Here is a 141,319-nt window from a genome sequence, read left to right on the forward strand (position 1 = left end):
AGACACTGAAATACCTGAGTTAGGGATATATTTTAGAGAACAGGCTTGCAAGTGTCCTGAGATAATGAGGAAAGCACTCATTCACAAGTAGGTTGGGCATATTTTCTTCCTTCTGAGATCCCTTGCAATATTTTCCAGTAGGATATTTTTCTTGCCTTTCTTCTCTGTGTGCGGGAAAGGGAGTAGTCCCTGGAGTGTATTTCAGTTTTTGAGGAGTAACTGGATCCTAACTGGAGTGGGGCTTGTATGAAGTCTGGAATCGAATTCTGGGGCTTGCACTGCTCTCAGTGAAGCACACCTGAGGCTGGGTTCCACTTTGGGGCTAGTGTCTTGCTTGCACCTGTCTGCTGTAAGTTCCACTGCATTTTAAGGGCATAGGTTGTAGGGGGTCACGTCTGCAGAACTAGAAAACTCCACCAACCATGATGTCAGTCTTGCATCTGAGCTAGTGCAGACAAATGCAACAAGCAAACTGGATAATTTTTATGAGCTTTCAAAGAGGCTCAAAACTCTTTAGTCCAGCTGTGGTTTGGCAAACCATGTGGCTTAAATCAGAGGTTCCTTATGGGCCTGTCTTTGACAGTTTATGAAGAGTGGGTACTTTAATAGCCTGGGGCAGAATGCAATTACTCATACCCTCGTTCCCAAACCTGAATGGTATTACCAAGATGCCCATCTTCTCCTAGCCAACTTGGGAGTCTGGAAGAGGATGCTTTTGGATGGTGAAGGTCTGTGCTCAGTCAGCTGAATCTACCCTCCCTACTTGCCAGTGGTTGGTGGCTGGTGAAGCCAGTCCCCTTTACTCTCCCCCTACACTGATGACCTCAGCACTCACTGTGGTCATGGGAAGGTTTGAGTTCTGGGCTCATGTAGGCAACTACTTCTTCCCAGTTATTGCTATTGCTTTATCTCCTACAACTGACACTATTCATTTTTAACCCTTCAATTGAAATCCTTTCTAAAAATAGAATTGCATAGCTCAATAATAAATGCAAGTTATTCAATATGGGCTAGCTTTTTACTGTCACTCAAGATTATCTTTTCAAACATCTGTTATGATCCCAGTATACAGTGGCCAAGCATAAAAGGTACAGAGCCGGGCCCCGGTGGCTCACGCCTATAATCCTAGGTATTCAGGAGGCAGAGATTAAGAGGATCGTGGTTTGAAGCCAGCCTAAGCAAATAGTTTGCAAGACCCTATCTTGAAAAAACCCATCACAAGAAACAGGGCTGGTGGAGTGGCTCAAGATGAAGGCCCTGAGTTCAAACCCCAGTACTGCCAAAAAAAAAAAAAAAGGTACAGGATTTGGGATCTGAATAGTTGCAAAATACACAGATTAAAATCTTGACTTCAAACCTACCATCTTGGGACTGGTGAAAGTCACTTCACTCTCTGAACTCCAGTTTTCATACTGTGACTATGGACTTGATGTGAGGACAGATGGTAAGGTGTTAGAAGCCAGATTTTTACCTTTTCTAGTCATCAGTGAATCCTTCTTACCTAGAATTGTGCTTGGCACACAGGAGAAACTCAGGGAATATTTGGAATTGAGTGAATAATCTCACAGTTGCTATGGGAACCATAACCAGGTACTAGTGCTTGTAGTCACGCTAATGACCAGAAAAGTACAGTAAACTAGCAGGAATGCATAATGAACCCAGGACAGATTCATCAGCTTACTGTGTTGATTTGCTATTTCCCGCAGAATAGAATTTGGGATGCCCAACACCAACTCTAATTTTAGTTCTGTTCAGGGTTGGCTCTTTGGCATGAAGTTATCAGAGGTCTTAAGATTATTCCCAGCTATCCTTCTGAGGTGAATGAAGGAACACTGGTAAGAATGCCCCACAAGGTCACTGCGCTGAGCCAGGGCTGACTGCCAGCATCCAAGTGCAAGGCAGAATCCTCTTATTCTCAGAGCCCCTGCAGTGCCACACTAGCACTTACTACCTGTGTCACTATGTGTCCTAATCTGCAAGACACTGTTCCTGTCACATAGGTGAATACGATAGGTCACCATTTTCCAAGGGACTCATAATTTAGTTGGTACAAAACTACAGTGAGCCTCAAATTCCATAACTTAAAACTCCCCCCAAATCCTTAACATGTTACAAATTTAAAAAAAAAATTAAAGTTCTTTTAGATTAAAAAACCATGCATTTTCTAATATTATATTGATAATGATCAATATTTTTTGGTTATTAAGGGAAATACTAAGTAATCAAAGGAATACACAGGTAAATCGCATTCTAAATGAACTAACCTTACTCTTTAATAAATGCATACTTTTAAATTTGCATTCTTGCTCAAGGGGAAACTCTTAGTTTCTCTGCACTGAGAACCTGTCCAATGCCATAAATACCACCAAGTTATTCCTGAATTACTTGATGTGGTTGCCAGGGGCCCAGTGTGGCACAAAACAGATCTTGACCTGGTTCTTTTTTTGGAAGAGGATCTCTGGGAAACCTACCAGCCCAATTTAACACCTTCCTGGTCTCCTTATTGTGGAGGAAGAAGGAAATGATTCTTTCAGACTTCTTACAATTGCTTATGGGTTTGTCCGAGCAGCTAGGTCAAGGGCTTGGGAGAGAAAAAAGCTGGTCTAAGTAAGCAGGTATGTTGTGGCCTCCAGAAGAGGAAAGCAGCAGTAACCAGGGCTGAGGGAGTACTTGTGCAGTCATCCAAGATGCATGAACCAATGAGATACTGAGAAAAGGCCCTCGAAATACTATTTTCTTAAAAACAATACGGGATATAATTTCCTTAAGTAATGCATCGTACCTTCTTCAAACTTTTATTGACCACTTCCACTAATTCTTTCGTGCAACACTGAGTCAAAATAATTCTGGTCTATCTTCAAGGCGAAATACTGTCAGCCTTTCAAAACAATGGTGAGGAAATTTTGACATCTACTGGAATGTGATTGCGGTAAGTGAGAAGTGGAATTTATTTTCCAATTTGGTAAAAACGTGTATGCATTTGAAAACCCTGGGAAGAAGTCATACCACAATGCCAGTTTGTGGTGGCTGGCTCTGGGAAATGAGAGTACTGGTCATCTATTTTTTCTTATACCTCACTCTGTGTTCCCAATTTTCTGAGGGCATTCAATGATTTTTACTAACTTGAGCATCTGGTATTTGTCAGGCTTTGTGTTAACTGAGGTGTGCGGTGCTGGGGTGCTGAGGGAGGCTGGTCTGGACACCCACAGTCACAACCAAGGGGGGGAGCATCACAGAAGCACAGCCAGAGGGATGTCGAGAAACAGTGAGAGCAGTTAGGAGAGGTGTCCTGGGAAGCTTACATCTGGGGAAGGTACTAAAGGGAAAGGACTGCTCATCAGGTAGAGAAACACGGGTACTGAAGTCAGAAAGATGGAATGATGTATGTAGATACTTGAGGTGAGCTAAAAAACTAACAATCGCTAACTGTGGATGAAGAATCAAGGAAACACTGAAGTCGCTCTGAGATATGGCTCCTCCATTAGGTTAGCAAAGAAGAAAGAAGTGACTGTAGCAAGCTGGAAAGCAGCAAGTCACACTGTGCTTGTGGAGGTGGGGACAGGCACGGCCATTCTAGAAGGCAATCTGGATTGTTTAATGCTCATCCCCATTGGCATAGTGAGTCTCAGTTCTATAAATGGGAATTCTAGAGGTGAACTTGAGACATGGACAAAGAGCTATGGATGTCAGATGCTCCAGTGGTTTCAGGAACTCACTCATCTGTTTAGGCAGTAGGGTCACAGGTGTTCACTGCGTCACTGTGCTACATTCTTACCATGTGAACATAAAGTCTACTGCCTGCATCAAATATTATACAATTATAAGAGTTTAAACCCTGAGCTAAATATACTCAGTATATTTCTGTAGAAACACATGATGTTTCTATAGAAACTCCAGAATATTTGTATCCTTGTTGTCTTATTTGATCCTCATGACCTTCTTATGAGTTGGACAAGGGGAGCCTTATTCTAGAATAGTGGACAGATCACTCAGCTTGCTGCCTCCTTCCATGAGCCATCCTTTTTCAGAGAACCTGATCTATCATTAGACCTTGGAAGGGGCAGCCCCTTGTGCCGTATAATTTTGCACTGCCACTGCTGGGGGGAGGTTATCCATACACAGTACCAAAAGTAGAACCAGAGCTGGGGTGTGGCTCAGTGGTAAAGGGCCTGCCTTGCTTCCACTACGCCCCTGGGTTCAATCTCCAGCGCACCATAAAGAAAAAATAAAATAGAAAGGAAAAAATAGAAGCAACCTTAAGTACCCACTAGGAGGGAGAAGGGATACCCATTTGAAAGTGAAGTTCTAACACACAGGCATAAGAAATAAGAGTTTTGACAATTTTTTTAACAGTGTGGATTAATGTAGAATTTGCCCTAAGTGGATCTGTAATTTCTTTTTCATTTCCTCCTAACCCCTGGCATATGACCCAGCAGATACTCAGATGAATTAAGTAACTGACATGCTGAGATAGCACCTGGAAAATGGAGTCTGATTTCAGCAGAATAGAAAAGATCACAAGTCAGAAGGGAAAAATAGAAGAATCAATTTACTTTACTTTTTTCCTCTTTTCCAAGTGCTGCATAAAGTATCGCTCTGTTGCAAAATAACATCCAATATTCAATTTAATACATGTGTTGATTGAACACTTACTATGTTTCAGACACTGTGGCATGTGGCAAGTCCCTGAGTTGCTGCCCAGCGGGAAATTCAAGGCTGCCCAATTTTCTGACATCTCTTATCTCCACCCTGGTTAACTTCCTCTAAATTGTTTGTCCCACTGGTTGTGGCATTAATAGTAATCCCACTTCCTGGATGGAAAGTAATTTATATTTCTCTCTTGACAATTGTGCTTCGATATGCTTCCATTAAACTGCATACCTCTGGGAGGGTGTGTGTGTGTGTGTGTGTCTGGTTGTTCTTTCTGTTAGTTGCCACTTCTACTGGAGGTATCATTTCCAAACAGCTAAAATACCCACTTGAGCTTAAGAAGCCACATCTTAGATTTCCATAAACTTCAGTCTCCTACCTTTATGTGCATAAGTGAGGATATGAGCATAAAAAGTAGTCCGCCCATCACAGACCAAACTGTATTACAACTACCTGGCTCAATGTCTTTGGCAGTTAGAACCGAATGAAACTCAGTGGTGACGCATGTGCCTTGCATGTGTGAGGCCCTGGATTCAATCCCCAGCACTGAAAGAACAAAAAAGTACTAACAGTATAATTAATGTAGCCAAAAGTTACTGAGTACTTTCCTGTGTACAGGGCTCTGTGTACTCATCCTAAATATCTTACGGAGACCTCACAGTGGCCATAGCAGCTACATCATTATCTCTGCTTTAGATTACTAAACTGACTTCAGAGAGACTCCAATCCTAGGTCTGATTCCTACAGGCTAAATGCTGTGATACTGTGAAAACTGCCTGACTGCCTTTTGTCTTTTTTTGTAGTGGGCATTGATCCAGGGACCTTGGGCATGCTTGGCAAGCACCTGCTGCTGACCTGAACTCCCAGTCCCCAAATTTCTTTTCTAAAAAGGAACTTTCATTTCTATATGTAGATTGAAGTCAGTCTCCTTCTTTTCCTTCTCCCCCCCCCCCTTTTCTCTCTCTCTCTCTCTCTCTTCGGATTTGAACCCAGGGTCTCTTGCTTGCTAAGCAAGCCATGTTTCTAGCTACACAAATTGTTAAACTCACAAGCGCAGAATGACAGTAAACAGCTCGAAATTCTATACTTAACATGGATCTGAATTCATTTTGTTTAACGTCCCTGCAGTTGCTGCGAACACCACAAAAACTGTTTGCATTTTTCTGACTCCCTCCGTCCTTAAGGTCTTTTTGCTACGTTGTCCTGGAGAGCCCAGAAGGGACACAATCAGGAACTTGGTCAGTCACCATGGCAACTGCCAGGCCTACTGGACCTTCCACTGGGAGGTGGGTCTGAGAGGCAATGGGGGCTCCAAAGGTGGGGCCCCTGGGAGGTTTGTGTCGTGGACACGTTTCCTGGCAACGTCATCTAGGAAGTACGAGGCGCCCTTACTAGCCCTCGGCACAGACCAAACATAGCCAACCCGGCGCCATTTCTCCCTCCCTCCTTCCTTCCTTCCTTCTTTTCTTTTCTTTTCTTTTCCTTTGCAGAGGGGGCAGACAGGTAGAAAGAAGAGGATAATTTCTTACTGAGAAAATGGAGCAGAGGAATCCAGACACTCCTTCTCCACTTACCTGACAACCTGCCACCTATGGCCCTTCTCCCAGGAGGGCCACACCTGCCCTCCTTCCAGCTGGTGCATGATGGGAAGTCCTTCCTGGTGCATGATGGGAAGATTCTTTTGGTGCACAATGGGAGCCCTTCCCTGACAAGGCTTTTAAGATACAGAAGAGATCCCCCTTTCCGCCACTACATTTCAAATTAAAGAAAAGCTTCCCCCACGATGTCTTCTCCTTTATCCTCTCTTGCCCTGGAGAAAAAAGGATGGGCTGAATCAGCATTCAAGTGCCATCAAGACTCCAGAAGCATGGCTTCTGTGATCACCAAGCACTTCCGGGTTATGGACTGGGGCCTGGGCTCTGCTGCAGGCATCCTGGGGCTCTTTTGAGTCTTCCCCAGGTGTGCAGAGAGGGCGGTGCTCAGCACCCCAACTGCCCTGGGTGGCTCCGGCTCTTGACATGGCCTGAGCTGGGCAGCAGCTCCTTGATGGAGGAGGCATATGGAGTTGTTGCTATGGGGTGGGAGGCGGGTCCTGTGGTTTACCCCACCTTGTCTTTCCTGTCAATTATTTGGGTCATTGCTAACCTGCAGTGTAGTGAAATTGCTGTAGATTGAAAGATTTTTTGGGCTCCCCCCCCCACTCATTTGTATGGGACTAAATTAAATAAAACACTAGAGGGCTCAATAGTGCCATGGCTAGGTGCACTAATCTTAATGATATGATCAGAACAGCATTTGCTGATCGCATGGGTCATGTAAGCCACTTTCTGAAGTTTTCAGTGGAAGACATTGATCCAGTGGTTCTCTGCTTGGTAGATAGTTTAAGGTCACTCCCAGTAAACCACAGTTACCCCTTTAAATCAGAGATCAGGCATTGGCAGCAGCGGCTCTTGAGTCAGAAAGCTTGGACTGAATCCAGCTGGCTGCCTAGTCTTGGGCAAATGTCTTAGTACTCTTTCTAGCTGTACAATGCCAAAACGCTAGTGAGGATTTAATAAGATAACATATATAAAACGCGTGGCAGTGCCAGCACCAATGTCAGAACTTGGCAAACATTAGCCTCTGTAATTGTTAGAGACAATTTAAAGTTGAAATTCTGACATCTATTTTTATATGCCAAAAGAGCTAACGTTTATTTGCACAAACTTGATTATATGACCATCCCAGATTTCTAACGTTTAGCATACTTTTGACATTTTATTATAAAAATAAGATATCAATTGCAGCAAGTATGGGAACTACTGGAAAGTATAGAAAAGAAAAGGATTATATCTCCAGCTCCCCACTTTTCCCCTACCAGTAAAGCTGCTAAATTTTAGTGTTTATAATCCTTTTATCTTTGCAACTATAAGACAATATAATTTGAGGAACTGTGTTGAGTTGCTTGCAGCTTGTTTATCTATTCAGTAAGTGTTGTATTTGGGCCTGAAGATCTGGTTAAGGTTGCAGCCATCCCTATGGTGTTGCATTTGGGGGACAGGTCTGCAGGGAGTGTGTGCTCTGCAAGGTCTGTGGACACCTGGGATTCCCTCAGTAAGATCAAAGCCTATTTTACTCAGTTTAGAGCACAGGGGGAAAAAAATCACCTTAGGTGAGTGTGAGGGGAATTTCTTATGGCTGATAGATTTGGTAATATCTTCATCATTAACATTACATAGCTATTACAATAAATAACTATACACTGATGTCATCTTTGAGCCCCTCAGCAACCCTTTGGGATGTGAAGAGCTTATTCTCCCTAGTTTACAGAATAGAAAACTGAGGCTGGAGCAAAGGTGAGTTGCTTGAGTTCACCAGAGTTAAAGAACAATAGGAGTTCAGAATCAGAACTTATGCATTCTGGCTCTCCATAAGCAATGCTTTCATCAATGATCACTTTAAGATCTATTTTCTTTCTATTAAGATCAGTTTTTTGGAATACTTAGATTAATAGAATAAAATGATTAGTTTATCATTGATTAAGGTATAAATTTCAAAAGCAACAAAGAGTGACATACAATATTTAGATTTAAGATAAAAACATAGCTATTTGTGTAATTAGCAAAAACACACAAGAGGTTGAATATACAAAAAGACAATGGCTAGATCATGTATTTAAACAGAGCTCTGCAGATACCTTAAAAGCAACTGAGGCCAATAGGAAAAGGGGACCAGGAACTAGAGAAAAGGTGAGATCAAAAAGAATTAACCTAGAAGGTAACACCCACGCACAGGAAATCAATGTGAGTCAATGCCCTGTATAGCTATCCTTATCTCAACCAGCAAAACCCCTTGTTCCTTCCTATTATTGCTTATACTCTCTCTACAACAAAATTAGAAATAAGGGCAAAATAGTTTCTGCTGGGTATTGAGGGGGGGGAGCGGGAGGGGGCGAAGTGGGTGGTAAGGGAGGGGGTGGGGACAGGGGGGAGAAATGAACCAAGCCTTGTATGCACATATGAATAATAAAAGAAAAAAAAAGAATTCTTGAAAAAAAAAAACCAGAGCTCTGACATACACTCTGCAGCAACCCATTCCCACAGTACCCAGCCTACTCTCTGTGAGTCAGACTTCTAGGAAATCAGCCTGCTATGTCTCTCAGAAATCCAGGAAGCACAGCCAGGCTTGGTGGTACATCTGTAATCCCAGCACTTGGTGGGAGAATGGAGAGTTTGAGGTCAGCCAGGGTTACTTAGTGAGATCCAGCCTCAAAAAAAAAAAAAACCCAAAAAATCCAAGAAGCCAAATAATAACCCTTGGAACCACCAAAATGGCCAGGACTTGATTAATAACTGGCAACTTTCCTCAATTTTGTTTTCATTTCCAACTTAGGATCAACCAGAGAGAGCCAAATATAAACCCTAATCAATCACATTAGACTGGCCACAGCATCCCAAGCCAAAAGCATTCCCCAGTCAGGGCACACTTGAAGCCTTCTGCAACCAAGCTCTCCCTCCTCTGCCTTTGTGTCTCCCTGAAAAGGTGAGTGATGGTCACTGACTCCCCTGCCATAGCAAGCTTTGAATAAATAGCCTTTGCTTGTTCTCATTTGGTGGTTTTATTTTCACATACAAAAACAGATTCTTTTAAATAAAACAGAGGAAGAAACACCCCTACCATATTCCATCTCACCAGAGACCTAAAGACCTAAATGGACTGAGTTTTGCTACCTTTAAGCATCTATTAAGAGCAAAACAGCCTTTAGAGTGTTGTAGGAGAGACAAAGGGGAAGAGGCATGGCTCCTGAGTATCCAACTAGACACCACCCAGGTACCTATCACAGGAGCCAGAATGTGGTATCCGTGAGGAAGATTAATTGACATACTGTGGGGTTAACAGAGAGACAGTGAGCACATCCAACTCCAAGGACCAGTAGAAGATGGAGGATGAAGGTGTCAATTATTTAGAACGAAAAATTTAAAAATGCAGTGGCATTTGGTTAGTATATACTAATAAAACAAAGTCACTATGAAAAATAAGGTAGATGTTACTGAAAAATTAAAACTAGAACTGTCATATAACCCAGAAATCCCCTTCTGTGTATAGCCAACGGAATTGAAATCCATATGCCAGTGAGATGTCTGCCTTCTTGTGTTCATTGCAGCACTGTTCACAACAGTCAAGATACAGAAACAACCTAAGTGTCCATCAGCTGATGAAGATGTATCTTCATCCATAAGACAGAAGATGAGTATTTTTCATCCATAAGACGGAAGAGAATCCTGTCATTTATGACAGCCTAGAGAATGAACCTGGAAGACATGTTAAGTGAAATAAGCCAGATATAGAAAGATAAATACTATAAATACTGGGTAAGATACAAAGAATAGAAATTCATTTTCTGAAGATTAGGAGGTTTAAGATCAGGACTAGGACCTCTGGTAAGGGTCGTCTTGCTGGGTCCTCTTCTGATGAAAGGTGCAAGGGCAAAAGAGGACAAATGCTGTAGCCTCACATGGCAGAGGAGCAGAAGAACGAGCTAGGGGATGCAGTGTGAAATTCCCTTTAGAATGGCTTTCTCCCATTCATGAAGGAGAGGCCTCATGACCTAATTACTTCTTAAAGGCCTCACTGCATAATACTATCTGCTGTGGCTGGGAACTATCCCTCAAAGACCCGAGTTAAATATCTGAGTTAAAGGCTTGGTCCCTGGCCGGTGGCACTATTGGAAGGTAGTAGAACTTGAAGATGTGGAGAAAGTTAGGCCACTGGGTGCGAGCCCTTAAAGGGGATATTTGGATCCTGGGCCCTTTTCTCTCCCTCTTTCCCTCCTGATCAGTTTCCTCTGCCCACATGCTCCCACCATGATGTACTGTGCTGACACAGGCCCAAAGGAACGGAGCCACTGACCATGGATGGGAAACTTGGGATGTAAGCCAAAATAACCCTTTTCCCATATGAAGTTGCTAGTCTCAGGCATTTTGTTCCAGTGACAGAAAATTCACTGGCACACTATCACATTGGCAGCTCCTGAATTCTGAAGATCTTCAAATTGTAGCATTGTGGAATATAAAAACGTCAAATGTGTAGACACACTGAGTGGAATAGGTGTGTCAGAGCTGTGGTGTGGGAGAAATGGGAAGTTGGTCAAAAGGCATAAACGTTCAGTTATGAAATAACTAAATCTGGAGAGCTAATGAACGGCATGGTGAATATAGTTAAGAATAGTGTGTTGTTCACTTGAAACCCAATAAGACAGTGACTTTTAAGTGCTCTCACCACACACACAAACGTTACTATGGGTGGTGATGGATGTATTAATTAGTGGAAATCAGTAATGTATTATCAAATCATCACATTGTACACCTTGCAAATGAAGCATTTTTACTTCTCAATTAAACTTCATAAATTGCCACAAAATTGGAATTTACATCTTGTCACACTCAGACTCTACAATGAATAGAGGATAGAGCTGAAGCCCTGTCCTTCTTCTCCAAATCCTGCTCCTCTCTTCCTCCTCCAGGGCGCCCTCCTCATGAATCTGGAGGTCTTCTGGCCAAGTCAGTTTTTGAGGAATGGGTGCACCTTCCGACTGGGAGGCAGGCATTCCAGGGAGAGGGTATGGCACAGGCAGAGAGGTGGGGAGGTGGTGTGTTTGGGGGGAAGTGTGAGTGGTTTACTTTGTCTGCAGCCTGTAGCTAGTGCAGGGAAGAGAGGCTGGGTCCCAGAGAGGCCGAGCTGCCAGCCATTGAGAATGTACTTGGGTTTCTGAGCACAGGGGGGTGTGACGATGTTAAGAGGCCAGAGAGTGGAGGCGGACAGGCTGCTTTAGTCCGGGAGTAGGAAGGAGATGCAGGGGGCCCTTGGGTGGGCGGGGTGTGTCAGGTGACCAGAGGGAAGCCAGAGGAGGGGCCCACGTGCGTGAGTGTGCCCGCGTGTGTGACCGGTGTGGTCGTGCGTGAGAGGAGGCGTGCTGGCCTTCAGAGGGTGGGAGTGGAGCTTTTCTGTGAGGCCCAGAAGGGGACTCGAACCTGGGTAGGGAAGGGATGCCAAACCTTGACGACGTCAGTGGGCAGTGCATCTGCCAAGAGACTAGAACTGGTTCCTCTACAGTGGAGAACGTGTTTACAAAAAAGAGAAAAGATCGCGGGGACCGCGAACATCGCAGGGTCAGAAAAGCCTGGAAAGGTATGGAGAGGCCCGCAGCATCCCCGGAGGACCCGAGAGGGGACAGGCAGGGTCGGAGGGGTCAGGATCAGCACCAGGCAGAGTAAGACCTGTTGAGAATTGGGACGCGCTGCCAGTGCCCTTGCTTTTGAGGGTCCAATTCCGAGGTGTCACGGGGCAGCAGACTGATGGTATTCAGGGGCACAGCGTCTAGGTTACCTGCTAGGGGACAGCCGGTGGTGTAGAGTCCACCCAGTCCCCGCCCCCTCCCTCTTCCCGGACGGCGATTGGTGGAGGAGCCATTCTTGTTGCCAGGACAGTAGTCCAAGGCTGCCCTTGGCTCGTCCCCGTGCCTTAGCCCCGCCCCCTCCCTCTTTTCCGGGCGGCGATTGGTCTTGGCGTCCTTCCATTGCTAGGATAGGCTGCCATTGGCTCCTCCCTGTGCCTTTCGTCCCGCCCTTCCCTTCTTTCTTCAGGACTGGGAGGTAGGCGGGGCTAGTCGTGTCTCCATGGCGACCCCGGACGCGCCAGTGAAGGTAGCTGGGTACCTACCTGCTAGAGACGCCGCGGCGGTGATCCACGCTGAGACGAGACCATGTCGGACCTGGGCTCTGAGGAGTTGGAGGAGGAGGGAGAGAACGATCTCGGGGTGAGAGCTCCTTAGGCTTCCGGGGTGCGCGGCGGCGGGTGGGCTCCGGAGGTCGGGCTCAGGAGCGGAGAGAGGACCGAGCCACAGCACCCGAGGTCCAGCCGAGGGACAGGACCACGCTGCCCACACCGGGCGGCTTTGCGTCCTGAAAGTCGATCTGAAAGGTGAAACGCTGTGACGTCTGGTTTCCACCTTCCTTCCCTCACTCCTATCCCGCCTCCCATTAAAGGCAAAGATTTACAGGCAACGGGCTTTGGCTTTTCTTCCTCCCTCTGTTAATCTCCATAAATGCATTTTCCTCGATGACTGCTCACCCCAAGTGGCCATACTGTCCTTAAATAAGTCATTTCTGAAACTGAGCTTTGCTGTCCCTAGAGTAAGATGATGGCGGAAATGGGCTTCTTCCAGCCTCCACGAAGTGCTGAGGAGGCCCCGGCCTCAGAACAGGGCTCCTGAAGATAACACCATGTGGGCCTGTGCTCCCAAGGTCCTTCTTCTGTCCCTTCTGTATGCACCCAGGTCTTTGGCAATATTCCCTAGTTTAGGCAGCAGAGAGGAGGTAAGGGGTGTACACCCAGCGATGTTCCTAGGCAGGATGTCTATGTGCCCTCCCTAAACTAGACCTCTCTGGCTGACAGGCTGGGAACCCGGCTGCTGTGTGTGTGCAAGAATCAACCGAAAATTCTGTTACCTCTTCTATAATGCCTTTGGTGCCGGCTCAGACCCTTTTGCTAGCTCTGGGCACCCATCTTCCAGCTTCTGCCTGATTTGCTGCTCAAGGCCAGCACTTCTATGCATTGCATTGTAATTGTCTAGCCAGTATGAAGAGCTAGAAGTGACTGCGAGTCACAGCCCCTCTCTGGACGGCCAGCTGCTAAAAACCAAGACAAACATGGAATGTGATCTAGGTTCCAGAGTCCCCTGTGCAATTAGTAATTAGTTCAAGGCTGGTACCTCACCTGGAATTGCAAACTTCTTCCTTCCTCAGCCACCTCTTCTCTCCTGTCGAGACCTCTCCCCTTACTGTTCTAGAAGAGCACTTCTGTTTTAAAAAGTCACTTACTCAGGACTTTGGGTGAATCCAACCTGCAATCCTGTCCCAGCAAACTTTCTAGTTTGTCTCCTCATTGATGTGTAATGTTTCAGTGCCCAAAATTCCGACCCTGAGATCACATTTGGATCACTTAAAATTATTTCTCACTGGGGGTGACTCAAGTGGTAGAGTGGCTAGCACAAGGCCCTGAGTTCAGTTTCTAATACTGCCAGTAAAGAAAGAAAAGAAAGGAAAACAAAGGATTTCTCTCTTATTTGGCCACCCTAGTGGAAGGGAAGGGGGTCTATTAGTACACTTTTATTAGGACTAACCCTGAAACAAATCCGTAAAGTCAGAATTTTTTACCTTATATTCTAGATAAGAATTTCTGTATGAAAGCATGTTAGAAAAGCGCAGAATTGTAGTTTTTTTTTACAATGTAATGTGTCTGTACTTGTAATAAATCTAGACAGATGCAAGTCCATTTTTTTTAATCTTTATTTAAAAAATGTAAGCATGTGACTTGAGGCGTAACACACGATGTTATAAGCTACCCATGTTAAGTCATTGCTGTATGTTTTGGCCCTTTTATTATTTATTCTCTGCCCTCTATATTCATGTATTAGGTGCTAAGGAATGTTTATTTTATGAAGAATAGGAAAAATAGAGAAGTTGCAAGCTGTGTTACAGTTTTTATTTACTTTTTTACCCTGCTATGTAACCCAGGCTTGGCTTCGTACCCCTGGGCTCAAGTGATCTTCCAGCCTCATCCCCCTCCACTCACCCAAGTAGCAAGGATTACAGGCACATGGCATATCATTATTTATTCATTATTTTTTCTTTTTGGGGCTAGGGATTGAACCCAGGGCCTTGTGCACACTAGGCAAATGCTCTACCACCAAGCTACACCCACAGCCCAATTTACTTTAAGTAAGTGGGTAGTTATTTCAGATGGACTATGAGTGTTTGAATCCTAAGTCTCTCGAGAGGAAGTTTGAAAAGTGAGATAAACTAAGCTGAGTCAGTGGAGCCCCTAAGAGCTCCCAGCCTCTCTTACCCATCAGAACTCCCTCACAGAGCAAAGGTCTCTTCTGTCCACCCACTCCCAGAGATCATTTGAAGGAAGACTCCCTGTTCTCAGGGTATTATCTTTTAAGTCCCAGATTATTGGAGAAAGTGACCGGGGAGGTACCTGGGTGGGCTGGGAGCCTGTTCTGCATATGTACTTCAAGCATATTCCCATGAAGAAGACGGTGGTTCTAGCATTTTTCACACATTGACTGATTTTGTTTACATTGTGAAGGACAAACATAATAAATTGCAATCTCAGATGCTGAGGGAGTGCGGCTCCCTCCCACCGTGGACACAGGCCTTGGCTACCTGCCTCACCTGTGCAGTGGGACAACTGAAGATAGTGCGGAGAACTGGGAGGGTTCAGTGGCACAATATTTATGAAATGCTTAGCCTGTGGTCAGCGCTGAATGATTTTCTTAATTCCTTTACTCAGGAGTATGATGGGGATCGGAACGAAGCAGGTGAACGGCATGGACATGGGAAAGCCAGGCTGCCCAATGGGGACACATATGAGGGGAGCTATGAATTTGGTAAAAGACATGGCCAGGTCAGAATTGGTGACATGGGAGGGTGGGTTTCTCCATTTAATATTCTGTTTGTGAATATGAAATGCAGGAGTGATATGAATGCTCTGATGGATTTATTTCAGGGGGTCTACATATTTAAAAACGGTGCCCGGTACATTGGAGAGTACGTTAAGAATAAAAAGCATGGTCAAGGCACTTTCATATATCCAGATGGATCCAGATACGAAGGTAAAATGCTATTACAAGGAGATTTTGTGTTGCAGAGGTTTTTATTTTGTTGTTGATAGTGAAATGTACAAGAGAGGTTAAAATTTTCCCGATTACTCACTCATCCAAAAAAACACAACCTGTGTTCCTATATTCACACCATTGACACAGAAGCCAGAGAGCCTTGTAACTAACAACTAACTAACCAACTAACTAACTAACTAGCTAATTAATTAACCTGTACTGGAAATACGACTGTCTCTGTCAGCACATGCCCTCCTGTGAGGTTGGGGACTGGGAATAATGAAAGGGAGCTGCTTGTTGAACACTGACCTTGTTGTTGCTTGGACCCGTGGCTCCAGCCCCACAGCTTCTTCTTCCTGAAGTTGTCTTCGTGCTTTCTATTTGGACCCACAGCCTTCTAATGGACACATTGCTTCTTTACCTCCCAGTGGGGGTCTGTCTGGAAGGCACTCTGCCTTGCAAAGCTGGCTTTTCCAGGCTGAAGTCAGGTTACAGGAAGATTCTTGGCACCTTATTCCCAAGAACCTTAGCGCTGCTCCCATGCACCACTGTCCCTTGGTGTGGTCACAGCAGTCTCATCCCAGACCCAGGAGGAGAAAGGTATGGAGTGGGCTGTGAACCTTCAGAAACTCCAGGCAAATATCTATGCTCTGGGCTTTTATCTTCCTCCTCCCAACTCTAGGAAAAACTTGTCTTGTTTCCATGTGATTTCCAAAATCTGATGTGACCCCAACCTTGGACTGTGGGGATAATAGGTATGACTTTGCACGTCACTTCTTCTCGCCTCGGCTGTCATCTGCAGTTTGTGGATGGAGTGGATTAGCGAAGGTGAAATGCTTAGAACTGTGCAACGCATGGTAAGAGCTTAGTGTCAGCGAGGACCACGATACACCCTTGTGTGCTAGCATTGCTTCTTAACAAGGGTAACATATTCCATTACTGTGACTTAATACCCGAGGTAATCATCTTAAAAGGAGGAAAAGTTTATTTATTTTGGCTCCCGGTTTCAGAGGTTTTAGTCCATGGATGTTTGGCCACATTGCTTTGGACCTGTGGAGAGTCAGAGCATCATGGTGGAGGCAGATGGTTTCAAGCTCTCACCTCATGGTGACCAAGAAGAGAGAAGAAGGGATCACAGAGTCTCAATATCCCCTAAGTGGGCATGCCCCCTGTGACTTCACTTCCTTTTACTAGGCCCCACCTCTTAAAGGTCTAACTACCTCCCAGTGGTGTCAGGTGCCGGAGAACAAACCTTTGATGGATGACCTTTGTGGGGACACTTTTCCAAACCATAGCAGTTACCCTCCTTGTTCCTGTATAAAACAAAAATCAGGTGTAACAGATGGAAAGTGCTCATGCCCCATGCCCTCCTCCATGAGAGATGGAATTCATGTTGTTTTGTTTGTGCCTCTGCTTTTTTTTGTATTTTTGTTTTTTTAATGGTACTGGGGTTTGAATTCAGGGCCTGAGCTTGTGCTCTACCACTTGAGCCATGCCCCCAGCCCTTTTTTTAAAGATAGGGCTCCTGCTTTTGCCCAGGTTGGCCTTGACTGTAATTCTACTATTTCTGCCTTCTGAGTAGTTGGGACCACAGGTGGACACCACTATACCCAGGTTGTTTTTGAGATAGGGTATTGTTAAATTTTTGTCCAACCTGGCCTCAAGTAGAGATCTTCCTGCCTCTGCCTCCCCAGTGCTGGGATTGCAGGTAGCTACCCAGCATGCCTAGCTACCATCAGCTTTTTAAGTGAGCTTTAGGCAGTTTCATTTAGGCTTTAATTTAAGTCTTTCCAAATCCTTGTAAGTCTAATCTTGTCACTTTTTACTTTAGTGTAGATGTTAATATAATTTGAATAGCATATATAATACATAAAAATGATACTCAGAATATGGATTTTTAGGAATTCTTAATATGGAGATTATTAACTAACTAGAGGGAAAACTGTCTCTCTCCTTATAAGACCTCTGACACCAAGTATGGATTTTACATACCAAGTAGATCTTCAGCTCTCTGTGGACAACTGGGTTTCACAGGATTCAATTCAGTCCTGGTACCAACTACCCAGATTTCATGTCAGATACCCAGGTGAAGGGCTCAGTCCCACAAGACTGCCTCCCAACTCAGATGTCAATGTCAGGTCCTGTGTCACCAGGTCACCCACACTCCTGTCAAGTTTAGCTGCTAATCAGGGGTTCACACAATCCTGCTTCATATTTAATTATTCCTTAAGTGCTTCAGGGAAGCACTTTACTTACTGTTCCTGGTTTACTACAAAGGATACAGACGAATAGGTATATAGGGAAAGGTCTAAAAGGGTCCAGAACATGGAAACCTCTGTTCCCATGTCGTTGGGGTGCACTGCCTTCCCAGCACAGAGATGGGTTCACTGCCCCAGAGGCTCATCAAGGGATTGTATAGAGCTTCATCTACAGCCACCCTCCCCACCTTGTCTGGTGAGTGGGGCTGACAGTTCTAACCTTATGACCACTTGGTCTTTTTGGTGATTTGCCTCATCTTGAGGCTACCTAGGGGCCCCACCCTAAGTCATCACTTACATAAACTCAGGTGTGATAAAAAGTGGTTCATTATAATCAATAAAAGACATTGCTTTCAGAAAGAGTATAGGAGCTCTGTACTAGGAACCTTGAGCGAAGGCCAAGTATTTTGGATTGTTCTTGTGCCACACTAACACATAGCACTCATTTGGAGACAGTGGAAGGCTTTGGTTCCTCCAGATGGATTTATAACCCAAAGACTACAAAGTACTCAATGCTCAGATTTCCTCTCCGACCAAAGTTCAAGTAAGTGTCATATTTCACTAAGGCAGTGATGGAAACTGAGGTCAGAAGCTACTATATTAATGTTAGCTCAGTGAGTCAGTCATCTTCCAGTCACAAAGCCTAATTTCGGGGTGGAATTATCCATCATAGCGAGTTTTGGTTCTTAGCCAGCATAATGTTTGGAATGGTTTCCTGCAGGGTTAGCTTGTTCAGCCTCAGGATCCTGAAGAACAAGTCACAGTAATGGCCTCCTGAATGGTCCAATCAGGAAGCCCAGGAAGGAGCAGAGGGCTCCAGGGCAGCAGCAGACAATCCCACAGGCATTTTGGGCTGGCGGGGGACTTGAACAGTGGCAGGAAGAAGGTGTTCTTCATTGGTAAGAGATGAGGTTGGAGAGGCAGTTGGTGCCAGATGTTGGTGAGGCCTGTGGACCACCTCTATAGATTTTGGAGTTTGTGGATGGAGGCCAGGTGAGTGCTGTGAATTGGAAAAGGAGAAAGAACATCTCTGTTTGGTGCTGGTCTTTTTGCCTGCCTCACAGAACTAATGCAAATGAAGATGTTTAACATCGAAGTTCTGAGACACGGAAGTGACGTGATGACTTGAAGTTGACCTGTCTGGAACTTCCCACAGTGCAGGAACTGGGAGAGGAATGAATGCTGGACTGCTGGGCTGCGTGTAGAGAAGGCGTGGGAATTGGACACTGGACTTTCATTCTGGCCCAGCTGTGCTGCTTACCAGTTGTGTGGCACTGTTCACTGCCTCTGCATCTGTTGGATACGTGCCAGTCACAGTACCTTCTGATGACTTTGCAAGTGCAGAGGGCCTACCCCACTGTCTGGCAAGCTGTTTTCCCATCGGTGCTAGTTCCTTCTCTTCTGTCTGGTCCTGTATGACAGGGAGCCAGCTTTGATAAGACAAGTGAGCAGCACGGTGAACCAATGACCAGCCAGCATCCTAGAGGGAGGAGGGCATCTAATCCCCCGAGGGCCAGCCTGGGAGCCAAGCGGATAATGGCAAGGTTGGCACCTGCTCTCCCAAAGGAAGGCTCAACCCTAACCAGTCAACCCACCAAAGGCGTTACTCCTGAGGATAAATGTACTCAAGTGGTAGAGTGCTTACTTAGCATGTGCGAGGACAAAGTTCAATCAAACTGCAAAAAACAAAACAAGACAAAACAAAACAAAACCAAGAGTCCATTGAAATGATCAAGAATCAGGAGAAAGGACAGAATTGGGCCAGAAAGACTTTTAGAAAGTTAAGTACAAGTTTCCAGTAATAGTAAGACATTTCTAAATGTCGTTGACTTCAGAAAAGGAAACTTGACTCATGGCTATTGAAGAGCTACACCAGCAGGAGATCTTTCAAGAGTCCAGCAAGATTTTCTGTGTTGGTGGAGTCTCTAAAAAGTTTTTAAATGTGCGTACCAGTCCTCACTGGCATGAAATTTAGTGTTGGTTACAATTTAATTGGCCCCTTTCATTTTTGAAAAGTTTCTGCAAAATATGTAAGGTATTTTTCTTGCCACGCTATCCTGGAGATTAGCTGCCATGGTCAAGACAAGAGGGATGTCATGGTCCTTTTTGGGAAGAAACCAAGTGATGTAAGTGTTCCAGTTGAGATCTCTCTGTCCCACGGGTGGGCTGGAGTCAGCTCAGAATGGCTCACAAAAGCTGGTTTTGCATCTCTTTCCCAAGTCCATATGCAGCCTGGACTTGGCCATGGTGGAAATATTTCCACCATGGAAACTGGCAAATGTGCATTACTACCACTTAAGTCTGAAAAGTCCTTCAAGATTTCTGCACAATCTGCGCCTCTTCCTGGTTACTGCAGGTCAGGGAACAAATGTCTTTTCTAGTGAATTCTCTGTTTTTCTACTCTCCCTCTCATGTTGTCCCCATCACACATCCCATCAAGGAACTGGTCCTCTTTCTTAATTGCTAACAGTTGCCATCCCCCTTCTCTTGATGACTTTTAGTAGCCTGCTCCTCTCTGAGCTATTGTCTACTTCTGAAATTTTGCCGGCCACCCTTGTGTTGGCCTCTGTCCCCAACTGGGGTGTGTGCACTACTCTCTGCACAGATGCTGTTCTAGCTAAGGACATTGTGGTCACTGAAGCAATATTGGAGTGATTGAAAAAACAGGTATGGATTCCTTTTGTAGATAAACTGTAGGTTTATTCAAGGAAATGCTTATTGCTCAGGGTAACTCTTATTGTGTGTTCTCTATCTTCATGTGGGAATGGGTCCAAGTTTTGGGGTACTCTTTAAGAAAAAAAGATATAAAGCTGGTATAAAAGAGACTTTTCATTACTAATGGGAAATCAAAATAAATTCAAAATTTAAGAACACCACAAACAACACTGAATCTCAGGAGGTAGCCTGTGGATTCTTTTTAAAAATTAATGTCTGACATACTTCTAAACTAGCTTTCTGCTACCATTGGTAACTAATACTCTCTGAATGCCTCTCTATAAGAACACTTCTGATATTTTCTATACAGAACAGAAGGCTAATTCCTTCTTTTCTCTTTGATCGACAAATTAATCAGATTTAGCTTTAATTATTCATAGTCTAGGCTGACTTACTGCTAATATGTAAAGTTGGCATTGGGAAGCTTCTGTTAGGTTTCTCCATGTGTGAGCTGTGAGAGTTAAGGGTGTTTTGAGTTTTCTAGACAGAGACTGATATTAAAGGCCTCTAGTTGACACCACTGCTTTGCTGCTGTCCTCATTGTAGAGGTGCATTAGGAGTTTGATAACAAATTCACCAGCTTTATTATTCCCATCGAGTCTGTAGGAAATGAGCAGTATTTCACGTGGAGGTGAGTAGACAAGGCCACCCAGGTCAGGGAGGGGAAAAGGGAGAGGCCTGCTGGTGCAGGTGCAGAGCTAACATGCAGGTGGGCTGCCATGGATGATGACCCACAGGGGAGCACTGGAGCTGGGTGGCTAGGTGGAAGATAGAGGGCAAGCACCAAGGCTGGACCAGAAAGCCTTGGCATTGCTGCTGGATCACCAAACACTTGCAAGGCCAATGGAGTGTGGTTTTTAGGCTCACTGGCAACAATTTGGTTTGCATCCTCACTGTTTCCGGGTTAACCTGTGACTTTGTCAGTATATGCGGCTGACTGGGGCTTAGGTGCATACACCTCTCAAACCTGTACCCAGCAAACTCCTGACAGAGCCCTCCTTAGCCTGCTCTCCAGAATGGGTCAGCCACTCTACTCTGTGCTAGCTGGAGCAACAAGCAGGGGGATGGAGGGAAGTCAGAGAAGAGAGACAGCAGCCTGCAGTCAAAGGTCTCTCTCCTGCAGAGCGTCATGAGCACATTGCTAGGATCCATCCAAGGGTGTGGGAGGGAATCATGGCATCCATCAGTCACCTGGCTTGCTTTTGTGTTATCCCTTCCAGGAGAGTGGGCGTATGACCAGCGGCACGGCCATGGCACGTACTATTACATCAATAATGACACCTACACTGGGGATTGGCTCGCTCATCAAAGGTACGGCTCTGCCTTCAGCCTTGCAGGGTTATCTGTGGAGTAAGACTAGGACCATGTCTTCAGATGCTATTAGGAAGCAACCATGACAAAAGCCCATGTACCAGCTCTGCAGGCAGAGCCAACCTTCCATGGGTGTAAGGCAGTGTGCTGGGGAGGCGTTACTGAGAGGTGCAGACCGGCGGGCATGACATACAGTTCCTTCTCCCATGAGTCCCAGGAAGCATGGGCTCAGAGAATTCATCTGAGGGATGAAGCCACAGCTCCCAGCAGCTCTTCCTCTGCCTGGGGAAACCCGCTAATGTGCCTGTAGCTGGCCTCTGGTCAGCAGGGGACACTGGCCCTTGTGCCTCTGTTAACGTCCCATGCATGAGGGGCACACATCCTTTTCGTGCACACAGACACAGAATCTCGGTGGCTTGTGAAGTCACTCCACCCTGGTCACCCTCCATCCCCATGTCTGTGCTGTAAACACAACATGTCTCTTGTCTTAACCAGGCATGGCCAAGGCACCTATTTTTATGCGGAGACAGGCAGTAAATATGTCGGTACCTGGGTGAATGGACAGCAGGAGGGTGCGGCTGAACTTGTCCACCTGAACCACAGGTACCAGGGCAAGTTCATGAACAGAAACGTAAGTTGGTGGGAGGGGCCCTGAGCAATGAGACCTGCTCTCCTAGCCCAGGCAAATGTGTTGTGGGAATAGGAAACGTCAGAGGAGCCTCCCCTTCCCTCCAAACGTGGACAGCGGGCCTTGCCGAGAACCACCCTCATACCCACAGAGGGCAGAACAGTGCGGGGGTGGAGGTGGGAGGCTGGCTTCTTCCCTGTGCCTTATAGAACTTCCCATCATCCTCAGCAGTGCCCTGCTGGGTTGTTATAAACAGGGCCATCTTAGCTTCCAGTGTGCACCTGCTCACTGGTAAGTCAGGTATCCAGTCTTTATTCTCTGCAACTCAGAGTGTAGGTGTTTGGCTTTGTTTCCCCTGGGAGGGAGCAGTGCTGGCACCCTGGGGGATGACCCCTGGGGTCCCTCCTCCTGCTGCAGACCAGCCCACCCATCACCTCTGCTCATGGAGGGATTAGAGGGCTCACAGTGGCTGCCCTGGGTTTGGAGGCTTTCCTTTGCTCAGTGCCCACCATTGGCCATTTCTGTTTGGAGGATTCTAGCTTTACTGACCCTTCTTAGACAGAGCACTTTGGGATGCAGAGAAACCCAGAATAATGCAGAACCTACCACGTGGACATTCGTGGCAGCCTTGATGAGGGCTCAAGTGGGAAGTTTCCCTGAGGAAAGAGCTTGCTGAGCAAATTAATGGTGTTAGAAGTTGATGTAGGGAACATTTAACCACTTTAATGAATGAGTCTCCAGACTCTCTGAAAACCCAGTTTTCATTTACACATAATTCATGCCCTAAGTATTAATCTGCAAGAATCCATAAGCCATACTAGACTAGTCAAAAATAAGAGGCTTTGTTCTGCTAATTAGGAAACAACTTAAAGTTATATAAATAATACAAGAGACCATCCCAATGGGAATATCAAAGCGCGGGGGTCACCCCTTCCTCCCACCCTCTGTCTTCCTGCTTCTGTGCGCTGTGCACATGTGCAGTGACACAGAGCTCATGCAGAGTTGTAGTTCTGAGATCTGAGTTACACAAATAGAATCACACGATACATGAGCACACAAAGGTACATCTGTTATCACTTTGCACATTTGAGGGCATTGACTAAAATGTACAGGAGGTCTCTGGCTTCTGCACGAGGCCTGGCAAGACAGATCAAACGTCACTCATGCAGTTTTGTATCACTAAGCAAAGTTAAGGTGTTTATCTGACCAGAGAAATCAGGAGAGAGATGACAGCCAAATCCCCAAATGGGCCAGTTCTAACCAGCGTGGCACCCTTGCTTTAACTTTTATAGGGAAAGTAACTTTATTATTTATTTAATTAATCAATTTATTATTTATTTATTTGGTGTTACTATGGTTTGATCTCAGGGCTTTGTTGTTGCTAGGCAGGTACTCTACCACTTGAACCACGCCTCCAGCCCTGGGAAAGGAACTTTAAAACCACCAGTCCAAGACTGGGTATGGTGGTTCAAGCCTGTAATCCTATCTACTTGGCAGGCAGAGATCGAGGGGATCAAGGTTTGAGGCCAGCCCCAGCAAAATGTCTGTAAGACTCCATCTCAGCCAATACAAAGCTGGGTGTTGTGGCAGGTGCCTGTCATCCCAACTGTGTGAGAGCACAGATAGGTGTATTGCAGTCCATGCAGGCTTGGGCGCAGATTCCAGACCCTATTTGAAAAATAACTAAGGCTAAAATGGTTAGGGGTATGGCCCAAATGGCAGAACACCTGCCTGGCAAGCTTGAGGTTCTGAGTTCAGACCCCAGTACTGCAAAAACCAAACCAAAACAACAAAACAAAAATGTCCCCAAACCCAACAACAACCCCCTGCCAATCCACTTTCTACTCTGTTTCTGTTTCATTAGCCCTTCTTTCTATATATAAAACCAGCCTCTCCTGCTCAGCTCATCTGAAATCACATTCTATTTTATAGACAGGTGTTACCTGGTGCTAGAATTGTAAAGAAAAGGCAATAAGATCTTTAAACTAACTTTGTTGTCATTTTGTCTTCTGCTGAGAGTGCTTCTGTGGGTTAGGGAATGGACCTGCTGAATACAGCGTATCGATGTTTTAAATCACAGCTCCTATAGCCGGTCGTCCCACAGAACTGCATCCATTTATATTCTCACCAGCAGAATGTGAGTGCATCGTGTTTGCACCAACAGTGGATCCTGTCAGCCATTACTTCTTTTTCAAATAAGATGGGCGGAACAGTATCCACTGTTTGAATGTGGAGCTCTCTGGTTATGCGTGAGGCCCAGCACGCTCCACAGCTTGAACGCTGGTTTGTGTTTTCTTCTTAGAAGATTCCCTGCTCCTGTGTGTGCTGACCGGTTATTAAAACAGAGTGGAGCAGGACAGAGACACAGAGATGAGGAAGCAAAATAGAACGTCTGAAGACAGGTCCCAGTGCATGAAAGAACCAGGCACTTGACACAGATGTCGTTTCCATTAATACAAAAGTGATAAGGCAGAGTCAGGGATTAATGGTCTCGGGCAACGAGTCAGCTGTCTGGGGGAAGAAAAAGGCCTCTTTGTCCCTCTGCATATGGATAAAGCTACTGTAGGGAAAAAAATTAATGTAAGCAAGAAAATCTCATATGGAAAAATAGGTGAATGTTTGTTAACTTTGAAATGAGGAGACAGGACCTTTTGAACACACCCACAAAGATTTAGCTCCATAAAAAGAACACCTTACAGATTAGAGAACAGTACAAAGAAAACTTAAGAGATAAATGGGAGTTAGGATATTTGTGACATTTAGTGATATAAATGATCCCCATAAAAATAAAATTACTACATGTTAATTACAATTTTTATAAGTGTTTAAGGAGCTAGAAGTAACCCATCAATTTGTACAATTAAAATTGTAGTTTAAAAAAGTATTTAAAAATCTTAAAAAAATTCAGCCTCACTAATAACCTAACAGACATGACTTAAAGTGGTGAAATTCCCATTTCAGATATAGAAACCATGTAAAGAGAATGAAATGGTAATGCTCAGGAAAAACGAGGGTTTGGTAACATGAGGACTCAGAAATGTGAGAATGAAAATTATTAAAGCCTCAGGCTGGTCAGGAAATATCTATATTTTTGTCCTGGGATTCTACTTCTGGAACTTCACCTGGAGGAAAATATCCAGGGTATGCACAAAGATTTAACTATAACCATAGCACGTTTACTGTAGCTTTCATTGTGAAAGAAAAGTGCCGACCGACATAAGGAAGATTAACAACAGTGAGAAGGTAACATAGATTATTACCTACAGCTGAAACAGAATGCCAAGCTGCCAGCAGGCATTGCAGAGGAACATTTGCAAATACTTACCTATTTCCAAGTAAAACTGGAGTCAGTGTGTGGGATTACCTGCAGAGGTTTTGTTTTAAAAACCTCTATGTGCTAGACACAGGTTACAACGGATAGGTCAAAATGCTGATGGCTTCCGTCTCCAGCTAGCTTTCCTATGGGTGCTGGACTTCTAAAGTTTTTATAATGAATACATCCCTTTTATGAAGTAGTAAAATGTAGTTAAGTCCTTAAAAAATAACACAGGGCACACAGTCCTATCACTTCCTAAAAGCATTCTTTAATCCCTGTCAGACTTTTCGCAGTGACGTGATGTGGGGGGACATTTATGAGGCGTTTGTGTTTTCTACTGGCTTTTGGCCCTTACCAGTGACACGCTCTGCGTTTCTCTTTGCTTATAGCCGGTTGGCCCTGGAAAGTATGTATTTGACATTGGATGTGAACAGCATGGCGAATACCGTCTAACAGACGTGGTGAGTTGAAGAGTGTAGACACTGCTTTCTGTATTCATAGGCAAGACTGTGACTCGGTCACGTGGATCCCCAGGGTGAAGGTGACTGGCCAGCTCCTGGGAGCATCTTTGCTTTCATGCTCTGTCCATTATGTATAACTGTGTGGAATTCAATGCCGGAAGAATCAGCATCAATCATAATTATTGCAGAAGTCCAGACCTGGATTTTGTTACCCGGAACCAGCTAATACCAGGTGGGAGAGCTCTGGACAGCGTTAGGTCCCAGGAATGACAGCTGAGCTCTAATCAGTGTCGCCACAATTTATCAGATGGCGATGTGTGTGTCAGGACGTGACTTGCCCTTTTTAAAGCCCAGCTGGTAAATAATTTCCTTCCCAGTGTTTAGCATTGATATTCTTACCAAATTGATATTTTGGGGTTAATACTAAAATTAGCCAGCTAATGTTGTCATTATTAGGCATCCAGATAAAGCTGTGTGTGTTGGGGGAGGGTTTTCTTGTCATTATTAACATCTGTCCTGTGCCTGGGGATAATTGGCAATTTGGTGACATTTCCTGATCTTGGTACTATTTACCTCATGTCACTCTCACTGTAGAAAGTTCTGAATTTCAAAGAGGAGCCTGGCCCCAAAAAAAAAAAAAAAAGTGTCAAAGTATGTTTTTATCTTCCTTTGGGTCTTTGCATTTCTTTGGGTATCCTTTCCTCATCCTTTGTGGCTTCCTTTCTCACCCAGCTCTTGCTGTCCATGAGTTGTTCTGCTCAGTGGACAGTTTTGCAAAAGAGGCTCAAATGCAATTCAGAACCTCTGTTTTCTTCCTTGGCTTTTAATATTCTTATTTGCACTTAGGAAAGAGGAGAAGAGGAGGAGCAGGAGGAGACATTAGTAACTATCATTCCAAAATGGAAAGCTATGAAAATTACAGAATTGGCCCTGTGGACACCAACCCTCCCTGAGGAGCCACCCCAGACCGAGGCACCTGTCTTGGAAGAGGTGCCAGTAACCGAGGGTATGGACCCCTGTAGGTGGGCTCTCTGGGAAGTGACCTCTGGGCCAGTGAGGCACTCAGGATGTTAGGAGAGTGAGCATTTGGAATCAGATTCTTCTGGAGAATGTAGAGGAGGAACAAGACGTAGTACTGACTGGATGTAGGGAGCCTCGAGCTATGATGCCGGCGCTCAGGAACCTTGGGGTATCCCCAGGGAGCCAGATCTCATCTGCTCAGTGCCTGGGTATGGCATGACTTGTGCTGGGCTGACAGCAGCTGGGGTGATAAGTCCTTTCTAGAAGAAGGTTCTGGCTGCACTTCTCCATCACAGTGGTCCTCCTGAGAAGTTAACTTGCCACAGAGAGTTAAAGGACGTCACTGAGTGATAGTCCTTCCATTGAAAATGGTTGAAAGCCAACTCGGTGACCTAAGTGAGGGAATATTAACACGACTGTGATGTGCTGTTTTCCACAAGTGGCATGGCAGCATCACCCTCTGCTCCTTGCTCAACTCTGCTGGCTCTCCTGGCCAGCACCCTCCCTTTGGGCACGAATGGTCTTGAGCTGCATTCAGCTCAAGAACCCTAGGGACAGAGGGCTTCTCTCTCTCAACATGCCCACGAAAAGCCTTAGGATTGTGAGTTTCCAGGCCCACAACGCCCATCCCTGAACCATTCATCGCAGCAGGCTGGGGAATTCTCTCACCCAGGTCTGGGCTGGGGCTAGGTGGGCTGAGAGCTGGTGTGGGGGGGTGTCCCCTGAAGGAAAAGCGAGGTGCTGCTCTCAGAAGCAGGAGGGGATGTAGCACAGGCCAGGAACGGCTGCCCTCCCTCAGGTCTGTGCTTGCCTCTGCCCATCGTCCCCACTGTGCCTGTCTGCTTTCTCCCAGATACCAGTGAGCTCATGGAGGAAGCCCAGTTTCCACAGGAAGGTTCTGAGGGCGAGATGGACATGAAGCCTGGGGATGAAGACCCAGACACCCTCAGGCAGGAGAGCCGGGAGTACAATTATGACATGGACCAGGGTGAGGACATGCGTCCTGGAGAGAGAGCTTGACGCCTGACCGCACCCCTGGAAGTAGTGGGTCAGGCCCGGGGACTAGGGAACTGTTGGGAAGGCCTGCCGTCCATTGTCAGAATGTATTCCCACTTGTCCTGCAGGCCTGACTGTGCAGGGACCACACTGGTGTGATGCGGTTCTCACTGTGGCTCTCATAGGAAGCTTTGGGCCACTGTGGCCCTTAAAAAATGCTCTGGCTCTTTATTTTACCTGTGATTTTTATCATGGAAGTCACAGGAGGACGGCCAAGGGCTGACAGTGCTTGGAACTAGTTCTTTCCTAGTGACTGGGTTCTACAGTTAATCAGGCAACTAACAGCTCTGCAGGCCATAAGGCAGGGATTTAACCTCCAGCCTGACTGAGGCCGATCTTTAAAAGTCTTTCCCCATGTGCTGGTGAGCACTGCCTGAGAGCTCAGGGAGAGGGAAAGCAGGAGTGCTGACGTAGGGGCTGTGGGGAGATCACGGGCACGAGAGGCCACCTGCTCCCCTGGCTCCAGACAGCACGGGATCCAGGGCCCCCTTCAGCTTAGTCTTTATTGTAAATGAAATCAGGCAAAATAGTTTTCTATTTAGATGCCATAGGTACACACGGAGTTAGACTTTTCTAGCAATCATCATCACCCAAGTAGTGCAATAATGCAGGAAGAAGCATGACTTGCCTGAGTGGTGTTCTGGTGGGTGAGGAGTCAGGGAGAAATCCAGCTTGATCCTCTCTGCACCTCTCATTTGTGGAAGGCGGGTAACAATGACCCATCCCCGGGAGATGGCCACAACTGTTCCATGGGAGATTCAGAACAGTGTACAGCCACACTCCCTTCCTATGGGGCCCTGGTAACTGTTGAGCAGGCTGGGTGTGGGGTGAAGAGGTGGCCTGTCATCCTCCAGAGGCTGCCTGGGAATCCATGATCTCCCTGTAGAGTGACATCACTCACATTGTCCCCTGAGGAGGTGATGACTTTCCAAGAGAGCAGAGAGGGCAGTGGAGAGGCTGAAAGGGAAATGGGTAAAACCAGGAAGGAAATTCCAGGCGGAGAGCAGAGCCTGCTGTCAGGGGTGCCGGGTGGGAGGCCACCCATGACCCATAGGCTCTGTCTGGACTTGACCCTCAGCTCTGAGGGCAAGGGCTGAGGGACCTTCAGGGAGTGCCTGCCTCAGCCTTGCCACTCAAGCACTCTAGGGGACCAGTTGAGGATGGATGCCCTAGAAACCATGGTGGGAAGAAGAAAGAGGGGATAGAAATTAGGATGAAGAATCCTTAGAACTGGCTGTGGGAGGCTGAGTCAAGTGTCCCAGCTGGCATCTGACACTTCAGGTTTCAGAGATATCTGGGGACATCAGGGGCTTCTAGGGGACATATGTAATGTCTGCAGATTTGGGGGTGGAAGCTGGGAGGCTGGGGTCACTGCTGAACAGCCTGCTATGCACAGGGCGGAGTCCACACAGGGCTCCAGTGTCAGTGTCAGAAATGAACCACAAATGGGCTTAGTAGCAAGAATAACTAATAATCTAATAGATAATAATAATATATAGTAAAAATATTATCAACATAACAGAACTTCAAGATGTAGTTATCATGATTCCCATATTGCATCTGAAATTCATTCACTGATTTCTTCTTTAGCATATCCAACAAGCGAGAGTAGCTTACTCAGCAATAAAAATATTTCCATATTTCATGAAACATAATATGAAGGCCAAATGATGACATGTTTTATCCATAAAATTGGTTGTTTTTGACAGTATATGCAGGCATGAGGTAATTATTACAGTTACATGAATTCTTGTCTTCACATTTACTTTTGAGTTTACCTTTTGCTTATTTTATTACTGATACCAAAAGAAAACCTATAAAAGTCTGTGTAGATTTAAAATTCCATTTTGCCTGAGAAATCCTTAACAGTTATAATATTTTTGTTGCAAAAGACCTATTAGTAGGGCTGGTGTTGTGGCTTAAGTAGTAGGGCGCTTGCCTAGCAAGCAGGAGGCCTTGAGTTCAAACCCCAGTAAGTCCCGCCCAAAGAAAGATCTATAAGTGAATACAGAATTTTAAAATAGAACAAGGTAACATTGACATACAGTCAAGTTTCCCTTTTCTTCTCAGGAAATGTGAACTTTGAAGAAGAAAGTCGACAGTCAGAAGGGCGAGAGTAAGACGTAGCCCGGGAAGCCTGTGTGGGTAGGGCAGGTGGTTAGCTGCTAATCTTCCCTGCTTAGTCCTTAGGCTGTTCAAGTTGTAAATAAATGCCTCGTTGTCTTTCTTCTGCCGCAGGTTCTTGGAACTTGGTTCCCACTGGTTTGCATGGGGTTTTGTGTTTTCTCCTGGGAATAAGAGGAAAATCCTTCTGGTGCGGGAGAGGGTTCCATACTGGAACTTCTCTCTTGGGCTCAGCAAACACTACAAACAAGTGTTACTGCATGCCCCTCCTCATAAAACACCGCACCACAGATGTGCTGAGGGCTCAGGAAGGAGCCTCAGCCACCACCGAGGGGCTCCACTGTCCACCTTCTCTGGGTGGGCAGAGGGCAGAGCCAGGGCTGCTCGCTGGCTGGGGCTTTGGCTGGTGGACGCCCTCTTTGGGGTTCCTTAAGTGGCTGCAGGCTGACAACCAGGCCACGTATTTTGAGTGTTGGCTCAAGCCTGGCCTCTCTTCTCTCTTTCCAGAGCTGTTTCTAGCCCTCATTCCTCGGGGGGAAATGTAAAGCGGGGGGCCTCCCATCTTGCACAGGTGTGCCTCCTCCATCCTCCTCTTCCCCTGAGTTCCTCAGAGGACATGTGCCTGCATATCACCCCAGAATAGCCCCTTGAGATGGCCATGCTTTGCCTCTGGTGGTTATGTCCCCGGACATGGGGCCCCTATAAGAATAACACTTTCTAGGTACAATCTCCAAGCCTCTTTTACATAAACCATATCGCATTATGAAAATTAAATTGCATTAAAACAAACATTTAGAAGAAAATAAAATCCAATAAAATTACAAACTAAAAAGCTGAGAACAGCACAAAATCTAGAAAACTATCAGAATATTGTTATTGAGTCATTGCCCAATAGCTAGAACCCTCGAGAATACTTCTTTTCCTGCTTTTTGCCAGTGATCGCCTCTTACGACAATTTGTAATGTTTCTTAAGTGTGATTTAGTCATTATTGATAGTTGAGGGGCATAACACACTGGTTTTCACAGGTAGACACACTGGTGTCCACAAAACAGCTATGGGATTGTGCGTTTCAAACAGGTGTTCTGACAAACCTAATTGCGTGTAATTCTCATCCATCATTGGGTACGGTTGAGCAGGCATCACGAGAAATTCTCCATGGGTTTACTCACCTGGTGGTTGAAACTTCCCCACAGCCAGCCTTCCACTCTGTGCACTTCAAGCATTTTTTTTCCCCCTCCACTCCTACATCCTACAGTGCTGGATCTGCAGGTCAAGTCCACATGGAGAGTTGACCTCTGACTCTACAGCATGTCCCAAGGTCAGGTAAGCCTTTCCTACCCCAGAACACTTAGCAAAAAACTGAACTCCCGTGGAAATTAGCAAAACCACCGACCCGAAATGTTCCGCCAAGCCCAAAGCGCTCATTCTACTGCTTATTCAATTTTATCAGTGTTCCCTGACGCAGACTTGAACGGTGCTGTGACCATGTGATTCCACTCAACACGATGGGTGTGCGTCTGACTGAAAGTCAGGGGAAAGGGACAGAGACGTGATTAGGTTCAAAACACTTCCCTTCTGCACATAGAGAGACCCACGGGCATGGGATCGGTCGTCAGGGCCTTGGATGGGGCTGTGCAAGTGTGGGTTCGGAAGCTGGAGGCTGGGGGCTCCATGGACAATCCCCTTCTCCCTCACTCTTATTCAGCACTGTCCCTTGTATACCACTGGCTTTGAAGAGGTTGACTGACTGCCTAGCTAATGTCCATCTACTTTCTGGATTTGCCTGGGTTCGCGCTTGTCCTTTTGTCACCTGTATATTTCTCACAATCATATAAATTGTAGCTAAAGGCCTGATGGCTTCATCAGGGAAACTTTTTAGCTAGAATTCACCATCTAGGGTATTGTACACTTCCTGCTTCATTACAGCAGAAGAAACACTCGTGTCATTATGCTTCATAGATAGTGTGTTTTATTTAATTAATTTACATTTACAAAATGAAGGCTTAGGGCATCGAGCAAGTCTATTGGTATTTTCCCAACAGCACAAACTCATCTTGTGTCTCTGTGTCACATTTTAGTAACTTTTTTATCACGTAAAAATTGTTCATCATTGAAAGGAGCTAGACACATACACTGGAGAAAGGACAGCCTCTTCAACAGATGGTGCTGGGAAAACTGGCTACCGACATGCAAAGATTGCAACGAGACCCCATCACTCACCCTGTAAAAAAGTCAACTACAAATGGATCAAAGATCTCAATGTAAGACCTGGAACTTTGACACTATTACAGGAAAAATAGGGAAAAATCTGGAAGATATAGACATGGGTGATTATTTTCTGAATAGGACCCCAATTGCCCAAGAAATAGGAGCAAGAACTGACAAGTGAGACTGCATCAAATTAAAAAGCTTCTGCACATCAAAAACAAAAACAAAAACAAAAAATCAGTTACCAGAATCAAGAGATAACCCACAAAATGGGAGAAAATCTTAACCAGCTATTTAACAGATGAGGGAGCAATAACCAGAATGTACAAAGAGCTGAAAAAAACCCCTAAACAGCAAAAACCCAAATAATCTTATTAATAAATGGGCAAACAAGTTGAACAGATGGTGTTCAGAAAAAGAAATACAAATGGCTAGTGAATACACTAAAATTCCATCCCATCCCAGGGCTGGTGGTGTGGTTCAAGTGGTAGAGCGCCTGCCTAGCAAGTGTGAGGCCCTGAGTTCAAGCCCCAGTGTTGACCCCCAGTCACCCCAGTCAGACTGGCCATGATCAAGAAAACAAACAGCAAATGCTGGTGCGGATGGAGGCAAAAGGAGCCCTCCTACACTCTTGGGAATGCAAACAAATGCAACCACTGTGGAAATCAATATGGTGAGTCACCAAAAAACTAAAAATTGACCCACCTATGACCCACTCTTGGGCATATATCTGAAGGAGTGTAAATCAGTACCTGAGAAGGACGCCTGCACATGCACGTCTATTGTAGCTGTCTTCACATAGACAAGCTGTGGAAACAGCTGAGGTGCCCAACAACAGATAAACGGATAAAGAAGATATTCTAGGTAATTATGTACTCCAAGACTGCCATCTACTCAAGCCTCTTGGCTTGGAGGACCTGCAGACTCCAGTGAGGGAAATGGCTGTGGTTGCGGTGGGAATTCCAGAGAACTGGGATTGGCAACTCTCATGACCAAACTCTGCAGGTGAGGATGGGCAAAGAAAGTGGTTTCTTGAGATAGATGGCGTCTACCCTTGGTGAGGATGCTGGGAACGTGGCTGAAATGACATCGGAGGTTGTGAGTATCATGTAAACCTAGTTGCTAAAGCAAGCAGGAAGGTTTGAAAGGATTTACTCCATTTTTGTTTTAAGACAGGGTCTTAAATCCAGCCCACTGCAATCATGTTTAAGATGTGATTTTTCTAGCCGTAAGCCATTATGCATTTATTATTATTAAACTACAGGTTTATTTAGTTCCCGTGAAATTCAGTCTCTTCTAGAAAGACAGAAGAAGTATTTAATTCTTTCCATTGAACCATCAATGTCACAAGTGAGGTATTAGTTAACAGATGCACAGATGTGACAAACCAGTTTACTTGCCCTCCTCTCTCTCTCTCTCTCTCTCTCTCCCCCTCTGTTTTAGACAGTCTTGCTATATAGCCCAGGCTGGCCTTGAACTCTCAATTCTCCTGCCTCAGCTTCCTGAGTGCTGGGATTACAGGTGGGCACCACTCTGCCTGACTCTGGGTTTCTCTTTTTTGAGTAGTCATCATGGCCTCAGATTTTCATTGGCTCAAGGCGTTTAGTCTATTACAAACACTATTCTCTGTCACGCTCATTAGACACAGCTTTGGCTTCTTTACACTGACTCCTTGTCTTTTTTTTTTTTTTTTTTTGAGACAGAGTCATGCTATGTAGCCCAAGCTGGCCTCGAATTCACAATCCTCTAGGTTGTGGTCTGAGGCAGGTGTTGCCAAGGGATGTGGAGAAGGAAAGAGCATCATCAAAGAGTAGGAGACAGGAAGGGGTGTGCCAGAGAGGGTAGAAAAAGCAAGGCAGGAAGGGCAAATGGAGCTGCTGACTAATAATATCTGAAGTCATGGAATTCACATCACCAAAACCACTTCTATTTTGCTTTTTGGCAGCACTGGGATTTTGAACTCAGGGCCTCATGCTTGCTCAGCAGGTGCACTTACCAATGAGCCCTTCTGCTAGCCCTTTTATTGTGATTTTTTTTTTTCGAGATAGGGTCTGTGAACTATTTGCCCAGGGCTGGCTTCAAATTTCAGTCCTCCTGATCTCAGTCCTCCTGATCTCTGCCTCCTGAGTAGCTGAGATTACAGGTGTGAGCCACTGGCACCCAGCTACCACTTCTGTGTTTCAACCTAAAACTAGCCTCCAGCATTGGAATTTTGGAAGCCATTAGAATATTACAGATCCCACGCCCTACATGATCTGGTCAGCATCCTTCTCTAGTGACATGTGTGAGGCAATGGTCTGTGGGGTGGGGAGGGGACCATGCGACACCCTTGTCCCCACTCCCTAACCACTGCTGCCACTGTGCCTTCACAGGGGCCAAGCACTGAGCTGCACAGCCTGGAGCCAAACCTTCCTGTCTCCCCCTTGTTATACTGGCCCTTGCACCTGCCCAGCGTCTGCTGGATGCTTGACCCCTGCCCCGGCCCCACCCCTTTCACACTGTCATCCGCCTCTGATTGCCTCCTAGCTCCTCTGCGTCTCATTTGCTGATGTTCTTTGGCTTTTCTTTATCCCATTTGCTGCCACTGACAATTCATCCATTCAACAAATAATTCCTGAAGGCCGGGTTCCATGCTTGGGGCTGGGTTTGCAGAGGGAAGCCCCCCATTGTAGTTGGTGGTGAAGTTATGTCAGGCACTTGCCGATGAGCTGTGTCCTTACTTACCGCCCATTCCTGTTTGGCGCTAGCCTCTTTCTGTCCCTGAATGCCAGAATTCTACCTGTAAGCTACATCCCCAGCCTCTCAGGTACACATTTTTTGCAGTCCATCTTTCTGGTTGTCAGATTTTCCACAATTACAAGGGGACTTTTTTTATTTTTTAATTTTTTTTCGGCTGTATTGGGGTTTGAACTTGGGGCCTAATGTTTGTTAGGCAGGTGCTCTACTGCTTGAGCCACTCCACGAGACTTTTTTTGTGTTGGGTATCTTCGAGACAGGGGCTCTTGAGGATTTTCCCCATCCGGCTTTGACCCACGATCCTCCTAATCTCTGCCTCCTGAGCAGGTGTGACCCACGGTCGCCTGGTTGACAAGGGGAAATTTTTAATCTTGCAAAAGTTGTTGGAGTTCATGGAATTGGTTAAAGTTACATTGGAGAACTGCTCAAATCATACACAAAACTACTAACAAAGGAGGTTCTGGAAAACTTAGGCTAATACCAATAGCATTTAAAAAAGTTAAGAAACGAAACCCGCAGAGCCATCAAGACAGGACAATTTGAAGGATGATGAAGAGTCTTGAGAACATGAGAGGCATAAATATTTGCCATCATGACCCTTAGATGAACACCCTGTGGAAGCCCGAGGTAAAGCCAAAGATGGCATGACGCCCCCATAAAACCTTGTCAGAAAAACGAGAAGCAGTTTATTGTTGCCACTAACATGACTCTAGAATCATTTGTCCTAGGATCTGAGCCAGCCACACCTTGTATAACTTACCTTTTCTTAAAGACGAGGTAAAGCAAGGTTGTAGTCACAATATTTATTTTGTCATAACTTTTTTTTTGGTGGCGGTACTAGGGTTTGAGATCAGAGCTTTATGCTGTACTGCTTAAACCATGCCCACAGCCCTTTTGGTCATTTTTCAGGTAGGGCTCAAGTTTTTGCCAGGGGCCAGCCTCAGACTGCAATCCCCTATCTACCTACACCTCCCATGCAGCTGGGTTTGCAGACATGTGCCACCCCACCTGGCTTGTAGGTTGAGATAGGGTCTCGCTAACTTTTTGCCTGGGCTGGCCTTGAACTGTGATCTTCCTGATCTCCACCTTCTGAGCAGCTGGGATTATAGGCATGAACCACTGTGTCTCACCTGAAGTTTGGTTTTTGCTTTTTACTTTTTACTTTGTGTGACTCTGTACTAGGAGGTATTAATTTTTATGATTGTCTCTATGGTGACTGTCCGTACACTGGGACAGAGGGTCTGTGGAGGCCCTGACTTCACAGTAGCTCCAGTAGGAGGCCCTGAGGATGGGACTATGTAGGATGGTGTGTCCTGTGTGTGTGCTGCCTTGGCTCTGTGATTGGGAACAGCCAGGGCTCGGGTTTCCTTTTAGGAGATCTGGGCTTTTCTCACTGAAATATGTCTAGCAACCGTCAGTAGAGATTTCTGTCACTCCAAGGAACCCTGTAATCAAGGAGCCATCACCACAGATGACTGTGGTCAAAACGCTGTGACTGTTATCCCTTGCTTCTTGGGGTCTTTAATGCACCAGTCCCTGATGGGTGAGGGCTACCTCCCCCTGTGGCTGCATTGCCCTAGTGAGGGTGAGCAGTTCAATACCAGGACTGTGCTCTGTCTCCACCTCCTGCCTGTCCAGGGCAGCCTCCCAGAGTGCTTCAGGACCCCCCGTGCATCTCTCAGTGTGCACTTGGCTTTCTGGGGAGAGGGCTCTAGCAGGGCTTGGTGGGTTGCAGATAACAAATCCACGTCTGCCTTTACTTCCCGGAGACTTTGCGCTCTGTCCCCGTGTCCAAGTGCATCAGATTTCAAGCATTTCGACCTCAGTTACTCTGATCCGCCCTTGCTCTGCCATCAGCCAATCCAGAAGATTGTTCATCACATTTTGAGTGAGAGCTGCACAATAAATCCTGGTCCCAGGTGAGGATGTGGAATCTAAATGACCCCAGGCACTGGGCTCCTGCATTTGCTCTGGGCCCTGAGAACCCCTGTTGCTCCCAGGTTCCTGTTGTGCCTCGTGCCCTCCTCTCTCCACGTGGGCCATCACCTCCCAGCGTCTCCTGCCTTCTTCCCTGGCTCTGCTGTTCCCAGTGATTTTCTGGGCTCACAGGCTGTAAGAGGTGTCGGATCGACCCTAAGGAGAACTGGCAGTAGGTCACTGAGAGAAAAGCTTCTGGAATCCAGGAAGGTTGGTTTCCTGGGGAAAGGGGCAGAGAGAGAGGTGCAGCTTCTGCACACAATGGGGGCTTTGCAACTTCAAGTTTCAACCTCTCTTCCTTTTCTGCCCAAACGTCTCCCTGGTGCCTCTTTCTCCCAGGGACACCCTGATCTTGTGAGGTCTATCGGGGTCCAGCACTGGCACCTCATCTGCTCACCTGCTGACAGCAGTCAGTAGGCATTTCTGTCATGCATATATATACATGGAGGTCTTCTGTATCCACAGGTTCTGCATATATGGATTTAACCACCTGCAGATGTGAGCACCCATGGATTTTGGTATCTGAGGGGGATCCTGGAACCCATCACCTTTGAGGCTACCCTTGGATCCCTATATAAAAAGTCTTGGGGTCACCTTCTTGTCATATGTGTGTCTTGCCTTTGAGCAAACCTGATATGAACACGTGAAACCCAACGTCAATGGGTCATTCTTGTACCTGCAATGGCAATCCTTTGCAGAGCCAGGTTCCCTTGGAGCAGGGGGGGTCTCAGACTTGAGCTCTGACTGAAGGACCTGCAGAGCTTGTTATTTTATTTGTTTATTTATTGTTTGTTTTATTGTTTTATTATTCATATGTGCATACAAGGCTTGGGTCATTTCTGCAGAGCTTGTTAAACACAACCGTTTCTGGTTCAAGAGGTCTGGGGCAAAGCCGGAGCAGGAATTGTGCTGGCTTCCAGGGGTGCAGAGGCTGCTGGCCTGTCTTGGAGACCTCTGGCTTCCATGGTTCAGTGTGGCCAAGGCCAAAGGCTGGGAAGGTCCTGGTGCCAGCTTGCCAGCTCTGTGATCTATTTCTGTCACCTCTTCCTTGTACCTTTCAGACATTGGCTGGAGGATTATGTGATCTAACACTGGTACTGTAGTGTAACACCTCCCCGAGGAAGCCCTCACCTCATAGTTACTGGTCTATAAGATTAACTCCACTGAAATTCCTCTGACATGTTAGAGATCCAGAGCACATCTGCTGAGTACAACAGATTTATTTGAAAACACTTTGGATTTTTAAGGGCATATAAAACAGATTATACAAAATTACTGGGTTTTATTGCTTTCTGCAAATGCAATATAAGTGTTTTCATAAATGCCACAAAGTTAGGAACTTTGACAAATTACAGGTTATATTAATATCCTAAAGTGTGCTGCAACTGGGCTGTAAGAGTTTTATCACCACAATAAAAACAAGTGCTGAAATTATATTATATACAATTATACTCAAGGGGTTGTTTTATTTAATTTTTTATGACCACAATTGTGGTCAGGGACAGTGATCAAAACTGAACTGGGCTTGGCAGAAGACTTGCAGAGTGGTTAACACACATTGCATCCCTACGGTGTCACGACAAGGTTATCTGTGTGTCCTCCTCAGAGATCGGAGAGGAGGGTTATGGGGGCCCACGGGTGGTCGAAGGTGGACTCGGGGGAGGAACCTACCTGGAGCTCTTTGAATGACAGCTGGATTTGAGTGCCATGGCACAGTCTGCTTCTGTGTGTGGGAACCTGGTAACTGTCACTCCCGGCTGTGCTCTGAAGTCAAGAGTCATTCAAACATGACAATCGTCCTGAAGACACACATGGCAGGCTCCATTGTTGGTGTTGGCACTAGTCTCTCTGGAGGGAAGGCATGGGGTGTGTGCCATGCACGGCTCTTCTGTCGAACTCACATGAAACCCTGGGGGCAGTTACCCCAGAGTGTGCCCCAACTTTATAAAATGCTGCAGTGGCCCCCTTTACCCAGGGGATGTGTTCCAAGGTCTCTAGCAAGAGATAGCACCCTATCTATACACATCTACGATAGGTTCAGTTTATTAATTAGAACTCCACAACCATGACTGCTAATAAAGAGGGGCAATCACAGCAACACACTGCTAAGTTATGCTAATGGAGCTCTCTCAAAGTAGCTGCCACTGCACTGTAGTTTTGGACCTCTGCTGACAGTAACTAAAAGCACAGGAAATGAAACTGTGGACAAGGTGGACTGCACTGTTTTATACATCTGTCTTGAAGTGTGTTTTACAGACAGTAAAGTAACATCCATTTAAGTGGGCAGTTTGGCAGAATTTACCTTCGTGGGAAGGTTTCTGCTAACAGATGGAAGGCTGATCAGGTTTGTTTTCTTGTGTTGGGCTCTAACCCAGTGCCTCACACACGTCAGGCAAATGCTCCCCCGTGGAGCTACACCCCCACTCCCAGACTGTTGCTATGTGTTTTAGCAGTACTGAAGATTGAACCCAGGACTTGTAGTTGCTGGGCAAGGGCTTTACCACTTGAGCTACACCCCCCATTTTGTTTTTGAGATGAGTCTTGCTAACTTTGCCAGGGGCACTTGGCAAAGCCAGGCTGGCTTTGAACTTGTGATGCTCCTGCTTCTGTAGCTGGGATTACAGGCATTTACCCAGTTCCAGATTATTTTTTTCTTTTGGTGGTTCCGGGGTTTTAACTCAGGGCCTCATGCTTGCTAGACTTCCTAGGCAGACACTTTACCACTTGAGCCACTCTGCAAACCCTATTTTGTGATGGGTTTTTTCAAGATAGGGTCTCACAAATTATTTGCTCAGGCTGGCTTCGAACCACAATCCTCCTGATTTCTGCTTCCTGAGAAGCTAGCATTACAGGCGTGAGCCACTGGCTCCTGGCCTGATTACTTTTTTCTTGATTGGGCTTTTGTAGTTAGTTTCTTTAAGAAATTTTCTGGCTGGCATGGTGGCTCAAATCTGTAATCGTAATATTTGGGAGGCAGAGATTGGGAGGATCCTGGTTCCAGGCCAACCCAGGGAAAAAGTTTCTGAGACCCCCCCCCCATCTCAACCAATAAGATCTCAAAAATAACCAAAGCACAAAGGGCTGGAGGAGTGGTGCAAGTGGTAGAGCTCCTGACTAGCAACTGAGTTCAAACTCCCAGTACTGCCAAAAAAAGAAAAGGAAAAAAAAAGATAAAAGAAATTTTCTATCTCACTTAAGTAGATGAATTTATCAGTATAAAGTTACTTATAAAATTGCCTTTTTAAATGTCTGTGAATTCAGTGAGCCATGTGTTCTCCTGTATACCCAATACTGCTAATTTGGGTCTTCTCTCTGTTTTTCTCTTAGTCTGGCTGGACGTTATATGTTTGTTCCATCTTTGTAAAGAGCCAGCTTTTGTTTTCAGCAGTTCTATTATTCTTCTGTTTTCCCCTTCATCAATTTCCTCTGCTCTTTAGGAATTCCTTTCTTTTGCTTATGCTGAGTTTGATTTGCTCTGTATTTCTAGATAAAGTAGAGTCTAAGGTTGCGGAGTGTGGACTCTTGTCTTTCTAATAAAGGCCATAAATTCTCCTTCTTTCTCCTTGGATGGCAGTTCATGAATTCTGGTATGTTGAATTCTGGTTTTTAACCAGTTCAAAAAGTGCCCTTTTGATTTCATCTTTGACCCATGGGTTATTTAGAGCTGTGGTTTTTGGTTTATTTTCTTGAGATTTTTCTGTTATTGATTCTAATCTAATTCCTTTGTGATCAGAAAATGTACCTTCTATGACTTGAGTACTTTTAAATTTTTTAAGGTTTGTTTTTAGACCAGAATGTGCTCTATCTTGGTAAATTGCCCATGTTGCATTTGAAAAAAATTGTGAAGTTTTCTGTGGTTTGGTAGCGTATTCTGTAAATGTTGACTAGGTCAAGTTCATTGACGGCACTGTCGTGTTTTCTGTGTGCTCATCGACTTTCTGTCTATTTCATTGATTATTTGGAGGTACTGAAACCCATGACTGGACCTGTAGATTTTTCTGCACTTGAAGTTCTATTGGGTTTTGCTTTCTGTTTTTTGAAGCTCTGTTATGGGGCACATAAATGTTTAGGCTTGCCATGTTCTTTTTATGAATAAACACACTAATCATTATGAAAGGAACTCTGTATCTATGGTAGTATTCTTGGTTCTGAAATGTATTTGGCCTAATGTTAACATAACTGTTTCAGATTTCCTCTGAACAGTGTTAGCGGAATATGTTTTTTCATTCTTTTATTATTAGTGATTGTTTTTGAATGTATAAAGAGGTTTCTCGTAGGTAGATGTCTGTGAAGAACTTGCCCAGCTTGTTCTTTGAGGTGGGGTCTTGCTAACTTTTTTGTCCCAGCTGCGATGAATTGCTACTCTTCTACTTCTGCCTCACAAGTGGCTGGGATTACAGCCATGCTCCACCATGCCCACCTGATATATGTAACTCTTGATGCCTAGTTCTTGCTAGACTCTAACTCTGTCTTCTCAAGTCAGGGAGTCACCTGGGCCTTACTGAGATTCTGGCTGTCTGTACTGTGACATGGGAACCCTCTAACTGGGCAATAGGGTGGATAATCACAGGCTCCCCTTCTCCCAGCACTCACTGTCTTCTGTTGCCTTATGTGAGATGTGAAAACTGTCATGGGCATACCTTGCCTTCTGTCCTTTGTGTTAGTGCAAAGTCCAGACATGTGGGGAGGGAGAGTCTGTGAGGACATAAGCACAGCTGTACTCGGTGTTCTGTAGGCTGAGTTCCACACAGTCTGAGCCACAGAAGAAGGCTAGAGAAAGATGCAGAGCAGCTGCTTTTCCTAAGATGTTTATGTTCAGAGAAGCAGGAATCAGGTTCCTCTTGTTACAAGGTCACACCCCTCTCCGAGAACTGCTGCTCCACCTCCTTGTGCACCATGGGGCATAAAAGACTTGCTGAAGAAGGACGGGAGGTTTTTTGATGATGGGAGGCTTTTGGATGAAGGGGGGCTTTTTGGGTGGGGGAGGCTTTTTGATGGGGGGTTTTTGGCTGAAGGGAAATTGCTGGAGGGAGATTGCTGAAGGGGGAAAATGAATTGCTGGCTGAAGGGAGGACTGTTGAAGGGAAAAGAATTGCTGAAGGAGAATTGCTAAAGGGGAATTGCTAGCAAGTCTGAGGGCCAAGATTTTAAGAGAGAACATGGGACAGTGCAAGTCTGGGGGCAAAGACTTTAAGAGAGATTATGCTAGAGAAAAGCTAAGAGAAAACATGGGACAGAGCGAGTCTTAGGAAAGAGACTTTAAAGAACAGAAAAGAAGACTTTAGGAGCAAGGTTTTAAGGAAAGACTTTAGAAGCAAGGTTTTAAAGAATTGTAAAGGAGTAAGGCCTTAAAGAAAAGATAGAGAAAGGAAGCAGAGTAAAGAGAAGAGATTAATAGAGATAAAAACCAATGAAGCTGTTGTGAGTCTCCACCCAAGTACCTGGCCCCAACTTTCTGTCTGTCCATCTATCCTGTGTCCTTTCTGCATCTCCCATCACCCACATTAGGCCCAGTTAGGTTCAGTAGTAATAAGGGAGCAAGAGAAAGCTTGCTTCACAGAGCATTTTTAAGCAAATTGAGTGTCCGTGCCAGGCCTGAAACAAGCAGGTCTATGGACAGCACTTTTCTAACAGCTCAGCTCAGAAGATTGGTCACCAACGTCATATAATATTTTGTAATATTGTAAAATTATGTGCATTTTTAGACACAGTGGTACTGCACACTTAATAGACAGTGGGGCAAATGTAATTTTTATGTACACTGGGAAACCACACATTTTGTGGGCTCACTTTATGGCAGTGGTGCAGAACTGAACCCACAGCTCCAAGGAATGCCTATTTTAAACATTGGTTCGTGTTTTATCCAGCTCCGATAGGAGAGGAAAGCAGATTCCTGGGGCTCCTTCCTGCCCTAAAGCTGCAGTTCTTGTTCAGTAGCTTCTTGAGAACATACCTGGCATTGTTGACTTGATATTCAGTGCAGGATTTAACTATATTCCTTTAAAAAGTGTTGAAGGTTTTTTTCTATCTTGCAGTTAACTTATTTGAAGATCGGTGTGATTTTTTGAGTCTTGTTTAAGGGGTGTGTGTGTGTGTGTGTCCTGAAGTTTTCTTTATCCCAGGGTTAGTTTTGTTCCACTCTTAAGACATGACTTAATCACGCCAATCATCAGTCTGTCATCTGTCAGCTCCGATCCACCATTCTTTGCTGGCTGTGCTATGCTGAAGCTTTAAGCATTTCTCTGGGTAATGGGTACAGTATTAACGAGTGCCAGAGGGCAAGTCCGGGAGGAAGCAGTGTGGTTCTGGCCCTCTTTGTTTCCTCCTGCTTGGTTGAGCACTGTGGTGGTTCTCTGCCTGGCCTGATACCCACCTAGATGTGGCCATCAGGATGTGGACACCCCGTGCCCAGTTGTCCTTTCTTCCTCAGCCCTAGGGCACGCTCTGGAGTCTTTTTGCTCCTTTATAGGTACTCCCCTATTGTAGTTAGAAATTCCTGTCCATGGCGTGGGTGGCTTGTGCCTCCTGAGCACACTGTACTTGATCTGCTGCCTGCTTTGGTGTTACTGAGGGCTTCATTTGCTCACTGAGCTCTTCCTGCTCTGGCTTGATGGGGTGGGGGGTCACCCCTTGCAGGTGAGCTCCAGGATCACTTTGCTTGCGGGCTCTTGCCTGGCCTGTGGCAGTTTCACTTGCTCACCTAAGATTTGTCTTCAGCCAGAGACCCAAGATCTGTCATGCCTGATTTCTGGACCTTTCTCTGTGTAGCTTCCTTCTCTTGGGTCCTCTTGTCCTGCAATTTCTAGCTGCTTCCCTCCCCAAACTGCTTTGTGTCTTCAGACTCTGTTTATGCTCTGCTCCAACTGTGGCTTGGACATTGCTTTCAGGCAATGAAACTCATTGCCAGAAAATGGCAATGAACTCACTTCCTCCTTCTTTCAATGACTGCAACCCCCACTGCACAGCCCGCCCCCCCCATCATCCAGCATCTGAAAACACTTCCTCCATTGATTTTTGCAGTTTTCTATTTGTTTATGGTAGGAAGACTAAGCCATAGCAGCTACTTGTAGGACTCAATTCCACTTTTTTTGTGTGTGAGGGACTGGGGTTTGAACTCAGGACTTTGCACTTGCAAAGCAGGCACTCTACTACTTGACCCAATTCCACTTTTGATACAAGATCTATTTCTTTCTCTAAACTGTGCCTGCCTCACACCATTAGCAAGGTGTCTGACTCAGGGCGTCGTCCCGAACACTCATTCCATCCCCAGTACTGGAGTCACGTTGCTGGCTCTTCTTTTCTCACATGTGGTTAAGGCATAAAATGGAAGAATTGAGAGAGACTGAAGAGAACAACCAAGCCTCCATAAAAGCTGTAACTTGGTGTCTGGCTTTCTCTAGGAGCCGTTTTTGAATTGCTTTTTCTCTTCTGAATTTCCAAATGCAACAAAATTGTGATATTACTTTTTTGTATCTAATCCTGTTTTGTCCCCAGGGCATAGAAAAATCTGTTTTAACTTTTTTTTTTTTAATGGTTGGTATTGGGGCTTGAACTCAGTGCCTCGTACTTGCTAGGTAGGTGCTCTACCACTTGAGCCGCTCCTCCAGCCTGAAAAATCTATTTGAATCAATTTTCTCCAGTCTCAGAGCTGCTGCCTTCTGACTTCACAGAAGCGCCACCCTTCCGTGGCACCTCAGAAGCACTCCGCACCCGCCGGGCCCTGGTGGAGAAGAGGTTCTAGAAGCACTTGCTTGTGTTTCTTGGTGATCTCAGAGTTGCCAAGCAAATCGAGAGGACTGTTCCCATCCTCTCTTCACCTAACTCAATCCTATGGGAAGGTACCAGCACCTGCCCATTTTACAGAAGAGAAGATGGAGGTTCAGAGAATTAATACACTTGGCCTGGGTCAGACTCTGGGCTTGACTGAGAGTTTTCTGATGTTGAAACGTGTTCTTTGTAGCCATGCTGTAGTAAAGACCAGCTGGCCAGATTTGGCCACTTCTTGTGCTTGGAAGTAAACCCTGGTCAAGAGTGTCCACAGCCCCACAGACCTCCCCCAATTTTGGCGTCCTAGTTTATGCTCTATGCAGTTGCCTCCAGTATGCACTGGGAATTGGTCCTAAGACCCATGTGGATACAAAAAGCCTGGGACATGCAAGTTCCTTATATAAGATGGCATAGAATTTGCACATAGGCTACCCATACCCTCCGTATGCTTTAAGTCATCCCTAGATTACTTGTAATACTTCATGCGCTGTAACTAGGCGCCATTGATGGTGTAACTTATTATATGCTTTGTTTCGAACTGTGCACCTGCCCAATATTCCTTCCTTAGATGGATAGAGGTTTTGATGTTTATAGCAATGATTTTTTATGCATCACCCTAGTCTCAAGTGGCACCATACGAAGTAAACAGACTGGGCTTAAACAATAGGGATTTATTCTGTCATAGTTCTGGATCAAAGTGTCCATGGCTGTTCCTCCTGAGGCCATGCTCTTTGGCTTGCAGATGGTGTCTTCGCCCTGGGTTCTTATATGGTCATCCCTCTGTGTGTTGTGTCCTGATCCTGACTTATAAGGACACAGTCAGATTGGAATGGGCCCATCCTGATGACTTTGTTTTAATTTAATCATCTCTTTGAAGACCTGTCTCCAAGCCCAGTCTCTCCCTGAAGTACTGGGGGTTAGGACTTCAGTGCGTCTTTTTTGGGGACACAATTTAGCCCATCACAATGGGTCCCTTAGCTCCTAAGTTCCTCCCCAGGGGACCTGAGGGTGTCTCCAAATTTTTGGCTGTCCACTGACACAATCCTTTTCATTTTCTCTGACCTCTGATCCGTGAAGAATTGTCTTCTGGTTTAATTTGGAGGGAAGGGGACACAATTCAGCCCATCGTATGTACCAACATGAATCCTTTCTGAGAGTCTCAAACTTGCTTCTGAAATTAGAGTTGCTTTGGCAGAAAGTGACGGTGGCTCTTCTCAGATGAGCACAGTACAGGGTGGGCCAGGGGTTGGAGGCCTGTCTTGGTGGTCCCAGACCTGTCCCGGAGCTCTTCCCTGTCACAGGCTGCACCCTGGAGACCAGGCACTGGCTCAATTCCACTGATGCCTCGGCTGCCCAGCAGGTCTGGCCATGCCGTCCCTTCCTCCCCACTTTCTTTCTCGAGCCAGGTAATGGGAAGGGAAGGAGACAGAGGTGCACAGAAACAATGTTACCATCTGCTTTGCTCAGAGGTGAAGCAAACAGGTAGGACCCACAGTGTCTTTCCAGGCTGTAACTTCAAAGAGACTGGACGGGGTGTGGAGCAGGTGTCAGGAGACCATGCCTTCCCCGATGGTGCCAGCAGGGGTCAGATGAGCTCAGGAACACCAGGGCAGCCGGGAGAGGAGGAGACAGATGAGAGCAAAGGACGGAAAGGCCTTCTTCCCTACCTGAGTTCATGGAGTTGCACCACCAATACTGAACTTCCACAAGCCCTCCTCCTTAGCGGTTCTGGTCTCCAGGACTCAGTTCTTGTGATGAATGGTTCATTCTGGGGACTAAGAATGACAGACTGGGCTTTGCTGCCGTTGCAGGGGACAGGGTGTGTGTGTGTGTGTGTGTGTGTCAGAACCAGAATGACAGAACATACAGAGATTGGAGTTTCTTGCACACTTGACCCCTGAGCTGTGGGACTCAAGCCATCCTTGTCACCCTTGCAAATTCTGGTCAGCGCCAGGTGCCCCCTGGCCCTGGCATTACCAAGGCCCTAAGCCTCACCCTGGAGATGATGCGTCAGTGGTCACGATCCAGTTTCTGCTCTCCTGATGTGTGCAGTGTTTATTTGTTGTCATGATTAGTGAATGTGGTGCTGAGCTCACCACAGGCCTGCCGTGGAGAAGACCGAGCCGTCCCACAGCTCAGACTTGTTCATGGCCACCAATCAGGACCTGCCAGGCACATCTAGGTTCCTACTGGGACACAGGTGCAGGCCAGGAATGGGCTGGGCTCTTTGTTCTTTGCTCTCTAGGTTGCCATGGCAACCTTACACTTCTTTGTTTGCATGTAGAATAAAGTCACTAGTAAAATAAAGAAGTCACACCTTTATTTCAGGAAAATGACTGTGACTAAAACAGCCTCCTGGCCTCCATGGGCGCAGGTTGGTTCCCTTCCAGCTCAGGGCATTTGCTGCCTTTACTTCTGCAAGAGCTCCTTTAGTTTTTGTCCAGCTTGCCTGGGTAGTCCCAGGGGAAAGCTGGAGGTAAGGAGCCAGCCCCTTCCTCCCAGCTCAGTGTCCCATAAAAAGGCCAGGCACATCAGTCACAGCCCCTGCAGGAGCTTGAGAGGACCTCAGAATGGGAGTAGAGCTGGAGAGGAAGGACCCATTTCTGTTGTATCATGGTGGGAATTTGCCTGAGGTTTAAGGTGCCCTGTGCATAGGCTGTGGAGGACAGGAGGACACCAGTGGAGATGTCCCCATTCACTTCCTCAAAGCCAGAGCCATGTCTGGGTTTTCATTGTCATGGGACATACTTCTCTTTGCTGGTGGCCCTTTTCTTGACTGCCCATTAAGTTGGGTGAACCCACACCTTCCATTTGCAAAGTCCCCACCCCCTTCCCCTTGATCAGAAATGAGAAAAGGAGAGGCCCAAAAAGACCCGTGCAGAGTGGGGTGTGTCAGACCCTTACACCCAGACCTTGCATGAGCAGGCCTGATGTGATCAGAGGGACAGGCTGAAGGATATCCCCAAAATTGTTCACGTTCTCCTTCCTGGGACTGTGAACATGTGACCACCATAGCCAAAGGGACTTCGCAGATGTGGCTGTGAAGGATTTTGAGATAAGACACTAGGTGGGCCTGGCGTCATCATATGGATCTCCGTGAGAGGGAGGCAGATGGCTGAGAGGCAGAGGCCATGTGGGAGCAGAGAGACAGAGAGAAATTGCAGGACACTGCACTGCTGGCCTCGTGGATGGGGTAGAGGCTAGGGGACAAGGAGTGCCAGCAGCTCCAGACACTGGAGAAGGCAAGGAAAAGGGTACTCTCGTGCCTCCAGAAGGAGCACAGCCTGGCGACCCAGTAAGAAACCCTGACCTCCAGAACTGTAAGAGAATGAGTTGGTGTGCGTCAAAATTGTGTGGTTTTCAATTATTGTTATAGCAGTGTCAGGAAATTAGCACACAGTGTTGCTACCAACAGCATTTCCTGGTTTTGACCTGTTGGGTGATCCTTTGCAGCACTTGATTGGCTATTACACCTCTTTCAGCCAGTGTGGACATAGCTGAAGATTGACTGAACTGAAAACGGAAAAATGTCTGGGGACTTGACTTATAAGAACATAAAAAATAAAGTAATTGCAGCCTTTGTGCGTGCAGTGGTGAGTCTCCCATGCCTAGGAAGGACAGTCACGGCAAGCCAGCACACATGTCACAGCGCGCCATCCTAACTCGGCAGCTCTGTGCTCCCGTGGCTGAGCTTATGGGACAGCGGACACACAGAAGGCAGTGACAAAGATAAGAGCAAGTGGCAAGTCATCTGGAATATCAAAGTGCATTTTGTGCTTATTCAAGTCACGTCGGGTGAGGCTAAGACCCCAGCACAATAGCAGGATCTTGTACCTCAGCAAAACTTTTTACGAAGTGATGGCAAGTGTCAGGCCTGCTCAGCTGGCAGAGATCCAGTTCCTCCAGTTAAATGCCGAGTTGGACCCGTGTGTCAGCGTCTTCACTGGCGGGTTCACCAACTCCCACTGTCCTTGCTCTTTGTTTTCCTCACAGAAGCACATTCCCAGGGAAGGAATCTAGAACAGAGTTTTAAATCCATCGTTACCATTCTGTGCCAAGCCAACCAGCTCTGGATTACTTCTGGAGCCAACTGACAGGCATTCCCAGGCCTTGGAGGGGACGTGACATTCCCAGGCTGCCAGGTGTCTTAGAATCAACGCCACTGTCTACCACGAAGTTCTCAACAGCTGGCCCTTGTAACCACGGGTAATGTCTGGAGATGTTCCTATCTGTCACAACTGGGGATGGAGGCACTACTGACCACACACAGGTAAAGGTCAGAGTGGGGTTAAGTATCCTAGAATGTATGGGGCTGTCCCTACCACAGAGAAGGACCCAGCCCACAGGTCTGCAGTGGGAAGGGGGAATCCCTGCCAACCACCTGAACAGTAGTTACGTTCTCAACTTTGGGCCCCCATCCCTTTGTTTGTGAAATGAATGTGCTGGAACAGATCCTTGTGCTGAAGTCCTTTTTTTCTTGTTGTTGGCATGATTTGCTTTTTTTCCCCATCCCTCTTTTTAATGTCTAAAAGTTCCTTGTCCAGATCAACTCTGCACAAATTACAACATGCACTGGGGATCCAAGCAGAGGCTGCTGTTGACACGGAGGCCTGTGGTGTGGTGTGACGGGGTGGACAGGGAAGGTCCTGGTTATTTCAGTTTCAGCTGCTCCTGATTTGAAGACCTGTCGTTCATCAGAGCCCCTTGATGGGTTTCTGATATGCACGAGTAAGCCCAGCTTGTATTTGGGGCAGGGAGTGAGGTGGACACCAGAAGGTCAGCGTAAATTCCAGGAGCTGGAAGTTCAAGGCTAGTAAGGGTCCTGGGAGTGGGTGGGAGCTTTGGCCATGATGATGATAGGTTTTGAAACAGTGTCTGTGTGCAGCTCTGAGTCAGGGTCTTGTGTGTGCGGCACTATGCAGGGGAAATAGCTACGTTTAGGCTAATTGCCGCATCCCGGCACACTGAGTCTATCTAAAGATGGTGGCACTGATGCTAGGTAACCACTCAAGGACAACTAGTTATGCCATTAATGAAACGCACAGTGGGTGTGATAACTTGGCAGAATGCCACCTTTGTCTGTATCTGTATAAAAACCCGCCACAGAGTAGCTGGGCGGCAGCACAGTGAACAGTAACACATGTGAAAACCCCCTTTGGCTCCTCCTTTCTTCTCTGGACCATCTGAACCATGGACCCATCTGTCTGAGGGAGAGCATTTGACTTGCACATTGCCATCCTTGTTGGTTACACAGACCCTAGAGGAGCCCAAGTCCCACACCTATGCACAAGTCTCCCAGCCTTGGGCTCTTCTAGGGTCTGTGTAACCAACAAGGGGGCTGAGGCAGAAGGATCACTTGAGTTCAAACATTCACAACTAGTCAGTTTATTGTCTACGTGCATCTAATGTGTGTCGACCTTATTCCCCCCATCCTCCTCCTGCTTATGCCCTATACTTCTGTACCACTGGGTTCATGGTGCTGGCTCACTGATTGGTTAATTTGATTAAAACAAGGATGCATGGGCAACTCCAGCCCCAAGCTGATCACCAGAGGAGGAGAAAGGGGTGGTCTGAGCTCCTGGACCCGCCTCCCTGCAGCCTGTCAACTGGCCAGCCCCCTCTGCTTTGCGGGGTGATGTCCAAGAGGGCTGTCATCATCCCATGCTCCTGCATCGTTAGGAGTTTATCTAGCTCCAGCCCAGCAGCTGGGCGTGCTGACAGCTACAAGCTCTAGTTGTTCTGAGACTTCTTTCATCCATCAGTGCCCCTCCCTGGTCCCCAGAGGAAACCAGAAGTCAGTCCTGCAGTTGTCCCTTTTTTTCTTATCCTAAACAGTCACTTCTTATTGGACCATTTGCTTTGCTACTAGAGTTGCAAGGAATTATAACGTGAACGGATTTTTAAAAATCTTGTGTTTTTCACATTGCTGCAGCAAAGGACCCAGGTTGTCATGACAGTGACACAGATGATCAGCCTGTCCCTGTGAAGGCTGCCCTTGTACAGAAGCTGAGCGCACATCCTCAGGGAGCCATCAGCCCTGGGTTGGCTGGATCCTTGTTGTCGTTCTAAGGGAGTGTGACAACCCTATGCCTTTGGGGTGCTTGATTTAGTGGCCTAAAGAGACAACAGAGGACATATATACCTTTCTCACCAGCTGGGCAAAATCCCCACATTCCCGGGGTGGCAGCCCAAGGAGTGGCCGGGTGCAGGAGTCCAGTGCTGAGCTGTGACTCACGATGAGGATGACACCCACTGTAGACAAAAAGATACCTCAGGGTCAAGGCAGCACAGAGAGCACCTTATATTAGACAGGGGTCCCTAAAGGTGGTAGGGTGGAGCTACCTTGCCCCAGAACTGTGAGGCCCCTTGGCATGAAGTGGGCATGGGCAGTACTGGCTAAGTCACACTCACAGCTCAGTCTCTCACTTGTGCATGAGAAACACTAACTCTCCACGTAGGGTCTGGGGGTGAGTACCTGCCTGCCAGCTTCAGTGATGGTGTCTGCTGGGATCGGAGTCTCCTCCCTCTTGTGGCTGGCTAGACCCTGTCAGCCACCTGCTGATGGCTGCCACTCAGGTCTGATCTGATGGCTTTAGAAATATCAGCCGGCTTGTCACAATGAGTGACTTAGATAAGGACATGCAGGAGACTCCCTCAGCCTCCTCAGGTGACAGAATATGTCCCAGCCAGATGATGGGGGTTGGGGTGGGAAGCCAATACCTCTGCTTGTGAAGCAAAGCTGGGAGAGTTGGGAGAGGGGCTGTTGGGTTGGGGAAGGTGGGCTGTGGACTGACCCCCACTCTCCCTAGAAGCTGGTTGCTCTGTCTCTTCCTGGTCTCCTTGGTTTCCTACAAACTGAATCATTTGGACATGGGTCTCTTGGCATTTGACCCAAAAATTGGGGTCCTATGCACCCAGTTACTGCCAGAGCAGGGTCTCGAACCCTGTAGGCTGGTAAGACACTTACTGTCTGGTGGGCAGGAGCCGATGATCCTCCCCATGCTCACAGCGCACCTGTCCACATAGTCCTCGTAGCTCTCGGCTGGCATGAGGGAGCTGCTGGGGATCGCAGGCCTGCAGGGAGGAGAGAAGGAATGACCGCTGTCCTAGTGCCTCTGGGGAGACCAGGATTGTGTGCTGGAGTGGCTGGGAAGGTTCTTCCAGATGGCCTTGCCAGGCAGGACTCCCAGGCTCACGTTCAACAGGGGCCCCAATGGTATGGTCCACACTGGCAGAGGGCCACCCGCAAGCCTCCAGAATGGGCTCTTCATGAATGCCAGCAGGCCTGTGCGACACAGCCAGCACTGAAGAATAAGCACGTAGTCCTTGACCAACCTGAGTCAGGCAACCTCAACCTCTTTCCAGTCCTTTGTGCATCTGCGTCCATCCGTGCAGGGTGAATTTTAACCAGAAACCCCAACCTCCACATCTGATCAGGCTCCTTACCCTTCACCAGTCTCGGTTGGCTTCCCATCACCCTGGTATGCCTTTGAGGCTGATTAGATTAGGGAAATGGGACAAGAGAAGCTGTAGGTGGGACCTAGGAATACATGCTGTATGCACGAGTAACCTGATGCCCGTCTCTTTGGTCTTACATGCCCTCACTGAGCTGTGGTGTATGGTAGAAAGCGACTCTTTTGACTTTTCTTCCCAGGTTGTCCCCTGGGAAGGAAGGAAGCATATCTTGAGGAAAAACACTTATCTTGAGAAAGGCATTTGGTTAAATGACTCCTTGGATCATAGAAATGTTTGCAAAAGAAAACAAAGTCAGACATCTATGCGACAATAGCCCAGATTGAAAAACTGACCAAGGCCTGTCTCAAGGCCAAGCTAATAAAGTTAAAGTAACAACAAGAATGACTGAAATGTACCAGGTGCTCAAAACAAAGATGTGCACTTATCCTAAAGGATGCCTAACAGACGGCGTCCTGCTTTTCACCATAAACACCCGGATGTTGTAAGGCTTGGTGAGATCTTCCGAATGCCTGCGTTCTGCCTTTCCGAGTGTGTCTTTCTTTCTCCTTCACTTTGGTAAATAATTCTTTGTCAGTATCTCACCATACTTTGTGTCTTGGCCTGAAATTCTTTTTTTGTGGCGTGAGTTGAGGTCTACTCCCTCTGGGGACTTCCCCTACCACTGGACCATGGTGACACTTTCACCAGGAACACTGTTAAGCTGACTGAGCAAGACTTCCCCTTCCTGCTGAGTAGTTTTCCCTCCACTGACCCCATCTGCTCCTTGGCTAGCAATCCCATCTGCCCAAGCTGTATTTTGAGTTCAGTCTCCTCTGTCTTCCCCTACTGGGTCCCTCTTGAGCAAAGTCTCCCTTACCATGACAGATTTTCTTTCACAAGAACTAGAAAAGAACCTGGTAGCAGAGAACTTGAGAACGCATACCTATACTCAGGGTCAACATTGAAATTTGCCTCTTTCAGCTCCTCTAAGGTCATGAAGGCCGGGGTGGTTTTGCTGGCTTCCCACTTCATCCATTCGAAGATTCCGGGCTCCACTCTTATCTTCAGTTTTCTCTCCAGTTTGAGTTCTGGATTTAACGTAATACAAGTGTCAATCATCGTTGGCATCCACTTTGGCTTTATGTAAATAAGTCTCTCTCCAGCTAGATCTGACCCATCTGTGAATCTAAACACCACCTTTCAAAAGTGTGATTTTCTTCCTGGCAAATATTGTTCTGGGTTTAAGCACATTTAAGCAGTTGGAAGTATCAGAGGGATGGAAACATTCTGTCTGTCAGGAGGGACGTTCTGACTTAGCTGGGGAGGCACCATAGGCAGCAGGACAACCTGGGGCTCACCCTGACCCCCAACACAACTCCACAGCTAAATCAATATGGCAGCCTCATTCCAGGGCAAGGATGAGAACACACCAATGAGGGTATAGCCAATCCAACCAAGGGAAAGATGTGGCTAACCATGGAGAATGCAGGTGACATAAAACATGGTCCTGATGGACACTTGGCCAAGACCAGGCAAGCAGTGAAGGGGAAGAGGGAAGGAACTGTCTTCTGGAACCTTCTGACTCCTCATAATACACCCTTAAGATCTATCAAGTAAGGCCATCTCTTTGAGTGGAGAAAAAAGACCTTCATGTGTCAAGCATGGTGCTACACATTTATAATCCCAGACTCTTGGGGGGCGAGGGCAGGAGGCCAAACTGGATAACTTAGCAAGACTCCATCCCAAAAAAGGGGTGCGGACGTGTTGGGAGGGCAGCTCAGTGATAGAGTCCTTGCCTAGGATGCATGAGGCCCTGGGTTTTATCCCCAGTGCTGCAAAAACCAAAACGATCTTACTGTTTTTATTTGAAATAGAGAAAATATCATTAAATGCAAGCTTTGGAAACAAATTGAGTTCCCCAAATATATCCTAAGTCCATGGGATGGATTTGTTGATCAAGCACATTTAGAAAAGAGAAAGTTAGCTCAACTTGATGAGTCTCCTGTTTGCTCCCCAATCATAAGAGAAGAACAGCTTGCAGAGCTTCCAGGGTGGGCATGGCCACTGTCTCTTTCTGAGGCAGACACCTGGTAGGCCACTATTCTGTTGGACATATGTGGGCAAGGGTCCATCTGGACAGTCACTGACATTGAATTTATATAAAGCCTAGCGTGGAAGCATCTCAGCTATGTCTGAAAAACAGGTCAGTCATGTTTGAAGACTTGCATGGAACAACCTTGCTTTTCTGAGTGAACACAGGACTTATAAATCTGTCACCTTTGCATGGATATAATAATAATAAAATAATCTGTATGGGGAATAAATGTCAGTGAGAGCTGGTGTTAAAGTCACTGACATTATCAGTAGCAAAAAAACAATTTAAAGAACTTTTTATTTTGTATGTAAGAAATCCAAGTAATAAGAGTCAAAAGTATTTACCAAAATTGGAATATGTAAATAATGAAGACCATGAGCAATGACGAAAACAGATAAGATTATGAAAAACGGTTTTCAAAGATCTCAACTGTGCCAGGCACCTGTGGCTCACGCCTGTAATCCTAGTTACTCAGGTGGCAGAGATCAGGAGCATCTTGGTTTGATGGGCAAACAGTTCTCCAGACCCTATCTTGAAAATGCCCATCACAAAAAAAGGGCTGGTGGAGTGGCTCATGGTGAAGGCCCTGAGTTCAAACCCCAGTACCGCAAAACAAATAAGTAAAAGTTAAAAAAATGATCTCAATTGTATTTTATAACAAAGGATGGCCTAAAGAATTTTCACTGTCTTTCTATTCATGTGTGGTTGCCATGGTGAGACAAGTTGGGTAGAAGATTAAAGTCATTGCCAGAAAAAAACCCCAGGATTTGGGATGACAGAAGCTGGGTGGGAGGGGATCATGGGGCCCGCAGGCCATCTGTGACATCTCACATCAGCTCACCAGTGGGCAGCTGGCTGAAGATCGAAATTAAACTTGTTTTGAAAGATGGTGGAAAAACCACATCTTGCCTGGTTTAGAACAAAAACCTACTCAACAGGGTATAAAAGGCTGACTGAGGCAGGAAACTGAGGCACGAGCCTGTTGCCTTTTATCATGTAAATATTTGTAGTGTTTCTTGTTTTTTTCACGTAGTATTACTGTAGATGTTGGAGCAATCCACGGATACAATGACTTCTGTTTTGCTTTGTTCCTTCATTGTCGCTAAGAGTTAACCCTCCAACCCAAGAGCTCGGAACAAACACAGCCAAGAGGGGATTTGTTCTGAGATTAGCAGGGCCTGTACCTTGGTCTCTCCAATTCTGCTCCCTTGTCCCTCTGTCCTTCCTGGATGGAGGGCCTGGGATCCTCTGCTCTGAACAGAAATACACGGAGTCTGACATCATGGGGACTTTGATGCCTGGATTGGGGTCATTACTCTGGTCACAGTCTCCCTCTCCCAGTCTGCCCCCACCCCCAATACTACAGCCCTTGGGTGTGAGCTCATGGTGCATGTGTGAATTCAGAGCGTGCATGCATGTGTTGGGGGGAGGCGGGGAGTGTTAGCAAGCACTGGTGCATCTCAAGGTCAAGCCCCACTTTCCACAAGGCTATGCTAGAAGTTCTGCACGTGGGGATTGTTGACCTTGCCTGGTGTGGTTTAAAAAGTCCTTGTTCTTTAATCTTTACCTGGCTCAGCTAGTTGACAACCCAGAGAGGAAGAAGAAGGAGTGATGCAGTTAACATCAAGCCTCCAACTCCAGGTGAGATGAATTGGCATTTCTGTCTTAGTGAGCGGCCTGAAATAGGGTGTAGGAGATTTGGGGGATGATGTCAAGGTGGTGGCCTAGGAGTAAGTAACAAAGAATGAGGGAATGAATGGCTGCAAAGCGGGAGGTAGACATGTGTGGAAGGTGAATTGCCAATAAAATAGATTTTTTTGTGCTTCACAAAGTTAGAGAATGGACTGGAAGACAGAGTTCTGGGAATGTAGGAAGGGACTGCGTGAGCTGGGACAGGTCTGGTGGCATCAGCCCTGGCTGGATTTCCGTCTGCCATCTTGATACAGGGTTCTGTGCATGGACGGAGGCAGGGCAGGAGCTGGGGGTGGTGCCCACTGGCTTGACCCCTAGTTGTTCTGACAGCTCCTCCATGAAGATCTGCTGGCCCTCTCTTTGACATCCAGGTACAAGTCTCCACCATGTGGGTCCTCCCAAAATGTCCTCCTTACTCCTTGTCCTCTCTTCTGCAATGATGTCACTCCTCCCTGTCTCAGCGACTCATTCCCTTCACCTTGGGGTTGTCACTCCCAGCAACTGCAGCCCTCTGTGAGCCCAGGGTTAAACGTTGTTCTCCCTCCTTGCTTTCAAGCTCTCCTTCCTTCGCTCCCTCCAGGACAGTCCTCCCCACCTGACCCTGCTTACAACCTGCGGTCACAGCCACCCCCTGCACACACCCTCAGCCCTGTGCCCTCTGTTGCTGCCCGGCCCTCACTTTTCACACAGCCATGGTTAGATCCAGCTCTCTCCCTATTCCCTGTCCATGATGGAGGAGACTCTCAGCCCAGCCAAGGGGTCTCCATGTAAAGTCATACTCAGTAACTGCAGGTGACTTCCAGAGCTGTCCCATGGCCATTCTACACTTCCCAGTTCCTATCCTAGCCCCTCTCCCTGGCCACTGCTTCACACACTCAGCACTCCACAAGTCCCTTCCCCTGCTCACTGTGCACTGGTGACCAACTTCCTGTGACTGTGGTAACTGGAGACCAGTCCCCTCTTCCACCCTCCCCCATGTGTGCTGACCTGCTGCGGTGTATCATGGACTCTGCCTCCTGCCCACCACTATGGAGGAACAACTGGGCACTTGGCCACACCAGTCCCTGCCTGGGAGACTAGATTCTTCCTCTTCCCACCTGAGGAGGGACAGATGGGGGTCAGACTGGGCAGGACCCAGCTTCCTGACCCACTGCAGCCTGTTGGGCAGAAGCTCTCTTCCGGTGGTGGAGGCTGCAGCAGGACCAGCCAATAGCCTCCTGCGAGGATGCTGGACAGCTCTCACTGGTCTTTAATCCTGGCATTCCGGAATAGCCTTGAGGCCAGGACAATGGGCAAAGCTCACTGAGGTCCTCACCTACCTTCCAGGATGTGTTTGGCCGTCTGCACACAGCGCAGGGCTGGGGAGGCGAACACAGCTGTGACTCTGATGCCACTGTCCAGTAGTGCTTCCCCTGAAAACAGCAGGTGGAAAATGGCCTTTGTCATTCTAACCACCGACAGGCAGCTCACTCCCTGTGGCAGGGGGGGACACAAGTGACCCCTACTGCACACAGCTTGTGTGACATCCTGAGTGTGGTAGAAACTGTGACTGTGACCACCAATTGTTCTCATGACCATTTTATTATATGGCAGAGGGAGATGATCCCGGGGGGCTGACTGAGCCAGGAGAGCCCATTAGAAACAGAGATTTCCTTTCCCTGGTCACAGAAAAGATGTCTGAGAAATTTGAAGTGAGAGAGATTCGGCACAGAGAGACATGGGAAGACAGGGAAAAGGTGCCATCTGCAAGCCAGGGAAAGAGGCCTGCAGCCGATTCTCCCTGAAGGCCCCAGAAGGACCAAGCCTGCCCCCTACACCTCCACCTAGGGCTTCTGGCCTTCAGAATTGTCAGACAATAAACAACTGTTGTTCAAGCCACCAAGTCTGTGGTGCTTTGACTCAGCAGCACACATGGAAGCCCGCACAGACACCTGTTCCCAGCCACTCCCATACACGCTGAGAGGTGTGCAACCTCTTGGCAAGGATTTAAGCATAAAGAGAGGGCCTTGGAGGCCCACCACAGGGGCACACATACAGGCACATGAGATGTGCACACACACATACGCACAGACCTGCTGCCCTATGGGAGAAGGAGTCCCGCTGGGCTGTGTGCAGCCAGCTCACTCCCACCCAGGATTGCTGACTGTTGCCATCTCCCTGCTGTGCATCCAGTGATGTCACACTGGGAGCTTGAAGTCAGCTGTGCTGTGAGCACAGAGTTCTCACCACTGAAATGGGGATGCCTCCACATCAGGGCCTCCCGCCCTGCCCAGAGAGCATGGGAGGCTAAACCTCTGTGAGTTCACTGTCTGCAGGGAGAGGAACAGGGAGAGCAGGTTCTAGTGAGTTCTTTCAATTAACCAGCTTGTGACATGGATGCACGTTTGTCTCTGTAGATTTGACTCTCTAAATTTATGAAAAGAAGTCCAGGTGAACTCAGTGAAATCATCTATTCCAAAAATTAGATCATGAGGAAAGCGAACCCCTAGACATTAAAAAATAAAAGCCCATAGAGACAGTATTACAGTAAAATCAACGAGATGTGGTTTCTAGTTTTCAAAATGACCCCTCAGTGCACACAGTGGTTATTGGTGTTCCCTCCTCTCCCCTGTTCTCTCTGTGCCTCCCCACTTGTCAATCACCCATTGCTGGATTGAACCCCTGCACTTTCATTTACTAGCCATGTGACCTTGGATGAGTTACCTTACCTCTCTGTGCCCTGACTTCCTCATTTGCAGAGCAGGGGCAAATGATGTCAATACTGACACCAAAGAGCCTGTGACAAAGGCTCAATACACAGAGCTATCATCATCATCTTTACTGTCTCTCTCCCACTAGAGAGTAGCGAAACCTGCAAACTTACCTGCAAGTCTGGACTGGAAAATTCCACAGGACGACAATGGTGGATCGTTTTCAAAGTCTTTGATGCCATTGCTCCGTCTGGGCAGGCTTCGAGGGACATTTAGGTCTGGCCTGTAGAACTTTCCTGATGCAGAATCAAACAGCAGAGGCTCAGTTCATGAAGTCAGTGCACAGGTGTCCTCCAACACCCAAGGCCAAGATTATTATCTATGTCACTGTCACCTGTGCTGTTTCTCCAATGCTCTGTGATGTGGGTTCAACTCAAGCAGCAACACTGTTTTGAGGTGCTCACGTTCCCCCAATCCAGAGCACTTGGGTGTCAGCTCTCATGAATTTTCTCTCACTTAACAAAGAGCAGGATAGAGAACCACGTGTCTCCATGGCTGAGTTAGCGCAGCTAGGAAGACTCTTAAGCTAGCACCAATTAATTAGGGGCAATTTGGACCTTTCTCTTAGTCTTAAGTGTGTTTCACTTCTTATAGGAACAGTGTGTACCTGGCTCGAGGTGACTGTGTGTGCATTGTTCAGTCAACTGCTTCAATGACAGGATAGGAATCAGACCCATTTGCTGGGACTTCCTGCCATTGGAGGCTGCACAGCTCCCTGACTCAACTTGAGTTTGACCTTGAGCTCTAAGATCTGTAAGTCTGGTACAAATCCTGGCATTACCATCTATCTGCTGTGTGATTACAGACAAATGGCTTAACTGCTCTCCTCAGTGAAAAGGGGAAGTGAGAACTGTCACGATGACAATTGTCAGGAGCTATGCTAGAGCCCCGCGCCTGGCTCAGATAACATGGCTGATGTGTACATGGTAGGGCTGGTCCCTTATCCCCATGAGCCACCATCTTTTTGGAGGATGCCACCATGACACACCTCCTGAGCACCATACTCTGCCTTCACAACTGCCTGACCCTGAAGATTGGGGCTGCCAGCACTTCTAGTGGCCACGGTGAACGATTATGCTACAGGGTGGTGTCACTGGGATGTGGTGTTACCCAATGACATTGACACAGGGACCCTCCTGTGTTGGAGCCAAGCGCGTCCATTGAGATTCACTGGACTCGACCTACCATCTGGAGTGGAACACTGCTGCAGCCATGACTTCCCAAAGATCTGGTCCAGTCGCTCCCCATGGTGCACCACCAGCACACTTCTCCTCACAATTGTGGCCTGAGGACACAGGGTGGGGACAATTGAACATCGAGTTATTAGTCACATGTGCACCAGCAGTATCCCTGACAGTACGTCATGGCTGGGGCCTCCTCCTGTGCTGGTCGGCAGCTGCAGGAATGTTGCTGGAGGCTTTACAGTGAAGGAGCCTCAGGAACCTCTTCCACCTCTTCCAACCATTAATTTCCTGGCCTTCCTGACATCATGAAGGGAAGAGCAAGGGTTGGCTCACATCACAGCCTATCAACTCCTACTCTTCCAAGTCCTTATCCTTCCACAGAGACTTCTGGGGATCTCTCTCACCATCCCTATCCCCATATCTAACCTATAATATATTATTACTGTGTATCTATCCATCCATCCATCCACCCACACACCCAAACCCCCACCCCCACCCACCTATCTACCTATCTACCCACCTATCTATCCATCCATCCATCCATCCATCTACCCACCCACCCACCCACCCATCCATCCATCTAGCTGTCTATCCATCCATCATCCATCCATTCATCCTTTCATCCACCCACCCACCTATCCATCCATCCATATACCCACCCATCCATCCATCCATCCATCCACCTATCCACCTATCCATCTATGCTATAAGCATCTCCTGCCAGGCCTGCAATGCCCCATAAAGTCCATGTTGACCAGGACAATGAAGCTTCCAGCTGCTCGATGCACTGGATAGTTCTTAGTGGCTCTGACTACCATTGGCCGGTGTGTAACCTGCCATGTCTGTGACCTGCTGTCCACATGCACAAGCTTTCCCAGAGCCTGGGGCTGTCTTCAGAACAGGCATTCAGTAGACCAGTGAATATACTGCTGACCTACAAGTACTTCATTCTGGAGAGAAACACAACCTCCATGGTGGATCTCCAAGGGAAGGCATGTCCTGCTGGCCTCTTGTTCAAAGTCTGGTTGGGCAGGGCTTCTCTCTCCTAAAAACAAGAGGCCTTTCCCCTTGAGAACGAGTGTTCGCACTCCCTCCCCGTCCCTGCCAGAGGTGATCTTCCAGGTGGCCAAGTCACGCATGTGCTCAGAAGCTTAGCCTGCCTTGTGGTCATCTCTGGATATTGTCCATGCTTTGAGCTGAAGTTTTGAATTTGGAGCATTTTCTTTCCTGGAAGAGCCTAGAGCATTGGAACTTTCAAATTTGAAGCTTAGAAAACAAAAACGAGGTCTTGGGAAGGGACGGGCCTCATCCCCCACATCTGTAGAGTGAGGCAGGACCACATCCATTCTAGACGACAAGGGTTGCACTAGTGTCCTGTGTACCAGGTCACCACACACTGAGTGGTGCTAAACATCAGAATGCACTTTCCACACTTCTGGAGGCCAGAGGTCTGAAGTTGAGGTCAGCAGGTTGTGCTCCATGCAAAGACTCTAAGGGAGAGTCTGTCCTCACCTCCTCCAGCTCCAGTGGCACCAGGTGTCTTCAACTTGTGATGGCATCACTTTAGTCTCTGTCCCCATCTCACATGGCCTTATCCTCTGTGTAAGACACCCTGCTTCTCCCCTCTAAGGACTATTGTGATTGCATTAGGGCCCAGCTGGACAGTCTGGGATCACCTCTGTGATCAGCTGTGAGGGTGGCAGCAATCGTCCCACAGTCGAGGGCATAAACAACAGATGTGTATTTCCTCACAGTTCCTGAGACTGGGAGTCTGAGATCAGGTGTCACAGGGCTGTTTCTCCTGAGGGCTCTCTCCTTGGCTTGCAGACAGCATCTTCTCCCTGTGTCCTCATAGGGTCGTCCCACTGATCTCCCCTTCTTATAAGGATACAGTCAGAATGGGCCAGAGTCCATCCTAGTAACCTCATTTTACCTTAGTCACTTCTGTAAAGACTCTGTCTCCAAATACAGTCGCATTCAGTGGGGCTGGGGGGTCAGGCTTCGAGAATGAATGGGGTAACGTGGGAGACAAATGCAGCCCATTACACTGGGTGAGCTTTGGAACGAGTAAAAATGGAAGTTTCCACTGGTCATTCTGTCATTCAGCAAATGTGATTTTCAGGCCAGGCCTGAATGAATGGACCACTGTAGCCCCACTCTCTGTGCAGTAAATCTGTCGGTCCCTGTGCCTTGACCCATAGTGGACACTTGACACCTGCCTCCTGTGATGCTCCCAAAATCTGATCCAGGTCTCAAGACTCAGTGAGCCCCACCAAGCTTCTTTCCTATGTAAGTCCCATTTTCAGATCTATAAAATGAGGAGGGGTGGGAAGGGCTCCCGTGTTGGTTCCAGGTGCTGGGCCAATGTAACATGGCGTGTGTGACACACAGCCACATGTAGAGAGAGGCCTTTCCCTGAACAGGGTGAGTGGTCGAGCACCAGCTGTGGGTGCTGCCCCCCAGGGACTCCTTGTAAGGAAGGTCAGGCTTCAGAGTAGAATGTGGACATCCACTGCCCAGCTCGCTACCCCAACAGCATCAGAGGACCTCACAGCACGGTTTGTATGTCCTCAGGGAAGAGCTTCCTGCCCCTGGGGTCCCCACCCGCAGCCTGCAGTCTGGGAGTGCCCGTTGGCTAGAGGTGTCCCTGCTGTACCTCAGAACCTGGCCTTCGATGCTGTCCTCCCAGGGTGCAGCATCCACTCCTTATCTTGCCCAGCCTTGCCTGGAAAGATGTGGGGCCTAGGCACCAGGGCATGTGACTTCTTTGGGCCCCTTGGTTTGTTAATGAAGGCCTGGGTTCTGGGCAGTGCTCTGTCCTCTCTTCCCTGCCCTGTGTCCCAGAGCTGAGACTCCTTCCACCTACAGATAGGGTACTCACAGCCATGGGAGGGTCGCAACCCCTGTCCAGAGGACAGATCAGGTGTGGCCCCCAGCACCTCTGCCTCACTGAGAGGGGACCCTTGCTGGTCCATGTCAGGGTCTGCCCTGGGGCAGCAGAGAGAGCACTGAGTGCAGAGCAAAAGCTAAACCCAGGCGGCCGCGTCTACCACGGAGTTCGAACAGCGAGTGTGGTTTTGCCTTGTTTACTTTATGAAAGGGAGTTCTGTTACCTGCAAAACCTGACTGCTGCTCAGACTCCTTGACATTGGAGAGGGGCAGGAGTCCCCATTTCGTCTGCCGCTGGTTCCACCATCTTTCCTAGAGTTCAGGTCCATGGCTAGACCGAAGGTGTACGTCCTGTGGGGGAAGAGGAGGTGCTGTGTCCTGACATGGAAACACGTCTGGTCATGCATGTGCCTGGGGCATGGCTGCGACCCATGAACACCTCCGCAGATAAGGATCCCAGGGGGACGTGTGCTGGGTGCTCAGGACACAGCAAGTGAACATGTGGCTATTTCATTGCTCTAGCATCCCTCAGGAGGGCTAAGGACATTTGGTCAATGGTTATTTTAGTTTATGTTGCCCAGTCTTGTCTCGGCTGCTGGACTCACATGACCCTCCTGCCTCAGCCGTCTCCCGAGTAGCTGGGACTCCTGTGCACACTTTTCCAGGAGAAGCAAACTGCATAGTTGGGTAGAAGGGGAAGGTACTGTGGGCTACAGTAAGGCTGGATGGGTTGGGGTAGACTGCTGGTTATGCCTGGGGTAGCCAAGCACTTCAGGTGCTATAGGTGCCATGGAAGGTTGGGTGCATGGGAATGCAGGTGTGCAGGGTGGTGGCCAGGCAGAGGAGACAGCCATGTGGGGGTGCTGGGGAGTCACAGAAGCCAAAATGGCTGGAACAGAGTGAGTTGAGAGGAGAGGGGCACAGGCAAGAGAGAGGGGGATGGAGGAGGGGGCATCAGAACCCCAGTGCTGTGGGCTCTTGTAGGACTCAAGCTCAGAGTGAGAACAGATGACTGGACAGTGCTGATCGCATGGCACTTGGAAGAATCACCTTGGCCTTGCAGTTGAGACCAGGCTACCAGTCCAGAGCAGAGCAGGAAGCCCAAGTCTGCCATCTTGGTGACCAGGTGGGAGAAGTGGAGATCTTGAGGAACGGTCAGATTTGGTGATATTTTGAACATGGAGTCAGAGCCAACAGCAGTTTCTAATGAATTGGATGTAGAGCCCAAGAGACAGCGAATTGTCCAGAGAAATGTCAGGCTTTTTTGTGGTGCTGGGGAACAAACTCAGGGCTTCATACATGTTAGGCAAGTGCTTTACCACTGAGCCACATGCCAAGGCCAGGTTCAGGCTTTTGAGCTGAGCAACTGGGAAGAGCAAGCTGCCTTTGAATGAGACTGGGAGTTTATGGGAGGAGCAGGGTTTGGGAAAAGAGCTGGAGTCGGTTTTGTCACCTTAAGTTGGGAACCTTGGCCCAACTGAGCTGGCTGTGGACAAGTGTAGGGCTCAGGGGAGAACCTCCAGCTGCTGAGGAGCTGGCATCTTACAGGACGGGTGCAGAACTGCAACAGCTGCTGAGACATCAGGGGCTGGGGTCCAACAGACACTTCCAAGAACTGAGTTTGCAAACCCACAAAACCTTCCCTCCATTAAGACCCATTTCTCCTGCCTGCTCTGTCTCTTAAGGACGTAGCTGCCCTCAAAAACCTACTTTTTATAGACTAGCTGCACACTAAATTTTGCTAGGAATGCATAAACCCTCCCTTCCCGAGCGCTCCCTAGTCCTAAGTCACAGGACCAGGTCACCCCCAGAAGGGTGCTTGCCAGACATGCTGACAACAGAAACCAGATACAAGTCACTGTGATCAACACAGCAGCTTTGGTCATTTCTGCCTTCTTTTATCCATTGGACTGCGACTCTCACCCAGCTATGAGAACGAGGTAAGATGTCCACAGTCTACACTCCAGAAGAGGCTACTTTCTGAAATGCTAGACCACTGAGGGTCTCACCTGTCTGGAACATACCACTTCCCTTGAAAATTCCCATAAAGGACTCTTCCTGAGGTCAAAGGGCAAGAGTCTGCCATCTTCCATCATGCAGGCTTGTGCTTAATAAAGCTTTTTGTTTTTCTGTAAATCTGCCTCCTGACTCATCTACTCCATCAGGTGGCAGCTAAGGGAACCTGTGCAGAGTGCTCAGAGCTACAGGAGATCAGGGAAGAGGAGCACAGCCAGGGAGAGGAACTGATTCAAGGCTGGAGGAACCCAGGTAAGGAGAAACCCCAGAGGCTCAGAGGAGGATAAGGAGAGGAAACCCAATGCTGCCTTCACTGGTCTAAGATGGACCAAGATCCAAGCACTGGTTGCACTGTATCTGCTGCCTCCATAAGAGGGGTTTTGTTGGAATGGTGGTACAGAAAGCCTTACTGAAGATGGTTTCAAGAGAGGAAGAGAGACACGAGTCCAGGCAGCACCTTCAAGAAATTTCACTAAAAACAGGAGCAGCGCAACAGCGGTAAAGGGAAAAAGAGGTTTTGCTGGATTTCATTTTTAAGATGACAATGTTTGCTGGAGGGAAGGATCAAGGCAGTTCTAGGGACAGGTGATGCTGGCATAAAGTCCTTCCTGTGGCTAGGTGTTGGGGGCATCACTATCTAGTGGGGAGAAGGAGCACATGGCTTGGGGTTGGCAGTGGGTGATGGTGGAGTGTATTTGTGGACACTCCCGACCGCTTCACCTGCCATGGTGTAGGAGGGGAGGAGGTGCTGAGTGTGAATAGGTGTGAGTACCAGTGTGCACACAACAAAAGCAGTGATAGGACCTGCAAATGAGACCAGCATGGGGGTTTCTCCAGCACATTCTGCTGAGCTGGGATAGGGACAGAGTCAACCAGCAGGGGCTTTGCCAGGTGAGGGGCAGCAGGAGGACGTTCAGGGGAGGGACTGCAGCTGTAAATGTGGACGCCAACTCAGATGGGGAGAGGGCAGGGAGAGTGTGGAAGAGGGAAAATGGGTGGCTTTGGAGGCTGGGTGCTCTGGGGAGAGACTGGCTGGAGCTGGGGTAAGGAGCTCACACACGTCTCTCTGCATGGCTGCAGCTCATGGGGTGTGCACAGGTATGCATGGGAGTCACTCATGCTGTTGACAACTGTTGATACCATCCCAATGGGTGCATAAAATGTGACACGCACACGCCAGAATTTGAGTAATTATTTCCCTAATGCTTCTACTTCTCAAACGGCACCATCTCAGCTGACAAACTGTATGTGTGCACAAGTCCTGGTTCTTCTCCCTCAGGACGTAGCTCAGAAGGGCCCCATTGGCAGAGGGTGGGACTGATTTGTTTTTTCAAAGTTTTCTTTCTCTCCTGCTTTGCAGGGGCATACCTAACTCTTGATGTGCTCACCAGAGTTTGTACTGTTCTTAAATTACAAAAACCAAAAACCTTTTCTGATTCGAGGGAGCTCATCTGACAGCACAAGAGCTTTTCCTTCTTTTCTTTCTCTTGTTCTCATTTCCACGGTTTTGGCCATTTTTCCCCTCAGAGCCTTGGTGCTTTTTTTTTGTGGACACACATCTGATGGTCATCGTTAAAGACACATGTGTTGAGTCTCTGTTGCAGATGGCTCCCACTGTGCCACGCCCCGGAGATCAGAAACTTATTTGTGAAAACTGCCTGCCATTTTAAAAATGATTTACTTCTTACTTACTTCTCGACTCTGCCAGGAACTGACTGACACGAGGGGGTAGAAAGTATTATTTGTCTTGTTCCCTTTTCTTCCTCCCCTTCCCAGGACGCCATGTGAGCTCCTCAGTCATCTGACCCATCCCTGCAGCCAGGAGTCCACTTCAGACTTGTAGATATTGTGGGCTAGTATTGCTTCTCATTGTTTTTGTTTTTCAAAGTTTTTCTCAGCTCATCTCTCTTGCTTATTCTTCTAGATAAACTCTCCATTCACTCAGTGAAGTTCCAACAAATGAGCCCACTGGGATTTTTTCTGGAGTTCATCGACACTCAGGAACCACTCCAAGAGGAGGTGATATGTCCTCGTGATTCACATTTCTCAGCCACAAATGTGGTATGTTTTTATTTATTTAGCCCATGTGTAAATGTTAGCTCTTCTCCCAGAGAGCCTCAAGTCTCCAGACCCTCATAAATCTGGCAATTACTCCCCAGCTTCCAGAGCTGGGTCACTATCATTCATCCTGCATCTTGGCCACAGCCCTAGGCTGCCTATCAGGCTCCCACCACAAAGCCCCGGACCATTTGCTGCCTGCGTGCGATTTTGATTCTGTTTGTGCATTTCTTGCTTGCCTGCTTCTCTGTCCACATCATTGTGACCCATCACACCTTGATCTGTAAACTCCGAACAGACCCATGCAGTTCATTAATTCTCCCACTGTTAGGTGCCAGCAGAGATCGAGTGCTAATTTCAGTGGGTCACAAATAGAGAACCCTGACATTCGCTGTGGGACCAAGTCCCTAGGTGAGCATTCTGTGCAGAGGAGGCACAGTTCACAGGGTCTCTGTTAACACAGGAAATGTTGGTTAGTTTCTTCTTCCTGAGGGCAAGGTGGCAGCAGCTGTACCCTGCTTGTGGCTCACAACGCAGACAGAAAAGCCTCGTTATCTACAAGCGCCATCTGTGAACACGTTTATAGTCAGAAAGAAAATGGAACTTTTTTTTTTCTCCTGCTTTCAAATGAAATGAAGCCAAGATGAGGGCATGGTGGTGATTGTGGGAGTGGAATGGACACAGCATCTTGACATTTCTGTTTCCTTCATTGTTCACTGATATGGCAGCAACACATGTTTCAATGCTCCCTTGTCCTTAAAAGGGTCTATGGGATTTCATGGGCTAAGTCATTGTTCAGTGTTCTGGGGACAAAGCACACAGACCGGGGACTTCAGCAACAGACACCTGTTGACTCAATCTGGAGGCTGGTGTTCCAGGGCTGCTTTCTCCTTGCTCCTCTTGTGGCTGTCTCTCTGTCCCTGTTCTGATCCCCTGTTCTTATAAAAACAGCCAGATCAGATTAGGGCCCACTGTGATGACCTCATTTTACTTTAACTGATTATATAAAGACCCATCTCCAAATAAAGTCATATTCTGAGATACTGGGTTCAGGACTTCAGTACCTTTCTCATGCCTGAGCTAATCGCCACCAGCTTGCTCTGTGGTTTCTGAACCGTCTTCAGTGTTGGAAATGTTCCCATGTTGGCTAGAAGGTGACATCTGACCCTCTCAGTTCTACCCTTTGGGCTCTGTGCTCTGTGTTCCAAAGTCAGGATGCGTCACATCTCTGCCCCCCACCAGGCCTGACACTGATGGGTGTTATCGGGCACCTTCCAGATAACCTCTGCTCCAGATGATAACCAGATAACCTGTGATCTTCTCCAAGTAAAGGGTAGTAGTGTTGGAGAGTGACTGACCAGCCCAAAGAATCCCAGAACCCCTGGGATCCAGGGTGGAGCACAGGGTTAGATGGGTGCTAAGTGACTGACTGAATGTCAGTCATAAGCATTGCAGCCACAGACCTAGCTCTGGGAGCCTGGCAGGCAAGGACCTCCTCCCTGGAGCGCTGCAGGTCTGCTCTTGGCATGCCAGCAGTTCTGCTGTGAGCTACTGGTGCCCAGAGTGAGGCCTGTGGTCTTTGGAGGTACTTATGAAACATCCACACAGTCAGCTCCTTGTAGCTCTGTGGCTGCCCGCAGGCCACTTGGCCTTTGCACACACCTGTATGTGCCCACTGCTTACATATGTGATGAGTCCAGACGTCAGAAGACATCACTGATTTACAGATTTCTAAATGTCTAATGGGGGCTCTCAGTTTAAAAAGACTTAGCCAGTTCAACGCCTGCCACTCTGGCTCACAGTCACAAGCCACAGCCTGCCAGGGTGTCTTATTGCTGTCCATGGGGCAACAGTGCTTCAAGAACAGCACTCAGCCAGTACTTGGCTTTCTTTCCTTTCATTGCATGTTTTGCTGCTGTTTGTTAGTTCCCAAGGGAAACCAGAACGTCAGGCATACAAGCTGGTGCTACTGACGGGTGCTGACACCGTAACCGTGGAGTGAAGATGCGATGGCCACAAGCTGCAGAGTCTTTGGTGCAGGGGTCCAGCCTGATGGCTCCTCTGTGTGACTATCATTCCCTTCCTGGGCAAGAAGTGAAGGACACGGGGCCACGGGGCACCCCAGCCTCCTGGAGTCTAGGCAGCCCAGTAGGGTGTGACAGCTGAGTCGGTAGGTGCCAGAGGAAACAACTGTCTCCTTAACTGTGTGCCGTTCTCCAGTTGCCACTTCCTGGGCTGATGCCTTGGCCTGCTGCTCAGTCATCACTATGGTCCCCCGTGGGGGGAACTCATGGACATGTCAGCACCAGCAGATTGTGCTTCTCCAGAGCCACTGCCGTGTGTTGGCTGTGCCACTTGTGTCGACCGCCTGGCCCTTTCCACATAGGAGGTGGGAAAGGTCAGCGGGTGGCTCTCACCATGCCACAGTGCACGAACCTCATCCTGGTGTTGCTGACTTCTTTACTCTTCCTTTGACCCAAGCTTCCCATAGTCTTTAAATTTAAAATGGATAAATTTGTATTTTAAATAAGTGATGCAGTTGTGTGATTTAAAAATGTAGATCTGTGAACCGGTAGCAGATGAAAAATCTCCTTCCCATCCCTGACCAGCTCCCAGCCCCCAACCAAACCACTGAGAGAACTTTCTAGACTTTTCCCTCTAGGGAACTTTAGGGCACACACACACACACACACACATATCTGAATAATTATGTACAGACAAGTATGCTAACAAATGGCATCACACTGTACGCATGGCTCTAAAAGTTGTTTTTGTCATTTGTCAATATGTCTTAGTTTTTTTTTTTTTAATTTTTATGGTGCTGGGATGGAGCTCACAGCCTCTTGTATGCTAGTCAAGCGCTGTACCAAAAATATCCAAGCTCAATCCTGGATATTTTTCCCATAGCAGGATATAAACTATTTCATTATTACTATTATTATTATTATTACTACTGTTATTGGCAGTACTGGGGTTTGAACTCAGGACCTTGCACTCATTAAACAGATACTCTAGCACTTGGGTCAAATCTCCATATCTTTTGGATTTGGGTATTTTTTTGTGATAGGGTCTCACATTTTTCCTGGGTCAGCCTGGACTTCCATCTTCCTAGTTACACTTCCCTGGAAGCTGGGATCACAGGTATGTTCCACCATGCCAGCTTTTATTGGTTGAGATGGGGTCTTGATAGCCCACCCTGACCTCAAATCTGGTCCTCCTGATGTCTGCTTCCAGAGTAGCTAGGATTATCAGGTTTGAGCTACCTTGACCAGCCTCATGACTATTTTAAAACTGCAAGTATTTTATTAAATGAATGCATAATAATTTATTTTGCTGACTTATTTTTTACTTAATGACCTTTCCCATAAGCAGTTTAGGTAATAAGCTCTGTGTGGAGCAGGGCCTGGTGTAGGCTGTGGTATTTAGTGTCTTAAGCTGTTATGCATATCTATCTTTTTTTTTACAGTACTGGGGTTTGAACCCAGGACCTCAAGCTTGCTAGGCAGGTGCTCTACCACTTGAGCCATTCCACCAGCACAATTATGCATATCTTAAGCTGCTTAAAATTGCTTGAATTAGTAGGCCGCCCCATGGCTCACACCTGTAATCCTAGCTACTCAGGAGGCAGAGGTCAGGAGGATCAAGGTTTGAAGCCAGCCAGCCAAATAGTTCATGAGTCCCTATCTCGAAAACAACCATCATGAGAAAGTGCTGTTGGAGTGGCTCAAGGTGTAGGCCCTGAGTTCAAGCTCCAGCACCACCAAAAAAAAAACTTGAATTGAGTAGATTATGAGTCAAAAGATCAATTAAAAACAAGCCTTGGGAGTGGGTGCTGGTGGCTCACTCCTATAATCCCAGCTACTCAGGAGGCAGAGATCAGGAAGATTGAGGTTCCAAGCCAGCCCGGGCAAATAGGTAGCAAGACCCTATCTCAAAAAAACCCATCACAAAAAAAGGGCTGGTGGAGTGACTTAAGTGGTAGAGAACATGCCTAGCAAGTTTGAGGCCCTGAGTTCAAGCCCCAGTACCACCAAACCCCCCACCCCAAAATAAAAAAGTATCCTTGGGTCTACTGCTGTGTTTTCCTTCCTGTGTTTGTGTTGTGGTTCTCAGTGCTTGTGAGTTTGGGTGTGCAGTTAAATGGCCTCGAGTTCAGAAGACATGGAGTAACTCACCAGAGCTTTTCTTGTTCTCAAGCTACTTTTCTTTTATTTGTACAGATTGATGGGTTTCATTGTGACATTTTCACATTTGCCTAAGATGAAGCTAATTTTGCTGCAGATTGGGTTTGGTGGGAAGGCCCAAGCACAAACCTACATGCACACCCACGCAGTCAGCAAGAAGGAGGTAGGACGTAAAGACTCTGCCAGCCAGGTGCTGGTGACTCACATCTGTAAATACTAGATACTTGAGAGGCTGAGATCGGGAGGATCATGGTTCAAGGCCAGCGTGGGCAAAGAAGTTTGTGAGACCCCATCCCATCAGAAAAATAGCTGGGTATGTAGTGTACACCTGTTACTCTAGCGATAGGGAAGAATAAAATAGGAAGATCACGGTCACGAGACCCTATCTCCAAAATAACCAGAGAAAAAAGGGCTGGAGGAGTGCCTTAAGTGGTAGAGTGCCCCAAGTTCAAACCCCAGTACTGCCAAAAAAAAACCCCAAAACAACCAAAAAACCCACCAAGAATCAGCCATAACCACCTAATCTCTCCTTGTAATATTTTCAGGAAACACTTCCTTTTTAGAAAAAAACACTATGATTTCTTGCAATGTCTACTCCCTAAGGCCTTCTGTCAGGCAAAGTTAAAGCATCTTTCTTTTTTTGGTCTGGGTAAAAATGACCAAAAGCAATCATTGACTTCAGCTCTTCAAAATACACTGTTGCTTAATTTGCTCAAAACGGGAGCGTCATTTGTTAACATAGACTCTTCCAAAGAGTACTCAAAGAACAGCTCAGTTTCCACAGCTTTGCCTCAAGTATAAACCTTGATAGGAGCAGGTATACAGGAAAGAGCTCCACACATAGAGATGCCAAAAAAGATTTGCCCACGGAAAACATGCAGCATGGATCTGAAAATCCACAGACCGAGTAGATTTCTAATACATCTGTGAATTGTTTGTTCATCTGTAGGAGGGAAAAAACCCGACGGGAGGCTGTGTGGTGTTCTCTGAGACGGTTAAGCATGGAGTAGTTCAGGACGTCCCTCTCTGACACAGAGAGGTGACCATGTTGGGGCTTTCCCAGGCTTGTCCCCAGCCACACAGCTCTGAAGGAGCCAGGCCACCCTGCACCACAGCATGGGTTTTCTGCACCTTTTCCCCTGACCTCTCATCACTCAGTTTTTCCAGCTTCAACCTTAGCGAAACTTCTGTGGCAGCTCTGCCTCCACATCAAGAAGAAGCAACCCCTCGTCCCCACATGTCTTCTGACCCCCGCCGGTTGCCCTCCACTCTCTGAGCTGATACCTGGGAAAAGAGAGTGCAAAGGCTCACAGGAGAGTGACATCAACTCCTTGCCATGGCTTCCTGGTTTGTCAGCTTGGTGGGCTGATGACAGTCCCCAGAATTCCCTTGCTAGTGGGAGTCTGGTTGGGGCAGGTCCTCAAGGACGCCCGGAGAGCTGGAGGGTGGAAGGGTGGGGGAAGCTGCTTCAAGCACCACATCCAGCTTTCCCAGTTGTCCGGGTCACATGCCCTGGTGCTGCTGGGAAGAGCTTTTACAAGTGACAAACATTCCTAATCAGCAATGTGCGTCAATCAAAGGTGATAACCCTGAGTTTTTGGCTCCGCTTTCTCAGTTGGAAGCCGTTTTATAAAGGCTTCGCCCTTTCTCAAACAGAGTTGCCAAAGTGCCACTGTGTCTGCCATGGTCACCCATGTTCAGGCACAAGCTCCAGTTGCCCCCTGCAGCTGTTTCCAGTCTGTGACCTTCCCTCCCTGTCTCGTGCACTTGCCTGGCTGAGCCCTCAAAGCAAGTAAGGCAGGTGTGTGTATACGTGTCTGTGTACGTGTGTGTAATACTATGTATTTCATGTTATACATACACATTGATTCTGCATATGAAGTATTATACATGCAATACTTATACACGTGTTGTATACATAACGTAAAAATTACTGGCTTTTCTTCTCCGGTTAAACTTTTCCTAAGTTTGGTATCAGGGGCAGGGATGGTTTCAACATGTACCTAGAATGTGGGAGGGCCTTTGCGACTGACAGTGGGCAGAGGTTGGAAGAATTTTGAGCTGCGTGGCAGAAAATGGTCTGTCATCAAGAATGGATTGCTCACAGAGGTGTGGCTGTTACAGGTGTCACCTCTGAGGACTCCAAGAGTGAGATACACGTTGTAGGAAGCTGAAGCAAAGAGAATCCCTAAACTGTCTGTGGAGTGAAATTGTCTGTGGGGAGCAGAGTGTGGAAGGGATGAAGAAGGTTAAGTAGCTCAGGACATTCCCAAGAAAGGGGTTAAAGCTATTGCCTGGTTTCTTCTTGTTGCTTTCAGTAAAATGGAACAGGAGACAGACAAATTGACGGAGGAAGCAGTAAACCAAAAGGAAACTGTTCTGACATTTTGAAAATCCTTAGCCTTCACAGGTGACACTAAAGATGTGATAGCTAAGAGATTTGCAAGCCACCAGGAGTTCAATAGCTGCTAACAACCACCCAAGCTTAGGAGAGGATCCTCCACCTCCGATGAGACCCCAAACCTGGCCACGCTAGTATGACAGTCTTGTGAGACCCTGAGCAGAAGACACAGGTAACTTTGTGGCAATTTGTTATAGAGGAATAAAAGTTACTGATGTTCCTTGCAGTTTATACACTGAGCAGAAGCAGAAATAAGCCAAGCTTAAGACCTTTTAGTATAATCACGATGTTGATAAGAACAAAGAAATATTTTGCAATAATTTGGATGAGATAAAGAAGGAAGAAGCATTTTGCAATAATTTGGCTGTCACTCTCTCAGAAAAGTGATATGAAGCAATTTGTATTTCCTGACTGTTATCAGCAGAAACCATGATTGGATCACAACTGTCACTGTCTACCTGCAGGTATGATTTTGCTAGCATGGGAACTGCAAATTTTTCCATTGATGGAATGGCCCAGAACCACTTCGATACTGTGCCCACATTTCAGGTGGTAACTGATCAGAGGGAGGGCGGTGTGGACCACGGCTGGACAGCACTCACCTGTGCCTCACCCAGGTGTCCGCCTCGCTTGCTCGTTCTGTGTAGTTCTCTGGCAGGAAGCCTCTGCACCCTGTCCGCTGGGAGGTCCCGATGGCCCAGCCCTCGCTGGCTTCCTCCTGCTGAGTGGGGTCCACAAAAATGAAGTCGCCGGGACTGAGTGTCAGCTCGTCCACGTTCTGGGGCTTGTACTGGAACCGGGCCTTCAAGGTCTGGAAGGGGGGCAAAGTGGTTTCGTGTCTGCAGCACGGGTTTGCACTGGGACGCTGCAGCAACGGGAGGCCAGTCAAGTTCTGCCACTTGCTTTCTGGCTCCTCTGTGATCTATAGCTCCAAGACCTCACCATGCTTTTGTCTAATAATGCATAGCACAGATTAGAGCCAAGTGCAACAGCAGGGACTCTTTGGGCAGATTCAGAAACACATTTTAGTACGCATCTTCCTTCCTTCCACACATTCATCTTGCCATCCATTCATCCATTTGCTTCTTTCTTATATGAAAGACCTTACAGTACCACTGGGAGTCATATCCACCTTCCTTGGCATGAGTCTATTCACGCCTTCTATGAGCTGGAGTGTGGCAGAGCCATCCTACCTGTTCCCAGGGTCTCAAAGGAGTGTGACTTGCTTTCTTTTTAAACCAATCAGTTCACAGGGGAAGAAGCCCTGGAACGAGCCCCCCCCCAGAATCGCTAATAAAATGACTTAATAAGCAAAGCATGTATTCATGCATCTTTCTGTGTGCTTGCAACTGGTATGTAAGAGAATTCTAGCTCCAAATTGCACAAAAAGAGGAATCGTCTCTAGAGAAGGAGCAGAGTCCTCTCCTCTCTCTGGGAGGCTGCCGGGACATTTCCTCACTCTGGGGAGGGCCAGTAGGCTCACCTGGTAGTGCACAAAGCGCATGTCTCGGGAGTACAGGGAAGCTGTCCACTGGCAGCTGTGGCCGGGCTGGATGGATCTGGCTAGCTGCTCCAGTGTCCTCTGGTGGTGTGGGTAGAACTTGTTCGCCAAGGTCAGGTGCAGTTGCTTGGTGCAGGGCTTCACGATGCAGTCTGTGGGGTCAGCAAACAAGCTGGTAGGGTTCTGGGCACCTCTACCTGCATGTCAGGTGAGCACAGGGGTGCCAGGCCCCTCTACCTGCATGTCAGGTGAGCACAGGGGTGCCAGGCCCCTCTACCTGCATGTCAGGTGAGCACAGGGGTGCCAGGCCCCTCTACCTGCATGTCAGGTGAGCACAGGGGTGCCAGGCCCCTCTACCTGCATGTCAGGTGAGCACAGGGGTGCCAGGCACCTTTACCTAAACATCAGGTGAGCACAGGGATACTGGGCACTGACTGTCAGCGCTACCTTCCGAGAACGGGCAGAACTGCCTTTATAATGGTGCCTCTGGTCTCCACCCAGCCTCTGTGTTGGTGCTCCCCTCCCGGGCCCTGAGTTTCATGTTGGATACTGCAGCTTCTTTGAGAAGAAGGAAGGAGGCTGCTGGCTCAGGGCCCATTAGCTTGCAAACTAGTTTAATTGGTTAGATTGCATGGCAAGCAGCCCCTTCATTCTCAGAGTGGCACATGACTCACTAGTGCACACTCCTGGGCCCAGGCGCTGGATAACTGGTGTTTTGTTGCAGGAAGAGGCTCGAAGAAAATTCACAGAGGAACAGACTGTAAAATGCATCACCCCTCTGACATTTGCCTCACTTTTTGTCACTCAGGAAGCACTGTGAGCTGCTGAGCCCCAGGTCTTTTCAGGTGGCCTCTACTCTGGAAGCTCCAGTCAGCTCTTGGTTCCCATGCAGGCTCTGGGTCAGAGTGAAATGGCCAGTGTCACTGGAGCAGCCAGATCTGGTGTCAGCTGGGCCACAGAGCATTTCATGTTGTGGGGAGGGAGTTGGTGTCTTACTGGAATGGCACAGACTCTGCTACTGGGGGACCTGACTTCAGGTCCTTCTGCCCCTTTCAGCATAGTGACCTTGGCTAAGTGCTGTGTCCTGACTCAGCTTCAGTTTTGACAGCAGTGACTTCGGCATGGGCATAGCTGACTCTGAGGCTGTGGTGAGAAATGGATCTATCAGCTCACGGTCTCCTACCGGCTCTGTGTCACAGCTACACGCCACCTGCCCACACAATCACTTGCAATCAAAGGGGACCTGTTGTTCCCCTAAAAGCAGTCCAGGAAGGTGCGGGCCTGCTGGGAGTTCTGAGGCTGGACCCCCCCACATCTTCCTTGTCACAGGTGGCTGTTAGCAGTCTATTCCCTACTGTCAGGTCTCCTAGCCTCGCCGGGCCAAGCAGCCTAAGCGGGCATGTGTGGGTGGTTGGGTGGCTTTGGTGGCGGGAAATTCCTGATAGTTTTCAGCAGTGGGGGAGGGAGGCTTGCCACACTGAGAGTCAGCATGGCCTGAGAAAGAGCAGGCCTGGCTTCCCCGGAGAGAAACCGGAGTGAGTCACCAAATTCTGTCTTTTCTCTTTGTGGCCCCCCACCTGGGCCATATTTCAACTGGGAGGGCTGGTGCGGGCAGGATGCCTCAACATTGGCCCTCAGAGGGATTGGCGACGCTCCCAAACTGTCACTGGCCAGTCGTCTCCAGGAGACCCTCAGGGTCAGGCGGAGGGCATTGGCCATAGGAGGACAGGAGCAAGAGATGGCCATCAGCTCAGAACCTGCTCTCCTTGGAAGTGGGGTTGCTCAGCCTGAAGCCGAGTGGTGTGTGGCCCAAGTTCCAGGTCCACTAGAACTGCAAAGACACTATGATCTTTTCCCAAGACAGCTACAAGTTGTCATAAACAGGGTGGCTTAAAGCAATAGGATTTTATCATCTCACAGGTCTGGAGGTCAAAAGTTCAAAGTCAAGGTGTGGGTAAAGCATCTTTCAGCTTCTGGTGGCCCCAGGTGTCTCATCGCACCCATCTCTGCCTCTGTGGTCACACGGCCTCCTCATCTGTCTGTCCTCTCCTCTTCTTATAGAGCACCAGCTATTGGATTTCGGGTTATCCAACTCCAGTGTGACCTCCTCTTAACTAATTGCATGCACAAGGAACCTACTGCCAAATCAGGTTTCATTCTGAGCTCCCTGGGGGACGTGACTTTTGAACGGACCCTACTCGACACAGCACAGTGAGGTTGTGCCACACTCTACCTTCCACAGCCTCAGTCTCCCCATTTTCAGGTGAGGCTGATGAGACCCACCCGAGGACATGAAGAGCAGGTGAGATGCTGTTGTGGCTGTCTGAGGACAGTGGCTGATATACCTCAGAATGAGAACCACACTGCCCCTGGGAGGAAAGGGATCTTCACTGACCAAGTAGCCTAGTCACTATGGCCTGGGATGCACAGAGCCATCGTGCACAAGAGTCACTTGTGTGTGCCTTTGACCGGGGCTGCCTACCTGCCAAGATGGATGCCTCCGTGGCAAAGGCCATGGCAAATCCCCGGATGACGTCAGCAGGGCTGTCGTTGATGAAGAAGCCCAGGTAACTGATAGAGGAGTGGAGAACCAGAGGGACGGTGGCAGGGAAGGACCCCAGGGCCCTGTCTCCTGCTCTCTTTAGTGCTTCATACAAACATTCCACCTTCTGGTCTTCACACTGAAGGAGAGAAGAATGTGTCCTCTTAGCTCTTGTCAGCGTCATTTGTCCAGGAAGAGTCAGGTGGCCATGGCCCTTCTCTGTCCACACCACCGTCACATAATTATCCAAGTGTCCCTTTGTGTCTGGGTAATGCATTCGTTCCATAACTGCTGCTCAGTGTTTTAGCTATTTCAGGTAAAATTCATTTGGAAGTGGAGTCTCCTTTAACTGCCTGGGTTGGAAGTCCCCTTGTCACTTGTGTTCCCTCCTCTGTCACCTTCTGAGTCCCCTCCTCCGACACCTCCCCCCTCCCATGCTCACAGCTTTGCTCAGGTTGTCGACCTGGTCTCTGAAGGTCTCCAACTGACTTCCAGGTGTGTGTGGGACCCTTGCTCAGACACTGCAGAGAGGAATGGAGTCACCTGCCACTGGGTTTTACTCCCCCAAGTCTCAGGCACACAGGGGTGCTCTGTGGTCACTTGGGAGGTTCTGCTTCCCCGGGTATAGCTTCTGGAAGCTTCTTCCCTGCATGGCTTTGCTCCCCTTCCTTTCAGCACTGTGCAGCAAGAGCTGTGGAGGGCGCTTGGCCCTGCTCGAAAGCCCTGGATGCTGATAGCTCAGTGGGGCCGTGGCACAGCAAGTAGAGCTGGGACACCCTTCTCCACTTCATCTGACAGGAGGTGCAAAGAAAGTGGCTGATCTCCCCACTCAGCTTCAGCCCTCTGTCCTGTCCTTCTGTCAGGCAGCCTCACATCCTGACCTTCCTTAGCGCCCCTGGGAAGCTGTCTCTTTGACCATGTTCTACATCAGAACGCTGGTCCCCGAGACAGAGAGGGTCCTGCATTTGTGACCAGCCACCCTCCTCCCATTCTTCAGCAGATTCATCACACAGTTGGAAGCTCCTGCGTGGACACGGACCAGGGCAACATCTACCTTCCTGGAGGAGCTTAGTCTTGGGGGAAGGGAGCACAGCGGCACCTTCATAGGACCCAAAAGTGTCACAAAAAGATGCAGAGAACCCAAGGGGAAACACCTCCTTCTGCCTGGTGAGCTGGAGATTTTAAAAATGCAAGGGATAAATGAGTTAGGTCCTGAAGGATGAACAGGAGTTCGCCAGATGAAGGAAAGGACTCCACACAAAGAAGCCAGCTAAGGCTTCAGTTCGGGAACATCGAATACAAATAAATCAGAGTGTGTTATCATGGCCTCATTAACACTGAAAACTGACATCAGCTGCCATGATGAGAAGTGCCCAAGGCCGTTGTGCTGACTTACCGTGAAGAAGTCGCACAGTGTCACGTGAGGGAAGACCTCATGAGCTCTGTTCTTTGCACACTGGCGCCTACTCTCTCTCCAGAACTCTTGAAGTTTTTCCAGCAGGGACCCCGTGGGACAGAGGAAGAGGGCGTACTCCTGGGGAATGGGGTCATCCAGGGAAGGGTCATGGCAGTGGGCATGCAGCCTGTGACAGAGGACAACGACTTTACCTGGTGCCATGACAGACATCGCAGACTCCACGGAGGACAAGCGGCAGCAGCCTCGCCTCATGGGGTGTGCACTGCATGTGAACCTCACACAGATGCATGGATCCCTGGCCACGCAGCACCTGTTCTCAGGCTTGTCTGCTGCCCAGGCCAGTGACAGAGGGACAGACAGAAGCGAGGCAAGTTGTCTCAGAGCCTGGTCTGCTCCTAAACACGTGATCTCTGTGGTCCCAGCATCTCTGGGGTTTATTTATCCCAAACTTCAAACTAAATGTCAAAATGAAGACCAGACAAAATTTAGATGGCTACTATATTTTCCTTTTGATTCAGAAAGCTATTTCAAATACAAGGAAGTGATGTATCACCCAAATTACGAGTTTATTCTCACTAATAAAAACGACCATGAGACACCATTTCTCTCACTGTCAAGTTGTCCAAGTTTTTTTTTCAAAGGGCAGAAGTTACGCTCAGTTACACAAAGGTGCAGTGAGAGCGAAGGGTGACCTTTAGGTAAAACGATTACCAATGTGTGTCAAGAGCCTTAAAACACCGGCCTCTGAATCAACAGCCAGAAACTGTTCTACAATCTGCTTACGAGGTATTCGTCAGACATTATGGCTTTGAAGAATTTCCAGAGGCTCCAAGAAGTGCTGGTGTTGTGATATTAGGCTTAGAAAGCAGGGCTCGCAGTGGGTTTGGGGTTTTGGAGGAGGACGGTGCTCCCCCAGAACTGAACTCACAGAGATCCATTGTTGGTCTTTCTGATCTGTTCTTGCTGGGGAGGGCTGCGGCCTCATGGGACCTGGTTTTTGTTTTATTGTGCTTTTTTTTTTAAGTGCTGGAGATGGCGCCCAGGACCTTGTGCATGCTAGGCTGGCCTGTACCACCGAGCTACGACTCCAACCCTGGACCTGGTGTTTAATGCTTGATTTTTCATTGTCACTGATTTCAGTTCTGAGCAGGAGGGATGATGGCATCACAGTCCATCCAGTCTCCAATCCAGAGCAGGAAATGGAGGCCCAAGGTGGTGGCGGCAGTGGGAGGCTTGCAGTAGCACAGCTGGAACATGTGGCACTGCCTGGGGCCCAGGGCTCGCCCCGGCTCCACCACCTGACGCCAACCCCCGAGGTGCACCGTGCAATGCTTTTGGGAAGGCATAGCCACCTTACTTTTAGATCAGCAAAAATGGCTCCTCCCTACATACTCAACAAGTCACAGGAGTTTTTGTTCTGACAGTCAAGTTTGGTTTAAATAGGGTGTGGCTTTTTTGGGTAGTACTGGGGATACAACTTGGGGCTCAACCACTTGAGCCACACCCAATTCTGTTTGTTTTTCAGATAGGGTCTCTGGATTAAACCTTGATCCTCCTGTAGCTACCTCCTAGGAACCTAGTTTACAGGTGTGCACCACCAAGCCCCGCTCTTTTCTGGAGGCTGGGATCAAACCTAGCATGCTAAGCACAGCTCTACAGCTGAGCGGTACACAGAGTCCTGTTTCAGACTTTTAAGGGATGAAGTCTTCACTCCAAGTTCTCCCCTCTTTTCAAGAGAAAGGTGGGCTCTGCTTCACTCCTCCCTGCTGTGTGGGCCTGGATGTTATTTCACTCCCACAGTGGCCTGTCCCACCCAGAAGGTCCCCCTGGAGAATGGAGTCCTCAAAGTACAGTTCTTAGTGACCCAAACCTTCTCCAGCTCTGCAACCCCACACTCACCATTCACAAGCCTCCTCCGCCGTCTTTCTCCCAGTGGCCGCCAGTGCCTTCAGCCTGCAGGAACACAGACACAGGACACTCAGAGCAGCCGTTCACTCAGCAGACCCTCAGGGCCTCTTCCCAGGACCAGACCACTGGGCTTCCCCGCGGCTGACTCCTGTCCCCTATCTCAATCCTCCACATGACTGTCAAGTGGTTTTAACAACCCCGACCTGCTTACATTGCCCCTCTCACTTTCCTTCCATGGCCTCCCACCTCCATTCTTGGGCCATGGGGTCCACGCACTTGGGACCTGACTTCTGTCATTGGCTCCCTGCACCTCCCCCATGTGCCCCAGCAAACCCAAGATGCTTGTGGATGCTGTTGTCTGGGATGGGATGTGACTATGGCTTGGACAGAGCCTCCCTTAATGTCCCTTACTTTCCATCTGCCTCCTGTGCCGGGAAGCACCACCCTGTGGCTGGTCTGCAGCCCTCGCCTTTGTCGCCAGTACAAATGTTCAGCTGGGCTCTTGCACAACCCTGGCACCCAGATATCTTATTCATCATTGGGCCCCAGGATGTAAATCCATCAAGTTGAATTGAGCTGAGCTGGACCAAGGAGAGCAGAACCAAGCAGAACTTGGATATGGTAGTCACTTGGTGGGCAGGCCCCAGACAGCTGACTTCATGAGAGCCTGGTTCGGGGCTGCCAGGGCTGTCGCTGTTTTGGTGAGCAGAGATGGGGATGTGACCCTCTGGTGAGGTCTGAAAGGGAGGATGTGGCTCGGAGCACTACTTCGAGGTGCTCTGGCCTAAGAGAGAAATTTAAGACAGTTTTCTGTCCCCAAAACATGTGTTTATTGTTTAAACTAAAAGCAATTTTGAGTATGGTTCACCAGACGGATGGAGCAGTCAAATACAGAGAGTTCGAGGCCCTGACAGCTGCTCAAGCCACAGCCTTGTCACAAGCAGTCCTCATCACACGTGGTGTGTGAGCCCTGGTGGCGAGTGCCTGATGGTCATGGGTGCCTCCTCATGCCCTTGACGTCACCCCCCACTGAGCAGAGCCCTGGTCTGTCTGAACACTATGGCAAAGATGAAGCCCCAAGTTGGGGGAGAAGAGGCTTCAAAGCTGGATTTTGTTTTATTATGGAAGCTTAGCTCCTCCTGACCCCCAGTCACCTGATGCATATTTCTCCCTGTGAATAAGGACCTGAAAAGGACCAGAGCTAAGAAACGTTTTGCCACACAGCTGTAAACATCAGTGTCATTTCTTCCCTCTCTGCCCGTTCTGAGCTGGGAGACTCTGAAAGTTCATTTTCTCTCAAGGACCTTTCTTTGGATGAATAGAGCAGTACAAACACGGGTTCCTGTAATTTCTTTTTCTGTTGTTTAGCCATTTGAAATTATTTGTTATCTATTGAGACAAGATCTTAGTATGTAGTCTGGGCTGACCTTGAACTTGCGTTCCTCCTGTCTTAGCCTCCTGAGTGCTGGGATCACAGGTGTGTACTGCAATACCAGCCCATTTCTATAATTCCTTAACCATTCTGTTTCATGACTGGTCGTTCTGGAGACATTCCCTGCCTTGGGACAAGTGGCTATCCCTGTGCACAGGGAATCACAGTCTGGTTGTTCTCCCAACAAGTCCTAGCATTAGACCTCACGTTAGAGTTTGCAAGATCTTGAAATGTCACCTTCAGAGTCACTGAGCTGAAAAAAGACTTTACAATAAGCCTCAAGCTCCTTCAGCTCCCCCAGAAGTAGAGCAGCCAGAGCAGCTTAGAGCTTCTAAAGTGCACACGTTTTGGGGTCCCCACCAGCCCAGCCAGCAGAGTGGGTCTTTCAAAGGTCAAGGATGTCTTTTGAGACACTATCTTGCATTTTAGGTGACCACTTCATTAGGAAGTCAGTGCCACCAGCCTGTCCAGTTCTGTGTCAATGGCCACAGCTGTTTGACCCAGCCTGGCAAGCCAGGTTTCAGGGCCTCAGTTGGCCACAGTACTCACGCTGTGTGTGCTGGGAAGCCCATGGCCAGGAGGGGGTCCAGGAGCGAGGAGGCGCTGCGGCTCTTCAGCTTGTTGGAGACCTTGGCATAGAGCTGTGTCTCTCCTGCTGCCATCTCTTCCTGCCCGCTGTGCAAGAGGCGTCTGCTCGCTGCTGCAGAGAAGATAGAACGAGAGGGGAGAGGGAGGGCGGCTGAGGCTGTGAAGGAAACCTCAGCCCTTTTTGATCTTCCTGACACCAGCTAATATCCTGTTTGCAGTCCTCTGTGCAGGTGCTGTTGGCAGTGTCTACCAGCCCCACCTATTTCTACAGTGGGTTTTGGACCCCAAAGTCCATCTAAGGCTCCATGGATTTGCATCTGTACTGGAGAAGCATCTGGGAACGTGAGGGGAAGACAGGGAGCAGGAGTCAGGGTGGACTTCTCTGCTGCTGGCCGCCCACCCCGAGCAACCTGGAATTCTGACCCCAGTCTCCACGTCTACAAACGAGGTGTTGAAATACACCATATCTACTGTTGCTCCAAAACTTTTTCATTCTTCTAGTTACTCATTGACTTGGTTTTTGATTTAAGAACTTTAAAAGCTTAACGGAAAAGTTTGATCAATGGTCTGTGCACAGCTTGAGGAATTTTTCATAAAATAAGCCCTCACCCCTGCCTTTCCAACATACAGTAATCTGCAAACAGGAAAATTTCACACCCCCTTCCCAGAGGACATTTGTCAGTGTCTGCAGACATTTGTGGTCATCACAACTGAGGGAGGGAAGGTAGAGGCCAGGGATGCTGCAGTGCACAGATGCTCTGCACAGGAGAGTGACCCTGACCAGGAGGTCATTCTAGGACTTTCTCAGATGTAACCACTTTTACATCTTCTCTTCCCTGCAGAGGGAACTGCTGTACTCACTTGGGCAATAATTTTGAGCCTCATGTAAATAGAACCCTGTAACAAATGCGCCTTCTTGTCTTTTTTTTTTTTTTTCCAGTGCTAAGGATGGAACCCAGGGCCTTGCTCATGTTAGGCAAGTGCTCTACCACTGAGCCACACCCCCCCAGTCCCTGCTCCACCCCCCTGCCCCTGCCCCTCATGTCTACTTTCTTTGTTCCAAATTACATTTTTTTTGGGTACTGGGGCTTGAACAACACCTTCAATCACTCCACCAGCCCTTTTTTGTGAAGGGTTCTTTTTGAGATACAGTCTTGTGAACTATTTGCATGGGCTGGTTTCAAACCTCAATCCTCCTGATCTCTGCCTCCTGGATAGCTAGGATTACAGGTGTGAGCCACCGACACCTGACTCCCAAATTTATCCACACTATTGCTTGTAGTTCACTGTCATTGCTGTATAGTATTCAGTTAGATAAATACAGCATAGTTCATCTATTCATTGTTTTGTTGATATCTATTTGAGAAAATATGACAATGTGTGGGTTCAACCTCTAGTCCTGCAAAAAAACCAAAAAGCCCAAAATAACAGCAGCTATAACGACTTGCCCTCTCGTCAGCAGAGGATGAGATTTCTGTTGTTCTATGTCCTTGTCCACACTTTGGATTATCAGCTCTTCCATGTCAGCCCTTTGGGTGACTCTGTAGTGGTTTTGCATGGTGGCTGTAATTTGCATTTCTGTAAAGGACAAAGTTACTTAGCACCACTCCCTAGATGTACTTGCCATCAAATACCCTTTTTGGGGAGGCACCTGTTCAGATCTTCTGCTCACTCATTTTCACTGGGTTGTTTGCCTTTTCCTTTCAATTTGTGGGGACTCTGGTTAGTGTTTTCTGCATCCTGTTCGAGAGACTATCGTGTGCCCACATTGATGACGATGGTTTCCTAAGCTTTGTTCCAGAATCTTTGTTGGTTTTACCAGTCATAGCCAGCTCTATGATGTACTCAAGTTAACTTTATGTATGGCATGAGATAGGGATGAAGTTTCTTTTTGTTTCCCATTGGGAGATCATTTTCCCATGCTTCCAGTAAACTGCAGTAAGTAGATGTGCTAGTCTGTAGTCTGTTTCTGTTATGTCCTCTTATTTGATTTGTGCTCATAATATCTGGCTTTAGTTGCTATAGTGTTACTCTCTGATTTTGTTATCTTCGAGATTGTCTTGATTTTTTCTTGTTTTTTTCATTTAAATTTAAAAATCAGGTTGCCATTGTGTGCCCTCGGAGGGTACAGAAAGACCCACGTATGTAGTCAGTTGATCGTCAACCAGGGGACACTGTAATTCAGTGGAGGGAGGGATGAAACTGCCTGTCAGTGTGAGATGCAAAAAAAATTAACGCAGCTGGGTGCTGTGGCTCATGCCTGTCAACCTAGCTACTCAGGAGGTAGAGATCAGGAGAATCATGCTTTGAAGCCAGCCCAGAAAAATAGTTCACAAGACCCTACCTTGAAAAGCACTTCACAAAAAAGTGCTGGTGGAGTGGCTCAAGGTATAGGCCCTGAGTTCAAACCCCAGTACTGCAAAAAAAAGAATTAACTCAAAGTCTATGATGGACTGAAATTAACATCTAACACTGGAAAGCTTCTAAGAGAAAACCTGAGAAGAAAATATTTGTTGTGTTGGAGTTTACAAAATTTTCATGGGACATAAAAAGCATGACTTGTAAAAGAAAAAGGTTGGTAAATTACACTTCATCAAAGTTGTAAAATTCTGCTCTTTGAAAGACACTATTGAGTAAATAAAAAAGGTAAGCCACAGGCTGGGAAGAAAATATTACTATACATATACTTGCTATGGGATTTGTATTCAGAGTACTATATTGTGGGGAGTGGGTTATGAGAAGCCCATGAGAACTTGGCATAAGCACAGTTGTGCTCAATGATCTGCAGGCTGAGTTGGCACAGCCCCAGAGGAGGGGGGAGGGCAAAATGCAGCACAGCTGCAAGTACTGATCACAGGTTTCTCTTGTTACAGTGTCAGGCCCCTCCCCAAGAACTGTTGCTCCACCTCCTTGTTTGCCACTGGATATAAAAGACTCCCTGGAGGTGGCTGGGTGGGCTGGCTGCTTGCAAGGTGTGGCTGCCACTGATGACGCTGCTGGCAGCTGCTGTTGTGTGTCTGAGTCTAAGGACTGAGACCTTAGCAGTTATGCTAGAGATTAGAGGAAACATGGGACAGTGAAAGTCTAGGGACTGCAGATTTAAAGAATAGAAAAGAAGAAAGGCTTTAAAGAATAGAAAAGAGTAATGTTTTAAAGAATAGAGAAAAGAAGTAAGGTTGTAAAGAATAGAGAAAAGAAGTAAGGTTGTAAAGAATAGAGAAAAGAAGTAAGGTTGTAAAGAGTAGAGAAAAGAAGCAACGTAAAAGAAGAAAAGAGAAGTTTAAAAGAAGCAATGAGGCTGTTGTGTGTCTCCATCCAAGTGCCCAGCACACCTGACCCCAGCTTCGTGCATGTCTGTCTTCTATCTTTTGTCCTTTCTGCATCTCCAGTCACCCCCAGTTAGGTTCATAGGACAGGAGCTTGCATGGGTCATGAGGTTATATATGAACATATAAAAATATATTCTAATAGTTAATACATAAACAAATACATCAGTTAGAAGTGGGCAAAATATTTCAAAGACATTGACAAAATACAAGATACAGGCATGGGAGTAGGGGTGTAGCTCAGTGCCTAGCATGCACAGGGCCCTGGATTTGATCCCAGTACTGAAAAACAAAGCACAAAGGATTGGTGTGAACAGATGTTTAGCACCATTAGACATCAGAAATATGTAAACGGAAACCACAATGAATTTCATAGCATGCGGGCTAAACTAAGAGCTGTAACAGAAAAGACTGACAATACCAAGTGTGCGTGTGTTTTTTTGCAGTGCTGGGGATCAAACCCAGAGCCTTGCACATGCTAGGCAAGTGCTTTACCACTGAGCCACATCACCAGGCTTCCTACCAAGTCTGACAAGGCAGTGGGATGATTGAAACTCTTACATTGTTGGTAGGAATGAGAATTGTCCAACACATTTGGGAAATGTTTTGACAGTCTCTCATAAAGTTTAGCATACATTTGCTATTTAACTCTTTCTTGTTTAGCTTTTTACCAGGGAGAAATAAGAATGTATGTCTATACAAAGACCTGTCTGTCTAGGAGGGTCCATGGTGGTTTTATTCATAATAGTCCCAAAATAGAAACAATCCAGTAGTCCCAAACAAATCCAACTGGTGATGAATGCACAAATTTTAGTGCACCAGTCAATGGAATCACACCTAATCAATAGAAAAGAGCAGAGTGAACAGAGAGGAAGATTGTGCCAAGTGAAAGAAGCCACAAAATCAAACACACTATATGAATTTAAGTGGAATTTTAGAAAAGATAAAATTATTCTCTCATGACAGAGAGCAGATCAGAGGCTGTCTATAGTAGGCTGGGAGTGAGCTTGTGGGGTGATGGACCTGCTCTCCATCCTGATCAAGTGGTATCTACATGGGTATGTATGTTTTTGAAAGACTACTCAACTAAATATTTAGAATGGGCACATTTTATAGTGTGTTTAAAATTGATTTTTTAAAAAAAGGAAATGAAGCCCACATTCTTGTGACTCTCACCTGAAATCCTAGCTACTCAGGAGGCAGAGATCAGGAGGATCATGGTTTGAAGCCAGCCTGGGGATACAGTTCTCCAGAACACGACACAAAACAAGGGTTGGTGGAGTGGCTCAAGAGGGAGAGCACCTGCCTAACTAGTGTGAAGTCCTGAGTTCAAACCCCAGTGCCATCAAAAAAAAAAAAAGAAAGAAAATGTAAATGAAAGGAATGCTAAGGACAAAAAAAACCAGTATGTTAATTTCTGACAAAAGAATGCCTGCTGGAATTAGTTTGGGATTTTGTTGAATCTGTAGATCAGGTTGGATAGAACTGACATTTTAATTAAATCTTCCATTCTATGAATATGGTATATCTGCCTAATTTCTCTTAGTAGTATCTTGTAGCTTTTAAGGTGTTTTATTTCATTTATTTTTGTTTTGTTGTGGAGACAGTGTCTCTCTGTAGCTCAGGCTGGTCTTGGATAACCTCCTGGGTGCTGGGCTTACAGGTGTGCACCACCATACTCTGTACAATACTACCAGTTCTTTTTCTTTTTCTTTCTGTAGTGCAGGGGGTTGAACCCAGGATCTTGTGTGTGCTAAGCAAGTGCTCTGCCACTAAGCTACTTCCCCAGTGGCCTTCAGTTTCTTCACTTATGTTTTTGATGCTACTGTAAATAGTGTTTTTAAACAACTTTCATTTTCAATGATCTTGCTAAGTTTCCTTACTAATTCCAAACTTTCAGAGATCTTTTGGATTTTCTATGTGCACAGCCATCTGATCTCCAAGGATGGCAGCTTTCCTCTTCCTTCCTAACCTTACAAACTTTAGATCTGCTTCCTATATTATTCCAGTGAGGCCAAAAGTAGATTTTTTTTGGTGTTAAACCAACCTGTTTCCCTGAGGTTAACACTCTTGGTCACAGTATGTCATCTCTATATATACACACAATTGTGTGTGTTTGACTGCTGTATACATTTTTGTGTTGCAGGATTCAATTTGTTAATACAGTGTTTAGAATTTTTGCATTAATATTGTGGTTTAACCTGGCCTGCTATTTTTTTTGTAATGTGAGGTTTTGGTATCAGTCCATGACCATCTCCTGATTTTCTTGGGCCTTTGTAGGTTTTAGCACTGAAGTCCCTCCCCCAGCAAATCAGGATTCTTTGTCACCCTGGATATCAGTGTTTCGAGCTGAGAAGTATTTCCTCTTCGTTTTCTGAGATTTTGCAAGCTCTGTGTAATTTCTTTCTTAAATGTTTGAAAAGATTTACCAGTGAAGACACTGGGGCCTAAAATTTTCTTTTCTGAGAAGTCTTTATCATGGAGCTACACCCAGCCTGATGTTTTGATAAACATGGCGAAATGGGTAGTCTAGTCAAGCAGATAAACATCTCAAATAGTTGTCTTCTCTTTTTGTGTGTAGCAACACACACAAAAATCTTTCAATGACAAAGTTGTTGCTTTCAACAACTCACAGTGTCCAGTACACTATTCTAACTAGAGCTTTCATGCTGCACCGTGATCCCCAGATTTCTTCATCGATGTGCTTGCAGCTCTGAGCCCCTTGACCTCACATTTCCTCCCACCCTTCCTGCCCTCCCCAATAACCCCTGTCTTGCTCTCTGTGCTCTTTTCTTATAGGCCCTGCAGTATTGTTTCCTCTGCCTGGCTTGTTTCACTTAGTACAATGTCCCTCAGGCTCATTCCTTGAGGAATTCAAGAGGAATTTCATGATCAAATGATTCATGTTGAATTTGAAAGTCTAGAAATGCACAGAGCTTGCTCTCAGAGGAGAAAAAAGTTAAATGTGGGGTCTGATATATAGCCTCTATTGAAGTTTATTTTTCTCTTCCAAATAAACCAGGAAATGCTCTCCCTAGCTTAGTACTTGTCCCATAACTTGAAAAGTTACCTTCTAAGTCCTTCCTGATGGACAGGTTCTCCTCAGACTTACTGAAGAGAACTCAATTGTGTCTTGACCAGTATGCAAGCAGTACCCAGGTTTGGCATGGAACACCTGTTCTCATCCCTCTAAACCAAGACCACTCTGGACTCTGTTTCATGAGTGTGTCATACCAGGCCCAGGTATGCTTATTTCTCTGAGTCCTTAAGATACTATTTTGAGCTTAGTGGAACTGGTTTTGTAGGTCAATTTTCTGCAAGGAAGTCCAGTCACTGGAAAACTGGTTTGACCTTTGACCTCCATCTGAACTGCTCTTAATAAGACCTTAGGGTGGCTTTTGATTATGTCTGCGTCTGTTCAGCATTGTTTGTCACTTTGGTTTATGATTTGGATATGATTGTTGATATGTATGGGTCTCCATCACACAGCCATCTTGGTTGGGATGGGATATGAGTGAGAGAATGTTCTGGATTGTCTTCTAAGAGCAAAGCAATAAAGCAGTAAGTACTGAATTTCTTGTCTCTGAGGGGACTGGAGAATGACTAGAGGGGGGTAAGGCGGGACAATGCACCCGGAGGATTTCCTATGGATCCAAGACATTGATGGACAGGTGGGTGGACACCTCGGGGCCGGAAAGCAGATTGAGTTAAACTGTGATTGCCTGAATATGTCTCTTTGGCTTTCGCCATTGGCAAACCCGGCCAGCTCTACCCCTCAAATCCGTCCCAGCCCAACCTGCATGACGGACACCAGGTCCAAGACATGACCGAGGCAGTCCACGCTCCACAGCAGCCTCCTGGCACATCAGGTGTGCCACCCCCAGCTCTGTGTGCCACGTGTCCATCTGATTGTGCTCACTCAGTCCTCTGTGGCATCTGTCACATGGAAAGCAAATTGAAATCTTATCCCATGGCCTGGCCTCCAGGACCTGGGCAGTGGCCTTGCCAGTTTCACTTCCCAATGTGCCCTTCTCCCCTCTCTCCAGGATTGGGACCTTCTCCAGGTGCCTCAACCACTCCGCACAATTCTCCCCTGGCACTTTAAGTTGATGGTGGGCCCTAGGAACAACTCACCATTATTTCATGTCATCCTTTCACTGAGGTCTCTCCTTCCTGGAAGCCGTCCTTCATCACCTGCCCCTATTTCTCCCTCACCTTCATCTGCTAATCTCATCTAATGCTTCCCATGATCCCAGGCTGCACGTGAGAGCTCAGCCAGTCCCCTGCCTGCCATCTGCTCTGGCTCTAGTCTCCAGGCTCAGAGCAGGCTCGCAAGTCTATGGTAGGTAAATGCAGAAATGTGACTTCCTGTCCAGCCCTGCACCCCCCTGTCACCTGGCCTTCCAAAGATGTCCTACTTCCTTCCCAGCAGCAGGTACCTGTCATCACCTGGAGGGGCAGCTTCACTCCATGCTGTGAGCAGAACCCTGGGGGACACAGAGGCCTCTGCAGAATGGAGCACTTCATATTTGTGCAGAGCTAGCTGCATGATCCGTGCCGACTCCAGCTTCCGTGTGCAGGGGAGCCGCGGGACTAAACCCAGGACTCAGTCATCTGGAGGGGTAGAACTCCCCAGCAAAGCGTCCCCTTGTCCCATGGCTGCCTACTAAACAAAAGGGGTGCCTCTCTCCTGAAGCTCCGCCAGGCTCACGTTCCTCTTACCCGCTGTTCCCTCCATCTCTGTATCTATACCACCAGGGCCACTTGATAGCCACGTCCAGATTGGGTTACGCAGGCACGGGGACAATGCCATTGGTGTGATGACTGAAGTGACAAGGCCGAGTGACTTGGTGAAAATATTTCCCGACTGGACTCACCCTTTGGCGGCTGCTCACCATCACACTTGTTTTTATGATGAAAAAGGAAATCATTCCTGCTTTGAATGATGGCAGCTCCAGAAATGGTGAGTGAGGCAGCATGGATGGCGTGGGTGCCACCTGCCAACCCTGGCCTGTGGGGGTGGGGACTTTCTCCCCCGGGGTCCGTCTTTCAGAAAATGTTTTCCTTGAGTTCTTATTCTTTCTATAAACTACATAATTCGCCACCTGTTGACTTTAAGTAGAAGTATTAGCAAGAATTAAAGCTAAAAAATGACTGAAGGTCATTTTTAATGACTTTCTAATGAAATCAATATTTTTAGCTCATAACCTTCGCTTATGTTTTATGAACAGCTTGTGAAACAAAGTCTGTTCTAAATAGCTTATATTCCATTTGGAATACTGAGCTTTACAATCGGTAGCCAGGAAGGAATTAAAGATATACCTAAGCATCTGTGTCTGTAAGCTGTGGGGCCTCCACAGGTTTCAGCCTCAGAGGAAGTAGGTTCCTGGAGATCCCAGGATTCACTCTTGGGAGGGCGACCTGGAACTTGCCTGCCAGCACCCTGCAGGTCCCTCAGCCCCTCTCAGGGTCACAGGGAATAACTGTGACAGGTCACTGCCTCCCCCAAGTTGTGATAGGTGGCTTTTGTCACAGGAGGCAGAGCTCCGGAGTGGCTTTGGTGCCAGGCTGCAGCTCCCAGTCACTCCTCACCTGGCTGAGTTCAGGGAGGCCTGGGCCCTGGGTGCCTTGGATACTTTCATCCTTAATTAGGTCATGCCTGTGTGAGCCAGGAAAGGGCAGTGTTTATGGGAAGCTACTAACACTGAGGCCCAGTGCCCCTTTCCTGGTGCCTTCTCCATTTTGGGATACGGACGTTAAGTAAGTATTCAAACTTCTTACGTTTTTGGTCAGTGCGTCCCATGGCTGGACAAAGAATCCAGCATATGTGAGACAGATGAAAACAATCTTGGAAAGAGCTTTGAAAGTAGTTTGTCTTCTGAAGTGTGGTGATATCGTGACTTCCTTGTAGAGAGCTTATCTGTGCTGTTTGATTGATTTTAAGAGGTCAGTTGAACAAACAATGGAAAAGTTATTGTTTGAGTGGAATTAAGTTTATGCTCATTTACCAACTCTAGAGGTTTCTCTGTTATCTACAGTTCAGAAAACATTGTGTTCTTCCTAGACAGGTGTTTGTGATTAATTGGTACTGAATGGGCTTTATGTTGGGTGTCAAGGATTTAAAACATGACAGAGATGCACCTGTGCTGAGACTGTCCCTAGACAATGTTTTCTGTTCTTCCCTGGCCGTGGAGGTGGAGGTGGAGGTGGAGGTGGAGCCCAGTCTCAGAGGTCCTGAAATAGTCACCATGGGGGAGAACGACCCGCCGGCAGCTGAAGCCCCTTTCTCCTTCCGATCACTTTTTGGCCTTGATGATTTGAAAATAAGTCCTGTTGCACCAGGTAAGTGGGACCCTGTGAAGTCTGTCCTCCATGGTGATGACGAATGTGGCTGAGTGTCTGTGTGTGTGTATTGGCAGTAGTTGGGCGGGGGGGGAGATATCTGCCTAGAAGTTGTCACACTGCAGGCTGGACACCTGTCTTTCCTTCGCCTTGCAGAACCCCAGAGAGGAAGGCGTTCACCTGCTTGCTAGCTCCTTGGAGACAGGTGTTTTATTCTCTGGTGGGAGGTTTCCAGAGATCGGGGCTCCACAACGACCTTGGTTAATCTTGGAGGAGGTCCAATCCTGGCCAGGAATCTCTGAGCCCTCCAGGAAGTTCTGAGAATCAGTGGCCATCAGCCCTTCCAGAAAACTTAAAATTAGCTGTATGCCACCAAAGGTATTTAGTGCCTAGATTAAAATCCAACAGCAGATAACACAACTGCCCCCAGCAACCAAAGGAAGGAAAGCTGGTTTGTTTCATATAAGCAGTGGACTCCCTAATACCTACACAGCTAGGGACTTTGTGTCAGGAGCCTGTGAGAACTTGTCACAGCAAGCTGTGGCTTGTTGGTCCCACAAGTGAAGACTTGGATATGGCAGGAATACTGACCCCAGGAGCTGGGAAGGGACAGTGTGCCAGCTCTGTCTGAGGCTTCACAAGTCTGGAGCAGGGTTTCCCTAATGACTCCTTTTAAGCTAGCTGATTACTGAGGAGGAGGCATGAAGGATGGAGGACAGGGGTGAGAGGACCAAGTTCATGGAAGTGAAAAGATACACAATTTAAAAATGTGACTCACAATTAGCATAAATGTAAATGAAAGAAGAGACACCATGCAGCCAACTGACCCTCAAAATTTACCTTAAGTTCCATCCCTGCTCTTCCTGTCCTTGCTTGTATGTGTGGATTCACACACAGGCCAACATAGACAGGTGTTTTCCCATATTATTTGGCTTTTATAAACATCATTTTTAATGTCATTGTAATATTCCAGTAGGTAGACTGTGATGTACACAAGGAATCAATCGTTATCTGTTACTAGTGGTATAACACTCCATTCTCCTGCTTTTTGATCATTACTTATGGTTAAGTTCTACTTGGGGGAAGGAACAAACATATTCATTATAGAAATTTCTAAAATAGTTAACAAAAATATTTTTAAAAATTACCCATGTTATACCATCACTTGGAGACAACCCTGTTAGCCCTTTATTGTTGGGTGTCCTGCTTTTTTCTGTCTATCTATCTATCTCTCTATCTATCTATCTCTCTATCTATCTCTCTATCTATCTATCTATCTATCTATCTATCCATCTATCTCTCTATCTATCCATCTATCTCCTATCTCCTTTAGGAAGTTGCATGTACTATTAGTAGGTATTCTTAAGCTTTTTTGAATCCTAACAATATCAAGCTCACTGTCCCATGGCTTTAAATAATTAAATATTTTCAGGCATTGCCTCACTATGGATGAAATCTGTGCCGCTGTTGGTTTTTATAAATAAAGTTTTATTGGAACACATACCTTCCCATTTGCTCACAATTCTGTTGCAGGCTGCTCTTGTGTGTGATAGCAGAGGTGATTGGTTGGGAGAGGCCAGATGCCCATGAGGTTTTTGTTCTTCACAGAGGATCAAAGTTTGCCGGTCCCTTTTCTATAGCACAATAAGTATCTGTTTAAGAATTCCACTGTGAGCGTCCAGTAGTAACCGCTCGGTGCGCCATCTTCCTGTCTGCTGGTCATTTAGACCGTGCATTTCCCACACTTCAGTATTAGGAATACAACTCTTCTCAGTGTCCTCCCAGGTACACCTCTGAGTGCATCTATGATGACATTTTAGGATAAATTCCTAGAAGTAGAATTACTAGAACAAACATTTCATCCATTTTTAAGCTTTCTATTGCATATTACAATTCTGTACAAGTGAACAGTTAGCACGATTTACGCCCTTCCTGACTGCAAGTGGGAATGGTGGGCACACAGTACATCAAAGCCATTCTGAAGTTGATTTGTAGTTATGTCTAGTTTGCATTTTCACTTCTGGAGATGCTGAAATTTTTTCCTGCTTGCTTCCCATCTGCATTCCCGATTTGGAATTCCAGGCATGTCCTCACCCACACTGGGCGGTGGGGGGGGGGGGATGGATGGGACACTGTAGCTCCACAGGGCCATATGGGTCTGAGTTTTTACCCTACTTGCAAGCTAACAGGCTAGCTGACCACCCTCCATGCAGAGGACACAAGTTTCCTGGATCAGAGGCAAAGGTTTATGATTACCAGCCCAGCAGGCAGCCTGAGCATCCTGTCTGAGCAGTGTCCCTGCCTCATTTCAGAACCCCACAGAGGCCTGGGAGGCTGGTGGGTGCTGCCATCAGGTTTCATCACAGTTGAGAATCAAGTGAAGGAATCCTGGTCTTCATAATGGGCTTCCAGCAGACATGGTGGACTTTGCTGTGGAGAAAGACATTAGATTTGCTGGACAGAAACAAGCCTGCCCTTGCCCTGGAGGGAGATGCTGTCCATATCTTCCAAGGCCTTCTGCCTCCATCCTTGGCGAGATGCCCTGAAAAAAGGCTGTTCGAGTCTCTGTGGGGAAGGGTGGGTCAGTGTCCTGTCTTTGGAACTTCTAGGAGATCCCAGTGCCCTCTCTGCCTGCAAGGACCCTCTCTAAGACTTACAAGACACTCTCCTCTGCAGAGGCACAACCTTGGGACCTGGGGCCACACTTATCTCCGTTGGTGACCTCGGACTGCTGAAGCAGAGTGCCCAAACAAGGTGGCCTGAGAAGGCAGTAGTTTATTGTCTCAGTTTTGAGACAAAAGTCCGGGATCCCGGGTGCCACAGGGCTCTCCCCCCTCTGAAACACCCAGAGGACCCTCCCAGCCCTGCCTGGACCCTGCCTTTTGCTGACAGTCATTGGGGTTCCTCGGCTTATGGATGGATGTATCCCTCTGATCTCTGCTTTCATCTTCATGGCCATCTGCCTCAGGTCTCTTCCTGTCACCTTCCAGATATGCCTGTCTGCCTCTGTGTCCAAATTTCCCCTGTGATAAGGACACCAGGCACATTGATTAGGGCCCATCCTAACGACCTCACCTCACTTTGACTGCTCTGTGAAGACCCTCCAGATAAGGTGCCCTTCTGTGATACTGGGGGGTAGGGCTTCAGCGATTCCTTTTGGGAACACTATTCAACCTGTAGTCCTGTGCTCTGATGCAGAGCTGGGCCAGAGTTGAGAGACTGGGACTGAACTTTCAGAGAACATACCCTTTCTCTAATGAAGACAGCTCCCTTTGGACTGGAGTGTTCTCTGTAGAGAAGAGATGGAGAGCGAGGAGCCACATCACTTGAAATCCCTCCCCCTCTTGGTTTGCAGATGCAGACGCAGTGGCCGCCCAGATCTTGTCCCTGCTGCCCTTGAAGTTTTTTCCAATCATCATCATTGGGATCATTGCACTGATACTGGCGGTGGCCATCGGGCTGGGCGGTGAGTATAGTCCATTATTCAGTAGGCTCTCGAATAGCTACTCAAGTGCTGAAACTTGCATGAGTTCCCCCTTGCATCGGCCTTTGTTGCCTCTCTGCCTTAATTACTGGCCACTGATGTCCACCTTGGTTTGTCCACTTTGGGTTTTATCTGCCTGCATGGATGTGAAGCCAGTGTGACACCCAGCAGGGGCTGTTGGCCATGCTCAGGGCTTTGTCACCAGGGTAATTGCCCAGGTAGAAGTGCCCAAAGGCAGCTGAGGAAACAGGATCCCGTGGTGGGAGGGGAGGGGAGTACTGACTTTGGTGGAGGAGACAAAGACTTCCATTCATGCCTTGTCAGGCACCCCAGCTATTTTTCTGGTGGAACGTGTTTGGTTTTTGAGAAAGTGGGTCATTTGGAGGAAGGGGCTCTAATAGGGAACAGTTTCTCATTTTCACTTTGAAATAACTGGATCACAGGTCAGTTTAATTTGCCACCTGCTCAGCAGTGTGACCCACAGTTCATTTGTTTCCAGCTCAGGGGTGAGAGGAAGCAGGGTGTGGTCAAGCAGTTCTCAGTTGGGGCTCCTTGCTCAGCTGGCTCAGTTGGTCAACCCACAGCTATGCTGTTTCTTTCTTGACCTTGAGTCCTAAAAAGTCTAAGTTCACCACAGAGGGAGTCATAGTGGGGTGCAGCCCCAGCCCCTGGAATTTAGCACAGAAACTGGGCTGAAGGGAGCAGGCTGCTGACAGTGATTCAGTTTCAATATAGGTTTCATTATTAATGGGTAAGCTCAATGTCACTCGGCAGGTGGACAGTTGCTAGTGCTGAGCACTGAAAGAGCTGCTTGCTGACATGTCTGGCTTCCTCCCTTCTCTCAGTCCACTTCGACTGCTCTGGGAAGTACAGGTGTCGTTCGTCTTTTAAGTGCATTGAACTGACAGCTCGATGTGACGGGGTCTTGGACTGCAAGAACGGAGAGGATGAGTACCGATGTGGTGAGGTCATGCATGTTCCCTGGAGAAGTGACTGAAAGTCCCCAGAACCCAGTGCTGACCCTGCCCATCTGTGAAATGGGTCCAAGGTCTTGTCAATGTCACGTCATGTCCTCAGTTGGGATTCTATTGGCCGTTGGCCTTGGAGACATTGGGCAGGAATATTACATGGAGCTCAAATTCAGTTGAGGGGACACCTGGGCTACAGAGTAGACCTCCATGAGGTCTCTGGGTGCAGACAGTGAGAACTGCCACTGCTCTGCCATGGAGAGGAGCAGGTCGGATTCAGAAGAGGAGGGTGTGAGCTGGCCACGGGGCAGTCTCTGCCCTGGCCGCTCACGCCCTCCTCCCTGTGCGTGTCCAGTCCGGGTGAGTGGCCGGAGTGCAGCGCTCCAGGTGTTCACAGCTGCCTCTTGGAGGACTATGTGCTCTGATGACTGGAAAGACCACTATGCGAATGTCGCCTGCGCCCAGCTGGGGTTTCCCAGGTGAGTCCAGGAGCCTTTCTGACCATGGCAGAACAGCAGTGACAGCAAGGAGAGATGGTGGCCGGGCAGTTAAGCACTTTCTGGGCACGTTAACACTTTGCTGAATTCCATCCTCATGGTTTCTCACAATGCCTGGTCTCATCTTTCTTCACAGGGAAGCAAACCAAGGCCAGACAGGCTGAGTGGCTTGCTCAAAGTCACCCGACCGGCATGTTTGGGGGCTTATGGGGGGGCTGGCCCAGTACTGTAGATACAACCGAGCAATTAAGAGCTTCAGAGTTGCAAAACAAGTCCTGAAGGTATGCGCCACCACACCCACTCCTCCCAGGAACGTCCACATCTGTGCACAAGAACCCCAAAGAGCCGACTGTTTAAAGCCAGCAATTTAGTGAAAACAATTATTCAAAGCCATTTAGCAGAACTGGAGATCAAGAGGGCAGAACAGGTTCTGCTTGGAAGCAAGGGGTGGGGAGGGGGGCGAGGGGCAGTGGGGAGAGGTGGCCCAAACATATGAATAAATATAAAACAAAACAAAACAAAAAACCCTAAACCCTGTTTAGGGGGCCAGGCACGGTGGCTCACAGCTAGAATCCCAGCCACTTGAGAGGTAGAGATTGCAAGTGTGAGGTTCTAAGTTCAAACCCCAGTACCATTATTAAAAAAAAAAAAAGAAAAGAAAAGGGAAAAAAACAACCCAACAAAAAACAACTGAAAAACCAAAAAGCTGTTTAGCAACGCAGAGAAGAAAGAGTTTTGCATTGGGGTTTTTGTTTTCAGTGTTTGGCATGATGTTTTCCATGTTGTGGACCCCACCCCCTCGCCCCCTCGCCCCCTCGCCCCCTCGCCCGCCCCCCACAGCTCCTGGGCACCAGGTTCCTCTTTGCTCTTGACCTTCAGGCAGGTCAACAGGCAGGCTCCTGAGTTCCTATGCTCACCCTAGGAACCAACAAAGTCCATAATGGTGACCTTGGAAGTGCAGCCCTGTGTGCATCCCAGGAAACAGGGCCATCAAAGCCACATGGCTGTGAATCCTCTGTGGGGTCCCGGTTTGATTTCCACATTCCATGTGTCTTTCTCCAAAGACGGTGACACTGGAAATGTCCTTCAGCCAGTGTCCCTGAAGCCTGTCTCCGCTCATCATGCCAATTTAGACTCTGCAATCCAAGTTCAGTGACAACCATAAAATTCACTCATAGAAATGCCTTTGAGAATTACGTAGGCTTTACTCCTCAGAGGTGGAGGGGAGTGGGACACACACACACCACTGCCAACAGCTCACAGCTTCCCCATCAGGCACTGCTGTTCCCTGCTGGCCTCTTCCTTCCTTTCCCCTCTTCCTCCTGGACTATCATCCTCTGTCCCCAATCCCAGGCCTTTGCTCTATTGTCCAGAAACCTCCACCCAACCCCTTGTCCTGCCCCCAGCAGACACAGGACCCCAGCCCCAGAACTTGGCACACTGGGGCCACCTTTCAGAGCCGGCAGCCCCAGTTCTCACTCTAGCCTGTTGGTAACATGTTCCTTCCGTGTTCAGAGTGCAACCCGAGGGGAAGTCTGGGGAACACAGCTTCTCCTGCCACCCCACTGAGTGCTTTCTACACGGTAAATGTGTTCTTGCCCTCCCCATTCTTTGCTTCTGTTTCTTAGATTTACCTCTGCCTTCCCACTTCTCTCATTAAAAACCCTTCTCAAATCCTCTGTCCTCGACCACACCCTACGTCAAATATCTGTGATCTAAAAAACAAAACAAAACAAAACAAAACCAGACCAGACATCAACCAGATTGCTGGGGCAAGCCACATGACTTGTGCCTCAGTTTCCTCCCTTAGGCGGATGCTATTGGTAGCTGTTTTGAAGGGCCCTGTGGTGCAGTGGTGTTGAGGGCGTGGGAGCGAGTCCCTCACCACGGCACATGCTGTAAGAGTTTGTGGCTGGGGTGGGTGCTCCTGCTATCTCAAGGTAATCTACAGTCTCCAGTTGTGACACTCTGAGTCCTTCTGCTTTCACAAGCAGCAGCCTGTCACGTTGTCCAACTGACCTGCTCTTTTTTTTTTTTTTTTTTTGCAGTACTGGGGTTTAAACTCAGGGCCTACAGCCCTGAGACACTCCACCAGCCCTTTTTTGTGAAGAATTTTTTTGAGACAGGGTCTTGTGACCTATTTGTCCAGGCTGGCTTTGAACCCAGATCCTTCTGATCTCTGCCTCCTGAGTAGCTAGGATTACAGGTGTGAGTCACTGGCACCTGGCCCAACAGCCAGCTCTTTTGCAGCAGGGTCTTCTCCGTTTGTGGGCTGAGTCATCCCTGGGAGGACTTGGAAGGTCATGGCCATGGCCTTCACATTTCTCTCAAACTCAAGCTTGAGTGAACTTTGTGCTCCACCTGCATGTCTACCCATGGCGCGCACAGCACTCCGATGGTATCCTGGCTGTGTTAGGGAGCAGCTGGCCACTCTCACAGCACTTTGTTCCTTCCACGAGGAAGGGGAGGTGGCTGTTTACGCCCCCCCCCCACTTCCTCTGGGACTTGGACTTCTGGAACCCAGGGCCTCACCTTGACAATGAATAGAATCCTAGAATGAGGAATGCTAGACACCTTTGCCACTGCTGTCCAGAAAACCCAGTTTCCTGACACCTAACATGTTTGCTTGGTCCCAGAGCCCGTGAAACTCTGTCTTCCACATATTAATTTCTCTCAGGGAAACCCAAGACAAGACTGGGAGGAATGAGGAAGGTCCTTGTCCTCCCCAAACCTTTGTCCCTGGGTGCTTGGCATTCTCTCTTTGGTGACCAGCTGATCATGACACACCTAGTTCTGCACGTGGCTCCCTCCCTCTGGGGCTTTCTTCAAGTCAAGCAAAGTCCTTTCCAAATGAATGCACCAGGGTAGGAACCATTGAAGGTATCAAGACGGGGTCCTTCCTCCCTGTGGCTGCAGCCTGGTAGGCCGGCAGTGCCCTGGGGCCAGGGTCAGTAGGTGGGACGTGGAACTTGTGTAGAATGCTTTGCTAAGATGTGTGCACATCACTCCATCCATAAAAGGAAGTCTTTGATGGTTTGGGGTGGACCACATGACATCCCCCAAGTGTGATGTTGTAACTTGGCAACTCGGGCATGGGTTGACTGGATGCTTCAGTGCCCCCCTGGGGCCTGAATTTCTGATGTGTTTGCAGCTACGTGAGTTCAGGCAACCTCAGGGTGGACTCACTTGAGGCGCAGTTCCAGGCCTACTTTGTGTCCATCAACCATCTCTTACCCGATGACAAGGTGACGACACTGCACCACTCCGTGTATGTGAGGTAAGAGGCTGGACGCTGCTGCTGTCCACACTATGCTGAGTCACTGTCTGGATTTGTGAAGCTGTGCTCTCTCCATGAGGACCAAGAGGTGAGAGAATGTCACCTCAGTGGCACGGGTGGAGCTTGGTGCTGTGGTTACAGGGGCGGGTGCACAAGAGCGGGTGCAGGAGCCAAACCCAATCCAGGGGAGCAGGGCCCAGCTGAGCTCATGAAGTAAATGTGGTAACGGAGCAATAGAGATGTGCGTGCATCAAACGTGGGCTGAGCCAGCCTCTGCACAGGGACTTCCGGCGTGTTTGGGTAGTGGAACCCAGTGAGGAAGGAAACTAAAACACAACTCATCCTTGATTACAGAGAACCTTATCATTGATCATCTACCCTCTGTGTTTTCCCCAACTGCCTATGGGGAAGGAAAATCAGGTGTCTTTAGTGTCAGTCAGGTACTTGAAGCTGAGAGAGGTCACCTGCCTTGGCCCAGGTTGGATGATGAGGGGCAGACACAGTGGGTGTCTTGAGTCCACGTTCTTTTCCTTATGCCCAGGAGTCATGCATCCTCTGCTCTGGAAATGGCACGTGTTGGCCTGTCCGTGGTGGCTTGCACAGGTGCCCTGGGGCCCGATGCAATCTCCAGGGTTCTAACTCCAGCCTGGTGAACCGTGGCTGCTCCTGCATGACAAGGCTGGGCTAAGCTGGTAGAACAAGTTAGTGAGACTTTGGGATTCCCTGTCCTGGAATTATGAGGAATGCACAGGCCCTGGTCCAGCAGTGCAGCGGGTAGGAGGGGACACATGTCATTCTGAGGCGCTTGTGTCTTGCTGCTCTGGGAGGAGTCCTGTCTGAAGTGTGTGACCCCAGGCTATCAGGGAGACCCAGACATGCTGTCCCCACGGCGCTTGCAACCCCAGGGTCAGGATGTGAAGGACATGACGGGGGATACGCAGGTTACACACGTCCAGGGCGTCCTCACTCAGTAGCAGTGTAAGCGTAGAAACGCCGAGCAGCCTGTCACATACAACACCACACTATTGGTCCAGTGCTTTGCAATGGATTGTGTCACCTCACTGTCATGGCTTTTTTTTTTTAATTGACTAAAATCATAATTTTTATTTGGATGAGGGTAACACAGATTATTTTCCTTATACATCAATGTAAAGTAAAAAAAAAAAAAACCTCAAATATTCATTTCATAGGCCTCAGATATTTAATGTGACGATGACTGCTTTTCTGTTTTAGGGAGGGATGTGCCTCGGGTCATGTGGTCACCTTGAAGTGCACAGGTAAGAGTTTTAGACAGGGAGACTTGCTGAGCCCTGCCCCGGCCTCCCACAGTCAGGGGGTACCCACCAACTCCTGCAGTGATGAGGAGGGACTCAGCGGACTCCTGCTGTCCATGGGAACTGGCTGACATGCTGGGTGTTTTCATTATGGGGGGGGAGGCTGGGCCTTGGGAACACTGCAGACTGATGGGGAGGACTCTTTGTTCGCACAGGCTATTTACTGCACACCTCCTCCCCGCTAACCCTGCCTGCCCTCGGGGCTCCCACAGAGCCTGTCCCTTCCCTTGGCTGCTCCTGCAACACTGGTCTTAGAACCACTGTGAGCTCCGGGTGGGGGCAGCTGTGATGTTGGGGAGTAGTAGGATAGGGGTGACTGTTTTCCCAGAAGTCTGTGGTCTACCCATAAGCCCTTGTTCTCCCTCTGTAGATTGTGGTCTGAGAGCAGGCTTCAGCCCACGCATCGTTGGTGGGAACATGTCCTCGCTCGCACAGTGGCCCTGGCAGGTCAGCCTTCAGTTCCAGGGGTACCACCTGTGTGGGGGCTCTATCATCACGCCCCTGTGGATAGTCACTGCTGCACACTGCGTTTATGAGTGAGTGCCCCTGGCCTGCTGGCGCGGCTCCTGGTCTTCCCAGACCCTGGTCTATTACTGAGTCAGGCGGGGGACAGCACTGATCTGGGTGGTGAGCAGCAGGTCCAGAAGGCAGGGAGGCCAATCACTGTAAAGCCATGTCTGAGGTGAGAAGCTCTGCTCTCCTCACCACAGACCCATCTCTGGGGCCAGGAGTGACTGGGACCTGAGCTCATTGTAAGGGTTCAGGCCTGCAGCTTGTACAGTAACTGCAGGAAGAAGAGAGAAGAAGGTCCCGTGTAGGGGGCAACTCACCAAAATAAAAGACTCGACACTTTCCCATAGCTAATACAGAAGATCACATTGTGGCCAAGACAGGGTTAGAGGGTGTGTTTGTGGGGTGGGAGTAGAGAGTACATGGAGAGTGCTGTCTCCCCAAAAGCAGTCTCTATCAGGAGTTTAGAGGGTAAGAAAGCCGCAGACAAGACTTCCAAACCCAATGACTAATTCGCCACTATTTTCCCCTCCTCTGTTCTGGTTGCAGTTCACTGGAGAGTGGCTCTGATAGTTGCTTCCCAGAGAGCAAAGTTGAGCCTAGTTCTCAAATGTCCTTGGTGGTGCAGAGTGAGGCCCGTCTAGGAGGACACGGGGTTTGGGTTTGTGCTTCTGCAGGGCGTGGGAGCGTAGCCAGCTGTAGGGCATAGACATGAGGGTCAGTCTCCTGCCTGGTGACCTCTTCCTGGGCTCTCAGGACACCTGAGGTTGTGTGGTGGGTTTGTCCTGGGCCTCACCTCTCGGTGTGTTCATTTCAGCCTATACCTCCCCAAGTCATGGACCATCCAAGTGGGTCTAGTTTCTTTGCTGGACAGCCCAGCCCCCTCCCATTTGGTGGAAAAAATCATCTATCACAGCAAGTACAAACCAAAGAGGTTGGGTGATGACATCGCCCTCATGAAGCTGGAGGGGCCGCTCACCTTCGACGGTATGTCGCTTTCCTGTCGGTCTGTTTCTTTCCCCTTGTGTTCAGAAAGTTTGTGATGGGTTGTTGAAGCATTTTTATGACAACTGCTTTACAACCCTTGTCAGAAAATGTCAGGGTCAGAAATTTCCAGTGTCTGGCTCACGGGGGGCGTTGGTGTCAGTGGGTTGCCTTTGCCCATTAAAATTGGGATTTCCCTGTTCTTGGTGTGGTTGTAATTTTTAATTGTGTTCTGGACCATTTGGCTATTACGTTAGGAGACTCTGAGTCCTGCATACATTTTCAATCTTAGCAGCTGATCACCCTCTTTAGATTCAGGTTGTAGGCCTGGGCTGTGGTCCTAATGCTAATTTAATTTCAGAGCCCTCTTGGTTCCACTCTGGTCTGCTTGGCCTGACTGCCGCCATCTAGAGGCAGAAAGAGCTTTTCCAGGCCAGGCCTTCTGGTGCCTCTAGGTGGTGGAAGAGAGTCACCTGCCGGTAGGGAGTCACGAACACCAGGCTGTCAAGGGCTGCCTTGCACTTTTAAGGTGTCTGAGGTGGTTTCTCTGACTTAGTTGCTTTGATTGACCAAGGCTGGACCCTTTGGTTAGTGCTCCTCAGAGACCTGAGGTCAGAGCAGTTGTTTTCTGGGTGGATGCTTCATAGGGTTGAGGTTACTGTTTTTCCTTCAAACAGAGATGATCCAACCAGTCTGTCTGCCCAACTCTGAAGAGCACTTCCCAGATGGAAAAGTCTGCTGGACATCAGGATGGGGGGCCACAGAGGATGGAGGTCAGTGGTCTAAAGTCACATTCTGAGCCTAAGAGCCCAGAGCCCTGAGGCCAGGGAAAGGCTGCTGTGTGATGTCCCCATGGGATGCCTGGAGGTCCCAGCTGTGGTTCCATTTGTTTGGGACATGTGAAACTGCAACTTCTCAGGAAAGAAAGTGAGCCACGAGGGAAGACCATGGGTACAACTTGGTGGCTGTACATCAGAGAGCCCCTTCTTCCAGTCTCCCCCTTCCTCCTCTCATCCTGCTTAGTAAGTGTATATGGAATCCCCTCCTGATGACCCTCCAATTGTAATGGAGAAAGACCCCTGGAGGTGCTATTTTATCCTTCAAGGTTAAGTAGAAAATGCAGCTCAGTGGGGTCTTGCTGTTATAATAACAGAAGTAGCAATGTTGACAATGGGAACAATTCATGCAAATGTAGCCTGTGTCTCTTCCATCCATGTGGGGCAAGGGTGTGGTTTTCATGCTTGGTTTTCCATCGATTGCTTTCCTTCTTCGTGGATGAGCATTTGTTTTCTGTGGCTGCCGTAACAAATCACTACAATCTGGGTGGCTTGATCGATAGAGATGCATTGTCTCACGGGCCTGGAGGTCGGAAGGCAGAGGTCGGGGTTTCTGCAGGGCTGGCGCCTTCTGGAGGCCTGAGGGAGAGTCTGGTCCAGGAGTCTCTGCCAGCAGCTAGTGGCCTCAGCCATCCAAGAGGCTTCTTGGCTTTGTAGATGCATCACTTCCATCTCAATCTGGTCTTCAGGTGCCTCCCACCCCACACCTCTGTCTCAGATCTCCATCACCTTCGTCTTTTAAGGACACCAGGGGAACACAACTGAGCCCAATGCAGAAAGTTCAGAGTCTTCCTTTGGAGACCTAGTGTTGAATCTGCCCCTCCTGAAGGCACATGGGGCTCACCCAGGGCAGAGGGTCTTCAGGCTGTGCTTGCCCACACTCTTCATCCATACCCACAGTGGGGTCCACCTAGCTTGGGCTCTGCACAGCTTTCTGTAGTTTCATCCCAGCCACTTGGCCAAGGCCTTGTCCTGGGCCAACATGGTGGGTGTAGGGGCTCACAGCTCCATCAGAATCGGCATCATGGTTTGTGGAGGGTGGCAGGGAAACCAATCCTTGCTCCTCTTCCTCTCCTGCTGAGTTCTTATTTGGGACCACCCAACCCACCAGAATGGTTCTAATGGTGTGAGACTCTGAAGATCTCTCCTCCCACAGCAATCCACTCTGTCCCACACCAGGCTGATGATGCCCTCTCCCTGCGCAGGTCTGTTCATGACCTTGCTATCTCTTCTACCCTGTAGGAAGCTCTCCACACTCGTGTAGAGTGGCGTTGCGCTCCGTGTCTCCATGTGATCCCAGGCTCCTTAGAATATCCCCTGAGGGGTATTATGATTCTGCTCATGTTTAGATGAAGAAACAGACTGAGGGGGCAGGCTCCTTTCCAGTGTCCCACAACCAGCTGGTGCAAGGCATGGATTCTCTTTTCATGCTCCCCACCACGGCCTCCACCATAGGATTCAGAGAACCCAGAGACAACAGTCTCATTGCCTTCGCTGAGTCCTTGGGTGAGAAGGGACCAGTACTTCTCTCAGCCCGATGTCAAGACCAGACAGTCTCCACTGAAGGATGCAGATGTGTGGGAGGATTTAGGGAACCCATGCAGACAAGATAGGGTAACACCTCATTGCACACTCAAGATGCAGGTTTTAAGCAGTGTAGGCCTGCATGCCCATGCTGGTGATGGAGAGCGGCATCTCCTGCTTCAGCCTCCACCACCTACTCGCCAGTCCCTCAGTGCTGGCAGTGAGCTTGACCCACTGCCGGGGCATGTGTTAGTCTCCTGTGGCTACTGCAACAATAGATTCCCCCAGTTCAGTGACTTGAAGTGACCCACACTTGTTACCATTCAATTGTGAAGGGCAGACATCCAGAATCAGTTTTGGGGGGCTGCAATCAGGGTTGGCAGACTGATTCCTCCCTGAGACTCTGGAGGAGGAGACTTCAATCCCTTATTTCTTCCTCTGAGAGTCTTGGCTTGTGGTCCTTTTCCCCACATTCAAGGCCAGCAGTGCAGCATCCTCAAGCCTGTCTCTGACTCTGATAATCTTAGTCTGCACTCTTCAACTTCTGCAAAGTCCCTTTTGCCATGTAAGGTGACAGTCATGGTACCAGAGATTGGGAGGGATATTTTTCTGCTGACACCCATAGGGCTCTGCCCAGATGCTGTGTGATCTTCATGATCCCCCTGGTCCCTGCATTCGATGTTGGCTTCCTTCTCACCACAGCTTTCCACCCTTGCTTTGTGGCAGGTGATGCCTCCCCTGTCCTGAACCATGCGGCTGTCCCTTTAATTTCCAACAAGCTCTGCAACCACAGGGATGTGTATGGCGGCCTCATCTCCCCATCCATGCTCTGTGCAGGCTACCTAAAGGGTGGCGTGGACAGTTGCCAGGTGAGGGCTCCCCGTGACCCTGGGGCAGACACAGTGGGCGAGGCTCCAGTATAGTAGTGACCCAGCCCATGGGACAGGCCACTGACACTGATTCCCTGTGACTGGACCAAAAGCAAATTTGCACAGTGCAAGGAAAGAATTTGCTTAAGATATCCCTGTCTTTGCTGGCGGCCAGGCCTGTGTTTACCCAGCCCTCCCAGTCTGACAGGCACAGTTGGCGGGTGGGGGCTCCCCCTGCTCCTCTCCAGACCTATTCTGAATGTGTAAGGGGACAACCGGGCATAAAGCAGGTTGGAACTGGTGGATCTGGGCCTCCAAAAGCCACAGTGGGTGGGACCTGGTGGACCACAGGTGCGTTAAGGTCCAGCCCAGGTAGACCTCCCTCTGGGAGATCCTTTGGTTACCCCTGATCTTCATAAGGTCAGTATCTGGAAAGTGGAGGGAGACACAGCTCGAGGGAAGCCATCCCGGAGGGAACAAGGGACCTGGCTCTTGGGAATGTCAGAGATCGTTTTAGAAGGGTCAGCAGGCAGGCGTGCAGAGTCACCTGTTTGCAGAATTGGGAAAGGGAGGTCTATGCCATCATGAGGAGCAAAGAAGATAAGAATGCTAGGGCCACCCCCTGACCTCCTTCCTGCCCTCTAGGGAGACAGCGGAGGGCCCCTGGTGTGTCAGGAGAGAAAGCTGTGGAAGCTGGTGGGCGCCACGAGCTTTGGCATTGGCTGTGCTGATGTGAATAAGCCTGGGGTCTACACCCGCATCACCGCCTTCCTGGACTGGATTCATGAGCAGATGGAGGTGGGTGCATTCAGTGTGAGCACAGCACTATTGCAGAGAGGTGACTCCCAGGCTGATGGGTGTGAGCCTTCCAGCACAGCTAGTCCCACAGGTGGGGCCCTGTGTGGGAGGGAGGGGCTGGGACCAGAAGAATGCACCCAACAGGGAAAGGACAGACCCCCTTACCATGGGCTGTGTTGAACATGCAGAACGATGGTCGGTGAGGTGGGGCCAGTGGGGAGATTCCCAAATACCGCCTATGGAGCTGGCACCTTGCTAGGAGCCAGGTGGAACAGAGTCTCCAAACAGGAGGCGTCTGGGCAGCTCTGCTTTAGGGGCGGCTTCCCTGGGAGGAAGGCTGGAGGGGCTGCTGGGGGCTCTGGTCAGTCAGACTGGCCTGACTGGCCCCAGCAAGCAGCGGGACCCTGGGTGGGCAGGGGGAGCCCTGAGCCACTGGAGGGCCCCAAGCTACCAAGGAGCAGAGTATCAGTTGCTAGGCACCCTGGTAAAGGGATTTCTGCATAACACAGGCCCCACCACATTGGTAGACAGGTAGCAGTGACCCTACCCTCCTGAGCTGGGGCGAGGCTACAGGAAGGCCAAGCTCACTGGGATACTAGGCAAATATTTGCTAATTTGACCTCAGACCGAGTCTCATATTACTCTTTGGGCCAGTTTCAAAGACCTTTCCCCTCTTAATTAAAGTGAAATTCACATAATATAAATGAACCATTTTGAAGCAAACAATTCCGTGGCATTTGGTACATTGACCATGCTGTGCAGGCACCCTTTTGTCTCATCCCAAAGCCTTCTTGTCAACCCTGAATGTAGCAGTCGCCGCCGGCCCCTCCAGCAACCCCCAGTCTGTCTTCTGCCCTTGTGGTTCAAAGGTCTTTTTAAAATGCTCCTGTAATTTGAAGCAGTTGACTAAGTCCGCCAAGCTCTTCCCACTTCCTCGCCATTGGTTTTTTTTTTTTTTTGTCTGCATCCTGTCATGTTCAGAGTGAGGTCTGGGGCTGGTTTGGGTCCCAGCATTATTGCTCCCTAAAGGTGACTGCAAGCTGAGGACCTCCCTCCTGCAGAGTATAGTGAAGCCTGCAGGGCCAGCTCAGGGCAGGCCTCCGTGCTAGTCACAGGCCCGTGGGAAACGGTCAACTGGTATCACTTGGCTATGACAATGCAGCCTGCCTGGAGCTGGGCACAGAGCACATGGAATGCTCTCAGTACAGAATTCAGCCACCACCTGCCTGCCCCTTGGAAAATATCAAATAGACATTTGAACAGGTGACCTACTTGTGCCAAGGCCACTAAGGGTGTGTGGGAGGAGCCTGGGGCACCAATGGGCTATCTGTGCATGGAGGTGTTGGCAGGGGCGAGCAGTGGTGACAGTCAGCAAGCATGCCCTCCCTGTGGCTGCTTTTAGGACACAGGTCCCATGTGGCTGAGCTGGCAATCCTGAAAGTTGAGATTGCAATGTTGGAGGGTTTGAAGTAGAGAACCCGCTCCCGATCCTTTATGCTGTTAAGGAGCGCAGTGCAGCTGAGGACAAAGATTCTACTGTCACACTAGGGAGCTCATGACAGGGATGATGTCTTAGCTCAGATCCTCTGGCATTGCCCTAATGGCAGATCCTATGACCCTCCTCATATGACAGAAGCTAATGTGACTCATATTAGCTCCCCCAGCTAATAGGAGCAGAGTGTGAGTCTAACCAGATCCAGGACTGGAGCCCAGTGTGACACTGCACAGCAGAATGGACTCAAACTTGGGGTGTATAATGCTCTCCTTGGCTCTTTGCTGAAATTGAGGAGTCTCAGGCCCTTTCTTCCAGACAGTCTCACTCGGGTTCAGGGGTGTGAACCTGCTGTTTTTAATGCATGAGATCTTCAGGGACCCTTTGAGAAATTCTGGTACTATTACCAGAGACAGGAAAGGGCTGAGGAGGATTCCTGATGAGAGAGAAGTGGATAGAAGTCCTCCCCCCAGCTTCCCAATTTCCACGCCAGTCACAGGAACTTGAAATGCATGATGGAAAGCATCTTTCACCAAAGAGGGAAACTCACAGAGTGGAACGTTAGTAAAGGTTTACTTAGTGAAGCAGGGAAAAGCAGAGAGAAATAGAAAAGAGAAAAGGGAGCACCCCTGGCACACCGGAGGTGGGAGCAAGAAACTCACAATGGCGGCTCTTACCCTGGTATGTTTTTGCCTTCTGGACTGAGTACCCCACCTTGAATGTCCACCTAGGCATGTGCTCATATCTCCTAATGACCCCTAATCATTTTAAGTCCCCAAATGTGGAGACAATAGGGTTAGGGTGGCTCTATATTCAAAGGGTTTTGTGACCCAGAACATTCCTTTCTGTCAAAGAACTGCCTCCTTTTCTCAGTACTCACCTAGTGGGATGACAACTCACGTAGCATCTGAAGGAAGGGGTGTGGCAAGGGGCCTTCCATGTCCCTTAGGGCATCTTAGACATCAGTGTCTCCGATCATCTGAAGGCCTGCATGAGATGTCATCAGCACACATGCCTGCTCCCAAATCTTTCTCCAGACAGCCCGAGAATGACCCAGAAACTGCTTCCTTGCCCGTAAGAGGTCTCCCGGGTCTTAGTTGTCCATCTGAGCACCAGCATGAGGCCCTTCCAAGGGCACAGCAGTCTGAACCCGGCCCACAGGACCCCACTGCAACACCATCATTCATCCAGCAGCTCTATCTAGTTGGGCTTAAAGCAAATCATCCTCACTCAAATCAGACCTGGGAAACACAAGGTTCAGACCTGGAACTTTCAGGTGGAAGTCAAGAAACCACCTCGGCACAGCGATGAAAGCTGCAGGTGCCTTCTTTGTGGGAGTCTTGTTACACCTGTGTGGGACCCACATGGCGGTGACAGCGTCCTCCTTAGAGGACAAGCTTGTCCCTACTGATTGCGGAGGATGTTTGGGGGGAATACAGGGGCTCATTGGTCATCGTGTCAAAGAGATGGCTTGCAGGGCTAAAATGGTGATGTCTTTGTTTTCACTTTTAGAGAGACCTGAAGACTTGAAGAGTCGGGGACAAGCCACCACCTGAGCTCCTGAGGGCAGACACAGCCTGATCCTTCCCTGGACTCCTGTGTGGGCACACTGGATATGACCTCCTGCCTTCTGTGTTCTGCCTGCCACACTGACAGCAGAGCCAAAGGGAGACACAGTGGCCTCACCTGGACCAACCTGTTCCTAATGCCTCCAGCCATAGGGCTTTGAGCTGAAATGACCTTAAGGCTCCTTTCTGACCTTCACTTCCTCTCTTTGCTTGTCCACTCCTTTTTCTCTACAGGAGTCATGCAGAATAACTGACAAGCCTGGTCACATGGGCAGGCACCTGGTGAAGGCCTGGTGGCCCAGAACTGCAGGTGTGCGATCACCGGAGACTTACCCATCTGCATATTTTAACCGCGGGCACCAGACCCAATCCCAAACTTTCTACTCCAAGATCTCTTTCCACATGTGGGAAGCTTAATCTGCGAATGGGTTAGCTTGGGGCTTCATTCCATCGTTGTCTTGTAGCAGCTGGTGCTTGACGGATCATTGGCGAGATGTTGCTCCAGACGACAGAGCCTGTTGGCTTGCTCTGTGGTCGCACTTGGGTGAATGAACCCTCACGACTCACGTGAATTGAAACTAATCTTGCATCACAAGCTTCGATGACTTTGATTCTTCCATATACATTGGGGAGTTTGCATTTTTCTCTTAGAACTGGTTTCTTGGCAGATTACAACGACCTCCTATCATGAGACTCACGGAGTAAGAAGAGAAAGAGTCCTGTGGGAAGGCAGGCTGCTTCCCAGTGGGTACGAAAAGCAAGTCGAGTGGGCAGTCACAGGCCGTCACTAAGAGGCCGGGGGCTGCACACCTCTCCGTGCACTCTGTTAATCTAGCACCACCTATAGGATCGGGGCCCTCCTGGCTGCCCACACCCTCACCGTCCCGTATCACCCGGTAGAGAAGAGGGTTAGCTGGTAAGTGGTGTTGGTGCTTATCCCCATGAGTCATCAGAATATGAATCAACTGCTTTGCCTCGTGGGAACAGTGGACAAGATTGGTGAATTCAGAGGAGAGGATGGAGAAAAGTTGAACTGCCTGGGGGAAAGCGCAGCACCAGGGGCTGGGTGTGATGGGAGGAGAGGGGAAGGAGAGTTAAGGCAAGCTGCCTGGTGGCCAGTGCTTGGACTCAGTCCTGCTCAATCAGAGTCACTACACAGGTCTCAGGGGAACTCCCCAAGGCCTTCCATGGACTCCCAAAACCGTGGGTGGAACTGAACCCTGTAGATTGGTTTTGCTTATACATGCCTACCAATGACAAAATTTAGTTTAAGTAGAGGTGAACAATAACAACTAATAATAAAATGGAGCGATTATAAATGGAATAAACGTGTGAATGTGGCCTCGCTCTCAAAATATCTTATTGTACTTTCACCTTCATTAAAAGGAAACACTTCATGGCTTGTCTACGGCATATCTAAATTGCCAGCATAAAGGTGCCAGGGGCCGTTATTAAATAAAAAAGGGTCACTTGAGCACAAGCTCTGTGAATTTGATAACTAAGATGACTACTGAGTGACTAATGGACCGGTTGTTAGGAAAAACGCCGCTCACAAAGAAAGCTCACGAGAGAAGTCTCCCGTCCATAGAGCAAAGTTTAATGGCAGGCCCAGCCTCTTGGTGAGGGGGTGGGGGATGGCACAGCATCGAATCTGGGCCTGGCGTGGCTTTTATAGAAGGGGGAGGGTAAGTCTCTGGTAGGGGTGGGGCTGTCTTGGGAGTGGGAATTTCTGTTAAGGGCAGGGCTGTCCCTGGGAGTTTCTCAAGTGAGGCCTGGGGATAAAATGGCTGTGGATTTACAAATGGCGACATTATTGTTCTGTCACCGGTAGCATAGGCATTGTGGATATGCTGGGCACAAGGATGGTGTCACATCTTGGGATGGCATGAGATTTCATCACTCTTCTCAGAAAGCCCTGTAATTTAAAACTTACACATTGTTTATTTCTGGAATTTTCCATTTGACATCTTTGGAGTGCAGTTGACTTTATGTGATTGAAGCTTTGGAGAGAGAAGTTTCGGCTAAGGAGAACTACTGTAATAGCGAAATATTGAACCATTTTCATTTTAAACACTTTGGCCCAGATCTCTGTGAAAGTGGTGGCAGTTCCTGTGTTACATATTCAAGTTATGAAAAGAGAAAAGACTGCATCTTTGGTCATCTCGTCAAAATGGCTCTGGCCTGTGGTGGCTTCATTCTTCAAAGACAAGTTTGGTGTCTTTCAGAGGGTCTCGGATGGTGCAAATCAGAGTACCCGGGTGCCTGGCTCTGTCCTGCGCACGCTCACATGTTTACGGTTGCATTTTCCCCACAATCCTACTGTGACAGTGACTGCTGCTCTGAGAGTTGTCCTTGGCAGATTACGTCCACTCGCCCTCCCTCTGCCCGTCCACAGGCTTGCTTCTCTCTAATCTTTTTGCTGGGACTTAGTCCCTTCTGCCTGGCATTCTAAATTCTGGAAAAGAGCTCCATCTAAATGATTAAGATGTTAGCTGGTAAATAAGCTTTCTTTAGACTTACAGAATCTAGAGCATCTGGTGACCTTTAGACAATTCTCCTCGTCCTGTTCATGCTGGGGATTGAGCCCAGAGCCTTGCACGTGCTGGCCAATGTTCTACTACTCGAGCCGTACCCCAGCACTTCTGTTTGTATTGTATTTTTCCGATGGGGTCTTGATGACTTTTGCTGGGCTGCCTCTTATAATCTGGGATTATAAGCATGTACCACTCTACCCAGCCCTTCCTTGTTCTTTTAATCCTGGGCATAACTACACAAAACATGCAAACTTCTGAGGCTTAACTTACAGAAAAGTAATGCATCTGTCTGAAAAGAACTACAGGAACTAGCCCCTGGAGGGAGAGGTCTGTTGCAATGTCCAGGACAGAGAAGAGGAGCAGAGGATGAAGACCTCACTTAGCATGTAGCTTTCCTGCCCTGCCCCCTTCCTTCCCTACAGGAGCCCTTTGCAGCTTGAGCTCCTCAAGACGGAGCTTTGAGGATGGTGGCCCTATCCATCTTCTAAGGTGCTGACCCTTGATTAAACCTTAGTCCTCCTCACCAATTCCCATCTCCTGGATATTGACTTTCAAGTGATGAACAACCAGAACCTTATTTCAGTGATACCGAGAGACAGGGACTGTCATGAGTCTGAGGTGTGAGAAGTGAAGCACTTTCCCAAGGTCACGTGTTGGGGCAGAGGTTTAACTGGGACTCATCATCCCATCAGGAGTAAAAGCAAGGTGGAGCACCAGACTCTTTGGCATTTGGCTTGAAAGGGACTTTGTGCTTCCTTTAAATCACAAGTATGCGATTTACTTCTCCTTCCTCTGAGGGAACGTTTGGTCCTGGCACTCACAGCTCAGGGCCACAGGTGGAATGAATGAACCACAATCATACAATAACCGTGCTATCTCTGTGGAGTGCCTCAGTGTTGTCTTAGAAACCAGCACACATTTGACTTGGAAATAGGGGAAAGCTGACCCATGGATAACATATAATGTTATGTCTTGATTAAACGTTACGACTTGTTAAGAAGTACCCATGTTTCTCCACTTGAAAGCATAAAACCAGCCATGGGGTGTGTGGGGGGAGAAATTGTGACATCACTGCTTCTTCTACACTGCGTCCTGTCGACCTCAGGTGATGCAACTCAGGTAGAAACACAGTGACTCAAGGTCAAGTTCACAGAAGAATGGTCAGAGTGGTATCGAGATGGGTGAGAAGTCACAAGACAGAGGCGCTTTTTTTGTCTCTTTTGAAGAATGGAAAGAACAGCACGGTAGTAGTATTTCAAATCTGTCTTCTAAGTACTGGGGTTGCATTTAACGGTGAGGAGCTGGACGCTTCAGACACTTCAACCAACTAGAGGCTTCCACTCTCCCTCCTTTCCTCGGTGAGGGACCAGCAGAGAAGAAGGCAGCAAGGGTAGAGGGGATCGCCGCTTGGCACCAAGTTATCAAGTTGACACCTTGACAACTGCCAACCCATCTCACCACCTGGAGTTGCTGGTGCAAGTAACACAGTGTTAGGAAATCTGATGCCCGATGTTGATTAAAAAAAATGTCACATCCTGGCCTGGCCTGCTGTTGTTGAAGAATGATTCATGACATACAGCAGGAAGGACTTGTGACATCCAATAGAATAACTTGTGGCATGTGGCTGATCCCCTAGCCTACACAACCCTCAGAAAAAGAAAAGGGAAAAGACTCAGTCTGACCATCCAAGGCCAAGAACTCCCCTGCCTGATGTGTGGGAGAAGCTGCTGATGCAGCTCCAGTTTCCCAGGAATGACCACCTTCAAGTCAACCCTCGCTGGAGGTCTCAGGACCCTCAGTGAGGCTGCTCTTGAGCCTGCCTGCCCTCTGGTCTAAGGTTGTACTTTCACTTTGCCTTGCATTAAATAAAGCTGCTTAAGTCTCCTCTGGGTCCATTCTTGAATTCTTTCTCCCGTGAGACCAACAATCTTCTGGTTCCTGGACCTAGTGCCCCCAATCTGGTAACGAAAGGATAAAACCTCTGCACTTGAGACTGTCCGAGAGGGACCCGGCAAGCAGGGATGCTGTGCGGCGCTGCCACACTGGTACATTTTAATGTGTATATAAACTGTGCAATCACTTCCTGGAGGCACCAGGTTTTATACCGAAAACTATGAAGGGAAGGGAAGGAAAGGGAAGAGCAGAGAAGGGGAGGGAAGGGAAGGGAAGGAACCAGAGGTCTGCTTACTCCTATCCTCAGATGAAACTCAGAGACTCTAGAGCTCTGGGGAGAGCAGTCACTCCTGCCCACACCTCCAGGCCCCTAGAAAGTTCCAGACTGGGTGCTGTTTCCAGAGCCCAGCGCAGCTGCTGCCAGGGCCTGCAGTCTGGGTGCCTCATCTCAGCTTCCTCCTGGATTCTCAGAGGCCCCGTGGACAGCCCAAGGCTGGAGAACTTGGAGGGGTATGGCTGCCAGTGGCCTTGGGGCTCAGCCTCCAAGATGGCCTCGGGAAATGGGGGCATGCCCAAGGTCAAGAGTCTAGAGTCAATACTCCACTTCATCCACACAGGAAGGTCTTTATCCTACGGAGAGTCACGCCTTCAGGGGAGAAATGATCAGGAATGCTGCAGCCCCAGGGCCTCCTGAGGCTCAGGCAAGAGCTCCTAGGTGAGTCTGTGGGAGAGGGGGGTGGTCTGCAGTCTTCCTGGTACAATTAGTCCCCAGGGGAGGGGACTTAGGTCTGAGGTCTCTGTTTAGTAATTCCCAGATCACTCCCATGTGACAGGAGAGGAGGCTGTCACTAACCTCAGGAAAAAGCCAGGGTAATGCTTTTTTAAAGTATTTTTGATTTTCAGAGTCATGAGAACTAATTGCAAAAACGTACTTATTGGATGGAATGCCTTTTAATTGGAAACTTTGTTCATGAGGTCAGAGGTGTAGCTCAGTGGTAGAGTTTTTACCCAGCATGCACAAGGTTCTGAGTTTGAGCCCAGAACCACCAAAAGAAGAGGAAATTTTGCTTTGATCTAAATATAGAAACAATTCAGTCATGAGGAATAACACCCTCTAAATGTTGCCTCATTTTCCCCATTTGTTACATTGTGCAAAACTGTCCCTCTCCTGAGTTCCGCAGGGCACAGTACCAGGATATCAACAGTGGTACAGCCCACCACCATGTTTGGATACATCCAGTTTGACTTGTACTGCGTGTGCATGCGTGTGCATGCGTGTGCATGAGTGTGCGTGCGTGTGCGTGCGTGTTTGTCCTTAGCTCTACACAAGAGCATGGTAAGGGTCCAGCATTCACATCGCAGTGAAGATGCAGAGTGAACAGCTCCATCATGGAGAGGACCTTGCTGTCGCCCACACCTCCCTCTCTCCCTCACCACGCCCACACCGGCTCCCACCCCTGGCAACCACTGATCTATGCTCTGTCCCTGAAATGCTGTCATTTCAAGACTGTGGTGTAGATGGAACAGTACGGTGTGTAGCCATGTGGAATTGGCATTTTTTTTTTTTGTCTTAGAGTAATTACCTGGGTTTCCAGTTGTTTTGTGTCGGTAGTTGGTTCCTTTCATCCCATGGTGTGGACGTACCATGGTTTGGCCACCCGCTCACCTGATAAAGAGACCCTGGACTGAGTAGGCTGCCGAGAACACTGTGGACAAGTTCTTGTGCGAATGTAAGTCTTCATTTCTCTCAGGCCCAAGACTGCAATTCTGGGTGACAGGAGAGTTGCATAATTAGATTCTTTTTTCTGGTACTGGGGCTTGAACTCAGGTCCTTCACCTTGAGCCACTCCACCATCCCTTTCTGTGATAAGGTTTTTCATGATAGAGTCTCACAAACTATTTGCCTGGGCTGGCTTCAAACCACCATCCTCCTGAGTAGCTGGGATTACAGGCATGAGCGCCACACTCTTTCCCAGAGGGTCTGCACCATTTTCCATACCCAACAGTGACACAAAGGAGTCCAGCTTTCCAAATCCCAGTCTACACTGGCATGCCCATTTGTCCCGTCCTGCAGGACACATCAGCGTGGGTAGCGAACCTAGAAGGGGAAGAATGAAGGGACAAGAGACACGAAAGAGACAGCAAGACAGGAGTTCTGATCAAGCTGCAAAATTTCATTGTTCACACAGGGGTATTTATGTGCTGAGGGAGTGAGGGGTACGACGAGGTGCAGGCTGGTTGGCTGGTTCTGCTATAGGACTTCTGATAGGGTGCACATTCGCGCCGGTGGCAAGGTAAACTCCCGGAAGAGAAGCAGGGACGGGGTCATCTTGTGCTGGAGATGGAGAAGTTGGGCGGGTGGCGCAACACCGCAGGGTATTTGCATGAACACAGGACGTTCGGAGAAATGCAAGATGTCCCAGGAAGACAAACACCACAAAATGTTCCAGGGCAAGGTCAAGACAGAATGGCTCACAAAGGGAGCCTTGTCTCCGACACCCATTGTTTTTCTTTTTTTTTTTTTTATTCATATGTGCATACAAGGCTTGAGTCATTTCACCCCCTTCCCCCACCCCCTCCCTTACCACCCACCCCCTCCCTCTCCCCCTACCCCCTCAATACCCGGCAGAAACTATTTTGCCCTTATCTCTAATTTTGTTGTAGAGAGAATATAAGCAATAATAGGAAAGAACAAGGGTTTTTGCTGGTTGAGATAAGGATAGCCAAACAGGGAGTTGACTCACATTGATTTCCTGTGCGTGGGTGTTACCTTCTAGGTTAATTCTTTTTGATCTCACCTTTTCTCTAGTTCCTGGTCCCCTTTTCCTATTGGCCTCAGTTGCTTTTAAGGTATCTACTTTAGTTTCTCTGCATTAAGGGCAACAAATGCTAACCAATTTTTTAGGTGTCTTACCTATCCTCACCCCTCCCTTGTGTGCTCTCGCTTTATCATGTGATCAAAGTCCAATCCCCTTGTTGTGTCTATCCTTGATCTAATGTCCACATATGAGGGAGAACATACGATTTTTGGTCTTTTGGGCCAGGCTAACCTCACTCAGAATGATGTTCTCCAATTCCATCCATTTACCAGCGAATGATAACATTTCGTTCTTCTTCATGGCTGCATAAAATTCCATTGTGTGTAGATACCACATTTTCTTAATCCATTCGTCGGTGGTGGGCCATCTTGGCTGTTTCCATAACTTGGCTATTGTGAATAGTGCTGCAATAAACATGGGTGTGCAGGTGCCTCTGGAGTAACCTGTGTCACAGTCTTTTGTGTATATCCCCAAGAGTGGTATTGCTGGATCATATGGTAGATCTCTGTTTAGCTTTTTAAGTAGCCTCCAAATTTTTTTCCAGAGTGGTCGTACTAGTCTACATTCCCACCAACAGTGTAAGAGGGTTCCTTTTTCCCCTCATCCTCGCCAACACCTGTTGTTGGTGGTGTTGCTGCTGATGGCTATTCTAACAGGGGTGAGTTGGAATCTTAGTGTGGTTTTAATTTGCATTTCCTTTATTGCTAGAGATGGTGAGCATTTGTTCATGTGTTTTTTGGCCATTTGAATTTCTTCTTTTGAGAAAGTTCTGTTTAGTTCACTTGCCCATTTCTTTATTGGTTCATTAGTTTTGGGAGAATTTAGTTTTTTAAGTTCCCTATATATTCTGGTTATCAGTCCTTTGTCTGATGTGTAGCTGGCAAATATTTTCTCCCACTCTGTGGGTGTTCTCTTCAGTTTAGAGACCATTTCTTTTGATGAACAGAAGCTTTTTAGTTTTATGAGGTCCCATTTATCTATGCTATCTCTTAGTTGCTGTGCTGATGGGGTTCCATTGAGAAAGTTCTTACCTATACCTACTAACTCCAGAGTATTTCCTACTCTTTCCTGTATCAACTTTAGAGTTTGTGGTCTGATATTAAGATCCTCGATCCATTTTGAGTTAATCTTGGTATAGGGTGATATACATGACTCTAGTTTCAGTTTTTTGCAGACTGCTAACCAGTTTTCCCAGCAGTTTTTGTTGAAGAGACTGCTTTTTCTCCATCGTATATTTTTAGCTCCTTTGTCAAAGACAAGTTGGTTATAGTTGTGTGGATTCACATCTGGGTCCTCTATTCTGTTCCACTGGTCTTCATGTCTGTTTTTGTGCCAGTACCATGCTGTTTTTATTGTTATTGCTTCGTAATATAGTTTGAAGTTGGGTATTGTGATACCTCCTGCATTGTTCTTTTGACCGAGTGTTGCCTTGGATATTCGTGGTCTCTTCCCATTGTTTTTCTGACAGTACACAGTGATATCTCATCATGGTTTTATTTGGATTCCCAGATGGTTCGATAGGTCCTCTTTCTGAAATGTCTCTTGTCCATTTTCTAATGGGGTTGTTTTCTACAGTTGGGTTTTGAGATTCTTTTTACATTCTAGATACAAGGTCTTTTGTAGGATATGTAGCTGGCAAGTGTTTTCTCATGGTTTGTAGCTAGTCTTTCCTTCCTCTTCCCTTGGGTGTCCACAGAGCAGAATTGTCTGTAGGTTTCTTTTTGTGTTCTGTGTTTGTGGGGCCAGGTTGAAGAACTGTTTGCTTAATTCTTGGTCCATGAGGATTTTTGCTCATTTTTTCTCCTAAAAGTTTTATAGTTTCATGTTTTACATTGAATGCTACCATGTATTTTGAGTTTTGTTCAAGACATGAGTTTTGGATTGAGGCTCATTTGTTGGAAAGCAATTCCTCTATCCAGTTGTCTAAGTCCTTTGTCAAAATCAGCTCGGGTCTGATTCTGAATTTGTGGTCTAGTTCTGAAGCTCCATCTATGTGTGTGTCCTTCTGCCACCACCATATCTATCACTGTACCTGTAACAGTGAACCGGGGAGAGATTTTTCTTCTTCAAGATAGTTTTACTATTCTGGGGACTTCGACTTTCCATGTAAATTCTAAAGTAAGTTTGTTTATGTTTACAAAAAACCCTGCTGGGATGTCAATAGGAATCGCACTAAACCTGTAGGTCAATTCGGTGACAATTGACATCTTTGCTGTGTGGAGTCTTCTAATCCAGAAGCATGGTGGTTCTATCCATTTATTTGAACATCCTTGGTTTCTTTTGCCATAACTTTGTCATTTCCATCGTACACAGCTTGCACAAGCTTTGTTAAGTGTATTCTATATTTTGAGTGATTGTAAGTGGTAATCAGGTATGGGCTTTTTTATGATATTGGGTTTGAACTCAGAGCCTCACGCTTGCTAGGCAGGCACTCTACACTTGAGCCACTCCACCAACCCTTTTCTGTGTTTTTTTTTTTTTTTCTTTCGAGACAGGGTCTCATGAACTATTTGCCCGGGATGGCTTTAAAGCAAGATCTTCTGATCTCTAACTCCTGGGTAGCTAGGATTATAGGCATGAATTGCAGCATCCAACTGCAATTGTGGTTTTTTTGTTTGTTTTCGCAGTACTGGGGTTTGAACTCAGGGCCTCATGCTTGTTAGGCAGGCACTCTTACCACCACTTGAGCCACTCCACCAGTCCTGCAATTGTGTTTTTAGTGTTCGTTTCTGCATGTTCATTAATAACACCTAGAAATGTGGTTGGATGTGCGTGCTGGCCGTCTCTCCAACAGACAGCATCGACAGACTCTCCCACTGCAGGGTGAGGTCCTTTTTTTAAGATTCTTTGGGTTTTGTATTTTTAATTTAATATTTTATTATTTTAGGTGCTGGGTTCAGGGCCTCACACAAAAGCCAAACATATCTCTACCCCTAAGTTACACCTTCACTCTCCTTGGGACTTTATATATGCAAACAGATAGCTTTATTTCTTCCCTTCGCCTCTGGGAGAAGTATTTTTATGTACTTTTCCTGCCTTTTCGCAATCCCATAGAGCTTCTAGTACTGTGTTGGCTAAGAATGAATATCCTTGTCTTATTCCTAGACTTTCTTCATTTAGTATGACATTAACTATTTTGTAGATGGTCTTTTGAAGTTGAGGTAATTCCCCTCTGTTACTAATTTGCCAATTGCTTTGTTTTAAATTAAAAAATGGGGACTAAAGTTATGGAAACAGCCAAGATGCCCCACTACTGATGAATGGATTAAGAAAACGTGGTATCTATACACAATGGAATTTTATGCAGCCATGAAGAAGAATGAAATGTTATCATCTGCTGGTAAATGGATGGAATTGGAGAACATCATTCTGAGTGAGGTTAGCCTGGCCCAAAAGACCAAAAATTGTATGTTCCCCCTCATATGTGGACATTAGATCAAGGGCAAACACAACAATGGGATTGGACTTTGAGCACATGATAAAAGCGAGAGCACACAAGGGAGGGGTGAGGATAGGTAGGTAACACCTCCCCCCCAAAAAGATAGCATTTGATATCTTCAATGCAAAGGAACTAACGCAGAAACTTTAAAGCAACTGAGGCCAATAGGAGAAGGGGACTGGGAACTAGAGAAAAGGTCAGTTCGAGAAGAATTAACTTAGAAAGTAACACATACGTACATGGAAGCAAAACTAGGAATCTCCCTATATAGCTACCCTTATCTCAACTAGCAAAAACCCCTGGCCTCCTTATTAATGTTTGTACTTTCTCTTCAACAAAATGAGAGATAAGGGCAAAACAGCATCTGCTTGGAAGCGAGGGGGTGGGGGTGAGAGGGAGGGAGTGGGGGAAGGGGTGGGGGGAGGGGGAGAAATGACCCAAACATTGTATGCACATATGAATAAAGGAAATAAAAAAAATGGTTATAGATGGGAGGTTAAAAAAGAAAGAAGAAAAAAAAATGGGGGCTAGATTTTGTCAGTTATTCCTTCCGTAGCAGTTGATATGATCACATGATCTTTCTTGTTTAGCTTGTTGATAGACTGCATTCGATTATTTTCTGAATTTGGACCAGTTTTGCATCATTGGAATAAACCCTAACTGGTCATGTGTATAATTCTTTCAAACATGGAATTTAGGTTTGCTGCTGTTTTGTCGAGGAAGTTTGTGATAAATTCCTGAAGGGCAACAGTCTGTTGTTTTATTTTTTTGCTTGTCAGGTTTGTGTTGCAGTAATAGGGTTATAACTGCTCTCGTAAAATGAGTTCTATTTTCTGGAAGAAATCGTGTGAAATTTTGTTTTTAGAGATTTTAGATCTTAAATTCAATTTCTTTGGTTGTTATGGGATTACTGAGATTGTCTGTCATCTTCCTTGAGTTTTGGTAGTTTGTGATTTTTGAGGAATTATTCTATTCCTTTAAGTCATCAAATTCCCATGTATAAATTTCTTCTTTCTTTTCTCTTTGTCCTTTCGCTGTTTGCAGGGTCTGTTGTGCTGTCCCTGTTTGATGTCTGGTATTAGTAATTCTTGTCTTCTTCCCTTAATTTCTATTGGTTTTGCTGTAGGTTTGTCAACATTGTTGATTTTTTTAGTCAGATTTCTGTCTCATTGATTTATCTATTATTTTCCTTTATTTCTGCTCTTTACTGTCTCTTTCTTTCTTGCTCTGGTTTTTTTGGCTCTTCCTTCTCTAACCTTTTGAGGGAGGAACATATGCTACTGATTTGAGACCTTCTGCATTTCTAATGTGAGATGGTGCTATAAATTTTCATCCCAGCTTTGGCTGAGCTCTACAAATTTTCATATGCTGTGTTCTTTTCGTTCAGCTCTGCATTCTGAGTTTCTTTTGTAATTTCCTTTTTAATCCATGGATGGTTTAGAAGTACGCTACTTAATTTCCACGTTTAGAGAGTTCACTGTTGTGGGTACTGATTGCTAGTTTTATACAATGTGGTCAAAGAACCCACACTGTATGAATTTGGTTATTTTAGGTTTGTTGATGCGAGTTTTGTGGCCTAACATGCATGTGGTCTATTTTGGTGGAGTTGCACGGGCACTTAGGAAGACATGGATTGTGCTGTTGTTGAAGGTCCTATAAACGCCTGTTAGGTCCTGTTGGTGGCTGATGTAGCCCAGCCCTTCCATTCCCTTGCTCAATCCCATCCTGTAGCACTATCGGTTGCTATGGGTGCGTCTCAGGGTCCTTGACTGCAACCATAGATCATAGACTTACCTTTTTCTCCTCTTAGCTCTTTTGGTTTTATTTAATAGACAGTAAGGCTTTGTTGTTTGGTAGGTGTAATACTTTTGAACATTTTTAAGTGCAAAATAATTTTCGCAAGCCATGCATTTGTCATAAAAAATTTGAGAACATATACACCTCATGTTTTCTTCTGGACCACATTCAACTTCCTCATCATTCCCTCCTTGTCAAGACTGTGGAAGGAAAGGCCAGCTCTTTGGATATCTGGTTTCAGAAGTAAATTTTCCTTTTGCATTGTTTTTAAATCTTTCTCCTTTTGTAGAAAAATAAAAAAAGACTGAGGATGGAATTACAAGAGAACTTTCTAAGCATCTCATTAAAACATTTCATGATGTCCCCTTTTATAAAGTGGGAATTTAAAAACTAGAATATTACATGTGGGCTTAGTCCATTTTCTGTTACTGGAAACTGTCCGGGACTTAGAAAACAATGTGGTTTACTCAGCTCATAATTCTGGTGCTGAAAACTCCAAACAGCATCACAATGGTGCCTGGTGAGGATGCCCAGGCTCTCCATCTCAGCGTGGCAGAGCCTTATCACAACCCAAGAACTGACCTGATCCTGAGGGGACTGCGTCAGTCCCCTCGAGGGATTCTTTCTTTCTTTCTTTCTTTCTTTCTTTCTTTCTTTCTTTCTTTCTTTCTTTCTTTCTTTCTTTCTTTCTTTCTTTCTTTCTTTCTCTCTCTCTCTCTCCTCTCTCTCTCTCTCTCTCTCCCTCCCTCCCTCCCTTCCTTCCTCAGCGTAAATGTTTTCTGGTTGTCTCCCACAGGTACAAAGTCTGCACAGAGGGCAGACCCTCAATAATTTGGTCAGACAGAGCCCAGTCCACACCTCCTGACTAGTGCCACGCGTGCTGCTCTCCAGAAACACTGCACACGGGGCACAAGGCCTTGATTGAGGCAGAGAGATGGGGCCAAGGGGCAGAATCTTTAATAACCCCACCCAAGAAAGTGCAGCAAAGTTGCCTGAGCCCCAAAGCACCTTACTTTAGAGGAAGTAAGCACAAAGGGAGGGGAGGGTAAAAGGTATAAAAAACGAATGAAGTGTAACGAGGGTCCTTAGAGATGCTCAGACCCAGGGTCTTTGTCCAGTCACTGGAAGTCTTCTGTGGTCAGTCCTGGCCGATCACGGAACCACTGGTGCTCTTTCTACACTGGGTGCTATGGTTTACACATGAAGTGTTCCCACAAAAGGTTCATGTGTTGGTGGCATGGTCCCCAGTTGGTGGCACTGTTTGGGGAGGTTCTAGAAACTTTAGAAGGTTGGGCCTAGCTGGAAGAAGTGGGTCACCGAGGGTGCATCATTGGGGTCTGTGTCTTTTCCCAGACCTCTCTCTCTCTCTCTCTCTCTCTCTCTCTCTCTGCTTCCTGTCTGCCATGAAGTGATCATCCACTACATGTTCCTGTCACCATGTTGTTCTGCCTCGCCACAGGCCCAAAAGTCACAGCCAAGTGACCACAGGGTGAAACCTCTGGAACTGTGAGCCAGAATAAATCCTCTTCCTCTTAAGTTCCGTACGTTATGATGACAAAAGTCCAACACACCAGGTCTTCATCTGAGCGGGTGCAGTAGCAGGAGCCCTCAGGAAGCTGTGCCCACAGGACATTTACCCTAATTCCTCCTGTCCTCTTCTCAGTTGGGGTGGGGACCATTCACCATCGGTCCACATCAGCATAGAGTGCCATAGCCGCTTATCTGGAGGAGAACAGTGGTGACAGCTGGCACTGTGTGAGGCAGAGGAGGACGATGAGAACAAGGTACAGGGCAGAGTCCCTGTTTTAACAGTGATGGCGCTAGATGTGCTCTGCCCACTTCCTGGGCAAGTCCACGCCTCGCTGGTACACGTCGAGTGATGCTCTGGGATTTATGGGTGGAGTGAGAGGGATCCAATGGGCAGGAATGGACAGCTGCACTCACCTGCTGGCTGAAATCTAAGCGATTACAGGCAGCTCACTGAGGAACCTCAGATCTGTGTTTAACTTCAGGGAAGGTGTAAGGAGAACTTCATGAGACAAGCATGCCAGTGGGGTGTGGCCTGGGGAACCCCCAAAGTCAAACATCCATCCCTGTGTCTTACTCTCTGACTCACCGGCTGGGGGAGGGAGGTCACTTCTCTCCTCTTTTTTGGAAGAGCAAAATTATTGCATTGCATTTAAAAAGTACAGTATTTTCAATAATAGGAGGTAACGAGGCACATTACAGAAACAGTGCAGTGAATCAGAAAGTAGCAACCTTGAGAAGACCTACCCTGCTCTCTCAGCTGTCTCCCACACTCACTGCTGTGTCCTCGTCTTTCTTCGAGTTAGTTGTAAACTTTCATGCCCAGTTCTTCTTGCATTAACACTGTAGCTTGGGAGTCTTCAATGCTACTACAAATTCTGCAGAAATACACCAGGAATGATCCCACAGTGGACGCGTGTGAGGTCTCACTGCATGTGTGGTGAGGCCAGCTTGGGCCAGGCCTCTCTCCATCCCTGAAGTGCACAAGCCACACTCCGTGGACCACGGTGGGTTTGAGTTTGTGAGGCCTGGGGTCAGCTCACAGCTAATGTTTGATGACTCTCGGAAGGACTGGGTACTCTCCCTTCCCTGACCCTGACTGTCCTCATCCCCTGAGGCTGTTATAGCAAACTTCATTATGAAATACTCCAACGGAGGAAATCCTGTCTGGGACAACTCAGATGAACCTGGAGGCCATTATTCGAACTGAAGTAAGTCAGGCACAGAAGACAGGTACTCCGTGCTCTGACTTACACGTGAAACCTGAAACAGCTGCACTTGCGGTCACCAGGGGCGGGGAGGACTGTGGAAGGTGTTAGTCAAAGGACACAATTTCACTTAGACAAGAGATCTGCTGTGCATGATGGTGACAAGTGTTACAAACAATATCCTTCCTGCTTGACGTTGCGAGAGGATTTTAAGTGTTTTCATCACGTACGTGGTGGGATGCATACGTGAAATATCAGGTTCAGCTGTCCAGTGTGCACACACATATTTCAAAACATCATATTACTTTTTACCTTTATGGTTTGTAATAAATACATACACGTATATGTAACTTTTACCTGTTAATTAAAAAATATCAACACAGTGGATTTACAAAAGAAATGCCTTGATATGGGGCCTGCAGCATCCATCAGAAGTCCTGTGGTCCAGTCTTCAAGGTAAAGGCTGATTGGGACCCAGAGTCCCTGGGCAAGGGTGCAGGTCGGGTCCCAGGAGGAAGGGCCTTAGAGTAAAACCACAAAGGCCTGTGGCAACCCTTCTCTCAGGGTCATCACCCCAGGATGATCTGGGCTGTTTGCTGGTGCCTTGTGTTGCATGGCATGGAAGCCCTCGCCATGGCACCTGTGAGTGTCACCTTGTTTGGAAGTAGGGTCTTTGCCGATGACTGAGTTAAGATGGAGCATCGAGGTGGCTATAGAACTGCTTCCTTATAAAAAGGAGAAACCCCACACAGACACGCACAGCGGGGAGGTGATGTGAGTGCAGGGAGCTGCATCTACAAGCCACAGGAGCGGGCGAGGCTGCAGGCAGCTGGGAGAGAGGCCCAAGCTGGTTGTCCCTCAGAGGGACCCTGCCCTGTCCTCATGGCACTTTCATCTCTGGCCTCCTGCACTATGGGACAGAACAGTTCTGTTTTCGAGGCCACTCGGGCCAGGGGACTTTGCTGAACATTCTAGAAAAGGAAGAATATCCCATAACACTGAGCAGCATTGCACTGTGTGTGCACACCACACATCCTTCACCCATTCACCCCTCCATGTCCCCAACCTCTGTCTCTGTGTCTGAGTCGAGGTGTGGCTGCCACAGGCCTCCAAGCAAAGGGAAGCTGCTCTGCCTTGGACAGTAGAGAAGGTTCTGGGGTTCAAAACTGCAGTTTCATTTCTGTCTAAGTACCCCAAGCCCATATCTCTGAGTTTCGCTCTCTCCTCACTGATGCTGAGACTGTGGGGTAAGGGGACCAGAGGTGAAGATCACTTGATCTGCACATGGGAGCTCCACAGCTCCTGCAGCTGCTTCAGGAATGGTGAGAAGACTCAGCTGGCCATCCTGTTTGCAGGGGATAGTCCCAGGGCTCCGTGTCTTCTTCCTCTTGGAATGCAGTGACGGGCCCTTGGAAGACACCAACTCATCTCAATCTTTATCACCCTTATGTCACCAGAAATCTATCGTCCTGGCCGTCCACCTCTAATCACCCACCTGGTACCCTTCTCCACTGCCTGTCCCCTCCCGGGTTAGTGTGGGAGGTTGTGGTGGCATTCCATGCCATGTGTCAGCAGGGCCACTGCATCCCTGATCAAGAGAGTGTCTGGCACCTCAGACTCCTGAGGAGCCTGATCTCGGGGCCTCGCTTTGACAGTCTGTGCACGGGTGGCAATTTCTGTGTCATCCAAAGCCTGGCAGGACTCGGGCTGGTCACCTCCATTGAGGAGAGAGAAAGAAAGGGGGCTCAGTCCCTCCGGGGTCCTAAACCCAGCAGTCTTGAGGAGTAAGGAGGGGGCTGCCATGCTGTGGTTTTCAGAGTACTGTGGCCATCTAGGCTCCCCTGTAGGGAGGGACTCAGGTGACCCACCCTGTGGCCGCTTCCTCTCACCCCCATCTCCTGCTGGAGTCGCCCAGGCAGCTGGAGCTGGAGGAGGCAGGAGGCCAGGGCTGGGTGCACTGTGCTGGTGGGCGGGTGGCAGGGAGCAGTGGGAGGACCATGGGAGGAGCCAGTCCTCTTTCCAGGCTCCCTTCCGGCAGGAAACAAGGTGGCTCGGGGCCAGGAGCCTGTCAGCCCAGCCTAGCCAGGTGTACTGAGAAGGGGGTGGGGAGAGTGGTTCTGATTAATAAACGAGCACTACACGTCTGATGCCCAGCAAAGCAGGCAGTGCCCACTGTGGTCATGGGAGTTGGCAGGGAAGAGCTTTGTTTTTTAATGTATACCTTTATCCCTAAATGACACATAGTAATTGTGCCTATGTGTGGGGGGCAGTGTGACATTTCGGTGCACAATTATGAAGACCAGCTCAGCAAGACTGGCACATCTATTGCCTCAGACATCACATCTTTGTGTTGGGAGCATCTGCACTGGCTATTTGGAAACGTTTAGTTGACTGCTGTCAGCCATGGCTAGCCTACAGACGTTAGGAGTCAGTGCTCCTCCAACTGCACCCTGCACCCATAGTCCTCCTCCGTCCACCCTCCATCCCTGCACCCTCCCAGCCTCTGCTAATCACCGTTCTGCTCTCTGTGTCAAGCTCAACTTTTTAGTTCCCACATAGGAAGAGAACACATGGTGTTCGTGTTTCTGTGCCTGTCGTATTTCTCTTAACAATGTCCTGCAGTTCATTCATGTCACCACAAATGACAGGGCCTCATGCTTTTTCATGGCTGAGTATTATTCTATTGAGGACATATATGTTACCTTTTCTTTATCCTCTCATCACTCGATGGACTCTTAGGTGCCATCCACATCTTGGCTGGTGTGACTAATGTGGCTGTGGCCTGGGGAGGGGGGGTGGGCAGATGTCACTTCCACAAGCTGAGGTCGTCTCCTTTGGATACACAGCCAGCGGTGGAATTGCTGGATCATTTACCATTTCTAGTGTTTTGGGAACCTCCGTACCGTTCTCCATCGCAGATGCACTAATTTACATTCCCACTAGCAGTGTGAGAAGAGACCTCCCCGTTAGGAGAGAGTTTTTAGTTAGTCATTGTTTGTTTGCTTAATTTTTTAGGGGAAAACTATTTTTGTTTAATTTTTAGAGGAGACTTTTAATTTTTAAGGGAGAGTTTTATTTATTTTTGTTTGATTTTTTTTAAGAGCAAGTTATGTCTATTTTGTTTAATTTTTTAGGAGAGAGTTTTATTAGATGACTTACTTTTTTTGAACGGGAAGACAATTTTATTATTTTTTGTCCATTAGTGCTTATGTTTACTTCCTTCTCCTTTTTTGCTATAAATTTTTTAAATTAGGATATATTCATTATACAAAGGGGATTTGTAGTGACAATTCCGATTAGACTTATTGTACGTTATTTACCTTGCCCCCATCGTCTCTCCCCCTCAGCCCCTCCCCACTCCACTTAAAGCAATTGCAAGAGGTGTCTTAGGTCTGTTCCATATAGGTATGAAGTCCATCTACCATATACCATCACCTTCATCTCTTTTATTCTCCCTCCTCCTCCCACTAGTACCCCCCCACAATGATTAACTTTTTTTAAGGGAGGGTTTTATTCATTTATTTTTGCTTGCTTGATTAATTCGTTAGGGGAGTTTTAGATTAAACATCACAGGGTCCAGCCACTTTATTTCACAGATAATAAACTCACAACCAGCACGGTTAAGACACTGATTAGTGGATTTGCACTCAGTTCTGCACTTTCTTCTCCATTTTAAACTGAGTTTTATTTAAAGGTTGCAGCGTGGCATCATGCTATAGTCCTCCACTGGAAATCTAACAGGTGACGCAGAGGAACGGAGCCCAGGCCCACTGTCCTCCCTCTGAGGTCAGCTCTGGCCTCGCTCTCTTCCTTCCCTCCCTCCCTCCCTCCATTTTTTTATAAGAATGCTGCAAAGCTTGTCTCTGCTCGTTTCCTTCCACGCTAGCGTCAGCATTTGCCTGGGGTAGACATTGGACAGAACCAGCAGAGTAACTGGGTTGTGGTCTGTGCCACGAGACCTCAGCCAACACCATCTGCTTTTCCTCTCGACGGCTGCACAGCTTGCATCCCCTTCTCTGAGGGCTCCCCTTGAGCTGAGAAAACAGAATCGAGGGAAAGAAACACTGTCACCAGGCGCATGGCCCAAGGCCTGGCACCCCTGATTTGTGGTAAAATCAACCCCATCGCAGAAGGCCCCTGTTCCTGCCCACCAGGCCTCTCTCTCTCCAGCAGACTCCACTCGCTCAGGGTTGTAGGAGGCACTGGACCCTGGAAGGTCCCAATTCTAACTCAGACCGCTCCTAGAAAGGTCCAGGGCTTATCTCCTAGAAAGAACAGAGTGGACGTCTTGGAGGCCATGTGTGTGTCTCTTCAGCTTTCACCAACAGGAGACATTTCTGCTGCTCAGTTATTCGATTCTTCAGCAGCTTTTGATGGCTTGTCTACTGAGGGTGCTGCTTTCAGGACAGGGCCACCTCAGTGCAGATAAGCCCCTGCCCTTGTGCACCTTGCAGTCTACTGTGGGTTAGAGGACAGAGAGGCCTATGAAAGGGCAGAGCCGGGTGGGGGTACAGCTGCTGGGTGGAGGGCATCCTCTTAGACACCATGGCCCGGGAGATGGAAACCTCCCTGGGAAAGGATCAGGGAGCCAGCAAATGTGGGCAGAGCCAATCTGTGCACTTGGTCGGTTTTCCATATCCGTTCTTGGACACTATTTCTTCTTTCTTTTCTTTGTCTTTCTTAAAAGGACTCCCCTGTAAGCAGAAAGAAAAGAAAGAAGAAATAACCTAGGTCAGTCAGTCAGTCAGTCAAGATGTGAGCGCAGTGTCTTTCATCAGGATGCTGACTGCTTGCTGCCTTCCTAAGGTGGATGCCACTGGAACAGAGCCCCCTGAATAGGTTCCATTTTCCTCCTCGAAGGACCTAAGGGTGCTTTGCTCTCATGCACATTTGCCATGGAAATGTCTCACAGGACAAAGCAAGTGGAGAAAAGAAGCAGTGCGTAGGTCAATCCCGTAAGGGAGAGGAAAGCCCGAGGAGCAGGCCTGTTCATTTCCTTACACTCTTGTCCAGCCACAGCGCTCCCGCCACACACCAGACCTGAATTCTCCAACCAACTGGAACCTGCTCAGCACCCATTGTGCAAGGACAAGGTCAGCTGGACAGGACTCCTATGCTCCTTGCCTGGAAGGGACACTGTTGACAGCATGAGGCCTCTCGGGGCTCATCTCTCCTTATGAATCAGCTCCCTTGCAGGACAGCAATGTGTACTCTGGTGGGAGAATCCCCACTGAGACAGCCAGGACCTCTATCACTGTCACATCAGAGGAGGCGGTCCATGGGATAAGAGGGAACATTCTGAATGTCACACCCCGCACAGAGATGACTTCCTGACATGGCATACTCCCTATCAGCACTCTCAAAGCAGCAGGTGACCACATCTCAGAAACACCTGCAATCAGTGCAGAGTACTTGGTCAAGGGGTGGGGACCTCCCTAAGCAAACGTTATGTCACACTCTAAGCAAATAGGACCCATGTTATAAAGTGAAGAACCCGGGCAGATTCTCATCGCTGACTCGTGGTCTCCTCTGGAGCAGAGAGGAGGTGAAGCTGCCATGGAGCACAAGGTGACCTGTGTCCTGGTCATGGTCCTCATGCTGGCTGTCAGCACCCTGGCTGAGGACCAGGCAGGTAAGGAAGCTTCTTCCTGCTTCCTGCTGGGTGCAGTCAGTAAACCTGAGGGCCTAGGGGAGCCATGGCTACCCAGTGCTTACTTCCAGCCGCTGGTCTAGGCTTTGGAAGGGAATTCCATACTCAGGACAGACAAGAGCAGAGCAGGTGGGGACTGCAGCAGGTGTCAGGTGACAGAGACCTGCCCCTGAGAAGTGCCAGGGAAAGGAGCGTCCCCATCTGGGGAGAACGTCACGCTGCTCCCTCAGCGGTGGAGAGTAAAGCATTATGGCTAACGTGGGTTGAGGGAGGTGGCAGACAGTGTCCATAGAGCTGCCAGACGCTCTGCTCACTTTCCACCGCTCTGACCGCAGGTGGGGCTGCGGGAGGAGAGTGAGTTGGGAGGAAGAGGGAGACCTGCGAGGGCTCGGAGCCCCACAGCCTCCATGGCAGGGAGCGGGGAGCAGGTGGGCTTCGGAACCTGAGGGAGGAAATGATGGTGGAGTCGGGGATGAGGAGGGGCAGGTGCTGCCCTTCTCCTACCTCAGAGCCCAGTTCAGGCCACTGTTCAGTTTGGCAGCCCCCTTCATCCCTGCCCTCTAGCCAAGGCACAACAGCTCCTTTTGGGGTTCCATGGGATCCATGACCCTGTTTCAACAGAAGTTTAGAGGGTGGTCACTCCTGTTTTGTTCCCTCATGTGACTATAGTGGGTGAGCAGGACAGAATTCAGTGGTAGACAGGCCAGGAAAATGTTAATTGCTGTTGGGAGCAGCAGCTGAGCAGCAGTAGGTCACCAGGAGGTGCTGGCCTTCACAGGGGTACTGAGTCTTCTTGACCTCTGACCACCTGTGGAATGGACATTGGTCATCTTGGCTTTACAATGGGACCCTAGGGAGGGTCTCTGTGGCCTCCGTGAAGTCCCAATGTCTTCACGGAGGCCACCAGCAAGTGGGTGATTGGTCCAGATCCTTCCTGCAAAGCCAAGAGTCCTTTCTTCTAGAAAGCTTGGGCAGTCCCCACATAGGACAAGACCATAGAGCAGTCTGGCTGGATCCTCAGCCATCCTCCCCAGCAGCAGATGGTCCTCCATCTTCCCAGATTGCCCATTGTCACATCCTCATCTGACCAGCCTTCTCCTGCAAGGAGCCCTCCTGGGAGCTCCACTGCCCTGCCCTTCTCCTGGGCACAGGGGGACAATTGCACTGTGTGGTCTTCTTTCCTCTATTACTGTAACCCCCTTCTCTTTTAACTTCTGGGCTCCTGTCACAGGTATGATGCCTACTTTCGGATTGACATGCTACCTCCTGTTTCTAGCACACAAGGGTGATGCTCAGTGTTTGCTTACTGGGTGAATAAAATTTAAGGATTGTTGGTAGAAATAACGAGTGAACGGTTCTGTTATGTAAATTGGCACAGTGTCGGCAAGTCCAGCCCCAGCTCTTTCCTGAACACCATTGTTCCTGCGTTTAGAAATAGGGACCAGATCTCCTTGTTGTGACCTGAGCCTGGCTCCTGTCAGCATCGCCAGACAGGGGCTGACCTCCTTGGAGAAGGGACCTGGTGGGAGTGTGGATGGTAATGTCAGGAAATCCAGCCCATGACTCACCTCTGCTTCTTACTCTCACTCTTAGACACATGTACAATGACCCTCCGGGAGAGGGTGAACTGTGGTTATTCTGGCATCACGGCTGAGGAGTGCACAAGCAGAGGCTGCTGTTTTAACGACAGAACCATGGGTTACCCGTGGTGCTTCCACCCCCTGGCCATTGAGAACCCTGAAGAAGGTATGTCTAGCCATTTCTTTTGAAGTACAGTGGGGTCCCAGGACCTGGATTGGTGAGAGGATCCACAGGGGGTTTTGGGAGCCAGTCAGCAATGCTCCCCAAACTCTGGCTCCAGGCTGATGGCCCTGGGGCACCCTGTGACATGGTTTCAACCGAATCAGGCTGAATTATGGACGGAGAGTCAGGGCTGAAAGTCCACTTGGCCAGAGGCCCATTCCTCCCTGACTTTGTCACATCTTGAACCCAAGCCTCCCCCTTGGTGCTGATCATGGCTCTCCTGGGGCAGGAGAGGAGGGAACAGAATGAAAATACAAACAGTTGTGTTTCCTAAAGAATTCTCCTGATACTTTCAGTAAAAACGTCCTGAGGTCACTTAAAGTCAAAGAAAATGCTTATTCTCACGAATGCCTCTCTCCTCCACTTTTCCCTTCAGAGGAGTGTAGCTTCTAGAGTTCTTCCCAGGGGACCTGATTTTGTCACAGCTGGACACCGGCCTCGTGAGGTCGTGCTGGAGCTCGGCCACCTCACCGGTTACATCATAACCCTCCCGGAGACGCGGATGACCACTCTGACTTTTAGTGCGCAAAATTGGTTTAAAAATTAAAAGAGATGAATTTATTCTGTGTTCTTTGTTCTTTTTAAAAATACTATCGTCCTTTTGTTGGAAGTCAAGTGCAACAGTTTCACTGCTGGCTCCTTGTCCTGGATTGAACAGGAACTGGAACTGTCCATAGTGAGGCAGGGGTGGGTAGCTCAGAGGATGGAGCTGTCCTGGTGTGTCATATAGCTGGCTTGGTCACTGCTAGCCTCCAGTGTGGAGGCCTCGGACGGAGATTTCAGGCTCATTTAGGAAGACCCATAGGGTTTAAGAGTAGGCCTAAGCTGGTAGCATGCGCCTGTAATCCCAGTACTCAGGAGGCTGAGGCAAGAGGATCCTGAGTTCCAGGCCAGCCTGGGCTACATAGTGAGGACTTGCCTCAGTGCTCTTCCTGCTCAAAAAAAAAAAAAAGAGCAATCCTGAGTCACAGCTTTGTCAAATCATGAAACTATGTCCTGAACACCACGAGTGTTCCCTAAACATTCAAGAAATAATGGCCTTCTGATTCCTGTACTCACCCAAATGGAGTACAGACTTAGGGTATGAGGCCAGAGCAAGGGGTCTGAAAGTGTTGATAGTACAGTGCTCGGAGGGCATGAGATGACGCTCCAAGGACCCCCCACCCACATCTGAAACTGTGGAACAGAACAAGAGCAGAGGGGTGTGAAAGCTGAGTCTCCCTGCCACCTCACTCCTAGCGCAGCCCAGATAAAAGGGCGTGGAGCCAACTGCACCCCAGCCCAGCGTGGCCAGGCCACATGAGCAGCCTGGGTGGGGACAGCACAGGAACCCCTGACCTCAAAGTGCCCTCGTGGTGGTTAGGAAAGGGCTCCCCTCTGGGCAGTCGTCCCTGCTCTATTGCTCAGGTAAACAGGCCAAGGGTACCTGGATCCTCCTCCCACCTGACCTCAGGTGCCTGTGGGCCAGGCACAGCTGCACATGGTACCTGGGGGCCCAGGAGGCTGGAACTCTCTCCCTCTCTGCAGCTGGCTGGAGAGAGGGAAGAAGTGAGGGGCCCCTGTGTGGTCCAGTTCTCTGCAAGTTAACCAGTCCAGTAGGAAACTCCTCGGCCACCAGGAGGAGGGAGGACTGAAGATGTGCAAGAGGCCAGGAGGTGCCTTCCCAGAGACGAGTCCAGGAGTGAAGACCCTGCCCCCTGCACATCATGGCACCCAGTCGGCCCTTGGTGTCCCTGGGGTGGGGGCTCCAGGACCCCCAGCAATAGCAGGTCTATAGATGCCCAAGTCCCTGGTAAGAGGGCTCAAGGTTACTCACAGGTAACCCCTCATCCGTCTTGTGTACTTTAAATTATCTCTGTGACTCACTGTCCCTAGCACAAGGGAAATGCCATGTTCACAGTGCTTACCTTTTCAAGAATAATGACGAGAAAAGAGGTCCATACGTATCCAAGGCAGGCACTGTTTTAAAAATATTTCTGATTCATGGCTGATCAAACCCCAGAATGCAGAGCCCGTGGCCACAGAGGGCGAAGGGCACATATTGCTGAAGTCATCTGTGCTGTGTACGTATGCATTAAGAGGGTTGGTCACATGTGACTCATCTTACCTCTGTGATGTGCAAAGAAATTTGGCCTCTCTCTCTCTTTTTTTTTTTTTTGCCTACAAAATAGCCAATCTTTTTTTTTCCCACCAGCTCTTTTTCATGATGTTTTTTGTTGAGATAGGGTCCTGAGAACCATTTGTCTGGGCTGGCTTTGAACCTCGATCCTCCTGTTCTCTTCCTCCTGAATAGCTGGGATTACAGGCGTGAGCCACTGGTGTCCAGCAAGTATCCAATCTTATATCCTCTGCCTGCTAGTTAGAGGTAAAAATAACCAAACTTTCTTTTGCCTAATCCCTGGTAGATTTCAGTGTGTCGTAATGATTTATAAGTCTCTTCACTGCTCCTGCCCTTTTCTCTTCTTCCTGTACAGGGGTGGAAGCGGGGGGAATCTTGTCCTCTGGTGTGCTGCCGGCCCATGCATGAGGTGTCCTAGCTGGCACGTGCCCTGTGCCTCTCCCCACGATTCCTCGCTGTCAGGAAGTGCTCTCTGCCTCATCACCAAGACACCTGGCCCTGGTCTTCTCGGCTGTCCAAGAGCTTCTCAGTGGCGCCAGCTGCTCCTGTCACTTTGGGGGGCGAGTGAGAGCTGCTGAGTTCTGCACAGAACAAACAGAGGCAGACAGGGTTACACACTGCTTCCTTCTTGTCTGCAGGCCACAGGTAAGATGGGAGAGAAGGCGGGTTGGGGAAGGGTCAGAGAACGGCGCCCAGTACGGGAATAATTTCCCTCCACAGCCCAGGAGCTGGAAGACAGTTACCAACTCCAGAGCCAGCTTTGCATGTCCTTCAGGGTGGAGGTGGACCTCTGCGGCTTCAAGAATTCTCTCGTCGGAAGGCATCACTGAGAAAGGGGCTACTAAGTGTCCTGCTCTGCCTTGAGAAGGGACTGGTGACACTGTCATTTGGTGTGTGTCTGCAGTAATGCAGGGAGAGGAGGCAGGTGGATTCATGTGTGTGTGTGTGTGTGTAGGTCGGGTGGGGGATGGCGGGTGGAAGAGAAGAAAGGGAAGCCAGGAGAAGGCAAACCTGTACAGGTGGCCTGGGTGACCAGCAACCCTGTCTGCTTCTGGAATGCTGACCATTCAACCAGTGACCACACAAGGCCCTGCCTCTCCCAGGCCAAGACCTCCCTTCTTCCATGTTCCTCACACTGTGACCACTGTGACCAAGCAGCCCCTGTGTGGGGGAAGGTCTGCTGGTACCAGGATCTATCTCTGTGCGGCTTGGGCTTTTCAGGAAGCCATGACAGGGTATTGTGTTCCCCCTGTGGCCCGAAAGTGGGGGAGGAAGAGCGGGATTCTGCAGGGTTGGCAGCACTGGCCCCTCCTGGCCACCGCAGAGTCCGTGGCCATGTGGGGCTGGGAACCAGGCAAGCTGTGGTGACAAAGGACCTGAACAAACACAGCTCTGCTGGTAAGGGGTTTGTAGTGTGGTAATGGCACCCGTCCACCCCAGGAGCTCTTAAAGGCTCCAAGTCCCCCCTGGACTCCAGGGAGACAGGCTGAGGGTGGGGGTGAGCAGCCATTCAGGGCAAGTCTAGTGTCCCCAAGGTGGGGGGAGTGACACCAGGCTTGGAACTCTGACATTTGCATAGGCTGCTTGCAAATTTTCTGCTCTTACTCTTCGCAGTAGTCTGAGCGGAACAAGGCAGTGAGTTCTGAGCCAGCGCTCACTTTTCCTGCCTTGACCAGAATGAAGCTGGAGTGCCCATGTGATCCGTAAAGTGCCAGACACTTTCAAAGCCGGCCATGATGTCCTACACCTGCCCCCTTTCCGCCGGCCTGCAGACCACCAATCCAGGGAACTTTCTAGAGCTTTCCACATCCTTGAAGTTGTTCAGATGAAATTTCATGAGGACAGACTCACCTTTTTGGGGTACTCAGGGGCTTTCTAGCTAGACAAGGGGGTGTGGGAGTCATGACAGCCTCAGCCTGGACAGGGGATCAAAGCATGGGTCAGAGGCAGTGAGGGGGACAGGGTTTGCTGGGAGGCAGGGAGCAGGGAGGTGGCAGGGAGTTCTGACCCTGGGGTTCCAGTGACACCCAGAAGCCATAAAGAGTGGGGCCTCATATCCAACCAACCGTATCTGCAGATCCAACCAACCCCAGGTCAAAAACCTTAGGGGAAAAAGTTGCAAATGTAGTGAACGTGTACAGACCTGTTTCTTGTCCCTAAAGGATATTTTCATAGCATTTGCATCTTCTGGGGCATTATAAGTCCTCTAGAGATAAGTTAAAGTGTGCAAGAGGATGTGTGTCGATTGTGTGTAAACACTGTGTCCTTTTATGTCAGGGACTTGAGCACCCTCAGGTACCCAAGGGGGTCCTGGAACCAAAGCCCTGCAGTGACCAGTCCCCTTCTTCATCAGGAGCTGGCAGTTCCAGCTGCCATAAGAAAATACCACAGACGGAGGGCTGAAACAGTAGACATTTTCCTCCTCACGATGTTGGACGCTGGAAGACCTAGATGAAGGTCATGGCAGGACTGGAGTCTCCTGAGGCCTGGCTCCTTGGCTTGCACATGGCCATCCTCTTGCTGCCTGTTCACGTAATCTTCTGTCTGTGCGTCTGCATCTCTGTTCTGATGAGAACTGCAGTCAGATTGAATTAGAGCCCGCCTGAATGTCTGGTTTTATCCCCAATCACCTCTGCAAAGGCCCTGTCTCAGTGGTTCCAGTGGGAAGAGAGGGAGGAAGCAGGGAGCAGGGTGCCTGCAGGGAGGACCTAAGGCATCTGCTGTCCCTGCTGCTTCCATGGTGTGGGAGAGGTGTGTGAATCCCTGGCAGAGGGGTAAGCCTGCCGCAGGGTGTGTGGGAGGCCTTGGTGGTGAAAGGCGATGGAAGTCTGGATGAACTCAGCATGAACAGATCATCCAACAGCTGCTGGATTGAGAGGGTCCAGGCCAGTAAGGATGTCCAGTTCCGGGGGAAAGAAGTCAGAGGACTGAGCTTACTCTCAGATCTTTCAGCTTATCCTACTTGAAACACCTCAAAGTATGTAGTGATACCCATGGGCCATTTTATGATTTACTTTGACTTTTGGAATACTTTGGTTTCCCGCCAGAAAGCAGCTACCTGTTTCTTGGGGACTGTATGGACAGGGGAGCAGTCACTGGAGCTTATTGACCTGGTCTACAAAGTCAAGTATACTGGAAATTGCTGTCTTCTCAGAAGGAGCCACGAATGTGCTTACGTGTTTTATGATGACTACAAAAGAAGATCCAGCGCTAAACTGGAAAAACATTCACCCACTGTAACCATGGTGGGTGAGAAAGCATTGGGTCTCATTGAGATTTGTCACCAGAGTCCTCTTCTGTGGAACAGATTTGGAAAGTTGACGTACCAGGTGGAGGTGGATGAAGATGGATATTTGGTTTTGCACGGAGGCAGCCAGCCACTCTGCTCCTGCACTTGGTTATTGTGGAGAGGTTCACAGTACAGGTGCCATGGTGAGTGTGGATGAAAGACTAATGGGTTCCTTTTAGATCTGAGAGCCTGCAGAGAAAAGACCAAAGTCACAAGACCTGTCACAGAGAAGTATAGCCAAAAAGCGAACAAAGAAATAGCGTCATTGTGACACTGCTTAGTTGGGACTTATGACATATAGTATGCAACCTTCCATTTCAAAACTTGTGGTGTGGACGGTCAGCTTGCTCAGAGAGATCTGTGTTTGTGTGGCCCCTCCTCCCATTTTTATTTAACAAATAAAAGCTCATGGTTATAGCAAAAACGAAAGACATTCAACTCTTAAGAAAAAAAAAATTAAATGATTCCCTGTTCCTTTTGCAAACAACTTTAATGAGATGTTAAAGCTGTAACCCTCTCCCCACCCCCCCCGGACTGTTTATGCCATCTGAGGGGTAAGTGTACAGCTAATCTTTAAGAAAAATTTCTGTATGAACCATGAGTGATAGAAATGGTCCTTTTCTTTAGGACATAAAGACAGCCCTAGGGTACTCTGAATCTCTAGCTGGTATTGTCAGGAAACACACACAGTTGATACAAACCACTGTGAGCATTTTTCTTTTTTTTTTCTTTTATTATTCATATGTGCATACAAGGCTTGGGTCATTTCTCCCCGCTGCCCCCACCCCTCCCTTACCACCCACTCCGCCCTCTCCCTGTCCCCCCCCACCTCCTCAATACCCAGCAGAAACTATTTTGCCCTTATTTCTAATTTTGTTGTAGAGAGGGTATAAGCAATAATAGGAAGGAACAAGGGTTTTTGCTGGTTGAGATAAGGAGAGCTATACAGGGAGTTGACTCGCATTAATTTCCTGTGCGTGGGTGTTACCTTCTAGGTTAATTCTTTTTGATCTCACCTTTTCTCTAGTTCCTGGTCCCCTTTTCCTATTGGCCTCAGTTGCTTTAAGGTATCTGCTTTAGTTTCTCTGCGTTAAGGGCAACAAATGCTAGCTAATTTTTTAGGTGTCTTACCTATCCTCACCCCTTCCTTGTGTGCTCTCGCTTTTATCATGTGTGAGCATTTTTCTTATTTTAAAATTTTATTACAGAGGGATTGCTTTGCCTCTCACTGCATGTCATGTACGAGCTAGTTTTTACAGCTCTCGGGGGTAGGCACAGCCTCTGCCCTGCCAGCACTGCTGTGGTGTGCAGTTACTAAGTGCTTGCTTGCTACTGTCCCTGTGCTAAGAAGGACGATTAACGCCATTCTCGTGATCCCTTCTGAAAGCCAGTTTCTTTGGAATTTGTAGTGACACACCCCTAGATACAGGCTGGCATGGTTGTGTACACAAGCCACCTCCTTGGGGATGCAGAAACAGGGTTTTGATTTTAAATAGCAACCAGTACTACAGTGCTGCTCAAACTATTAATGATTAAAGCTAAAGACATCTTGAACAATTTCCGTGTAGTCTATTCAGTGAGTCAGTGTTGAGCCCATCCATCCGGAAAGCTTTAATTCTAGGGACAAACATTATGCTTTCTTTGGCCCTGCTTTTTTTTTAAAAATTCTTCAGTGAAGCTGAGGCTTACAAGTCAAAACAAAGGAACTAACCCGCTGTCCACCAGTTTATACAGAACTCACGGTATCTGAGTCTTTAAAACCAAGATCTGTTCAAAAGCAATCTGTTTCAATGATGACCGTGTGCTATAAGAAGTGGAAAAGGTGAATTCAGACTTATTAAGTGACAAACTTGCTCAGTCTCCTAGATGTCTTTTCAGCAGAATGCACACAGGAGGACTGTTGATGGCATACTGAATAGACGTTAATGAATAAAATCTGGAAATGAGGACCCAAATACCCCCTCTGTCTCCAAATGTAGTCACACTCTGCAGCCCTGGGGGCCCGGGCTTCCACACATGGATTTAGGGGTGAAACACAATTTAGCCCTTAACAGTTGGCATCTGTTACTTGTACCCAAGGAGCCCTAGTTAGTGCAAGTTAGTGAAGGTCAGTGTCATGACCCTTTGCTGTTATTTGAGACTACTCAGTTCTGCTTTAGAACAAGATGGGTTTTGTGAAACCGAAGGTGTGTTCTGTTCAGAGAGTGGGCAAGAGAAAAGCTTGTGAGATGCAGGTGACATTCATGAGCCTTGTTGCTTGCGGACACCAAGTGAGTTGACCTATAAGCAGTGTCATATGACAAAAAGGATGGATCTAGCAAGTTTATTCTCTCAGACAGAAGAGGCTGGAAAGAAACAGATGTGCACCTCAAAGCTCTGTTTTCCCTAAGTCAGCCACACACCAGCCCAGGTTGGCCCCAGCCATGCCGAGT

The 141,319-nt window shown here is 48.0% G+C and overlaps 4 protein-coding genes across 7 annotated transcripts; 3 read left to right on the plus strand and 1 right to left on the minus strand.

The window, feature by feature from the left end:
* Positions 1–11,689: 11,689 nt before the first annotated feature.
* On the plus strand, positions 11,690–30,361 carry Rsph1 (radial spoke head component 1). Its single transcript, XM_020185853.2, has 10 exons — positions 11,690–11,817; positions 12,273–12,445; positions 14,986–15,099; positions 15,202–15,307; positions 21,504–21,594; positions 22,090–22,225; positions 25,928–25,999; positions 26,846–27,005; positions 27,873–28,007; positions 30,146–30,361. Exons 2-10 carry the CDS (start codon positions 12,392–12,394, stop codon positions 30,193–30,195), a joined length of 918 nt encoding a protein of 305 aa, XP_020041442.1. The 5' UTR covers positions 11,690–11,817; positions 12,273–12,391; the 3' UTR covers positions 30,196–30,361.
* Positions 30,362–47,191: 16,830 nt separating this feature from the next.
* On the minus strand, positions 47,192–83,137 carry Ubash3a (ubiquitin associated and SH3 domain containing A). 4 transcript variants are annotated; one of them, XM_074072600.1, is made up of 15 exons: positions 82,962–83,137; positions 80,972–81,025; positions 79,052–79,238; positions 77,596–77,794; positions 75,096–75,265; positions 74,215–74,333; positions 63,178–63,304; positions 60,066–60,165; positions 58,994–59,116; positions 57,450–57,542; positions 55,623–55,691; positions 53,287–53,431; positions 51,856–51,962; positions 51,031–51,140; positions 47,192–48,904 (listed from the first exon to the last, which is right to left on the minus strand). In XM_074072600.1, exons 1-15 carry the CDS (start codon positions 83,072–83,074, stop codon positions 48,767–48,769), a joined length of 1,854 nt encoding a protein of 617 aa, XP_073928701.1. In that variant the 5' UTR covers positions 83,075–83,137; the 3' UTR covers positions 47,192–48,766. The 4 variants fall into 4 exon arrangements, with proteins under 4 accessions (XP_073928701.1, XP_020041436.2, XP_020041437.1 ...); XM_020185847.2 differs by having other exon boundaries at positions 74,215–74,423; XM_020185848.2 differs by lacking the exon at positions 55,623–55,691 and having other exon boundaries at positions 74,215–74,423.
* Positions 83,138–92,526: 9,389 nt separating this feature from the next.
* Tmprss3 (transmembrane serine protease 3) lies at positions 92,527–112,483 on the plus strand. The gene is made up of 12 exons (XM_020185851.2): positions 92,527–92,668; positions 96,024–96,134; positions 96,998–97,114; positions 97,476–97,599; positions 100,769–100,894; positions 102,128–102,171; positions 102,599–102,764; positions 103,556–103,725; positions 104,400–104,495; positions 106,809–106,951; positions 107,597–107,749; positions 110,754–112,483. Exons 1-12 carry the CDS (start codon positions 92,575–92,577, stop codon positions 110,769–110,771), a joined length of 1,362 nt encoding a protein of 453 aa, XP_020041440.2. The 5' UTR covers positions 92,527–92,574; the 3' UTR covers positions 110,772–112,483.
* A 19,021-nt stretch (positions 112,484–131,504) lies between these two features.
* Positions 131,505–134,040, plus strand: Tff1 (trefoil factor 1). The gene is made up of 3 exons (XM_074072340.1): positions 131,505–131,658; positions 133,270–133,422; positions 133,856–134,040. Exons 1-3 carry the CDS (start codon positions 131,583–131,585, stop codon positions 133,870–133,872), a joined length of 246 nt encoding a protein of 81 aa, XP_073928441.1. The 5' UTR covers positions 131,505–131,582; the 3' UTR covers positions 133,873–134,040.
* Positions 134,041–141,319: the final 7,279 nt, after the last annotated feature.

The sequence above is a fragment of the Castor canadensis genome, chromosome 5, assembly GCF_047511655.1.
Source record: "Castor canadensis chromosome 5, mCasCan1.hap1v2, whole genome shotgun sequence".
Lineage (NCBI taxonomy): Eukaryota > Metazoa > Chordata > Mammalia > Rodentia > Castoridae > Castor > Castor canadensis.

Excerpts from the sequence above, each read along its gene's own strand:
- Tmprss3 (XM_020185851.2), top strand. The coding sequence starts at position 92,575 with ATGGGGGAGAACGACCCGCCGGCAGCTGAAGCCCCTTTCTCCTTCCGA. Across the intron at positions 102,172-102,598 it reads GGTCACCTTGAAGTGCACAG|ATTGTGGTCTGAGAGCAGGC; the intron begins GTAAGAGTTTTA and ends CTCCCTCTGTAG. Across the intron at positions 102,765-103,555 it reads GCTGCACACTGCGTTTATGA|CCTATACCTCCCCAAGTCAT; the intron begins GTGAGTGCCCCT and ends TGTTCATTTCAG.
- Tff1 (XM_074072340.1), top strand. The coding sequence starts at position 131,583 with ATGGAGCACAAGGTGACCTGTGTCCTGGTCATGGTCCTCATGCTGGCT. Across the intron at positions 131,659-133,269 it reads CCTGGCTGAGGACCAGGCAG|ACACATGTACAATGACCCTC; the intron begins GTAAGGAAGCTT and ends TCTCACTCTTAG.
- Ubash3a (XM_020185847.2), bottom strand. The coding sequence starts at position 83,074 with ATGGCAGCAGGAGAGACACAGCTCTATGCCAAGGTCTCCAACAAGCTG. Across the intron at positions 81,026-82,961 it reads GGCTTCCCAGCACACACAGC|GCTGAAGGCACTGGCGGCCA; the intron begins GTGAGTACTGTG and ends GTGTTCCTGCAG. Across the intron at positions 51,141-51,855 it reads CGGCTCCTGCCCACCAGACA|TGGGTGTCATCCTCATCGTG; the intron begins GTAAGTGTCTTA and ends TTTTGTCTACAG.
- Rsph1 (XM_020185853.2), top strand. The coding sequence starts at position 12,392 with ATGTCGGACCTGGGCTCTGAGGAGTTGGAGGAGGAGGGAGAGAACGAT. Across the intron at positions 12,446-14,985 it reads AGGGAGAGAACGATCTCGGG|GAGTATGATGGGGATCGGAA; the intron begins GTGAGAGCTCCT and ends TCCTTTACTCAG. Across the intron at positions 27,006-27,872 it reads AGAGGTGCCAGTAACCGAGG|ATACCAGTGAGCTCATGGAG; the intron begins GTATGGACCCCT and ends GCTTTCTCCCAG.